General features: G+C 45.3%; 1 protein-coding gene across 2 annotated transcripts; it reads left to right on the top strand.

Moving 5' to 3' along the window:
- The first annotated feature begins 11,064 nt into the window (after nucleotides 1–11,064).
- COX16 (cytochrome c oxidase assembly factor COX16) lies at nucleotides 11,065–106,179 on the top strand. 2 transcript variants are annotated; one of them, XM_075331099.1, is made up of 5 exons: nucleotides 11,065–11,235; nucleotides 27,178–27,255; nucleotides 55,889–55,957; nucleotides 61,578–61,664; nucleotides 105,809–106,179. In XM_075331099.1, the coding sequence occupies exons 1-5, from the start codon at nucleotides 11,170–11,172 to the stop codon at nucleotides 105,920–105,922; spliced, it is 414 nt and encodes a 137-aa protein (XP_075187214.1). In that variant the 5' UTR covers nucleotides 11,065–11,169; the 3' UTR covers nucleotides 105,923–106,179. The 2 variants fall into 2 exon arrangements, with proteins under 2 accessions (XP_075187214.1, XP_075187215.1); XM_075331100.1 differs by lacking the exon at nucleotides 61,578–61,664.
- The last annotated feature ends 23,690 nt before the right edge of the window (nucleotides 106,180–129,869 follow it).

The raw sequence follows: 129,869 nt of genomic DNA, 5'->3' as shown, positions 1-129,869 counted from the left end.
TGCTCAAATCCAGACTTAAGACGGAAAGACCCACAAACAAGCAAGACCTGAAGGCTGCGGCTGTAAAGGCCTGGCAAAGCATTAAGAAGGAGGAAACCCAGCGTTTGGTGATGTCCATGGGTTCCAGACTTAAGGCAGTGATTGCCTCCAAAGGATTCGCAACAAAATATTGAAAATAAAAATATTTTGTTTGGGTTTGGTTTATTTGTCCAATTACTTTTGACCTCCTAAAATGTGGAGTGTTTGTAAAGAAATGTGACAATTCCTACAATTTCTATCAGATATTTTTGTTCAAACCTTCAAATTAAACGTTACAATCTGCACTTGAATTCTGTTGTAGAGGTTTCATTTCAAATCCAATGTGGTGGCATGCAGAGCCCAACTCGCCAAAATTGTGTCACTGTCCAAATATTTCTGGACCTAACTGTATATATTATATATTTTACTTAGTCCTATCTGGAACATTAACTAATATTATTACTCTGATTGCGTTATAATACATTATACCTGTCAGTTTTACACTAACACAAGCCTCTTAGACCATGCTCCTGGCATGGTCTAAGAGGTTTGTCGTAGCTGGCTGACCTAGAGGTCGTGTTGACATAGCAACAATCGGACCCCCATTGAACACGTCGCAAGGGTCCTAATTGCGTGGGAGAGGGAGTGCACTCCCTCTCCCAGCCCTTAAATGCTGAAATCGCTATTGATCGCAGCAATAAAAGGAGTAAACAGACAGGGGCGGCGCAGGGATGGTCCCTGGCTGTGACGCCGAACTCCCGGCTGTGCCCACATGATCACCAAGACATAAGTTTACATCATAGGTCGTGAACCCCTATTCGACCATGATATAAACTTACACCAAAGTAGGGGTTAAAGAGAATCTGTCATCAGGACACCTTAAGTTTGCTATCCCATCTGAGAACATGATATAATCGTTTCTCTGCTGAAGATCTAGCAGAGCTCAGAATGTTGAGCCCTGTTTATCCCTGAGCGGCACAGTGGCTCAGTGGTCAGCACTGCAGTCTTGTGGTGGCTCAGTGGTTAGCACTGCAGTCTTGTGGTGGCTCAGTGGTTAGCACTGCAGTCTTGTGGTGGCTCAGTGGTTAGCACTGCAGTCTTGCAGCGCTGGGGTCCTGGGTTCGAATCCAACCAAGGACACCATCTGCAAGGAGTTTGTATGTTCTCCCCGTGTTTGCATGGGTTTCCTCCGGTTCTCCGGTTTCCTCCCACACTCCAAAGACATACAGATCGGGACCTAAGATTGTGAGCCCCATTGGGGACAGTGTTCCTGATGTATGTAAAGCGCTGCGGAATATGGTAGCGCTATATAAAAATTATTATAATTATTATTATAAAAATAAAGATTTATTTTATTTTTTATTTATCCCTGCCCACACCACTGATTAGATTTCTGTGTGTATATCTATGGACCAGGAGGCATGAGACACCTAGTCCTCTAGTGTTCTCCTGTTGATAAAACACTGATTTTATTGAAACTATAGCAAATACCCCAGTAAGTAATAGATCCCGGTTTGCTAAACTCTGTATTGGTGGACATCGGGCTTTGCAGATGGCCAGGACCCAGTGGTAGTCCGTGCATTACTGCTCATACACAGACCATTAATGGTGTATAAACCTAGCTTACGAGGTGCACACAGCGCTGTTATCCTCAGTAGGTTGCTTTGTCTTGTCTTCCTTTGTCAGGGTGAAATAGATTTGGGTCTGGATTTTCACAATGATTTTCTAGTCGCCATGGTGATCTGATTTTGGCTAGTCCTGATGTATGCATTATATGGACATGTATAACCTCTATGTATACATGGTGTTATTGAAAACATCCCTAATTTATAGTCTTTTAATAGAAATCTTGGTCCCGCATGCGTGTGAAGAAAAAAAATACTTTAATCTTTGTGTATTTCTACAGCCTATATACAGTATATATTGTTTATGCAAATAATAAAAAGCATTCTATGGTCACCTGCTATTACGCAGGGTGGGTGCACTAACTTGATGTCAGAAAGGTTCGATAAGTACATTTACAAAGTAAGGGTAAATTGTGACTCCCTGAAGAGAAGGAGTTAATGGCATTCACTTATTAGGTCATAATTCCATAATCTGTTCACTTCACCTACAAGAAATGTTTCCATGAAACCCGAAGCAATGAGACGCTGGGTCCCCCTGCTGGCTAAACTGGTGAAGCTTTTCATCAAGACTGAATAACGGGAAAAAAACAACAAAACAGCACATAAAAATATACAGTAAAAGGAAAAATTATTTTGTTGAAGGGAACCTGTCACCTTGAAGAAAATGAACTGATTTCCCTCCATGATCTGTCGGCTTTCAGTCACAGGGGTGCACACAGAATCAGCGCTCACTATACTGTATACACGCCTTGGCGCATTGATTGACAGCTGGCGCTGCACAGATGCGCTGCCAAGCCAGCTGTTAATCAGAGTGGCGGTTTGTGCTTACAGTATAGTGAGTGCTGACTGTAATCGCTCCGTACAAACATCCATGACTGAAAGCCGGCGGATCATGGAGGACAAAATAAGTACATTTTTCCTGGTAGCTGCACTTTCAGTAATGCGGCCAGGCAGCATTGTAACACTAAATACCTGCTGATTCAAACTCTAAATCGTGCAGGTAAATAGTGTTTTACAAGGTGACAAGTTCCCTGACAGACGAATTATCAACTCACCCGTTCCTTACCTTGCTTACCATGTGTGTGGTTATTATGGCGGATAAGTTTTCATGAAGGAAATGTCGCAAATTTTTTTTGTGCAACCCAAAGGTTTGAAATTTGGGTTGAATTTGGGCAGAGTTTTGTGGTACAAAAGGTATCAAAACTTCCAACAGAAATGTACACCAACCCCTGGGTAGAATGCATTCCTGGTGGTGTCGCATATATAGCGATGTTATGGTTGTCTAAATTATTTGTGCACATTTTTTTATATATTAGCAGAATATGCAACTTTGTAGTCTAACAAGCTGAAAAGGAAAAAAAAAAAAAAAGGTACATGACAAAACATTTTGGATTTTGCACAAAATTCACAATCCACAATGACAGTTTGAACAATTTGCCGCAAAAAGCGTGAAAGAACACCATAAAAGAAAGAGCCTCAGGCGGGCTTTGCACGTTGCGACATCGCAAGCCTATGCTGCGATGTCGCATGCGATAGTCCCCGCCCCCGTCGCAGGTACGATATCTTGTGATAGCTGGCGTAGCAAACATTATCGCTACGCCAGCTTCACATGCACTCACCTGCCCTGCGACCGTCGCTCTGGCCGGCGACCCGCCTCCTTCCTAAGGGGGCGTGTTGTGCGGCGTCATAGCGACGTCACACAGCAGGCGGCCAATAGCGGTGGAGGGGAGGAGATGAGCGGGACGTAAACATCCCGCCCACCTCCTTCCTTCCACATAGCCGCCGGCGGCAGGTAAGAGATGTTCCTCGCTCCTGCGGCGTTATACACAGCGATGTGTGCTGCCGCAGGAGCGAGGAACTACATCGTACCTGTCGCTGCAGCGAAATTATGAAAAAGTCGGAGCCTGCAACGATGATACGATAACGACGCTTTTGCACTCGTTAATCATTTCATCTAGCATTTACACACTACGATCTCGAAAGTGACGCCGGATGTGCGTCACTTTCGATTTGACCCCACCAACATCGCATGTGCGATGTTGCAACGTGCAAAGCCGCCCTTAGGCCAGTGTCACACTTGCAATTGCCTCATGCGCGTCTCGTGGTGCATCACCCGGCACAGACTCACACTCTCCTCACAGCGTCACAGCTGCATAGAGATGTATGCAACCGACCCACTCCTGCCAGGAGAGTGTGAGTCCGTGCCGGGTGATGCACCACGAGACGCGCGCGAGATACACGTGAGGCAATTGCAAGTGTGACACCGGCCTTAAGGGGAATGTGTCACCAGGTGTTTGCTCCCCATCTGAGAGCAGCATAATGTAGAGACAGAGACTCGATTCCAGCGATGTGTCCCTTAGGCCCGTTTCACACGTCAGTGAAAAACAGTGACGTTTTTCACTGGCGTGTAAAACACACACATGTCCCTGCGTGTGCCGTGAATTACGGCACACGTGGGTTGTCTAAGTGCAATCCGGGCTCCGTTCTCCGTGGCCCGTGATTGCACTTAGAAATCAACTCACCTGTGCCCGCTCCCGCTGTCCATGGTGCTGATCGCTCCCGCGGTGCAGCATCCGGCCGGCGCTGACCCCCGCAGCAGCTGCTTCCGGGTCGGCTGTGTCGTGCATCATCAATATGGGCGACAGTAATGAGCCGGCTCAGAAGCAGCAAGCTGCACGGGCTGCAGAGGACATCGCTGGAGCCGGGTGAGTAAAAATGTTTTTTATTTTAAATGCACGTTTTTTTCTGGCACGTGTTTCACGGACCACACCACTGCGTGGTCCGTGGGACATCAGTGATGCCAGAAAAAAATGGACATGTCTCCGTGCCGCAATCACGCACACGCGGGTACGCTGCACGGAGACACGTGCAGTGAAAAATCACTGACGTGTGAGCAGACCCATTCATTATAATGGGTCTGCGTATGTCAGTGATTCTGGTACGTTTAAAAAAAAGCACAAAGGTCCCAGAATCACTGACATGTGAAACAGGCCTTACTGAGCTGTTTGTTGTCATTTTGATAAAATCAGTGTTTTCTCTGCTGCAGATCTAGCAGTTATACAGAGCTCAGGAATATGTTGGACTACCTGCAACACACCAAGTTGTTGTGTAATGATAATCTACTGCTAATTAATCAGATTTTATCAAAACTACCCTAAGCAGCCCAGTTAAGTGACACATCACTGGTATCAGGATCTCTGTACTTACGTTATGCTGCTCTCAGATTAAGTGGCAAAAACCTGGTGACAGATTTCCTTTAAAAAGAATGCAAATGTTGAATCAGGCCAGAGGGGTATGTGCACACAAGGTTTTTTTTTTTGAGACAGTTACGAGTTTTTGTGCAAAAAAACGTTGTTTTTTTAACCCTTGTTTAACGTTTCATCAATAATTTTAAGATTTTCCTAGGCATTTTCTGCGAACATTTTTAAGTGTTTTTTTTTTTTTGTTCAATTTGGAATGGTTGTTTTTTGTTAATTAATCATCCCCTTACTGACATCTACCGTACATGTATGGTGCAAGTTGGAAACACTGGCGTACACAGACAAAAAAAAAGGCCCCCTGTGCAAAATCAGTATATGGGTCCGTCCTGGTTAGTCGAACAGTTCATTAAAATGCACAATTCCATTTGCATTGGTGGTGCAATACCCTTGCCTCTCGGGTTCCAGTGCAGTTGCACAGGCTGCATCAATGATATGTCCGCCTCTGGGTAATGGGTGTATGGAGCTTGACACACAGTTAGGACCTGCCTTTAACAGCTGCGGGTTAAGTAGAGCTTTGCCAGAGACCATTAAACTCTTAAATATCACTTGCAATGTCTGATAGCGGCATTAACAGTGCGCTGGGATAGAGGCGCATCATTCTATGTGTCCATAGGTGCCCCTGGGTGCCGACGAGTTGCATTGACAGCCAGGGATCTGTTGAAGACCTCCATGCCTATGGCTGAGTTTTTAAAAAAAAAACAAACAAACAAACAAAAAAACTATCATTTTTACTATGTGCAACAAAAATGTGGTATATAGCTGTACAGTATATAGTACAAGCGATCTGACAACCTCAAGTTTCAGTTCCCAAGGAACTAATAAATACAGTAAAAAAGAAAGTTTTCAAAAATATGAAAAAACAAAATATAAACGTTTGAATCGCCCCTCTTTTATTCCCCAGTAATACCAAAGAAAAATAAAAGAAACGTGTGGCCTCAACATGCCAATAAAAGTCTGATCCATAAAAAAAAAAAAAAAAAAAAAAATCGCCTGATCGGTCAACACTGTAAAAATAAAAAAATAAAAATGCCATTATTGAGGGTTTTTTTTGTTTTTTTTTTTGCTGCAACCATACCATTAAAAAATGTAAGTAGCAAACAAAATATCACATCTATCCTAAAATAGTAGAAATGAAAACATTGCCCTCATACAGCTTCATCGATTGGAAACGCTGTAGGTCTCAGAAAATGGTAATAGATATACAGTACAGACCAAAAGTTTGGACACACCTCATTCAAAGAGTTTTCTTTATTTTCAGGACTCTGAAAATTGTAGATTCACTTTGAAGGCATCAAAACTATGAATTAACACATGTGGAATGAAATACTTAACAAAAAAGTGTGAAACAACTGAAAATATGTCTTATATTCTAGATTCTTCAGAGTAGCCACCTTTTGCTTTGATTACTGCTTTGCACACTTTTGGCATTCTCTTGATGAGCTTCAAGAGGTAGTCACTGGAAATGGTTTTCCAACAGTCTTGAAGGAGTTCCCAGAGATGCTTAGCACTTGTTGGCCCTTTTGCCTTCACTCTGCGGTCCAGATCACCCCAAACCATCTCGATTGGGTTCAGGTCTGGTGACTGTGGAGGCCAGGTTATCTGGCGTAGCACCCCATCACTCTCCTCCTTAGTCAAATAGCCCTTACACAGCCTGGAGGTGTGTTTGGGGTCATTGTCCTGTTGAAAAATAAATGATAGTCCAACTAAACACAAACCGGATGGAATAGCATGCCGCTGCAAGATGCTGTGGTAGCCATGCTGGTTCTGTATGCCTTCAATTTTGAATAAATCCCCAACAGTGTCACCAGAAAAGCACCCCCACACCATCACACCTCCTCCTCCATGTTTCACGGTGGGAACCAGGCATATAGATTCCATCCATTCACCTTTTCTGCGTCGCCCAAAGACACGGTGGTTGGATCCAAAGATCTCAAATTTGGACTTATTGGACCAAAGCACAGATTTCCACTGGTCTAATGTCCATTCCTTGTGTCTTTAGCCCAAACAAGTCTCTTCTGCTTGTTGCCTGTCCTTAGCAGTGGATTCCTACCAGCTATTTTACCATGAAGGCCTGCTGCACAAAGTCTCTTCTTAACAGTTGTTCTAGAGATGTGTCTGCTGTTAGAACTCTGTGTGGCATTGACCTGGTCTCTAATCTGAGCTGTTGTTAACCTGTAATTTCTGAGGCTGGTGACTCAGATAAACTTATCCTCTGCAGCAGAGGTGACTCTTTGTCTTCCTTTCCTGGGGCGGTCCACATGTGAACCAGTTTCTTTGTAGCATTTGATGGTTTTTGCCATTGCACTTGTGGACACTTTCAAAGTTTTCCTAATTTTTCGGACTGACTGACCTTCATTTTTTAAAGTAATGATGGCCACTCATTTTTCTTTACTTAGAATTTGTATTATGGCAAGAAAAAAGCAGCTAACAGTCTATTCAGTAGGACTATCAGCTGTGTATCCACCAGACTTCTGAACAACACAACTGATGGTCCCAACCCCATATATAAGGCAAGAAATCCCACTTATTAAACCTGACAGGGCACACCTGTGAAGTGAGAACCATTTCCGGTGACTACCTCTTGAAGCTCATCAAGAGAATGCCAAGAGTGTGCAAAGCTGTAATCAAAGCAAAGGTGGCTACTTTGAAGAACCTAGAATATAAGACATATTTTCAGTTGTTTCACACTTTTTTAAGTATTTCATTCCACATGTGTTAATTCATAGTTTTGATGCCTTCAATGTGAATCTACAATTTTCAGTCATGAAAATATAGATAACTCCTTGAATGCGGTGTGTCCAAACTTTTGGTCTGTACTGTATATATTTTATTTTTTTTTTGCAAATTTTCGTTGTGCTTTGTTTTGATCACAAAATTAAAAGAACTGAACAAGTTTGGTATGTATCTCTGTAATCGAACTGATAAGGAGAATCCTACTTCTAGGTCATGTTTACCATACAATGTATGCCGTAAAAACAATTTCCAAAAACAATTGCATTTTTATTTCACCGCACTAGGACTTTTCCCCCATTTTCCAGTACAACTCATCCCGCAAAAACCAAGCCCTCATACAGTTAGGTCCAGAAATATTTGGACAGTGACACAATTTTTGCGAGTTGGGCTCTGCATGCCACCACATTGGATTTGAAATGAAACCTCTACAACAGAATTCAAGTGCAGATTGTAACGTTTAATTTGAAGGTTTGAACAAAAATATCTGATAGAAATTGTAGGAATTGTACACATTTCTTTACAAACACTCCACATTTTAGGAGGTCAAAAGTAATTGGACAAATAAACTAAACCCAAACAAAATATTTTTATATTCAATATTTTGTTGCGAATCCTTTGGAGGCAATCACTGCCTTAAGTCTGGAACCCATGGACATCACCAAACGCTGGGTTTCCTCCTTCTTAATGCTTTGCCAGGCCTTTACAGCCGCAGCCTTCAGGTCTTGCTTGTTTGTGGGTCTTTCCGTCTTAAGTCTGGATTTGAGCAAGTGAAATGCATGCTCAATTGGGTTAAGATCTGGTGATTGACTTGGCCATTGCAGAATGTTCCACTTTTTTGCACTGATGAACTCCTGGGTAGCTTTGGCTGTATGCTTGGGGTCATTGTCCATCTGTACTATGAAGCGCCGTCCGATCAACTTTGCGGCATTTGGCTGAATCTGGGCTGAAAGTATATCCCGGTACACTTCAGAATTCATCCGGCTACTCTTGTCTGCTGTTATGTCATCAATAAACACAAGTGACCCAGTGCCATTGAAAGCCATGCATGCCCATGCCATCACGTTGCCTCCACCATGTTTTACAGAGGATGTGGTGTGCCTTGGATCATGTGCCGTTCCCTTTCTTCTCCAAACTTTTTTCTTCACATCATTCTGGTACAGGTTGATCTTTGTCTCATCTGTCCATAGAATACTTTTCCAGAACTGAGCTGGCTTCATGAGGTGTTTTTCAGCAAATTTAACTCTGGCCTGTCTATTTTTGGAATTGATGAATGGTTTGCATCTAGATGTGAACCCTTTGTATTTACTTTCATGGAGTCTTCTCTTTACTGTTGACTTAGAGACAGATACACCTACTTCACTGAGTGTTCTGGACTTCAGTTGATGTTGTGAACGGGTTCCTCTTCACCAAAGAAAGTATGCGGCGATCATCCACCACTGTTGTCATCCGTGGACGCCCAGGCCTTTTTGAGTTCCCAAGCTCACCAGTCAATTCCTTTTTTCTCTGAATGTACCCGACTGTTGATTTTGCTACTCCAAGCATGTCTGCTATCTCTCTGATGGATTTTTTTCTTTTTTTTCAGCCTCAGGATGTTCTGCTTCACCTTAATTGAGAGTTCCTTAGACCGCATGTTGTCTGGTCACAGCAACAGCTTCCAATTGCAAAACCACACACCTGTAATCAACCCCAGACCTTTTAACTACTTCATTGATTACAGGTTGAGGGAGACGCCTTCAGAGTTAATTGCAGCCCTTAGAGTCCCTTGTCCAATTACTTTTGGTCCCTTGAAAAAGAGGAGGCCATGCATTACAGAGCTATGATTCCTAAACCCTTTCTCCGATTTGGATGTGAAAACTCTCATATTGCAGCTGGGAGTGTGCACTTTCAGCCCATATTATATATATAATTGTATTTCTGAACATGTTTTTGTAAACAGCTAAAATAACAAAACTTGTGTCACTGTCCAAATATTTCTGGCCCTGACTGTATATGTCTATGTGGACTGAGGAATAAAAAGTTATAGCTAATGAAAGAGGAGGAGGAAGAAACTAAAAGGAAAAAAAATAGTAATTGGCCAGGTCGGGTTAAAGGGCTTGTCCATACAAGGACAACCTTTTCTCATTCCTAATGTTTGGTTCCATTAAATTAAAAAAGACATACTCACCTATCCATATATACTCAATATATGGATCTGCGGTTAGAGGTGAAGCAAGATGGTGGCTCCGACTGGACTAAGATTTATGGCAGTGTGTTTGGAAAGGCATACCATATTGAAATACACACACCTGTTTATTAGGAGTGCGCTTCTTAAAAATTAGGGGTCTCTGACTCCACCTGGCCCCCTCATCACGGCTGACGTGAACAAAGATGATCGTGATGAACTAGGGCCTTAATATGAGTGATGAAAAATATAAGTAAGGCTGTTTTTACACATCTCCGTGTTTCACGGTCTGACTACTGACCACAAGGTACACATTGGCCGCACGTTTCCTGACCTGAACTTGACAGCTTCATGTTGAGTTCACGAAACCCGAATCTGTGAATTCAGCCACCTGTGAGGAAAAAATTGTAATGGCGTCCATCGGCCAGTCAGTTGTGTCAGGAGGAGGGAAGCTGCAGGAAAATGTTCTCAAGCATAGTGAGGGAGTAATCTCAGATGTTCGGGTTTGGCAGCCATTTTGAATTCTCTGGTGGTTTCTATAGATGTAACGTAAAATTAACGTATTTCATCTGTAAAATGGAAAACCATGGCAATGCCACCGGCAGGTATCATCTGCGCCGCAGCCGCCAGCACACGATGGCCAACAGCCATGTAATTTGGCTTGGAAATGTGGGCTGTTACCTTCCATGTTATGCAGCCACAGGTCGTCACATGCAGATGGCTGCCATGATGGTGAAAGCCAGGACAAGTCATCCATTTACGCTTCCTCACTGGAACTGGCAGCTTTTCCCAGACACGTGAGTGTAAAATCTGTGAATTATGGCGACCGTGCCACACTGTGTCACCGGTTGTGAATATGGCGGCCATATTGGATGCCCACCTGCTTTCCAGACATGACTATGAGTAGAGTCTATGACACCCTGACAGACCTGACACCTCCAGGGTTTATATTTGACGCCATTATGATCAGTTTGGAATATAATTCCTGTCACAAAGCAAGTATACATTGCCTTTAGCTGTGTCCTGCATTTACCACAGCAGATATCACCACAGCAGCCTTCCCCAGTGTGTACCTCGCTTTATCACTTCTCCACATCAACTGCTCCATGCCATTACACATTATATAAGCCGTGTAGCTCAGAGAGATGCCTGCACAAGGTAGGAACTATTGTGACTGTTCCTCGTTTCCCAGGGAAACATTTAAAGCAAGGACCCAAAAGCAAACACAACCTAGTTCTATGCGCGGCTGATCACATGATCGTGACGTCATCACAGAGCGGCTGCTGTGAAGGTCCCGGAAGACACATGAAAGGTGTACTATGTGCAGCACTGAAATACTTCCCCCAAGGTGATAGGAGAGAAGAATTGCAAAATGCTGGAAAAGTTATGGCTGTCGTGTAAAAATAACCCAACCCTGCGGTATGGAGTGCCCATGCTGGTGAGCCCGCCGTGCTGCACTGCACGTTACGTTTGGTTACCGATGTGTCAGTTTTCTCACCCTGCACAGTCACCATTCTACACTGGGGCTATGTGTCTGCTCATTTAAAGGGGGTTGTGCAAATGAAGCTTCATTACTTTCTTACTGTGTTTCATTTTATCGCCATTTTCAAGATCTGTGTTTGCTGTCAGTGAATGGAAACACTTGATAACATTCAGGGGGGTGTAAGAATATAGACCTGAGAGGTGTGGAGGGTCTAGGTAATAATCTGGATTTAAAGGAATTGTCCAGCTAGAAAAATAGATCTGCATGTGTTTAAAATTGAGAAGTGTACAAGTTACTAATATACTATCAGAAAATGTGCCCTGCTGGGAGAGGGGTCCTCACAGCCTCCTGACTTGTGCCCACCACAGAGAAGGTTGTCCCTGTGTTGGCACGTTATCAGAGCTGTTTGTGAAGGGGGCAGGCTGGTACGGTCCATGCATAGAGAAAGGGGCTCACTGGACCAGTCCATACATACACACAGAAGGGGGCAGGCTGATACGGTCCATGCATAGAGAAAGGGGCTGACTGGAACAGTCCGTACATACACACAGAAGGGGGCAGGCTGATACGGTCCATGCATAGAGAAAGGGGCTGACTGGAACAGTCCGTACATAGAGAGAGGGGCTGGCTGATACAGCCCATACATAGACCCAGAAGGGGGCTGGCTGGTACAGTCCATGCACAGACAGAGACAGGGGGCTGGCTGGTACAGTCCATGCACAGACAGAGACAGGGGGCTAACTGGAACAGTCCATGCATAGACAGAGAAGGGGGGTGGCTGATACAATCCATACATAGACACAGAAGGGGGCTGGCTGGTACAGTAGATGCACAGACAGAGAGAGTGGGCTGGCAGATATGGTCCATGCATAGACAGAGAGAGTGTTGGCTGATATGGTCCATGAACAGAGAAGGGGGTCTAGCTGGTACAGTCCATGCACATACAGAAAAGGGGGCTATCTATTACGGTCCATGCATAGACAGAGAAGGGGGCTGACTAATAAGGTCCATGCATAGACAGACATAGAAGGGGGCTGGCTAGTACGAGCCATATGTAGACATAGAAGGGGGCTACCTAGCACGGTCCATGCATACACAGGGGGCTAGCTAATACAGTCCATGTATAGACCGAGAAGGGGGCTTGCTAATACGGTCCATACAGAGACAGAGAGGAGGGCTGGCTGATAGGATTAATGCATAGAGAAGAAGGCTGGCTGATATTATCCGTGCATAGACAGAGAAAAAGGCTGACAGGTACGGTCCATGGGAGCTGACTGTGATACAGCCCATGATGCGTAGACAGAGAAGGGGGCTGGCTGATACGGCCCATGATGCGTAGACAGAGAAGGGGGCTGTCTGATACGGCCCATGATGCGTAGACAGAGAAGGGGGCTGGCTGATACGGCCCATGATGCGTAGACAGAGAAGGGGGCTGGCTGATACGGCCCATGATGCGTAGACAGAGAAGGGGGCTGGCTGATAAACTTCAAGCATAGACACAGAAGGGGACTGACTTATCTATTGAAATGAGCTTGTCCGCCATCCTCCTTCATATACAGCTCTGAGCTCATGCTGACAATGGAATGGAGTTACCACCTAATCATATTATCATGTAACGTGTATAACTTTCTCTTTCTAACTAGTTTATGTATGTTTTGTAGCTGGACAACCCCTTTAAAGTCTGTACCCCTGACTGATACATTGCAGCAAATTGTCAAATTTGTTTGACTTCTGATAGTAGATAGCAATGAGTGGATCCGTGGAAGTTTGGGTTCTGCTGGTCCAGAAGTTCGATTCTTTTTTTTTTTTTTTGTCTTTTTGTGGTACACACTACATCTGATCACACTGTTGTTATCCTCCAGTGAAAGCCATTCAAACACTGCAAGCGGCCGTGCGCAGGGGGAACCTGAGCGCAGGGGGAACCTGAGCGCAGGGGGAACCTGAGCGCAGGGGGAACCTGAGCGCAGGGGGAACCTGAGCGCAGGGGGAACCTGAGCGCAGGGGGAACCTGAGCGCAGGGGGAACCTGAGCGCAGAGTGCACCTGAGCGCAGAGTGCACCTGAGCGCAGAGTGCACCTGAGCGCAGAGTGCACCTGAGCGCAGAGTGCACCTGAGCGCAGCGTGCACCTGAGCGCAGCGTGCACCTGAGCGCAGCGTGCACCTGAGCGCAGCGTGCACCTGAGCGCAGCGATGCTCGAGCATACGTTAATCACCCAAACTCCAAACCCAATCTTTGTTTTCTTGGAGAAGTCTGAGTTAGGAGAAGTCTGAGTTAGTACCGAACTTCAGGTTCACTCATCTCTAATAGTAGGTTACAGAGGATGGAGTAGACGGTATAAGATTAGATCCTCTTCTCAGCTGAGACCAGTACAGTGGACTAAAATGGTCCTCTGGTCACATGACATTGATGACCTCCGGATATTTAATTAATTGGATCTTTGTAGATCTGACATCCAGCGCCTTCACTGAGCAGCTGCACTACACTACTTCTTTCAATGCGTAGCAGCCATTGCAGATCTGCTTTTGCTCTCTTGAATAGATGTTGGTGTGCTGTGCCCGATAGTGGCCATTGAGCTATAGACACAGTTGCTCTTCGGTACTTGCATCACATGGCCACTAATAGTAATAGCCACTAATCAGTAGGGGTGCCAGGTGGCAGAGCCCCACCAACCCTTTATTTGGCTTATCATTATTCTACTATACTAGAATTCAGCCATTAAATGTATATAAGCATGTTCTTTCTGAACTTGTGTTGTACATCTACACACAGTGTTTCCCCGAAAATAAAGCCTAGCATGATTTTACAGAATTTTTGCAGAATACTTGAAATATAAGCCCTACTCCCCAAAATAAGACCTAGTTACAGTCAAAGCCAGTGTTAGGCTATGTGCACACTTTGTGTCGAGCTAGGTGCAGTTCTAAACGCACCCTCTGGCAGTAATTGATTTTGCCAAAGTTGCTTTTTACCATAAAATAGCGTTAAAAACGCATGCGTATTTACCGCGTTTTAGGTGCATTTTTAGCGCTTTTTACATGCTTTTCAATAGCGTTTTGACAGATGCGTTTTGAATATAAAGACACTGCTAAATAAAGATTAAACAGTCAAACATAATGAAAAAAAAGAACAACATATATAATTTATTAAAAAAAAAGAAAATAGTTATATTTCATATAATTCTAGCGGTTTTATACTATTTAGTGGTCATTAATTTAATTGTCGGACTATGTGTGTGTTTGTAAAGGGACATATCAAATCTTTATTTTGATGTCCAAAACGCATGTTTTCTGCACCTAAAAAAGCAGGTAAAAAGCAGGAATTTTGATGTTTGTTACTTTTTGTAACTTCTCATTGACTTCAATGTTATCAAAACGCAGCCCAAATGACAAAAACAATTGACATGCTGCTTCTTTAAATGCTGAGTTTTTGCCCAAAATTATGCAAATTAAACGCAGCGTTTTAAACTGCATGGTGGGTACAAGAAATCCCCATTTCCCATAGACTTTGCTGGGAAATCACAACGCATGCATTTTGGCATGAAAAAGGTGCAGTTGAAAACGCTGCTGAAAAGCATGAAAAAACGCATCGTGGACACGTAGCCTTAGGGAACGTCATGCTGCGCAATTTCTCAGGGCCCCCACTCTCTTAGGGATCTCAGTAGTATTCCGAGGTTAACATTTTTCAAGGACCTTGATGACTTCACAGTCATGTGCACAAAGGTCTCTTAATTACAGGAGTTAAGGCTCGTTTCACACATCCGGCATTTCGCCAGATCCGGCATACTCCAGTACAGTGTAATACAGTACAATGGCATTGCGGGAAGCTCCGGTCACATGACAGCATGTGACTGGAGGTTGCCGCGATGCCATTGTACTGTATTACACTGTACTGGAGTATGCCGGATCCGGCAATCCGGCGAAATGCCGGATGTGTGAAACGTCAAACTTAGATAATGGTATAATGCCTCAAGCATATGGAAAAATATTGGAATATACAATGAAAAATGCTACTTGCTAATTTGAACATGTGAATAATGAATTGCATACCTGCCATGAACATTAGGAAAAAGGAGATATTTAGCAATCGCATTGATCAATGTAACTGAGCCCCAAAACCTCGTCAAGGTATATCTCTATATTGGGGTCCCTAGCTCTGTGACCCTAACTGTGTGTCATCTCATTGCAATTAAAAACTGCTATGGGTGGAGAGGGGTAACCAAGGACTGTCTTATATAGGAGATGGAAAAAACATGGCCGAAAGGGGCGGAGCTGTGTTCACATTCAGAAAAAAAACTACATATAACTGAATAGGATAACTGAAGTGAGCACTAATATATATATATATTATGAGTGCAAGCCAAAAAATACATACTATACAAGGATAAGGCTGCACATCAAACTTAAATAATGGTATAATGCCTCAAGCATATGGAAAAATATTGGAATATACAATGAAAAATGCTACTTGCTAATTTGAATTTGAAGTAACCTGTGGTGTCCCCGCTTGCTCAAGCTCGGGACATTTGTCCTTGCAGATCGAGTGTATCCCTGGATGTACTTACATTTTAAGGGATTTGAAGTGGAGATCCAGGGCCTCCAGCAAGGAAACATTACTATAGAGGGTTTACTCTCTGGGATTTGAAATGGAATCTAGGGATTCTCTTTAAGGAAAACCTCAGTATATAGGTAACTTGGACAGCTGAATATTTAACCTAGAGGGCTGACTGAGATCCTCTGCCCTAAACGGCACACAGTGCACCATCCATAAGCCTTGCATCAGATTATAGGTGTCTTCTACCCTGAATAGTAATATCTCTTCTCTGCTGAGACAAGAAAAGTGGACCACATAAGGAGGACACTACTAGTCCTTTTTGGAGATTGTACTAAGACAGATCAAGCAAGCACTTTCTGCTGCAACCAGTGTATCAATCTTGGATGTTGTTCCAAGTGTTGTTGGATATTGACCCCTGATGAACCCCCGACCATTCAGTTAGGAGGGGGGGAAACGCGTCGGGAGAAGCTGTGGGTACCGGCCTTGGTGGACCCAGGAGCTCTTTCCTAACTGCTGTTTATACAGTATCTAGACTGAAATATAGAATCCAGTCTTGTTCAGGAACCAACATAATTTTTTGTATTTTTATACGTTGTCCTGGTCTTACACAATGCACCTGGTTTGGTGGTAGGTTTCAGGCCAGTGAAGAACAGGGATAGCAAGGGACAGCCACCCGGAGCGGGGGGTGTTCAAAACCTTATAATACCCTCCGCAGTCAGGCAGGGGAAATTGAGGATCACCTAGCCCCTCTAAGATCATCTAGAGTCTATCTAACTATCATCCTATTCCTGCACGCCTTTCCTGCTCTTCATTAGACCTCTCACTAATACACTGTCATGTGTTTTATATGTTATTTGACATTGGTGTCTTACATTGTTTTTATTGATTAATATTAAAGGATTTTTTTTAGAGGTTTGTTTAGGTGGTTTCTTTTAAAGTCAATATTGGCTAAGAAAATGAACTTTAACCCCCAAAACACATTTCAACATCATTGCATTCCTGCCTTAAAAGGAGCAGCTAACATTGTTTTAGTGATTGTTCCAGTAACACAGGTGTGGGTGTTGATGAGGACAGGGCTGGCAAAGTCAGTCATGATTAAGTAAGAATGACACCACTGGACACTTTAAAAGGAGGCTGGTGCTTGGTATCATTGTTTCTGTTCAGTTAACCATGGTTATCTCTAAAGAAACACGTGCAGCCATCATTGCTCTGCACAAAAATGGCCTAACAGGGAAGAGTATCGCAGCTACAAAGATTGCACCTCAGTCAACAATCTATCGCATCATCAACAACTTCAAGGAGAGAGCTTCCATTGTTGCCAAAAAGGCTCCAGGGCGCCCAAGAAGGACCAGCAAACGCCAGGACCGTATCTTTAAACTGTTTCAGCTGCGGGATCGGACTACCAGCAGTGCCGAGCTAGCTCAGCAATGGCAGCAGGCTGGTGTGAGTGCTTCTGCATGCACTGTGAGGCGGAGACTGCTTGAGCAAGGCCTGGTTTCAAGGAGGGCAGCAAAGAAGCCACTTCTCTCCAGAAAAAACATCAGGGACCGACTGATATTCTGCAAAAGGTACAGGGAGTGGACTGCTGAGGACTGGGGTAAAGTAATTTTCTCAGATGAATCCCCTTTTCGATTGTTTGGGACATCTGGAAAACAGCTTATTAGGAGAAGAAGAGGTGAGCGCTACCACCAGTCTTGTCTCATGCCAACTGTTAAGCATCCTGAAACCATTCATGTGTGGGGTTGCTTCTCAGCCAAGGGAATCGCACCACTCACAGTCTGGCCTAAAAACACAGCCATGAATAAAGAATGGCACCAGAATGTCCTCCAAGAGCAACTTTTCCCAACTGTCCAAGAGCAGTTTGGCGCCCAACAATGCCTTTTCCAGCATGATGGAGCACCTTGCCATAAAGCAAAGGTGATCACTAAATGGCTCATGGAACAAAACAGAGAGATTTTGGGTCCATGGCCTGGAAACTCCCCAGATCTTAATCCCATTGAGAACTTGTGGGCAATCATCAAGAGACGGGTGGACAAACAAAAACCAACAAATTCTGGCAAAATGCAAGCATTGCTTATGCAAGAATGGACAGCTATCAGTCAGGATTTGCTCCAGAAGTTGATTGAGAGCATGCCCGGGAGAATTGCAGAGGTCCTGAAGAAGAAGGGTCAACACTGCAAATATTGACTTGCTGCATTAACTCATTCTAGCTGTCAATAGAACCTTTTGGTCTCATAATATGATTGCAATTATATTTCTGTATGTGATGTAAACATCAGACAAACACAATTAAAAACCAGAGGGCAACAGATCATGTGAAAATATCATTTTGGTGTCATTCTCAAAACTTTTGGCCATGACTGTACACTGAGCCTTCTGAGTTCATTACCTAATTTTAAAGCCAAGAAGAAGACTGGCCAGGGAAGGATCTGATCCAGATGGCCAGTCCCCTTCATGTATTTCCCTAGTCATGTGCCAGAGAGGAATCTGTGTGGAAACAACAACCGAGGTGGATCTTCTGGGATTGTGAGAGGATCAGAAATCGAGCCAACGTGGCAATGTTCAGCCCTTACAGTACATTAGTAAATGTTATTCATTTACATTGTCACAACAACCATGGACCTTGTGCTCTCAGACAACCCCTTTAAGACTGGAGTACTGATCTAAAGCACAACGCCAAAGTTTTTGTTTATTTTTATTTATTTTTTGCGCTGCTGGAGTGGTGCTATAAATCTAAGTCGCCTGCCCTTTGTCTTGGGCTGAATTCACACGGTGGTATGTCATCTGATTCAAGTGCATCGGATGCAATATGCTAATGACTTTCGGCTCCCGATGTGCTGCCAGAGTGGTCCGAGTGTCATGTGACTGTAACACGATCTTGCGATCGGATCACAGCTGCGGAGGAGAGGGAGGGATTAATCTCCCCATCTCCATTGTCAGCTGATGAGATTATCGCATTGCAGTCACATGTCATCCGAGTGCAGACTGATGTTTCACTTGCACCCATAGACTTGTATGGGTGCGAGTGACATGGCTATCGCAGACTATCGCAGCATGCTGCGACTTTTCGCTCATCCAGAATCTGGATGAGAAAAAAATTGACCATCTGCTCTCCCTCATTGAATAACATTGGTCCGAATCATACGCTCATGTGAGTTTACCCTTATACTCACCTTCCAGCAGTTTCATCTTCTATTCTATCGCTGCCGCTCTGGTCAGTCTCTGGTGATTTGTGACCTGACGGCAGCTCCAGTGTTGCATGGCGTGCACCAGAGGTCAGAACTCAAAGTCTATGGGAGCCTTGTTCTGGCCTCATAGACTTTTATTGAGAGTTTGTGAGGTAACTTCTGGACAACCAAATGTTATGGTCACAAGATGGCGCCAAAGGACTGGAGCAACACCGAAAAAAAAAAAAAGGTGAAAACACTGGAAAGTGAGTATAGTGCTAGGGGCAAGGGGACTTGCATTTAAAGCGCCACTCCAGCACTGGGAAAAAAAAACTGCATCCAGCAATAAGGTGATGACTGATCCTCAGGACCCTGGCGGCCGTCCTCAGGACCCTGGCGGCCGTCCTCAGGACCCTGGCGGCCGTCCTCAGGACCCTGGCGGCCGTCCTCAGGACCCTGGCGGCCGTCCTCAGGACCCTGGCGGCCGTCCTCAGGACCCTGGCGGCCGTCCTCAGGACCCTGGCGGCCGTCCTCAGGACCCTGGCGGCCGTCCTCAGGACCCTGCCGGCCGTCCTCAGGACCCTGCCGGCCGTCCTCAGGACCCTGCCGGCCGTCCTCAGGACCCTGCCGGCCGTCCTCAGGACCCTGCCGGCCGTCCTCAGGACCCTGCCGGCCGTCCTCGGTGGGAGCTCCTAAGTCACGAGGGCACCACCTTCATTTCTACATGAACCTTGGTCTGTAGGACCCGTCGACCTGATAGATCACTACTCAGGAACGTGTCTGAAAATATAAGATGTTTTTTGCTCTGACCCAGGTCCCCAGAGTCCTTTCATGACCCCACGCTTTTCATACTGGAAACAGATGCCTAATTAATGCTGTTGCTCGTTCTTCCATGGTTTCGCAGGGCACGGTTACATGATTAAACAGGTGGTTTGGGGATATATCTGACAGATGTATCCTCCCACTCTTTCCTTCAGGGTGCAGCTGATGTTCGTAGGAAAGGATCTTGCGTCATTTGAAGATTTATGAAGAAAGTTTTATTTCTTGTTTTATCCGAGGGAGAAAAGAATACAAATTGTTTGCAGGTTGATGAGCTCTTATTAAAAGGGGTTATGGTTTCTTGTTAAAATGGTAAAATTGCAAAGTGCTTGTAAAAACAAGCAAATTAACAATGTACCTCTAATTAAAGATCCTCTCTGGCGTCAAAAACAGAAGGATTTTTAATTCTCTTGTGTACGGCTGATCGCCTGGTTACCAGCCACCGCTGTAGATTGATCAGAAGTGGCCAGTTTCCTAGAGACACGTCACGAACGCTTGTAAGCACTTTGCCTTAGAGCTCGCAATCGCTGCTCTTGAGCTGATCAGATCCCGTGTCTGACCGGCTTGTTTGTAGAGTTGTCTCCTGATATTGCAGAGGAACAGTTGCCTCTGTTTCCTGCATCAGAGACTACACAGTTCGGACTAGTGGCGTGACCATCCCCCTGGGGCGTGACCATCATCACCCTGGGGCACGCCATCCCGTGGGGCACGCCATCCCCTGGGGCACTCCATCCCCTGGGGCACACCATCCCCGGGAAGCAGGAACACTAAAGGCAGGGAGGGTATGCTTCTGAAGTAAGAAGATCAGAAAACCCCTTGAGACCCTTAAAGGGAACCTGTCACCAGATTTGGTGCCTATAAGCTGCAGCCACCACCAGTGGTCTCTTATATGCAGCATTCTAACATACTCTATATAAGAGCTCAGTCTGCTATGTAGAATGTAAAAATCACTTTATAATACTCACCTAAGGGGCAGACTGGTCGGATGGGTGTCTCCGTTCTCCGGTACCAGTGCCTCCTCTTTCGGCCATCTTTGTCCTCCTTCTTTTGAAGCCTGGGTGCATGACGCGTCCGACATCATCCACACAAGTCGACATTGGGGTCCTGCTCAGACTCACTTTGATCTGCCCTGTTGCTTGAAGTGCGCCTGCGCGGGACCACAATGTTGGCTCGTGTGCATGACGTAGGATGCGTCATGCATCCAGGCTTCAGAAGAAAGAGGGCAAAGATGGCCAAAAGAGGAGGCGCCGGTATCGAAGAACAGAGACACCCATCCGACCAGTTTGCACCGCACCGCCCCTTAGGTGAGTATTATAAAGTAATTTTTACGTTCTACATAGCGGCCTGGGCTCTTATATACAGCATTCTAACATGCTGTATATAAGAGCCCACTGGTGGTAGCCGCAGCTTATAGTTGCCAAATCTGGTGACAGGTTCTCTTTAAGGACATATGACATAATGTGTACATCATATAACGGCTCCCTTACTTTAATGTGGATCAGAAGCCGAGCCAGCATCTTTCCTGGCAGATGATGGCTGTGATAATTAACCATCATCTGCCTCTAATTGCCGCAGATGGAGCAGAGCTCTGTCCATGATTGTTAACAGCTTAAATGCCGATGTCAGAGTGCCGTTCTAACCAGTCATCGGCGCTCCTGAGAGGCGATCACGAGCCGCCTTGCCGTGACAGCCAAGAGTCTGGTGAAGACCCCTGTGCTTGTCATTATAGTACTCCTGTGAAAGCCAGCCCATGGCCGGTGTTCTTAGGAGACCATGATTTTTCCTACGTACAGCAATACTATGGCACTGCTGTATATACGGTAGCACAAGTGATCAGAAGATCACAGGTTCAAGTCACCTAAGGGGACCATTAAATAGTGTGAGAAGTTTAAAAAAAAAGCTTTAAAAATCTAAAGGTTCAAATCACCCCCCCCCCTTCCACCCATTAAAAATGAATAAGAAAAAATACAAATTCGTAAAAGTCCGATTTTTCATATGAAAATATATGATATAAATTAATCCAATCGGTATACAAAATCTAAAACCTGGCTATCAAAACATCGGTTCTACCCCAAAAATCATATCAATAGAAACATCGGCTCAGGCCTAAAAAAAAAAACAAGCCCTCACACACACCCATATTTTGAATATTGAACACGTTATGGCTCCCTGGAAAATGGTGTCATTCATAAGTACAACTCGTCCCGCAAAAAAAACGAGCAATGTCGACTGAGAAATAAAAATGTTATGGCTCTTTTTGTAATTCGAGGAGGAAAAAAAAAACATGAAAGAAGGAAAAAAAACAAAAATCGCCTGGTCTTTAACAATTAAAATTGACTGCTGGAACACCATTGTAAATGTGAACAGGGTGCTAGCCAAAAAATACACAATCTATATGAAGTGAAAGCTTTACTGCCCCATAACCACTTCACGGTAATCTCTTATTTATGGGGTCCCTAACCAAATGTTACCTCTATATGCGGTTAAAACCTGCTTGTGTGCATGGGTACCTACCAAATGTTACCTCTATGTGCGGTTAAAACCTGCTTGTGTGCATGGGTACCTACCAAATGTTACCTCTATGTGCGTTTTTTCATTTTCATTCCTTATCTATATATATATAATTGCCTTATTCTGTCTGTCTGTCTGTCTGTCTGGCTCCAAAATTGTGTCCTTACGGTGACACAAAGCTGATTGGCTGCTGGGCTCGCCATGGCCCCGCCCCCGCACGGATTGGCCGCTCACCTCGGCTCCGCCCCCCCACGGATTGGTCGCTCGCCTCGGCCTGGCCCCGCCCTCCGCATGGATTGGCCACTTGCCCCGGCCCTCCGCACGCATCGCCAGACATAACCTTGCGCTGCTGGGATCGTGACGGAGCCGGTGAACGCTGGTAACCATTATACACATCGGGTAACTAAGGTCCCTTAATTACCCGATGTGTATCATAGTTACCAGCGTACACCGGCTCCCGGTACACATGTGCAGGGAGCCGGCATTATACTCCTCTCCCCCCAGGACTACGCCTCCTATTATAGTCCTCCTATTATTATACTCCTCTCTGAGTATAATAGGAGAACTATTATAGCATGGGGGATGGAGCACGATGGGGTGCGCAGCATGGGGGATGTAGCACGATGGGGAGTGCGCAGCATGGGGGATGGAGCACGATGGGGAGTGCGCAACATGGGGGATGGAGCACGATAGGGAGTGCGCAACATGGGGGATGGAGCACGATGGGGGGTGCGCAGCATGGGGGATGGAGCACGATGGGGAGTGCGCAGGATGGGGGATGGATCACGATAGGGAGTGCGCAGCATGGGGGATGTAGCATGATGGGGGGTGCGCAGCATGGGGGATGGAGCACGATGGGGAGTGCGCAGCATGGAGGATGGAGCACGATGGGGAGTGCGCAGCATGGGGGATGGAGCACGATAGGGAGTGCACAGCATGGGGGATGGAGCACGATAGGGAGTGCGCAGCATGGGGGATGGATCACGATGGGGGGTGCGCAGCATGGGGGATGGATCACGATGGGGGGTGGGCAGCATGTGGGATGGAGCACGATGGGGGGTGGGCAGCATGGGGGATGGAGCACGATGGGGGGTGCGCAGCATGGGGGATGGGGCACGATGGGGGGTGCGCAGCATGGGGGATGGAGCACGATGGGGGGTGCGCAGCATGGGGGATGGGGCACGATGGGGGGTGCGCAGCATGGGGGATGGGGCACGATGGGAGGTGCACACCTCCCCCCCTACACACACACACAACACACCACACACACACTGGGAACCACAAACACCGCCATACACAGACACCCACACACACAGACAACGCTGCACACACACAACACCCAACACACAAACACCGCGGCATACATAAATATACGCACATACCGCACAACACACACATTGCACAAAACATACCTCCCCCCAAAACACACCACACCCACACAAACCGCGCAACACACACACACACAACGCGACAGACACACAGCGCTCCACAAACAACGCAACACACATACAACACCGCTCTCACCCCCCGCCACACCCAGACAACACCCAGAACATGTACAGCCCCTACACAAACACTTGGTAACTACACACGACAACATATATATATATATATATATATATATATATATATATATATATAATATATATATATATATATATATATATATATAGATATATATATATAGATATATATAACCATACATGAACTACACAATACGTAAATTCTAGAATACCCGATGCGTAGAATCGGGCCACCTTCTAGTGTATTATAAAGCAGTTATGCTTGTTCATATTTCTCTGAATTTGGTGTGCAGCTTTCACTTCATATAGATTGTGTATTTTTTGGCTAGCACCCTGTTCACATTTACATGGTGTTCCAGCAGTCATTTTGATTGTTATGCAGTTTTTTCTGTCTGAGGACCCAGTCCCCGCCCTTTAGCCATGATTATTCAATTTCCTATATAGCCAGGTCCCTGGCTTCTGCTTGTTGATATGTCTCTGAATTTGGTGTGCAGCTTTCACTTCATTTAAGGGGTTTAAGGGAAAATGTTATTGTTGATTTTCTAACCAGAAATGATTGACTTTTACTAATACTCAAAACATAAGAAAATATCACAACCACATTGCAGGAGCCCTTACAATGTCAGAGTTATTGAGATCATGCAATGTTTACAGTTTTGCAGTTTTAGTATTTGGTGCTACGCTACGGAGGTCTAACCTAAAACTTCCTGACCCCCCCCCCCCCCCCCCACACCATTGCACATGTAGTCCCATTGTGATGAGGTCACAGCACTCCTCTCCCTATTAGGCTAGGTTCACATTTCCGTTGTTTTGCACCAGTCGCATGTGTTGTACAACAGATGACAAGAATTGGAATTGATTGTCATCATTAAACGGATTCTGTTGTAAAACGTGAGGGAGAGAACGATCAGCTGATCGTGCACAATAGCTGGCCGCCGGGTGATCAGCTGATCGTGCACAATAGCTGGCCGCCGGGTGATCAGCTGATCGTGCACAATAGCTGGCCGCCGGGTGATCAGCTGATCACTCTCATTATCTGGCCGCCGGGTGATCAGCTGATCGTGCACAATAGCTGGCCGCCGGGTGATCAGCTGATCACTCTCATTATCTGGCCGCCGAGTGATCAGCTGATTGCTTTCATTAGCCGGCTGCCGGGTGATCAGCTGATCACTCTCATTATCTGGCCGCCGGGTGATCAGCTGATCGTGCACAATAGCTGGCCGCCGGGTGATCAGCTGATCACTCTCATTATCTGGCCGCCGGGTGATCAGCTGATTGCTTTCATTAGCCGGCTGCCGGGTGATCAGCTGATCGCTCTCATTAGCCGGCCGCCGGGTGATCAGCTGATCGCTCTCATTAGCCGGCCGCCGGGTGATCAGCTGATCACTCTCATTATCTGGCCGCCGGGTGATCAGCTGATTGCTTTCATTAGCCGGCTGCCGGGTGATTAGCTGATCGCTCTCATTAGCCGGCCGCCGGGTGGTCAGCTGATCGCTCTCATTAGCAGTCCGCCGGGTGATCAGCTGATCGCTCTCATTAGCCGGCCGCCGGGTGATCAGCTGATCGCTCTCATTAGCCGGCCGCCGGGTGATCAGCTGATCGCTCTCATTAGCCGGCCGCCGGGTGATCAGCTGATCGCTCTCATTAGCCGGCCGCCGGGTGATCAGCTGATCGCTCTCATTAGCCGGCCGCCGGGTGATCAGCTGATCGCTCTCATTAGCAGTCTGCCGGGTGATCAGCTGATCGCTCACAGCAGCCTTGTGATCAGCTGATTGCTTTCATTAGCCGGCCGCCGGGTGATCAGCTAATCGCTCACAGCAGCCTTGTGATCAGCTGATCGCTCTCATTAGCCGGCCGCCGGGTGATCAGCTAATTGCTCACAGCAGCCGGCCGCTGGGTGATCAGCTGATCGCTCACAGCAGCCGGCCGCCGGGTGATCAGTTGATCGCTCTCATTAGCCGGCCGCCGGGTGATCAGCTGATCGCTCTCATTAGCCGGCCGCCGGGTGATCAGCTGATCGCTCTCATTAGCCGGCCGCCGGGTGATCAGCTGATCGCTCTCATTAGCAGTCCGCCGGGTGATCAGCTGATCGCTCTCATTAGCAGTCCGCCGGGTGATCAGCTGATCGCTTTCATTAGCCGGCCGCCGGGTGAACAGCTGATCGCTCTCATTAGCCGGCCGCCGGGTGATCAGCTGATCGTGCACAATAGCCAGCCGCCGGGTGATCAGCTGATCGCTCTCATTAGCAGTCCGCCGGGTGGTCAGCTGATCGCTCTCATTAGCAGTCCGCCGGGTGATCAGCTGATCGCTCTCATTTGCCGGCCGCCGGGTGAACAGCTGATCGCTCTCATTAGCCGGCCGCCGGGTGATCAGCTGATCGTGCACAATAGCCAGCCGCCGGGTGATCAGCTGATCGCTCTCATTAGCAGTCCGCCGGGTGGTCAGCTGATCGCTCTCATTAGCAGTCCGCCGGGTGATCAGCTGATCGCTCTCATTTGCCGGCCGCCGGGTGAACAGCTGATCGCTCTCATTAGCCGGCCGCCGGGTGATCAGCTGATCGTGCACAATAGCCAGCCGCCGGGTGATCAGCTGATCGCTCTCATTAGCAGTCCGCCGGGTGGTCAGCTGATCGCTCTCATTAGCAGTCCGCCGGGTGATCAGCTGATCGCTCTCATTTGCCGGCCGCCGGGTGATCAGCTGATCGCTCTCATTAGCCGGCCGCCGGGTGATCAGCTGATCGTGCACAATAGCCGGCCGCCGGGTGATCAGCTGATCGCTCTCATTAGCCGGGTGATCAGCTGATCGCTCTCATTAGCCGGGTGATCAGCTGATCGCTCTTATTAGCCGGCCGCCGGGTGATCAGCTGATTGCTCTTATTAGCCGGCCGCCAGGTGATCAGCTGATCGCTCTTATTAGCCGGCCGCCGGGTGAACAGCTGAACGTTCGGCCGCTGAGAGAGAGCATGCGCAGTGAAATCAAAAGGATTCTGCTGCTCAAAAAAACGCTACATGCTGCGTTCCTGGTGCTCGACGGTCAGTTGTTCTACGACTGATCAGTCGGGCGGTGGATGCAACGCAAGAGCCTCAGTCACAATCCGATGCTTATACAAGTCTATGGAAAACGACGGAATCCGCCAAACGGATTGCGTTGTTTATCAGAGCGGTGGATTGTGACTGATCATAAACAACGGAAATGTGAACCTAGCCTTACTCATCAGGTTTTTTCTTTTCTGTTTTTAGTAAACCATTTGTTTTCAGTCCTCACTATGTTTCTAATATGCTGTAGTATATACCGTATGCACGTACTGATTTACCGTCTTTTCTTGCAGCTGCTGGTCATTGGAGGGTCTTTTGGACTCCGAGAATTTACTCAAATTCGTTATGATGTTCAGAAGCTAAAAAATACAGTAAGTGATGAACAAATGAAGAAGCCTGAATGATGGTCACTATGACGGGCACTACCCTCAAACGGCTGGCACAGACCACGCAGGGGTTTTCACCACTACTTTCCCAGCCTGGTTATGTGAATATTTAATAAGCATTCGCTGCTCGCCTAAAACAGTGTTTTCTGGTTATGTTTTTTTTTTTTTAACAAACAAACAAACTATGCTCTACTCACCCTTCTCAGGTCCGGCGCTGAGTCTCTAGTTCTGGTGTGTGTTAGAAACTGTAGCACTACCGTCAGATAGGCAGCGCTACGGTCAATCATTGAGCTCAGCAGCTCTGCTCGAGTTGACGGCACAAGCTGCTGAACTCACTGATTGGCTGCAGTGCTTTCTGTAATGTCAGTGCTGAAGAAAAGAAACCAAGAGGAGGAACAGAAATTCAGCATTGAACCTGGGGAGGGTGAGAAAACATGATTTTGTTTAAATTTATTTATTTATTTTTATTTTAACCAGAAAAACAGAAGACCCCCTTTAAGTTATGCACGTAAGGTGGATGAATCTGCAGATTTCCGCTCAATTGCCGACTACCTTATGTGTATGGAAGTGAACTGGCTGATCCCCATCAGCAGTTGTCGAGTGGGGGTCGGGAGGTTCTGGACGAATAGTGCTGTATGGCCACCAGATGGGAGTTGCTTTGGATTGATGGGTTATCAAGCTACCAAAGACCTTAACTCCTTCACGACACTTGACGTACCTATAAGCCATGGTTCAGGAAGGGGTTCCCGACCGATGAAGTAGATAAATGTGATCCAAAATATTTTGTAAAATGTTCCCAATGAACGTTTCAACTTAATCCACAAAAATCAAGTCCCCACTCAGGTCCGTCATCTATTAACGGAAATATAGGGGGTTTCCACATTATTGGTAGCACACATGCTCTGAAAAAGTGGTATCGCTCCCCCAAAAAGAAATCCAGCAAAATGTGCGCTTCCAAATTCAAATGCCCTCTCCCATCTGAGCACCACAATGTGCCTAAACCACATTTAACGTACAAGATGTTTGGCATTTCTGTTGTGAGGAGAGCCTTCTGATTACATGTACAGTGGAAAGCTTGGAAGCGCAGTTTCCGAAGTCCCTAAGTGCCAGAACAACAGAAACCCCCTCAAGTGACCCCATTTTGAAACTTACACCCCTCTGGGAATTTGTCTACAGGTATAGTGATGATTTTGACTCCATGGGTGTTCTCCAGAATCAAGCAGCAATTTATGTTGCTGAGTGAAAATTACAAATGTGCTATTGTGCTGCCCTTACATTCTAGTGCCCAGTACATTATAGTGCCCATACACTGCCCAGCTCGTGCTTATGGAGACACTCGCCTCATAAATTAAAGGGAGCCAAACATCAGGATTTTTGGATATAAGGTAATGCCAGTGCTATACTGGCACTATAAGGCAAATTATCTACATACCTGTAGTGGGCAGCTCGGATGTTTAGGCTTTGAAATCCAAATTTGTGAAGTTTAAAAATTCATCATCTTTTTGACTGACAGTTGCACTTCTGCTAATATCCAGGCGGGTTATGCACATGGATTCCTCCCTCTCTCTGGCTGTATGCAAATTTTTCTATTTAGTAACACGGCGTCTGAGTTGGCGCCTGCGCATAGCGCTTATCTCCGGCGCCATGTTTCTGTCTTGTGCCTGAAAGGGCGGCGCATGCGCCCTCGCTTCTTCAGATCTCATTGTGACTGCGGGAGCGCGCGCAGTTACAACAGGACTGGAGAACAGCTGATCTTACTGATCGCTGGCAGGCTGGGGCTGCAGCTAATTGGTAAGATCGATAAGATCAGCTTTTCTCCAGGCCTGTTGTGACCACGCGCGCTCTCGCAGTCACAATGAGATCTGAAGAAGCGCATGCGCTGCCATCTCAGGCACAAGACTGGGTAATGCAGGCTTCAGAAACATGGCGCCGGAGATAAGTGCTATGCGCAGGCACCAACTCTGACGCCGTGTTACTGAATAGAAAAATTTACATAGAGCCAGAGGGAGGGAGGAACAGGCGGGGGGGGAGAGGGGGAAATCATGTGCATAACCCACCCGGATATTAGCAGAGGTGCAACTGTCAGTCAAAAGATGATGAATTTTCAAACTTCACCAACTTGGATTTCAAAGCCCAAACATCTGAGCTGCCCACTAATGGCATGTACACAATGTGCCTGATAGTGCCAGTACTGCACTGGCTGCACCTTATTATATACCAAAATCCTGATGTTTGGTTCCCTTTAATTTATGAGGCGAGTGTCTCCATAAGCACGAGCTGGACAGTGTATGGGCACTATAATGTACTGGGCACTAGAATGTAAGGGCAGCACATTTGCAATTTTCACTCAGCAACATAAATTGCTGCTTCTTTCTGGAAAACACCCATGGAGTCAAAATCATCACTATACCTGTAGACAAATTCCCAGAGGGGTGTAAGTTTCAAAATGGGGTCACTTGAGGGGGTTTCTGTTGTTCTGGCCCTTAGGGACTTCGGAAACTCCGCTTCGAAGCTTCCACTGTACATGTAATCAGAACTACTTCTGGCAGGGTATCCGTGTGCTCAGGAGAAATTGCACAACAAATAGCCATCCATTTCTCCTGTTACCCTTGCAAAAATTAAAAATATTGGGGCTAAAGCAACATTTTTATGGGAAAAATTAAAATGTTCATTTTTGACCTTCCACAGTGGCTTAATTCCTGGGAAGCACCTTGGATGTAGTTTTGAGCAGTATGAGGGGCGCAGGTTTTAGAATGGTGTCTCTTTTGGGTATTTTCTGGTATATATATATAATATACTAGAAGGTGGCCCGATTCTACGCATCGGGTATTCTAGAATTTATTGTGTAGTTAATGTATGATTTTTGTGTATATATATATATATATATATATATATATATATATATATATATATATATATATATATATATATATATATATATATATATATATATATATATATATATATATATATATATATATATATATATAATAATATAATATAATATATAATGTTGTTGTGTGTAGTTACCAAGTGTTTGTGTAGGGCGCTGTAAATGTTCTGGGTGTTGTCTGGGTGGGGGGGGGGGGGGGGAGAGCGGTGTTGTTTGTGTGTTGCGGTGTGTTGCATTGTTTGTGGAGTGCTGTGTGTCTGCAGTGTTGTCTGTGTGTGGTGCTGTGTGTGTTGTGCGGTTTGTGTGTGTTTTGGGGGGAGGTATGTTTTGTGCAGTGTGTGTGTTGCGCGGTATGTGCGTATATTTGTGTGTGCGGTGTGTGTGTGTGTGTGTGTCTGTGTAGGGTGGTGTTTGTGGTTCCCAGTGTGTGTGTGTGGTGTGTTATGCGGTGCGCGTGTGGCGGTGTGTGTGTGTGTGGTGTGTTGTGCGGTGCGCGTGTGGCGGTGTGTATGTGTGTGTGCTTTGGGGAGAGGTGTGCACCCCCATCGTGCTCCATCCCCCATGCTGCGCACCCCCCATCGTGCTCCATCCCCCATGCTGCGCACCCCCCATCGTGCTCCATCCCCCATGCTGCGCACCCCCCATCGTGCTCCATCACCCATGCTGCGCACCCCCCATCGTGCTCCACAGTCCCACATCAGACCGTATACACGCACACATCTGATCGCATACACTCACACCCCACTTCTCCCTGTGCCCACCGGTGGGCGGTCCCAGCAGCTGTGCTGCATGCCGTGCTCCTCTGCCTTCTGCCGACACTCACACATCCGATCACATACACGCGCGCACTACACACACACACACACACACACACACACACACACACACACACACACACACACACACACACACACACACACACACACACAGCACCCACAGGGGTCTGCATTTCCTCCAATGTTGTTTCAAGGTCAGTCTTCTCCTGAAAGTTGTTGGAAGTGATAAAATGAAAGATCTTTTAGAAGAAAAAAAAATGAATGCCTGTGAAATTAGCAGTTATCCAGATGTTCCTCACGTTGCTGATCATGGCTGTAGCAGCCTGCAGTACCGCGATACAACCAGGCGGTGGAGCTGTTTTACCTCTGTTCTTATTTCCCATTGTATTTCCTGGTTCCCATTAACAGGCGCGGGGAATAAGTATTCAGCAGGTGTCCTGACAATGGCTTTCTTATGCCACATGCTTCTTTTCTTTAATACTCGTTTTAACCTTACTGTATAAAAAGGAAAATAATTCTTTCCCCGTCGCAGGCGTCGGGCACAAATATGTGTTCTGCCAATCTGTCTACATTGTAATGGGTATTGAAAGAAAACTGATGACAAAACCTGTTCTTTATGTATAAGGTTTACACAGCCGCGAAGGCTTTAACTGGCTGCAGTTGGGGAATCTAGGTCAAGGAGATGGAGATGAAATACTCGGCTGTGTAATATTGTGCGCGCCGTCTCCTTTTGGCTGGGCGCTGGCGTTCCTGTCGGGTGCTAGGTGTACGCTGAGTCATCCGAGATGCAAAGGAACAGCTGTAACATTGCAATGCATCACAGGCTCCCTGCACCGCGCCGGCCGGGGGCACGTCTGCTACGTCTCCTGCAAGGCACACATTGCAGCTCTTATTCTTCTAGAAGACTCTGAGAAGGATGTTCTGCCATCTCCGTGATCCAAACTTTATATTGACACTTAATGGGCGCTGTGGAGCTATGGCCGCCTTGCAGCGCGCAGGTCAGCATCATATGGCGGTCTTGCAGCGTGCAGGTCAGCATCATATGGCTGCCTTGCAGCGTGCAGGTCAGCATCATATGGCCGCCTTGCAGCGTGCAGGTCAGCATCAGATGGCCGCCTTGCAGCATGCAGGTCAGCATCATATGGCCACTTTGCAGCGTGCAGGTCAGCATCATATGGCCACTTTGCAGCGTGCAAGTCAGCATCATATGGCCGCCTTGCAGCGTGCAGGTCAGCATCATATGGCCACTTTGCAGCGTGCAGGTCTGCATCATATGGCCGCCTTGCAGCGTGCAGGTCAGCATCATATGGCCGCCTTGCAGCGTGCAGGTCAGCATCATATGGCCGCCTTGCAGCGTGCAGGTCAGCATCATATGGCCGCTTTGCAGCGTGCAGGTCAGCAGCATATGGCCACTTTGCAGCGTGCAGGTCAGCATCATATGGCCACTTTGCAGCGTGCAGGTCAGCATCATATGGCCACTTTGCAGCGTGCAGGTCAGCATCATATGGCCACTTTGCAGCGTGCAGGTCTGCATCATATGGCCGCCTTGCAGCGTGCAGGTCAGCATCATATGGCCGCCTTGCAGCGTGCAGGTCAGCAGCATATGGCCACTTTGCAGCGTGCAGGTCAGCATCATATGGCCACTTTGCAGCGTGCAGGTCAGCATCATATGGCCACTTTGCAGCGTGCAGGTCAGCATCATATGGCCACTTTGCAGCGTGCAGGTCAGCATCATATGGCCACTTTGCAGCGTGCAGGTCAGCAGCATATGGCCACTTTGCACCGTGCAGGTCAGCATCATATGGCCACTTTGCAGCGTGCAGGTCAGCATCATATGGCCACTTTGCAGCGTGCAGGTCAGCATCATATGGCCACTTTGCAGCGTGCAGGTCAGCATCATATGGCCACTTTGCAGCGTGCAGGTCAGCATCATATGGCCACTTTGCAGCGTGCAGGTCAGCATCATATGGCCACTTTGCAGCGTGCAGGTCAGCATCATATGGCCACTTTGCAGCGTGCAGGTCAGCATCATATGGCCACTTTGCAGCGTGCAGGTCTGCATTATCTACTGAGCAGTGCCATCTTCCACCTAGGTTTATGGGACTTTAAGACAATGCAAACTTTTATAATAAAGAGACTCTATCAGGTTTTTTCCTCCTAATCTGAGTGCAGCATAATGTAGGGATAGAGACCCTGTTCCCTGCGATGTGTCACTTACTGGGCTGCATGCTGCAGTTTGGATAAAATCCCAGTTTTAAATCTGTTCCCAGGTACTCCTCCATATTTTCTAAGTTTTGTTTAACCTCAAACCCCCACCACTTATTGGAAGCTGCGTATAGAAAGCTGCCAATCAGTGGTGTTGGCGGGGTTATACAGAGCTCAGCATTCAGAAAACTGTGATTTTTATGAAAACTGCAGCAACAAGTAAAAAAAGTGACAGATCGCTGGAATCAGGTTCCCTGCCCCTACATCATGCCGCTGTCAGATGGAGTAGCAGAAACAGCAGGGCTTGAATATGCAGTCTACAACCAACACGTTCACATTACATTCACATTAATCACTCACCACACGGATGGTAACCAGATTCTACATTTTTTTGCTTACTTCATGCAGCTATTCCTTATGGGTACATCCACACAGGATTTAACAACTGCGGGAAAGGTTCAGCTGCAACTTGTGCATCAAATCAGGGAGATTTGTTTTTGTGGAAATCCTGCACTTTTGCTTGACCTTTCACTCTGTGGATTGCAAAGGATGGAAACCGCATAGAACGGCTGCAACTTTCCTAAAACGCATGCACAAAGCTGCTGGTGAAATATGCCGCAACCCTGAAATTTCCTGCTGTAGATTTGCCTCGTGTGCGCATACCCCGTAAGAGAATCTTCTGTCCCCCCACAGACTTTTATTATGGCATATTGAGGCTCTCCTTTATATGGCAAAGAGATCCAGTAACCCTCTGCACTACAATTCTGCCTTAAATTACATGAATGGCATTTAATTTAATTTCATTTTATGTTTGGTCTTGATTAGTGATGAGCGGGCACTACCATGCTCAGGTGCTCAGTACTCGTACCTAGTGATGAGCGGGCACTACCATGCTCAGGTGCTCAGTACTTGTAACTAGTGATGAGCGGGCACTACCATGCTCAGGTGCTCAGTACTCGTACCTAGTGATGAGCGGGCACTACCATGCTCAGGTGCTCAGTACTCGTACCTAGTGATGAGCGGGCACTACCATGCTCGGGTGCTCGGTACTTGTAACTAGTGATGAGCGGGCACTACCATGCTCAGGTGCTCTGTACTCGTAACTAGTGATGAGCGGGCACTACCATGCTCAGGTGCTCAGTACTTGTAACTAGTGATGAGCGGGCACTACCATGCTCAGGTGCTCAGTACTGGTAACTAGTGATGAGCGGGCACTACCATGCTCAGGTGCTCAGTACTCGTAACTAGTGATGAGCGGGCACTACCATGCTCAGGTGCTCAGTACTTGTAACTAGTGATGAGTGGGCACTACCATGCTCAGGTGCTCAGTACTTGTAACTAGTGATGAGCGGGCACTACCGTGCTCAGGTGCTCGGTACTTGTAACTAGTGATGAGCGGGCACTACCATACTCGGGTGCTCAGTACTCGTAACTAATGATGAGCGGGCACTACCATGCTCAGGTGCTCAGTACTCGTAACTAATGATGAGCGGGCACTACCATGCTCGGGTGCTCAGTACTCGTAACTAATGATGAGCGGGCACTACCATGCTCAGGTGCTCAGTACTCGTAACTAGTGATGAGCAGGCACTACCATGCTCGGGTGCTCAGTACTCGTAACTAGTGATGAGCGGGCACTACCATGCTCGGTACTTGTAACTAGTGATGAGCGGACACTACCATGCTCGGGTGCTCAGTACTCGTAACTAGTGATGAGTGAGCACTACCATGCTCAGGTACTATGTACTTGTAACTAGTGATGAGCGGGCAATACCATGCTCGGGTGCTCAGTACTCGTAACTAATGATAAGCGAGCACTACCATGCTCAGGTACTATGTACTTGTAACTAGTGATGAGCGGACACTACCATGCTCGGGTGCTCGGTACTCGTAACTAGTGATGAGTGAGCACTACCATGCTCGGGTGCTCTGTACTCGTAACTAGTGATGAGTGAGCACTACCATGCTCGGGTGCTCTGTACTCGTAACTAGTGATGAGCGGGCACTACCATGCTCGGGTGCTCGGTACTCGTAACTAGTGATGAGCGGGCACTACCATGCTCGGGTGCTCGGTACTCGTAACTAGTGATGAGCGAGCACTACCATGCTCGGGTGCTCAGTACTCGTAACTAGTGATGAGCGGGCACTACCATGCTCGGGTGGTCAGTACTCGTAACTAGTGATGAGCGAGCACTACCATGCTCGGGTGCTCAGTACTCGTAACTAGTGATGAGCGGGCACTACCATGCTCGGGTGCTCAGTACTCGTAACTAGTGATGAGCGGGCACTACCATGCTCGAGTGCTCTATACTGGTAACTAGTGATGAGCGGGCACTACCATGCTCGGGTGCTCTGTACTCGTAACTAGTAATGAGCGGACACTACCATGCTCGGGTGCTCTGTACTGGTAACTAGTGATGAGTGAGCACTACCATGCTCGGGTGCTCGGTACTTGTAACTAGTGATGAGCGGGCACTACCATGCTCGGGTGCTGGTAACGAACAGTTGGAAGCTGGGATGGGTGCAATTGAATTTCTAGAGTATAATGGAAGTTTATAGGGGCCTCAGCATTTTTCCAGAAGATTTCCCTCAGAAATGTTTGATTCCCTATTGACTTCCATTATACTCGCTATTCGAGTTGCGTACATCCGAGAATCCAACTGCTTGTTACGAGTACCGGGCATGGTAGTGCCCGCTCATCACTAATCCCGACCATACAGATGAAAAGTCATCCATGTAATTAAAAGACAGCACAGTTGTGTCACATAGAGGGTCTCGGTTCTTCAGCACTCAGCCCCCGCTCTGAAACGTTACGTGGTCTCCTCTTCATGGCTGAGTCGCTGTAGTCCCTAAACAACCACACTTTTCAATAATGCCTCTCGTGGCTAATCAAGGGAAGACCTTTCATGCAGTAACTAGTTACATCATATAGTGTATATTAAAGGGGTTGTCTGTGAGGAGTGTTCTCTTTAAATCATCCACCCTCATCTGACCCTCCGTCTTCTGCCATATGTGGAGTCTGGAAGGAATTTCCCCCCTAATATGGGGATATTTCCATCTGCCCCGTGGGCTTTTTTCCTTCCTGGGGACCAATATGTTAGGTTATAGGTTGAGCTCTATGGACTCGAGTCTACCTTCAACTTTAAAATCGCTGAATCTATTTACGTTGCTATTGCCAGTGTTAACTCCGCGGCTATGTTTAGTTTTTGGCTCTGAGGCGCCTTCTCATTTATCCGTGAGCTTTTTTTTTTATGATATAATTTGTTTTCACTTGATATCATCATACAGATTCTGCTGTTTCCGGCTGCTTTGGTGATTCAGACGCTGCTGATAGAGAACATACTCACTTGTGTTTCAATTATCACATCTTTTATTTGAAATTATTGTATTTTTTTTTTTTCATTTTTGGTCTCAAGTGTTTGTTTGACTTGATTAAATATGGAATGATAATGCAATGTCGTGTAACAAAAGAATGTATTGTGTGCAATATAATATAATATCCTGGTGTGTAATATGTAACAGCGTGTCCCTCCCCCACCTGTGCTCATGTTGTAATAGTCTGTCTCTCCTTGACTGTCCTGTATGTACTACTGGTGGGGGATTGTTTTGTTCTTTTTCGGTATGGGACGCATCCAATCCACAACTTGGTAGACAGAATAAAGCCAGGAGTCTAAAGTCCATTCATGTATCAAATGTCATCAAATGTCCAGGCGGAGTTGGACTCTTCTGCCCACCTTCTGCCCACCTAAGGGGCTGATCCCAGGAGAGAAGAACAATGAGACCCATGTTAGGTCAGTTAGTTGGATCTCGGCTGGAGAAGGACTAGGATCTATAGCTGAGGCTGGATCCTAGAGCCTGTGTATGGATTGTTACAAATTGGAGATCAGTGGCCACGTGGGATTGTGTTTTGTTGTTCACTCTGTTGGACTCAAGGAACTCATACAAGGACCATTGCTATATTTTCTCTGGCGTTGGAATACCGGGAGACGCCCCTGGATCTTTTGTTTTGTTGTGGACTCCTTGCAGACTTTAAGGATTTATATTTATGTTTGGTGCTTTATCTTTGTGGTTTCAATAAAGCCCTTTGGATTGTTCCTTGACCTGGCGTCCCTCACTGCTCTGTCGCATACCCCGTCACATAATAATCTATGGATAACCTTTTCTGGAAGGACTTTTTTTTTTTATTTATTTATTTATATTTTTTTTTTTGTCGAAAACCTATATCGGAACTAAGCAAAATATCTTCTTGAAAACTATGATATACAGTGCCTTGAAAAAGTATTCATACCCCATGATCATTTCCACGTTTCACCTTGAAAACACATGGTGGTAGCAGCATCCTGCTGTGGGGAGGCTTTTCTTCAGAAGGGGCAAGGAAGCTGGTCAGAGTTGATGGGAAGAAGGGTGGAGCTAAATACAGGGCAATCCTGGAGGAAAACCTCGTAGAGGCTACAAAAGATTTGAGAGTGTGTTATATGTTTACCTTCCAGCAATACAAACGACCCCAAACATCTTGCCAGAACTACAGTGGATGGTTTAGATCAGGGGTCTCAAACTCGGCTTGGTGTATGGGCCGCACAGAGGAAAAAAAATAATTTGGGGGGGCCGCATTCTTTGCAGGACAAAGTGACATTTTTATTGGTACCATATATAATATATATATATATACATACACATACATACATATATATACACATATATATATATATATATATATATATATATATGTGTATGTATGTATGTGTATGTATATATGTATATGTATGTATGTATGTATGTATGTATATATATATATATATATATATATATATATATATATATATATAATGTATGTATGTGTGTATATATATATATATATATATATATATATATATATATATATATATAAAAATATAAATTTATAAATTTATTGTTTTTACACACCTTGGGATCACTGATTTTCAACATTTTCACTTGTTGATTATAGCAAAGGTGCACATTTTTTTTATTGTTGTAACGTGCCCATCCTTGTCCCCTTGTAGTATTGTGCCCCATCCCACAGTAATGTGCTCATCCTTGTCCCCATCCTAAAGTAATGTTCCCCATCCTTGTCCCCATTTTGCAGTAATGTGTTCATCCTTGTCCCCATGTTAAAATAATGTGTTCATCCTTGTCCCCCATCTTATAGTAATGTTCCCCATCTTATAGTAATGTCCCCCATCTTATAGTAATGTTCCCCATCCTTGTCCCCTTATAACAATGTCCCCCTCCTATAGTACTGTCCCCATTCTATAGTAATGTGCCCATCCTTTAGTAATGTGCCAATCTTGTCCCCACCCTATAGTAATGTCCCCAGCATTATCCCTATTTATTATTATTATTTATTATTATTATTTATTATTATAGCGCCATTTATTCCATGGCGCTTTACAAGTGAAAGAGGGTATACGTACAACAATCATTAACAGTACAAGACAGACTGGTATAGGAGGAGAGAGGACCCTGCCCGCGAGGGCTCACAGTCTACAGGGAATGGGTGATGGTACAATAGGTGAGGACAGAGCTGGTTGCGCAGTGGTCTACTGGGCTGAGGGCTATTGTAGGTTGTAGGCTTGTTGGAAGAGGTGGGTCTTGAGGTTCCTCTTGAAGCTTTCCACGGTAGTGGAGAGTCTGATGTGCTGAGGTAGAGCGTTCCAGAGTATGGGGGATGCACGGGAGAAACCTATTCTATAGTAATGTTTCCCATCCTTGTCCCCTTGTAGTAATGTCCATATCCTACAGTAATGTGCCCACCTTGTCCCCATCCTGTAGTAATGTCCCCATCCTATAGTCATGTGCCCATCCTATTGTACTGTGCCCATCCTAGTCCCTATCCTATAGTAATGTGCCCATCCTAGTCCCTATCCTATAGTAATGTGCCCATCCTAGTCCCTATCCTATAGTAATGTGCCCATCCTAGTCCCTATCCTATAGTAATGTGCCCATCCTAGTCCCTATCCTAATGTCCCCATACTATAGTAATAATGTCCCCATCCAATAGTATTGTGCCCATCCTTGTAATGTCCCAATCCTATAGTAATGTCCCCAGCCTTATCCCCATCTCATAGTAATGTGCGCACTTTGTCTGCATCCTGCAGTAATGGGTCAGCAGCTCCACTCACCTTCCACACATGCTGGAGTGAAGCTGAGGGGAGTGGTCTGCGGCCCCAGATCCACAGTGATTGGAGAGATTGGTCACAAGGTCGGTCTCTCCAATCAGAGCTGGGGGCGGGTGAAACACGTCACCCAGCTCCAGCCAATGATCAGGGCTACAGCTGCACTGATCTTCCCTGGGTTTCAATGTTTCAGTGATTTTCAATGGCTGAAACATTAGTTGCTGTGATTGGCTGACTAACGCCGCTCAGCCAATCACAGCCTCCGTAGGTCCGGGGAGGAGACACCACCCCTCCTGAGGTCCCCTCCTCCCCGAATCTAAGGTATTTGCAGCCATCGCAGCCACTGGGGCTACGATTTCAACATGACATACTGGGTACGTCATGGGTCCTTAAGTACCAGGGAGCCATAACGTACCCAGTACGTTATAGGTCGCTAAGGGGTTAACGTCCAACACACACACACACACACACACTTACACACACACCATTCTTCTCACCTGTCCCGCGCCCCCTCCGCTGCCTCATCTCTGCTTCGTGCGTCCCCCAGGCCCGTGCCCCTGGTCACTATCACGGCAGCTGCAGTGTCACTGTCAGTGATTTATGTCAGATGTTAGTTATGAGTACAGAGCATGGTAGTGCCCGCTCATCACTAGTTACAAGTACTGAGCACCCGAGCATGGTAGTGCCCGCTCATCACTAGTTACAAGTACTGAGCACCCGAGCATGGTAGTGCTCGCTCATCACTAGTTACGAGTACTGACCACCCGAGCATGGTAGTGCCCGCTCATCACTAGTTACGAGTATTGCGCACCCGAGCATGGTAGTGCCCGCTCATCACTAGTTACAAGTACTGAGCACCCGAGCATGGTAGTGCTCGCTCATCACTAGTTACGAGTACTGAGCACCCGAGCATGGTAGAGCCCGCTCATCACTAGTTACGAGTATTGCGCACCCGAGCATGGTAGTGCCTGCTCATTACTAGTTACTAGTATTGCGCACCTGAGCATGGTAGTGCCCGCTCATCACTAGTTACGAGTAATGCGCACCTGAGCATGGTAGTACCCGCTCATCACTAATTACGGGTACTGAGCACCCGAGCATGGTAGAGCCCGCTCATCACTAGTTACGAGTATTGCGCACCCGAGCATGGTAGTGCCCGCTCATCACTAATTACTAGTATTGCGCACCTGAGCATGGTAGTACCCGCTCATCACTAGTTACGAGTATTGCGCCCCCGAGCATGGTAGTGCCCGCTTATCACTAGTTACTAGTATTGCGCACCTGAGCATGGTAGTGCCCGCTCATCACTAGTTACTAGTATTGCGCACCTGAGCATGGTAGTACCCGCTCATCACTAGTTACGAGTATTGCGCCCCCGAGCATGGTAGTGCCCGCTCATCACTAGTGCTGTCAAATTCATTGCTACATTTAGTTACAAAGAAAAAGCTGCCATCCCTGAATCTCAACTCTGCAGATATTAGTGGAGGAAAGTAACTGTACGATGGTTTTCTTAGCCTGATGATTTGTTAATATGATTAGGACAATGGATTGCTGATTACTTCCAAAGATAAAAATGGAAGCTTATAGAGGAGGCTGATCATTTACAGGTAACTGAGACTAGCCTGACGTTTCTGATTGTCCACCATCATTTTTTCAGTAACTAATGGATAGAGAAACTCCTGTAATATAGTGAATAGCGCAGGCCTCCAGGAGAGTCTCCTCGCTGTAATGTTTTTGTAGCTGTATACACCATCCTTGGTTATTTTCAGACCCCTTAATTTGCAGTTTGTAGCCTTCTTGTGGTTTCAGCCCGTACCCAGCCTGCCGTGGGTGCTTTCCTCCCTCTCCACACTCTCGTCTGCTTTGTAGAACCGCCTAAAGAAAATAGTCTGCGTTTCATTAGTATTGGCCCCTTGTGCTATCCGTATGGTCTCCGTTTTTATTATTGGCCCCTTGTGCTTTCCGTATGGTCTCCGTTTTTATTATTGCCCCTTGTGCTTTCCGTATGGTCTCTGTTTTTATTATTGGCCCCTTGTGCTTTCCGTATGGTCTCCGTTTTTATTATTGGCCCCTTGTGCTATCCGTATGGTCTCCGTTTTTATTATTGGCCCCTTGTGCTATCCGTATGGTCTCCGTTTTTATTATTGGCCCCTTGTGCTATCCGTATGGTCTCCGTTTTTATTATTGGCCCCTTGTGCTATCCGTATGGCCTCACTTTTTATTCATCAAAAGTTATTTAAAATTTCAAAGACAAGATTTAGTATCCGATGTTAAAAAATTGCTATGTAATTATAAGTATTGGATGCTGTACAGGTCATCCATATGGGATCTGATATTTTTTATTATTATTATTATTATTATTTTTTTTTTTTTTTACGATTTGAAAAGGTGAATCTAATCTGAAATATGAAGGAGACTAATGCATGCCGTGATTTTTTTTTTTTTTCCCAAAAAAAAAAATTTTAAACTGGCAGTAGGTCTGGGAGTTGAGCCTCACTCCATCCTCAACCCGAAAAGGTCCCACAAGTTGATCTTTGATGATCCCAGCCCATACCAGTGCCCACCTCCACCTTGCTGGCGTCTGAGTCGGAGTGGAGCTCTCTGCCCTTTACTGATCCAGCCTCTGGCCCATCCATCTGCCCATCAAGACTCACTCGCATATCATCAGTCTATAAAACCTTTGAAAAATCAGTCTTAAGATATTTCTTGGCCCAGTCTTGTCGTTTTCTCTTATGTTTTTTGTTCAGAGGTGGTGGTTTTTCAGCCTTCCTTACCTTGGCCTGTCCCTGAGTATGGCACACCTTGTGCTTTTTGATGCTTCAGTAACGCTGCAGCTCTGAAATATGGCCAAACTGGTGGCAAATGGCATTTTGGCAGCTTCACGCTTGATTTTCCTCACTTCATGGGCAGCTATTTTGCGCCTTTTTTGACCAACACGCTTCTTGCGACCCTGTTGGCTATTTACCATGAAACGCTTGATTGTTCGTTGATCACACTTCAAAAGTTTGGCAATTTCATGCCTGCTGCATCCCTCTGCAAGACATCTCACAATATGGACTTTTCAGAGCCCGTCAAATCTCTCTTCTGACCCATTTTGCCAAAGGAAAGGAAGTTGCCTAATAATTAAGCACACCTTATATAGGATGTTGATGTCATTACACCGCACCCCTCCTCATTACAGAGATGCACATCACCTGATTGTAATGTCCAGTGCAAAGGAGGATCCACGGGACTGTGCACCGGACTCCCCCCAGGGAGACTACCAGGAGCGAACCCCCTATACAGGGACTGTTTAGCGACCTCCCCAGAGGGCCTAGATGCACAGCAGCCGGGACACAACAGGAATACAGGTTGGCGTCCTTAAGATGTCCGTGCCGGATAGGGAGGCTGGTCCAAAGGTAGCTGTAGGCTGAAGGAAATCATAACGGATGAGCGGAACCAGGTACAGGTGCTGACTGGTGGTAACAACGAGGGTGCAGACTGATGATACCGGGTGGAGTCCAGAACCGGCGATGGGTACAGGCCGACGGAAGGTGATGGGATCCACAGCAGGTCGTCACCGGGGAATCTCCTGGGAGACCGGTAGACTGGACACACACAGGCTGGCATTCGGAATCTGTGGGCAGAGACAGGGTTAACCTGGGTACGTGACACAGAGGGACCTGAACACCTAGCATAAAAGACAAGGCTACTAGTACATGTTGAACAGGCCCCGCCCGCATGGAAAAGGAATATATACCCTGTACCTGTTATCAGCCATATCCTGTTTCAGAGACGCTGGCCCTTTAAGAGAAGGTGAGAGGCCGCGCCCTAGTGCGCATGTGCAAGGCCCGGGAGCCGGAGATCAGTGCAGGAGGAGGAGACGCAGGAGAGCTGGAGGCAGAGTCCCGGGCTGCAGCGTGACGACAGGGAGCAGGGAGCACGGAGGAGGCTGAGGAGGGGGAGCGAGAGCAGCAGCCGCGATCAGAGTGCACGGGGACCGGGTTGGTGAGTGTGGAGTGGTGCTGATATAAGCGGCGCCGTGGCCCCGGGAGCGTGACACTGATTTACCGTACTTAATTGGTAGTTGGCTCTCAAGCCTATACAGCTTGGAGTAGGACAACATGTATAAAAAGTACCATGTGATCAAAATACTCATTTGCCTAATAATTCTGCACACAGTGTACTACTTATCCACATATGACTCGGGTAGGTGTTCAGCAAATATACAGCAACTATACCACAGGTGAGTACAAGCCACCTGCTTGCATCCAGAGCTTGAATGAACTGAATAATATCACCAGCACCAGAACATGGGAGTATTTAAGCACAAGGGGAATACTGATCAGCAGCTGGATGGAAGGATGTTTCCCCTGGGTTTTAAAGGGGAAGAGATGAAAATGCAGCAGGAAAGCTACCTAATACAATGAATACTGACAGGAACAATAGAAAGTCAGGAGCATTCTGCGCAGCTGTGACCACCTTATAGCCAGAAACTACATGGCTGACTGGCACCTGTGACACACCCGTGACAGGAAGGTGCACTTATATGTTTGTCCTCGCCATGATGCACCATGCGCCTGTGCTTGGTTTGAACAGTGTGTGCTGATTGTCCCTTTAAATGTGTTTTCTGAGCAAAATTTCAGAAAGATCGTTAAGTTAGTTGTGTTTTTCACTGTTAAAAATCACAGAAAAAAAAAATTAAAAATGTTAACAATGTACCAAACTTGTTGTGGACCTTTTTTTTTTTTCTTCAATTATTACTAGCTGTACTACCCGGTTTCGCCCGGGTTAATAACTGCTGTTAACAAAATAGAATGTATTAACAAAAATGTATTCTGCACACAAAAACCACAAAACAAATAGATATAAATGTAATTATAATGTCTGTCTCCCCCTCTGTATATATCTCTCTGTCTCTCTCTCTCTCTATCTCTTTGTCTGTCTTTCCCTGTCTGCCTCTGACTGTCTCAGTCTCTTTCGACGTCTGTCTCAATCTCTTTCCCTGTCTGTCTATCTCCCTGTCTGTCTATCTCTGTCACTTTCCCTCTCTTTCCCTCTTTCCCTGTCTGTCTATTTCCCTCTTTCCCTGTCTGTCTGTTTCCCTGTGTCCGTCTGTCTCTTTACCTGTCTTGTCTGTCTCTTTACCTGTCTTGTCTGTCTCTTTACCTGTCTTGTCTGTCTCTTTACCTGTCTTGTCTGTCTCTTTACCTGTCTTGTCTGTCTCTTTACCTGTCTTGTCTGTCTCTTTACCTGTCTTGTCTGTCTCTTACCCTGTCTGTCTCTTACCCTGTCTGTCTCTTACCCTGTCTGTCTCTTACCCTGTCTGTCTCTTACCCTGTCTGTCTCTTACCCTGTCTGTCTCTTACCCTGTTTGTCTCTTACCCTGTCTGTCTCTTACCCTGTCTGTCTCTTACCCTGTCTGTCTCTTACCCTGTCTGTCTCTTACCCTGTCTGTCTCTTACCCTGTCTGTCTCTTACCCTGTCTGTCTCTTACCCTGTCTGTCTCTTACCCTGTCTGTCTCTTACCCTGTCTGTCTCTTACCCTGTCTGTCTCTTACCCTGTCTGTCTCTTACCCTGTCTGTCTCTTACCCTGTCTGTCTCTTACCCTGTCTGTCTCTTACCCTGTCTGTCTCTTACCCTGTCTGTCTCTTACCCTGTCTGTCTCTTACCCTGTCTGTCTCTTACCCTGTCTGTCTCTTACCCTGTCTGTCTCTTACCCTGTCTGTCTCTTACCCTGTCTGTCTCTTACCCTGTCTGTCTCTTACCCTGTCTGTCTCTTACCCTGTCTGTCTCTTACCCTGTCTGTCTCTTACCCTGTCTGTCTCTTACCCTGTCTGTCTCTTACCCTGTCTGTCTCTTACCCTGTCTGTCTCTTACCCTGTCTGTCTCTTACCCTGTCTGTCTCTTACCCTGTCTGTCTCTTACCCTGTCTGTCTCTTACCCTGTCTGTCTCTTACCCTGTCTGTCTCTTACCCTGTCTGTCTCTTACCCTGTCTGTCTCTTACCCTGTCTGTCTCTTACCCTGTCTGTCTCTTACCCTGTCTGTCTCTTACCCTGTCTGTCTCTTACCCTGTCTGTCTCTTACCCTGTCTGTCTCTTACCCTGTCTGTCTCTTACCCTGTCTGTCTCTTACCCTGTCTGTCTCTTACCCTGTCTGTCTCTTACCCTGTCTGTCTCTTACCCTGTCTGTCTCTTACCCTGTCTGTCTCTTACCCTGTCTGTCTCTTACCCTGTCTGTCTCTTACCCTGTCTGTCTCTTACCCTGTCTGTCTCTTACCCTGTCTGTCTCTTACCCTGTCTGTCTCTTACCCTGTCTGTCTCTTACCCTGTCTGTCTCTTACCCTGTCTGTCTCTTACCCTGTCTGTCTCTTACCCTGTCTGTCTCTTACCCTGTCTGTCTCTTACCCTGTCTGTCTCTTACCCTGTCTGTCTCTTACCCTGTCTGTCTCTTACCCTGTCTGTCTCTTACCCTGTCTGTCTCTTACCCTGTCTGTCTCTTACCCTGTCTGTCTCTTACCCTGTCTGTCTCTTACCCTGTCTGTCTCTTACCCTGTCTGTCTCTTACCCTGTCTGTCTCTTACCCTGTCTGTCTCTTACCCTGTCTGTCTCTTACCCTGTCTGTCTCTTACCCTGTCTGTCTCTTACCCTGTCTGTCTCTTACCCTGTCTGTCTCTTACCCTGTCTGTCTCTTACCCTGTCTGTCTCTTACCCTGTCTGTCTCTTACCCTGTCTGTCTCTTACCCTGTCTGTCTCTTACCCTGTCTGTCTCTTACCCTGTCTGTCTCTTACCCTGTCTGTCTCTTACCCTGTCTGTCTCTTACCCTGTCTGTCTCTTACCCTGTCTGTCTCTTACCCTGTCTGTCTCTTACCCTGTCTGTCTCTTACCCTGTCTGTCTCTTACCCTGTCTGTCTCTTACCCTGTCTGTCTCTTACCCTGTCTGTCTCTTACCCTGTCTGTCTCTTACCCTGTCTGTCTCTTACCCTGTCTGTCTCTTACCCTGTCTGTCTCTTACCCTGTCTGTCTCTTACCCTGTCTGTCTCTTACCCTGTCTGTCTCTTTACCTGTCTCTCTCTTTCCCTGTCTGTCTCTTTCTCTGTCAGTCTGTCTCTTTTTTTTGTCTGTCTGTCTTTGTGTCTGTCTCTTACCCTGTCTATGTCTGTTTCTTACCCTGTCTGTGTGTGTCTCTTTCCCTGGCTGCATTGTGACACACCAACATTCCATATAAGGGCGTGGCTGCACATTCTTCTGAAGTTCTGGCTGCACTGTGGCTCCCAGCTCTATTCGCTTTAATGGAGGCAGGTTTTTTTGGTGAATAACTGTAAAGTGCGGGGTTAAAATTTCCCCTCAAAACAGCCTATGACGCTCTCGGGGTCCAGACGTGTGAGTGTGCAAAAGTTTGTGGCTGTAGCTGCGACGGTGCAGATGCCAATCCCATACACACACATACATACATACACACACACACACACACACACACACAGCTTTATACATTAGATTATTTTACTTTTCCCAGCCTTTATGTTCGGGGCTTGTATACCTCGCTATATCTAGTAGCTGTGCATTAATAGAAAGTCAAAGCTCTTGATGAAGCCGGATGCTTAATCCGGAAACTCCATTTGATTTAATGAAATCATCTAGCGCTTTGTTTCTATATGGGATTGTAAGAGCCGTAATTGGATCACAGTCGGCGTTCTGTGCTGCCAAACAGTGATTTAGTTCACATCTGAAACAACAAAATTGAACAGAAAGAGAGTTTAATAGGATGGGGGGAGGGGAGATCCGCGATGTATAAAACGCTTGTGGGGTGCTATGTGCTTTTATGGCTTTTTCGTGTCCTAATCTTCCTCGGAGCAGCTCTTTCGACATCAGTCAGTTCAGCTAATGAACATTAAACGGAGACCATCTGGCAATCAAAATATGTTCAATTTTGCTAATTTGTGCAAATATTTAATTTCCTGAATTGCAGCAGCCGCACATTACGGAGACTATTGGTCTTTATTCAAGACTTTAAGTTATTCTTTCACTAAAGCAATATTCTCCTAATGTGATCGAAAACTATGTAACCTTTATTTAAAGCGTAAGTTTGGGCATTAGATGTACATTCAGCCTTTGCCTGCAGTTTGGCTCTCCTCTCTTAGGTCAGGACCGCTGGGCTATATTGGCACATATCACTTAAGTGACATTAACTGGAGCCGATTTTGAACGTCTTTCCTCCAATGTGTATCGGCCTCTTAGAGATAAACACCAAATATCGTCCAGGTAAAGCCAGATTTCATCCAGTTTTCATGTTGTTACTTGTACAGTGCCGTGCAAAAGTATTTGCCCCCCCTTGAATTTTTCAACCTTTTCCCACATTTCAGGCTTCAAACATAAAGATAAAAATGTTAATGTTATGGTGAAGAATCAACAACAAGTGGGACACCATTTATTGCTTATTTTAAACTTTATAAAAATAAATAACAGATAATTGGGGCGTGCAATATTATTCATCCCCTTTACTTTCAGTGCAGCAAACTCATTCCAGAAGTTCATTGAGGATCTCTGAATGATCCAATGTTGTCCTAAATGACTGATGATGATAAATATAAGCCCCTGTGTGTAATCAGGTCTCCATATAAATGCCCCTGCTCTGTGATAGTCTCAGTGTTCTGTATAAAGCACAGATAGCATCATGAAGACCAAGGAACACAACAGGCAGGTCTGTGATATTGTTGTGGAGAAGTTTAAAGCTGGATTTCGTTACAAAACGATTTCCAAAACCTTAAACATCCCAAGAAGCACTGTGCAAGCGATCATATTGAAATGGAAGAAGTATCCTACCACTGCAAATCTACCAAGACCCAACCGTCCATCCAAACTTTTATCTCAAACAAGGAGAAGACTGATCAGAGATGCAGCCAAGAGGCCCATGATCACTCTGGATGAACTGCAGAGATCTACAGCGGAGGTGGGAGAGTCTGTCCATAGGAGAATAATCAGTAGTACACTGCACAAATCTGGCCTTTATGGAAGAGTGGCAAGAAGAAGCCATTTCTCAAAGATATCCATAAGAAGTGTTGTTTAAAGTTTGCCACAAGCCACCTGGGAGACACCAAACACGTGGAAGAAGGTGCTCTGGTCAGATGAAACCAAAATCAAACTATTTGGGCATAATGCCAAGCGATATATTTGGCGTAAAAACAACACAGCTCATCACCCTGAACACACCATCCCCACTGTCAAACATGGTGGTGGCAGCATCATGGTTTGTGCCTGCTTTGCTTCAGCAGGGACAGGGAAGATGGTTAAAATTGATGGGAAGATGGATGGAGCCAAATACAGGACCATTCTTGAAGAAAACCTGTTGGAGTTTACAAAAGACCTGAGACTGGGATGAAGATTTGTCTTCCAACAAGACAATGACCCCAAACATAAAGTAAAATCTACAATGGAATGGTTCACAAATAAACGTATCCAGGTGTTAGAATGGCCAAGTCACAGTCCAGACCTGAACCCAATCGAGAATCTGTGGAAAGAGCTGAAAGCTGCTGTTCACAAACGCTCTCCATCCAACCTCACTCAGCTCCAGCTGTTTACAAAGGAAGAATGGGCCAGAATTTCAGTCTCTCGATGTGCAAAACTGATAGACACATACCCCAAGCGACTGCAGCTGTAATCGCAGCAGAAGGTGGCGCTACAAAGTATTAACTTAAAGGGGACGAATAATATTGCACGCCCAAATTTTCAGTTATTTATTTTTTAAAAAATATTAAAATAAGCAATAAATATCGTTCAACTTCACAATTGTGTCCCACTTGTTGTTGATTCTTCACCAGAACATTACATTTTTTTTGTTTGAAGCCTGAAATGTGGGAAAAGGTTGAAAAATTCAAGGGGCTGAATACTTTTCGCAAGGCACTGTACTAAAGGAGTTGTCCGAGAGCAGATGCATATCAAAAGGGTAATGGACGCCAAGGTGGCATATAAAGTCTAACCGTGATTATTGGTCCTTTTGACTACCTTTTAAAGAAACAGATTGTGACATGCACTTGGCCTCGGGCTTTAGACACAATGTTGAAGATTATTTTCTGGCAGTGACATCATTACTGCAGGGTCTAGTGACAAATGTCTCCTAGAATAGACTATGCAGGGAAAATGTATCCTAAATGCTCAAACTGAGCCCTCCAGAAAGGGAACTGGTTCATGAACGGACTTCCCGTAATGCAAAAATTGGAAGAGAACTGGGCTGAATGGGAATTTTATTATGCTTATGAATATATCGCCATTAACTCCACAGCGCTTTACAGACATTATCATCACTGTCCCCATTGGGGCTCACAATCTACATTCCCTACCAGTATTTCTTTGGAGTGTAAAGAGAACCGGAGAAGGTAACCCACCCAAACACGGGGAGAACATTCAAACTCCTTGCAGATGTTGTCCTTGATGGGATTTGGATCCAGGACCCCAGCGCTGCACAGCAACAGTGCTAACCACTGAGCCACTTCGCTGCCCACTGTACAGTGCTAACTACTAAGCCACCGTTCTGCCCACTGTACAGTGCTAACCACTGTGCTGCCCACTGTACAGTGCTAACTGCTAAGCCACTGTGCTGCCCAATGTACAGTGCTAACCACTGAGCAACTGTGTTGCACACTGTACAGTGCTAACCACTGAGCCACCATGCTGCTCACTGTACAGTGCTAACCACTGAGCCCATGTGCTGCCCACTGTACAGTGCTAACCACTGACCCACCGTGCTGCCCACTGTACAGTGCTAACTACTAAGCCACTGTACTGCCCACTGTACAGTGCTATTAAGCCACTGTGCTGCCTAATGTACAGTGCTAACCACTGAGCAACTGTGTTGCACACTGTACAGTGCTAATTAATTGTTATATAAATTAACCACTGAGCCACCGTGCTGCCCACTGTACAGTGCTAACCACTGAGCAACTGTGCTTCCCAATGTACAATGCTAACCACTGAGCAACCGTGCTGCCCACTGTACAGTGCTAACTATTAAGCCACTGTACTGCCCATTGTACAGTGCTAACCACTGAGCAACTGTGCTGCCCAATGTACAGTGCTAACCACTGAGCAACTATGTTGTACACTGTACAGTGCTAACCACTGAGCATCTGTGTTGCACACTGTACAGTGCCAATTAATTGTTATATAAATTATGAACATTTATAAAATACAAATTGAGGGGGAATAAGACCCTGTCTTTTCTTTGCTGTGTACATATGGATATATTTGTTGCTTGGAGATCTTCATTTGCAGGCCAGTGTGAGTGTATAATAAGCGTGGCAGGCGAGGCGCTTCCTATCCCCGGATTTCGCTGTCTCTCGGCCCTTCCCCTGATTCTCCCCTGTTGTTTGGCGCTCCTGCCTGCCAGATAGCCTTGTCATTTAGTAATGTGCACAGAGCGGTGACATGGCTCCTTTTCAGCACCTTCAGAAAAATGATGTACATCTAAACAAGTGCGTGCAGATTAGACGATCTGTGCCCATCAGATAATGATGGGAAATTGTCAGGCATTTTCTTGTTCTCGCTTGACCTCTGCATCTTTTACTGAATTAAACTGCCAGGCGGTAATGTAATCCATCGCCGCGCACAAGGACTGATGACTCTCGCATGTCCCTGCTAGAGGTGGCCAATAATCCGTTTTTTTTCCTATTACTTATCCATAAAATATACATGGCAAGGGACCTAATCTGATCATTAAAGGGGTTTCACATTAGAGTTCTCCCCTTTTTTTGTTTTTAGTTTTTTGGAAGGATCTCTTGAGATTAGGCACAACACCGGGCGCGCCAAAATGAAACACTCCACATTCATTCAATTACGTATTTTCCCTCACCCTATGACGGCACCCTTATATCGTGGTGCCGTCATGGGTTCGGAAAAAGCACATTACCGGTAAGTAATTACGTATTTTCTCTCACCCTATGATGGCACCCTTATATCGTGGTGCCGTCATGGGTTCTGAAAAAGCACATTACCGGTAAGTAATTACGTATTTTCCCTCACCCTATGACAGCACCCTTATATCGTGGTGCCGTCATGAGTTCGGAAAAAGCAGATTACCGGTAAGTAATTACGTATTTTCCCTCACCCTATGACGGCACCCTTATATCGTGGTGCCGTCATGGGTTCGGAAAAAGCAGATTACCGGTAAGTAATTACGTATTTTCCCTCACCCTATGACGGCACCCTTATATCGTGGTGTCGTCATGGGTTCGGAAAAAGCACATTACCGGTAAGTAATTACGTATTTTCCCTCACCCTATGACAGCACCCTTATATCGTGGTGCCGTCATGAGTTCGGAAAAAGCAGATTACCGGTAAGTAATTACGTATTTTCCCTCACCCTATGACGGCACCCTTATATCGTGGTGCCGTCATGGGTTCGGAAAAAGCAGATTACCGGTAAGTAATTACGTATTTTCCCTCACCCTATGACGGCACCCTTATATTGTGGTCCCGTCATGGGTTCGGAAAAAAACACATTACCGGTAAGTAATTACGTATTTTTTTTATCGTAGAGTAAAAACAAAAAAACTGCCAATGTCGGCACTGGCTCTCCTGGGGCTCACATGACGATAACCAACAAATCAGACATGTGGCGGAAGTGAGAGTGAAGCAGCAACTCCCACAATTCTCACTTCCTCCAGATGTCAAGTGTCTCCAAAAGAGGTGACTGTGAAGCAGGCACTGATTGTCCACATAGCTTGCATGTCATGTGAGCCCCAGGAGAGCCATTGCTGACGCCGCTGGAACGGTGCTGACACCTGGAAGGGAGGAGAGGTCTTATTATTTTACTTGGAGGGAAACCTACTGATGAGAAAGCAGTTGTCAGAGTACTGGTCAACCCCTTTAAGTGTATTAACCATGGAAATTGACTTGCCTGGAATTGAGACGATCGGGTCAACAGCTGTCAATCCTGCAGTGGACAATGATGCTCCAGTATTTGGGCAAGAGAAGTATCACAGATTTGCTTTAATGAATTGCCATTTAGCACATGTTCACACAGACTGTATCTAAAACCTCCTGGATTTCGTATGTCAACCTCGGTTAAAAACCACATTGGATATTTCCATGTTCCCCAACTAATCCTGGTGCACAACATATGCACATTTTGCAAATCTAGTTATCTAGGCATGTTCTGATCCCTCCCTCCTTCTTTTCTAGGTGATGTAACAGGAGGCGGGATGCAGTGATGTCATCACCTGACGTCCTCTGTGTGGAGCCGGCCTTCAAAAGGCCTGCGCCCTGCTGGAGGAAGTTGACGGAGTAGGGAGCCGGTGGCTCTGTGCGCCACCACAAATGTTAACAGTATTGCGATCGATGGATCCCACCTGGCATTTGACAGAATTGCCCTAGGGCCAGTCCGGCATGGGTTGTGGACATCCTAATAAAGTCACCAGGCGTCCTATTTTCTTACATGTGATGGGATCGTCAAATTACTTTGTGCTAAACGATGTTTTCTGAACACAATGTATACAGTTGAGCGGGCCGCTGTCAGTGATGATTTACCCCTGCCCCCTCTTCCAAAATTAGTCTATATGGTTATTTGAGCGTTTTCATTTTTTACCGTATTTTTCGGTTTATAAGACACACCGGATTATAAGACTCACCCTAAATTTAGAGGAAAAAAAGTTAAAGTGGGGGGGAGGTCCGTCTTACAATCCAGTGGTGTCTTACCAGGAGCAGGCAGCAGTGGTCTTGGAGCGGGGGGTCACAGGAAGACAGGAGGCAGGGGGGTGATGGTGGAATAGGGCGATTCTGCGGGCGATGTGCTGCGGCTGCAGTGCTGGGGCTGCATGCCTAGGGCTCTGTGCTGTGCTGACGCTGCGGGTGCCATCCTAAAAATGTTTACTGTGAGGACTTCAACATAATGGCGCCCGGAGTCAGCATGTGCACAGATGAAGGTCTTGGCTCAAGATCTCATCTGCACACACTCCGCTTCCAGCCCATTGATTACCCAGCAGCAGACGCAAGGAAAATGGCACCCGTAGGTGGCGCATGCGCAGATCAGGTCTTGAGCTGAGAGCTCCATCTGTGCACGCACCGACTCTGAGCGCCATTATTTTGAAGTCCGCACTGTCGACATTTTCAGGATGGCGCCCTCAACCTCAGCCCAGCACAGCGCGCTCGGCCTGCAGCCCCAGCACAGCGCTGTTCCAGCACAGTGCCCGCAGCCCCAGCACAGCAAAGCGTCCTCAATCTGCAGCCCCAGCACAGCGCTGTTCCAGCACAGTGCCCGCAGCCCCAGCACAACAAAGCGCCCTCGACCTGCAGCCCCAACACAGTGCCCTCAGCCTGCAGCCCCAGCACAGCGCTGTTCCAGCACATTGCCCGCAGCTCCAGCACAGTGCCCGCTGCCCCAGCACAGCAAAGCGTCCTCTGCCCGCAGCTCCAGCATAGCGCCTGCGGCATTGCTCCTGCGACCCCTCTCTACCATCTTTGGTAAGCAACCTTCAGATTGTAAGACGCACCCCTCATTTTCCTTCCAAATTTTTGGGTGGAAAAGTGTATCTTATAATCTGAAAAATACAGTATTTTTAGCCCTAATTTCCACCAGTTATGCCATGATGGGCTTGTTCTAGCCAGTCAACATTCCCCAAAACCAAAATAACCAAGAAACTATAAAATAGAGTCAAAGAACATGATAGACAAAAATCAATGACGTGTCCAAGTCCTATTGTACGAGGCTCGGCGGTATATTCCTAGATGATCACATTTATACGATTATCGCTTTAAAGCCCAAATCTGTCGTGTATAAACCTTTCGTCTGTCGGGTTGTGTTTCCTTCTTTTTGGCTGCAGCATAATGATTCCTCACACTCCGCTGGATAATTCTTACACAGATCTATTTTGCAAAAACTCAGCATATCGGAATGGCTGGAGCGCACGGATGATTATCTCAGAAATTAGGAAAAATATTGCATGAAAAAGAGCCGCAGTCTTCCTCCGCTCATTTATTATAAAAGCCGGCAATTAACATGTATAACTCATTTGGTGATACATTCAGGTAACTAATGATTCTTGTGCTATTATTGCTCGGCTAATGCAAGGTGTAAAAACGGACTGATCTAATGCCGTTTTTAGGCGAGCACTTGGCGGTTATCCATAAATATGTATCTTGCGGAATCTTCGGCGTACATTAATTACATCGCTGTTCTATATACACATATTGTATAACGGCAGCGCGTGTGGATTGTGAATGTCTCCAAGGACTTATGAGGGCCGCCGCTCTTTTAGAATAAATATTCATTTAAGTTATTCTTTCAATTTAAGGAATGTTAATATAGGTTTTGCAATAATATGTTTATTTGGCCTTGATAGCTATATACAAGATCCCCCCCCCCCCTAAAAATGTTAACAGAGGTTTACACTTTTAAATTTGCAATGGACAAAAGGGTGGGGTTTAGGAAAAGAGGTGTGGCTTAGTTTGTATAATTTTCCATTGTAGACGAGGTTGGTCCTTTTTTGCAGGCGTCTATCTTCTAGCTGAAGTTTGGTCAGTCACTGTCGTGGGTATTTCACGCATGACAGACAACCTTGTGGTTGCTGCGATTGGCTGCACAAACGGCTCCTTGATATTCCATTCTTTCTTCCTTGGTGTGAATGGAGTTCTATGTATTTACTCTGTTAAGGTTAACTCTTTCCCTTTTGGACCCTGCGGATATCTTGGCAGTTCAGGTGCAGGTCCTATATAACTCTGTGTTTCCCCCTTGGTTTGTTGCCGGTGATAGTTACTTCTAAGCTGTTCAGATTACAAGCAGTCGGCGTGAAATCTCCTGTGGAAACTTCTTGCGTGTTGCTGTCTGTCTCCCAAACTCATCTTGGAGATAAGTGTCCATATTGTATTCCATTGTTTGTCTCACGTGTCTGTTTTTTGGGCTTGGAGGGGTTGACTACTGCTCATGCCGCCCGGTCACTGCCTAGGGGTTATTTCAGGGCCATCTAGGGCTTAAGTATCTTGATCAGCGCTTAGATTCGGTACATATCTAGGGACATCAGAGAAGCCAAGGGTCAGCGGTAGGCTTTCTCCAGAGGTCTCCATCTTCCCCTTCCCTAGTGTCAGGGTTTCCCTCTTGCTCCTTCCTTTCGCCGTTTGATGGTCCACCATACCAAGTGTGACAGTCTCGAGACAGCTGTAGACTGAACCTTTTTGGCCAGCACCGCTCTCTCTTCAGATCATACATGTTCAGCCAAGTGATCAAGTGTTTTCAGCCAGGAAGAAAGTGAAGTTTCTTTGGTAACAAAAGGATCAGACATTGAGATTCCAACTGTGCCCAATCCTTCTATACCAAGAGTCAGGAGGCCCCGTATGTAGGAGATGATCAATTCTTTGCCAAAATCCATGACTTCTCTAATAAATGAATTACGTACCTTGACTTGAGATCTTGGGCTGAGCAAAATAGATGTATCCTAATATATTTTGGAGAACATCATTGACTGTTGGGATTCTCTGCGGGAACTTAAGGGATCCACTTTGGTATCAGAGCCTATACCCACTGTAGGAAACATTGGTATATCGGCGTTTGATATATACATATTTTATTATTAACCTTCTAATTATTACTGTGGTTCCAATGTATGTGGGCTTTCTTCACTTACATCTTTGTGTAATTTGCAGGTGGACCCCTCTGTAGCCGGCGTCATCAAAAATAAAGACAGAAATGTTACCCTGGAATCGGAGTACGAGGTACGCTGCTCTAGTAATTTACCTTTTATTTAGTTCTTTTCTCTCTGGGGAATCCTCGACCGTTCCACCCCTCAGACCACAGAGTTGGGCGATTTTACACAAAACCAAAATTAGCACTTTCTATCTATAGAAATTGCAGACGCTGTAAGTTTATTTTTTCTTTCCCGCATCATCTGGGCTATAATCTAGGATAAAAAAAAAAATAGATGAAATGTCCTCGCCCAGTGTATTAACCATTGATGGCGTGATGTTTCTTTTACTGCTTATATTTATATAAATCTATTACTGTTCATATTATTTTTATTATTTTATTTATAAACAGAAATGTATTTCCATCTCCCCAGGATTTAATATTCTAATTTCCCAATATCACTTACACTGGAGTCAGTTGCATATGCAGCCATTTACTTCTTAGATTGTTTGTTTGATTTTAAGTGTGGTATCTACTTGTGATGAGCGGGCACTACCATGCTCGGGTGCTCAGTACTCGTAACTAGTGATGAGTGGGCACTACCATGCTCAGGTGCTCAGTACTGGTAACTAGTGATGAGCGGGCACTACCATGCTCGGGTGCTCAGTACTGGTAACTAGTGATGAGCGGGCACTACCATGCTCGGGTGCTCAGTACTCGTAACTAGTGATGAGCGGGCACTACCATGCTCGGGTGCTCAGTACTCGTACCTAGTGATGAGCGGGCACTACCATGCTCGGGTGCTCAGTACTTGTAACTAGTGATGAGCAGGCACTACCATGCTCGGGTGCTCAGTACTGGTAACTAGTGATGAGCGGGCACTACCATGCTCGAGTGCTCAGTACTTGTAACTAGTGATGAGCGGGCACTACCATGCTCGGGTGCTCAGTACTTGTAACTAGTGATGAGCGGGCACTACCATGCTCAGGTGCTCAGTACTGGTAATTATTGATGAGCGAGCACTACCATGCTCGGGTGCTCAGTACTGGTAATTAGTGATGAGCGGGCACTACCATGCTCGGGTGCTCAGTACTGGTAATTAGTGATGAGCGGGCACTACCATGCTCGGGTGCTCAGTACTGGTAATTAGTGATGAGCGGGCAGTACCATGCTCGAGTGCTCAGTACTGGTAATTAGTGATGAGCGGGCACTACCATGCTCGAGTGCTCAGTACTGGTAATTAGTGATGAGCGGGCACTACCATGCTCGGGTGCTCAGTACTCGTAACTAGTGATGAGCGGGCACTACCATGCTCGGGTGCTCTGTACTCGTAACTAGTGATGAGCGAGCACTACCATGCTCGGGTGCTCTGTACTCGTAACTAGTGATGAGGGGGCACTACCATGCTTGGGTGCTCAGTACTCGTAACTAGTGATGAGCGGGCACTACCATGCTTGGGTGCTCAGTACTCGTAACTAGTGATGAGCGGGCACTACCATGCTCGAGTGCTCAGTACTGGTAATTAGTGATGAGCGGGCACTACCATGCTCTGGTGCTCAGTACTGGTAACCAGTAGTTGGAGTGTCGGACGGGCTCGACTTCAGTACCGAGTATAATGGAAGCCAATGTGAAACTTTAAGCACTTTTCTGGAATATGTTCCCTTATACTCAAATACACGAGTCGAGCGTCCGACCTGCTCCTGATCTTCTGGAAGCATGTTTGCGTTTCCCATGGACTTCCATTATACTCCTGTACACGAGTCAAGCCCGTCTAAGGCCGGTTTCACATATCTGGCTTTTTGCCGGTTTGCCGGATTCGGCGCACGCCAGTACAGTGTATACAGTACAGTGGCAGCGCCGCAACCTCCGGGTCACATGCTCTGGTCACATAACAGCATGTGACCGGCGCTTGTCGTGCTGCGATCGTACTGTATACACTGTACTGGCGTGCGCCGAATCCGGCAAACCGGCAAAAAGCCGGATGTGTGAAACTAGATTTAGGGTCTGACCTACTCGCGTCCGTCCGAGCATCCAACTGCTCGTTTTCAGTACTGCGCATGGTAGTGCCCGCTCCTGACTAGTATCTACGTGAGTCCCTGCCACGCAGCCTATCACAAGGGGATCTGAATACCTATCTGATGGGTTACTGTAGGGAAAGGTCCGGTGAGCAGTGACACCTTTATGCCGGACAGACAAATGCTGCGTGATGTGGAGCGCTGTTCACATCTCTGTTGCTCTTTTCTGTTTCTGTCCTGCTTTTTTGTTTCTGTTGTAAATAAAGGACAGGGGCCATTGATTGGTGCGGCGTTCTTTTCTTTTCCATTTGGAGTCCCAATTTATTTATTTTTTTCGAATGGAAGGAAAAGTTCTACTTTCATGACTTTTTCCATTCTAAAAATAAACAAAGAATGGAAACCAGATGAATCCCAAATAAATCAGCGCTGCCCCGGTTCTGCATTTCTAGCAGGAATGGACGGGATAGTCACTCCGCTGGTATAGTCTCATCCAAGCAGACAAGCAAAGGGTGAACGCAGCCTTACAGGGGTCAGTCTGGAGCTCAGTACTGTCACCCAATATGTCCAGCTCGGAGATGAAACATATGGAATTGTATCAGTCGCCGCTCAGCTTTTTATGCCGCTTTCCTGTCCCTCATCCCATACACTATAGATTAAGCTTTACATTATCACTACCCTGCAGTGCAGTCTTATACACTTTACTTACACATGTGGCAATTAAAGCAGAACATTGGCCAATGTACATGTGCATCCTGAGCAATTCTTAACACTGACAAATCATTTTTTTTTTTTGTTTTAATTCTATTACCATTTATCAATGTATAAATTACTTTTATAACACTTTTAACTCACAAGGTATTAAAATCAGAGTGTTAGTGGCTTTGTGAATATGACAATACTCAGAAAATATATCATATATCACTTTCAGAGTACAAAATATATCTATAGAGATATATAGATGGAGATTATATATATATATATATATATATATATATATACATACATACATACATACATACATACACACACACACACACACACACACACACACACACACACACACACACACACACAGTATAAATATATATATATAATCTCTATCTATCTCTATGTATAGGTGTGTGTATGTATATATGTACGTATATATATGTGTGTGTATGTGTGTGTATATATTTATATATATAATGTGTGTGTGTGTGTGTGTATGTGTGTGTATATATATATATATATATATATATATATATATATATATATATATATATATATATATATATATATATATATATATATATATATATATATATATAAAATATACACTATAAAATGTATAGAGAGATAGATATATACAGTATATATAGATAGAGATAGATATATACAGTGTGTGTATATATACCGTATATATATTATACTGTATATATCTCTCTCTATATATACTGTATATACCTATCTCTCTCTCTATCTATCTATCTCTCTATATATATATATATATATATATATATAATATATTCACACACACATCGCTCTCTCTATATTATTTATATATATATATATATATATATATATATCTCAAATAACATAATGCTTTATGTTTATGCCAAGAATTGGTCATCTTACCATATACCTTTCAACTTATGTTGATTAGTAGAGCAGTAAAGGGGGACAGGTACTAGAAATAAGATAAGGAAAAGGTGGCAGAAACTATACCTTCACCAACTAGTGGCGTCTTCTTTTAAGTGGAATATGGCAGCAGATTTTTGCTATGTAATCTGAGGGCAGCATGATGTAGGGGCTGAGGCCTTGATTCCCAGCATGTCTTGCCTATTAAGCTTTGTGTTGTGATTTTAAGACAGCGTGTTCTATCAGTAGGAAATGATCACTGCCAGGACTAGGTGCTTGTGTGACACCTAGTCCAACCATGCCCTAAGCAGTGATTAGCAACTTACTGTCAGTGTACACTGCACATAGAAAGCTGCTAATTAGGGGTGGGGGGGGGTTAGCTTTATGAGCCCTGCTACATCTAAAAATTCAGATTTTATCATACCTCTGCACTTAGTGATCTAAGTGATACATTATTGGAATCAGGGTCTCCATTCCTACATTATGATTCTCACAGATGAGGTGTCAAAAACCTGCTGTCCGATTCCCTTTAAGGCTTTTAGGCTTCAGTCACACTTGCATGTAACTCATGCAAGTATCAGATCGCACTGCCCGGATCGGCTGGCTTCTCTTCTGCCAGAAACGGCATGTATTTCTATGTATGTATTTCTATGATGTTGACCCGCTCCTGTCAGGAGAACCACGGCCGGTCCGGGGAATGCGATCCAATACTCGCACGAGTCACATGCGAGTGAGACCCTTGCCTTAAGGCCCCGTCACACACAGAGATAAGTCTTTGGCAGATCTGCGGTTGCAGTGAAATCATGGACATATTGTTCCATTTGTACACAGCCACAAACCTGGCACTGATTGTCCACAATTTCACTGCAACCACAGATCTGCCGCAGATTTATCTCTGTGTGTGACAGGGCCTTTACGGTGGAAATTGGGTTATTTTTCGCAAATTGCTAAATGTGGAAGAGAGAGAAACCTATCCTCTTAATAATATGGGTAGAGTTGATGGGAATCGATTCGCAGGACCCAGTCCATCAGTTGAGTCGGTAATCTGTGGCCACTGAACTGGAGCCTTGAGAATTCCCTTTTATCTGCTGCTCTTTTTTGATTAGCCGACCTTGCGCATTGTCACATGTTCACCATGCCAGGATAGTTAATCAAAAGAGGAGCTGAGGAGGGGGTCTCAGGGCTCCTACATGGCTGGAGGACTCGGCCCTGCGTATGACTGGGAATAAGGTTTGTCTAGTGTTCACCGATGCATACATTTTCACAGTTACTAATACAGTGGAGTGAAAGCATTTTTTTTTCTTCCTAGTCTCTTGTCACTATCAGATGATCTATCCCTTTCCCCGATATAGTTATTTGTGAACGGGCCACCCTGCAGGCTGCATTTAATGAAGTGAGGTTGCAGAGAATAACCTGCTCTGCGTAATAGGTTTCTGACCCCAGGCAGTCATCATCCTCCACCAGGACAGTCGTGAGTGGGGAAGATGATTCACCCGGGCATTTGCATAATGCTAATGACAGTTCTCTAACTTCACTGGAGCCAAATGTGTAATGTACACTACGAGATCAGAGACCCAGGGACGCCGAAATACACAGCAATTTGGATGCGCTGTTAATGCATTTCCGAGGATTACCTTTGGCCCGCAGGAAGCTTTTACTTTTTGCACGACACATGTTGCACCCAGCTACTATGTGCACAGAATAAAACCGTAATACTAGAGAGGACAGATCCCTGTGTATAATGGCACACAAAGGGTTTACAAAAGGTGAAGAAACCATCCCACAATAGAAAATAGAATAAAACGTCACAGCCAACGCGTTTCGACCACACCTTAACCCATGATTAAGACTAAGCCGAAATGCGTTGATTTCTTTTTATCCTGTCTTGATGGCTTGCAGCACACTTTATTATTATTAATATATATATATATATATATATATATATATATATATATATATATATATATATATATATATATATATATATATATATATATATAATATTTATTAATTAATGACATAAATGTGAAGTTTTATTATAACTGTTTTCTATCATGGGATGATCTTCTATTTTCAGATTGATCTTCTTTCTTATATGATTGCAGCACCCCGCCAAGGATTTTCCGTACTGATGAAGAAGAGCAGGATACACCCGGTGGACAAGGTGTCCTGGTTCATATTTTCCTTTTTTCTTCATTATGTAAAGGGTTTAAGGGACAGAGATGAATATTGGATTCATAGGTATTCAGTTCGACAACTTTCCACGTGCCTCAATGGCTTACTTGAAGGTCCCCAGCCCAGGACCCCCATCCATGAATCAGAGAGCCACTAACCAACAGCTCATGTGATTGGTCTGCAAAAAAAATCTATTTGCCGGATGTCGTAGGCTTTCCCTTTGGGGTAGACCAGTGGAACCAATGTATCACCTATGTAGGGGACAACTGACTGATCGGTTGGGGTCTGCACCAAACGCTCTTACCCCGTGTGTATACTTGACTCCATTCATTCCCTATAGGGCTGCTAAGCTTTTTCTTACAGTCCTATAGAGAATGAATAGAATGGAGGTTGGATATTCCACCTAATGCTCCATTTTGTAACTGGAATAACCGTTCCGGTTGAGGGTAAAAATTCTCTGTTCTGCCGTTTGGTGGTTGAACCTCCGCCGATCAGTAAGTGATTGCCTATTCAGCAGATAGGTTGCGTTCACTGGACAGCCCCCTTTTAACCAAAATATGTAATCAGAAAAAACACTCCACTGTTTTGTTTTGGTTTCAGATCTTTTTCATCCTTTTTTGGCATCGCTCCGGTCCCATGGTGCCATCTTGTGTCTGTAAGTTGTGACTGGCCGTAAGTCAGAAGTTATGTCACAAGCGTTTAAACAAGTCCATGAGAGCCAGAACGAGGCTCATATAGACTTGCATTGAGTTGTGATCTCCGGCACGCTCCATGAAACACTGGAGCTTCTGACAGGTCACAAATTGGCGGAGACCGACCGGAGCAGTAGAGATAGAAGGTGAAGCTGCTGGAAAGTGAGTAAGAGACAGGGAACACGGGACTTACATCTATAACATCAGTCAAGTGCTGATATATATTATATATGTTGTGAATGTCAGTTATGCTTTTGCTGCTGTGAGGCTCCCTCTTGTGGCCAGGAATTGTTTGGACAGAGACCAGGTGTGTTGAGCAAAGGGCGTTTCCATTGCTAACTCTCTGCCTATTTAAACCCTGGTCTGCTGGCAGGCTATGCCGGATGTCAGTTGTTCTTTGTACACCAGCCTGCTTCATCCTGCTCCAGACCACATCTGAGGGCTTTTTGTACTATCAGGTTTTTGGATTTTGGTAGGGTTTTTCTCTGGCCACCATCAGTCCCTTTCCTATCCTGTCCTATTTAGTCAGTAGGGCCTCACCTTTGCTAATCCTTTCATCTATCTGTGTATTGTGTTTCCTGTATCACCGCAGTCTTTGAATGTGGGGGGCTTGCTATTCTTTGCCAATCCATTTTCTGAGGCAGAGTTATTCATCCTTCCTTCCTTTAGGATAGCTAGGTCTCCGGCTGGGTTCGCCGTGCACAGGATGTTAGTTCACCCCTCAGCTACTTCTAGTGTTGATGGTTAGTAAGGGGATGGCGCGGCCAGCTTAATTGTCAATGCTCTTGTCACCTTTTACCAATGATTTATGGTGGTCTTCCATGGTTCCGGATAATTATATATATATCCCTGTAGACTGTGAGCCCTCGCGGGCAGGGTCCTCTCTCCTCTTATACCAGTCTGATTTGCGCTGTTAATGATTGTTGAACGTATATCCTCTTTCACTTGTAAAGCGCCATGGAATAAATGGCGCAATAATAATAATAATAATAATAATAATAAAAATATATATATTATATATTATGATCCGGAACCATGGAAGACCACTAATATATATATATATATATATATATATAATTAGTGGTTTAAGTCAATTTTTGGGGGAGTAAAGGACACAAACGCCTTTGCAGTTCGGTTTCAGTAGACAGTTTGCACCGCTTGCCTTCTATAAACATCTCATGCTGGCCACACAGGAAAATTGGTGGCTGTTCTGCCACGGGTTAGATGTAGCATTGTTTAGGTAAAGTGCCGTTATGGACACTTGCCTTTGCCAAGCTCTGTGGCCTTTAGTCATTGGTGGAGACCCCTGCCATAAAGACTGATATCCTGCAGTAGGAGACCCCACTGGAGCACATTCTGGAGAGCGTATATTTGAATATCGGCCGCCCGGATAGAGAACCCATCCTCTGAAGTGCTGATCTGGGAGCTAGGAGGAGATCCAGCTTTAGCCTTAGGCTGGGTCTAGATGACCATTTTTTAAATGCCGGCTGACGTGTGGCACACCGGGAGGCTGCTGCGTGGTAGCTGCCGCTGTAGGTTTACACTCCGCCATATAATCTGTGCCTTGTTGTGCGATCATTTCCGCAAAGTGGTGACTAGGCAGTGTACAATGCCGCTTAAAGGGACATATCATCTCACATATGCCCTGCACATGAGGTAAGCAACATGGCTAATCAGGAGAACTATACTACATCTCCAATTGGAGGTATTTGCTATTATTATTATTATTATTATTATTAATAATAATATTACTACTACACCTTTCTTGGGGCTTTTGAAAATCCCTACTCCTAAACAGTAGTTTGTTGGCTTTTTTTTTTTTTTAATAAATGATGCTTTACTTGCCCTCTCTGGGTCCAGCTCTGAGTCTTCGCCGCCGCTCCTGGTATCTTTTTATTGCCTGACGTCATGTCAGCGGCACAGCAGCCAGTTACTGAGGTCAGTGGCTCTTCCAGAGATAAGGACGCACACAGCTCAGATTGACTGATTGGCTGCAGTCCTCTCTGCGTGACGTCAGCGCTGCAGACCATAACAGACACCAGGAGCACTGGACCTGGGGAGGGTGAGTAATGCATGTTTTTTTTGTTTTTGAGTTTTTTAGCAAATTGCAGTTTGGGGACATGGATTTTCCAAACTCCTTCAGTGGATTTCTTGTGATGCTACATGAGATCTCCTCTGCACTAATCCTGACGCCCGTGTCTTTGCTGTGCATCCATCTATTTTAACAGAAGACAGAATGTAGTCCGGCAGATGAGATGATCTGTCCGCAGAGCCCAAGTCCCCAAACCAGACGGCATTTGTCACCATTCCCCTAGATTCTTTGCACTGGGGTGATCCATCAGATGATGGTTAGGCTACTAGGTTACATTTGCGCCTCTGTTCTTGTGTTTCGCTCATCTTTCCTCCCTTCTGCTATAACCCCCCCCTCCCCCAATAATGAAAACCAAAAGCCGGCCTTGTCACGATGACTGTCTCACCGCATCACTTGTAGCTGTGTTCTGCCAGAACTCTTGCTAGGAGCTCGTATTAGATCTTATTCATGTGGAGCCGCTTCCCCGAGCCCTCGGCCTGCCGTCCAAGCCTGCCACATAGAGTTTTACACACCTCGGCAGCTGAGCGGCAGCGTGCGGGTCTCAGCTGGGCCTCGCCAGGAAATGTCCCTCCTGTTTTCAGCATCGATATCATACTCAGGTTAATTATCTGAGGCAACTGTGTGTCCGCTCAGCGTCTGCCCAAAGTCATACAAAGGAAGGGAAAAATATCAAATCCAACTATGAACGCAAACTCACAGTGATCAGAGGGCCAAGACTCCGAGTATATACTGTACGGTCTACAGAAATGGCACTTTTACACTTTAACTAGTGATGAGCCGGCACTACCATGCTCAGTACTCGTAACTAGTGATGAGCGGGCACTACCATGCTCAGTACTCGTAACTAGAGATGAGCGGGCACTACCATGCTCAGTACTCGTAACTAGAGATGAGCGGGCACTACCATGCTCAGTACTCGTAACTAGTGATGAGCGGGCACTACCATGCTCAGTACTCGTAACTAGAGATGAGCGGGCACTACCATGCTCAGTACTCGTAACTAGTGATGAGCGGGCACTACCATGTTCAGTACTCGTAACTAGAGATGAGCGGGCACTACCATGCTCAGTACTCGTAACTAGAGATGAGCGGGCACTACCATGCTCAGTACTCGTAACTAGTGATGAGCGGGCACTACCATGCTCAGTACTCGTAACTAGTGATGAGCGGGCACTACCATGCTCAGTACTCGTAACTAGAGATGAGCGGGCACTACCATGCTCAGTACTCGTAACTAGTGATGAGCGGGCACTACCATGTTCAGTACTCGTAACTAGAGATGAGCGGGCACTACCATGCTCAGTACTCGTAACTAGAGATGAGCGGGCACTACCATGCTCAGTACTCGTAACTAGTGATGAGCGGGCACTACCATGCTCAGTACTCGTAACTAGTGATGAGCGGGCACTACCATGCTCAGTACTCGTAACTAGAGATGAGCGGGCACTACCATGCTCAGTACTCGTAACTAGTGATGAGCGGGCACTACCATGCTCAGTACTCGTAACTAGTGATGAGCGGGCACTACCATGCTCAGTACTCGTAACTAGAGATGAGCGGGCACTACCATGCTCAGTACTCGTAAGTAGTGATGAGCGGGCACTACCATGCTTAGTACTCGTAACTAGTGATGAGTGGGCACTACCATGCTCGGGTGCTCTGTACTCGTAACTAGTGATGAGCGGGCACTACCATGCTCGGGTGCTCTGTACTCGTAACTAGTGATGAGCGGGTACTACCATGCTCAGGTGATCAGTACTCGTAGCTAATGATGAGCGAGTACTACCATGCTCGGGTACTCAGTACTCGTAACTAGTGATGAGCGGGCACTACCATGCTCGGGTGTTCTGTACTCGTAACTAGTGATCGGGCACTACCATGCTCGGGTGATTAGTACTCGTAACTAGTGATGAGCGGGCACTGCCATGCTCAGGTGCTCTGTACTAGTAACTAGTGATGAGCGGGCACTACCATGCTCGGTACTCGTAACTAGTGATGAGCGGGCACTGCCATGCTCAGGTGCTCTGTACTAGTAACTAGTGATGAGCGGGCACTACCATGCTCAGTACTCGTAACTAGTGATGAGCGGGCACTACCATGCTCAGTACTCGTAACTAGTGATGAGCGGGCACTACCATGCTCAGTACTCGTAACTAGTGATGAGCGGGCACTACCATGCTCAGTACTCGTAACTAGTGATGAGCGGGCACTACCATGCTCAGTACTAGTAACTAGAGATGAGCGGGCACTACCATGCTCAGTACTCGTAACTAGTGATGAGCGGGCACTACCATGCTCGGGTGCTCAGTACTCGTAACTAGTGATGAATGGGCACTACCATGCTCGGGTGCTCAGTACTCATAACTAGTGATGAGCGGGCACTGCCATGCTCGGGTGCTCAGTACTGGTAACTAGTGATGAGCGGGCACTACCATGCTCTGGTGCTCTATACTAGTAACTAGTGATGAGCGGGCACTACCATGCTCGGGTGCTCAGTACTTGTAACTAGTGATGAGCGGGCACTACCATGCTCGGGTGCTCTGTACGTGTAACTAGTGATGAGCGGGCACTACCATGCTCGGGTGCTCTGTACTCGTAACTAGTGATGAGTGGGCACTACCATGCTCGGGTGCTCAGTACTCGTAACTAGTGATGAGCGGACACTACCATGCTCGGGTGCTCTGTAGTCGTAACTAGTGATGAGTGGACACTACCATGCTCGGTACTCCTAACGAGCAGTTTGATGCTTGGATGGGTGTGACTTGAGTACCCAAGTATAATGGAAATCAATGGGGGACTCAAGCATTTTTTACTGCCAATCTTCCTGAAAAATGTTCAAGTCCCCCATTGACTTCCATTGTACTTGGGTACTCAAGTCACACCCATCCAAGTATTGAACTGCTCATTAGGAGTACCGAGCATGGTAGTGTCCACTCATCACTAGTTACGACTACAGAGCACCCGAGCATGGTAGTGCCCGCTCATCATTAGTTCCAAGTACGAAGCATCCGAGCAAGGTAGAACCCACTCATCACTAGTTATTTCGCACCAATCACCAGGATTTTGTTATATAACCTAAAGCCAGTGCTATTCTGATACTATAAGGCTGATTCTATACAACCTTTAGTTGTCAGCTAGGATGGTTAGGTTTTGAAACACAAGCAAGTAAAGTTTGTCAAATCAGCAGCTTTCTGAATGACAGCAGCTGATAGCTGGGGTGGGTATTCATAGTTATCCCCTCCTCCTGTTGTTTATGCGAATTCTGTTATAAAATCAATTTACTTTGTCACTAAAAGGACCTGTGCTGATGTCATACCCATGTGACCAGAAGGGGCCAACATAGCTGATACCAGGAAGCAACATTTTTCTGTTAGCTGAGGCCCTGGAGATAAGCAAGTCTTTCAAGGGCTCTCTCATAGAGAACACAGGAGCACTTGGCTGAGCTGAGAGTTTTTTTGTCTTTTTTTTAATTGAGTTTTTATAAAGTGTTCAAAATGACATTACAAAATATAAAACTTGAGATATTAGTATACCTTTTATAATAGCATCACTTAACAATTTAACCATCAGGAAGGAATGGACTCGACACTGAAGAGGCCACATCTTAAAATTACATTTTAGAAAAGAACAGTGACAAGACCTTGCCACATATGATAAGGGGAGTGAATAAGTAATATGTCTAGCTCAGCACTGATTGTACTAAGTACTTGTCGTATTTAGGACTATGAACAGTGTCTGTGCACATAAATGTCCAAAAGGTCCTAGATTGCATCAAAATGGTCAACTGTGTTCTTTAATGCTTCTGTAAAGTGTTCCTTGCTTCGCACACCTTGTACATGTAATTCTCTATTTGGGGGGTGGTATCATCTTCCATTTAGACATTTAGAAGCAGTGGTTATGTCACGCATGTGACTAGCAGCGATTACCTAGTACCTGATAAAGCCCCAAGAAGATGTTTAAACACACAAAGGGAAAACCGCAATGGAGGTCCCTGCCTGACTCCTGAGCTCCTTATGCAAGTTCTTGCAACCTCTCGCCAAGCCAGATACCTTAGATCCTTAGCTAGCCCTCCACTCACCCTGGCTAGTGAGCAGTCAGACTAGTTCATTAGGCTCGCCAGTACAATACAGAAACACAAGGGAAGGAATACAAACAGGGGAAATAGACATACAAAGGAAAAGACATTTCAGGCGGCTTCAGTGCAGCAAACCCCACTGCTGCACACAACACGACAGACTTCTACCAGAGCAGGCTCCTTCCATAGTGGACCACATAGAAATGAGGAATTCAGTTTCTATCACAGGCATCATCTGATCAGATCGCATGACTTAAATAGAGAAGGGGAGTGATCCCAAAGAGCCACACCTGAGATTGGCAGCTACAGCCCGCAGCAAGGCAGGAAAGGGTGCTTAACGCCACAAGCAAGGAGATGTTATTAAATAACAGTAGTGATCCTGCCAGCAGCAATGACAGGTCATGAGCAATAAGAACTACAGCCATTTACAACTTTATATCACATAGTGGCATGTTTAATAAGAAAAAAAATCAGGATCCAGAGGTATTTGGAGGCCCGCAACCATAAATATAAAAATCTTAACATTTTCCCAGAAACCTTGGATACCTGCACACAACCAAAAACAATGAGGCAAATCGCCTTCATTAGTTCCACACTTCCAGCAAAAATTGGTAATATACGCATTTAGTTTGTGTAGTAGGGAGGGGTATGATACCAGGACATAAGTAGGTTAAATTGATTTCCTCTGTAGCTGCTCTTTATCTCTTGCCAAGTATTAGGTGAATGATGCAAGAGTTTGGGAGTCCGGAGAGATAGCTGGTGACCAAACAGCTACCTAATAAGTACTGGAGCCTTGAGAGGAACCTGTCATGTAAAAAAAAAAACACTTAACTTGTAGATATGGAGTTAATCTGCAGGTTAATAGCGTTGTGACACAATGCAGCCGCTGCACTGAGAGCCCCGCTGTCGGGAGGAAATTAACCTTATTCCTTCTATCAGCCTCGGGCTTTCAGTCCTAGGGGTGGCCGATGCAGATTCAGTCCTTTTGTCTGCGCACTCCTGCCAGTTATTTCATGTGTTTTTCATTTTCCTTTTGCAGGTTCTATTCTAGCCCATATGAAAGGTCAGTTTGGAAAAGAGAAGCCTAGTAATTAGTGTAGGACCCAGATGAGAGTAAAGGGGGCTTTACACGCAGCGATGTCGCTCGTGAAAGCACCCGCCCACGTCGTTTGTGCATCACAGGCAAATCGCTGCCCGTGGCGCACAATATCGCTAGGCCCCGTCACACATACTTGCCTGCCTAGCGACGTCGATCTGGCCGGCGAACAGCCTCTTTCCTAAGGCTATGGCTTCTGGGTATGACGTCACCAGGAGGCTTTCCTGGAACCCGGAAGCCATATCGAGTGCCGGCTATCGGAGGGATACGCTCGCTCAGCTGAGTCAAGACACAGCGGTGATTATCACACTGAGTCCCCACCCCTTGCCTCTATTTATACACCGCCGGCACACTGCTGGCCACGGTCTCCCAATGAAGCACATGCGAAACACGTGTCGGGACCGGGTCCATATGTGAGGCTGACAGACTCCCTATACATACCACAGGTAGGTCCTTCAGGTGCCAATTTACCCACCACTGTATGACTTTTTTTTTTTTTTCTTTCCTCTGAGATTATTCTGGTGGTGTTACATACTGGTGTACTCAGGCCCTGATCTGGACCTTATTCTGTTGGTTACCGTTTAATGTATGACATTCCATCACTCCACTAGCCCAGGGGGTATACTATTGATATCTTTTGGTTACTTATATGCCCCCCCCCCGGGATATAGTAATACTACTTTCTTACCAGTTTTAGTTAAGGGCTAGTCTGTCTCCCTCCCTGGGACCTTTTTCTCTCTCCGTCTCATCTAATTGGATTTTAACTATGCATGTCTAACTACTAACTGTCATCACATGTGATTTTTGATATTTGCACTTTTTGTAATAATAAAAACTGTATACTTTTTCACAACTGTGGTGCAGTAGTTTTACTTAAAAAAAAAAAAAACATGATAAATACCCCTTCTTGTTCACAAGTTTTTGTATCTTTCCTAAGGGGGCGGTTCGTGCGGCGTCACAGCGACGTCACACGGCAGCCGTCCAATAGAAGCAGAGGGGCGGAGAGCAGCCGCAAGAAAGTGACGCCCACCTCGTTGCCAGGGGACGCTGGTACGGTGTTATTCGTCGTTTCTGCGGTGTCACACCTAGCGATGTGTGCTGCCTCAGGAACGACCAACAACCTGCGTCCAGCACCATCAACGATATTTGGGATTGGGAACGACGTGTGAACGATCAACGATTAGGTGAGTATTTTGTGATCGTTAGCGGTCGTTCGTACGTGTCACACGCAACGACGTCGCTAACGAGGCCGGATGTGCGTCACGAATTCCGTGACCCCAACGACCTCTCGTTAGCGATGTTGTTGCATGTAACGGGGCCTTTACACCTTGACGTGGTATTTGGGCACAAATATATTTGGCCAATTTTGTTTGCTAAATTACTCATATTTTTCCCAAAAGAATATTCATGTTTTCTTAGCAGTAATGCATATTCATATTTCAATATTCACCATCTACAGTCTTATTTTTTTCTCCTTCCCTTTACTTGAGTGCAACTGCTATTTCTGAATATTGTATGTCATGTTCGGTATGCACCAGTTCACACTGAGATTAGTAAGTGCCGTCAATTTTTCTAGTTTTTCTCATTTCTAGAGCCGGCATTCGTCATTTCTATTTTTCTGACTTTTTTCTTTGCGTTTTTTTTTTTTTTTTTTTTTTTTTAATATTCTGAACAGCACTACGCAATCTCTGATTAATTATATGATCTCCGAGAAATGAAATAAGTCTGCAGAACAAATCAGATCTCATCCGGGCTTTGTCCCTGCCATATGTTTTGCGATGATCTAGGTTTCCATAAATAGTATTTTCTTTGTGCTTTCGAAGAAGTTCTTGTGCGTTGCATTAAAGGGGGGTAATGAATTAGGAAGCAAAAAAGCATTTTCAAATTTCCATTTAACGGCGACCCCATGGCGATTTAGTAAATAAAAGCACCAATTACCATGAATTAGTAGCCTTTCATTTTCAGCATGTTGCGATGATAATATTGTGAGTATATTTTTTGCCTTATTCATGTTGCAATATAGGATAACAAGGACTGGCGCCCTTAGCTTTTTAGCAAATATGCATTGGGTGACTGTCCAAAGCCTCCAAATGATTCAACCTATATGATAAAAATGGTGTATGATCACTATATTAAAAAAATAAGAGACTTGCTCGTTCTCTTCCTGCACAGCACTGCAATGTCGGATGGATAAGCAGACCTTGGGTAGTTATGCCATCACCAGCCTATAAACAGAGGAGGCTATTCCACCGTCAATACATAATCAATAATCCCCATTACGCCATAATTCACAATAAGAAACCCCATAAAAACAAGTGATACATAAAATAAAACCCTATTGTGAACCTGATTAGCCTGGAATCCAAACACTCTTAACGTGCAAGTGCATATGAAGTCTAAATATACGGTAATTCATTAATAATAGACTGATCAGAAACAGTCTAAAAGTAATAAATATAGTAAAAAAAATCCTTAAACACAAATCAATTGAAGTGGGTAAGAACCATTTATTCAAAATCTGATGGTAAACCACACCATTAGTGATGAGCGGGCACTACCATGCTCGGGTACTCGGGACTGGTAACTAGTGATGAGCGGGCACTACCATGCTCAGGTGCTCAGTACTCGTAACTAGTGATGAGCGGGCACTACCATGCTCGGGTGCTCAGTACTGGTAACTAGTGATGAGCGAGCACTACCATGCTCGGGTGCTCAGTACTCGTAACTAAAGATGAGCGGGCACTACCATGCTCAGGTGCTCAGTACTTGTAACTAGTGATGAGCGGGCACTACCATGCTCGGGTGCTCAGTACTTGTAACTAGTGATGAGCGGGCACTACCATGCTCTGGTGCTCGGTACTGGTAACTAGTGATGAGCGGGCACTACCATGCTCAGGTGCTCAGTACAGGAACCAAGCAGTTGGATTCCCGGACGGGCACGACTCGAGTATTGGAAGCCAATGGAAACTCAAGCATTTTTCTGGAAGACTGTGACTGCTCGACATGTCTGTTGCATGGGTAGAATGGACAGCAATGGATCCTCTAAAAGTGACAAATCTGTTTTCTATTTGAAAAGGTTTATTTGCATGTTCTAGGAACCAACCAATTTCACAGCACCATAGAACCGTGAACATAAGTGGTGCAGGAGCATGAACATAACCCTCATGCTGGAAGTCTTGAATTTCATGGTGCATAATGATGTGAAAAGTACAGAGATGCAAAATGTTTTGCTTTTAGTGTAATCCTGAGATAGTGAATTGTCTTGTTCACTGTCCATTTACTAGTCTTACTGTTTTGCTCGTGTTCTGTCTATTTGTATTAAAGTTTGTGACAAAAAGGTCATATAGAGATGGATGTAAAATAGATCCCCTTGTCTACTAACTATATCTAAAAAAAAATAAAAAAATTAATATATATATATAATTATAATGTGTATGTGTATATATATATATATATATATATATATATATATATATATATATATATATATATATATATATATATATATATATATATATATATATATATATATATATATATATATATATATACCTATATATATATATATATATATATATATATATATATATATATATATATTTATATGTGTGTATGTATATGTACTATGCGTCGGCGTCTGAATGAAAAGGCACTGTATGGTAGGATACCCAGGAAAACCCCACTTCTTACCCCGAGACATAAAAAAAAGAGGCTGGAGTTTGCCAAAACTTACCTGAGAAAGCCTAAAACGTTTTGGAAGAATGTTCTCTGGTCAGATGAGACAAAAGTAGAGCTTTTTGGGAAAAACCATCAACATAGAGTTTACAGTAAAAAAAAAAAAAAAAAAAAAAGGCATTCAAAAGGAAAAAACACTGTCCCTACAGTCAAACATGGCGGAGATTCCCTGATGTTTTGGGGTTGCTTTGCTGCCTCTGGCACTGGACTGCTTGACCGTGTGCATGGCATTATGAAGTCTGAAGACTACCAACAAATTTTGCAGCATAATGTAGGGCCCAGTGTGAGAAAGCTGGCTCTCCCTCAGGCCTGAAACACACATCCGTGAAAACCACGTCCGTGTAAAATGGGCCCTTTTTCGGGTCCGTTTTCCGTTTTTTAGGTCCATTTTTATGGTATGTGTGGCCTGCGTGTGTATCCCGTATGCTAGCCGTATGTGCGTGTGGAATGTCCGTGTGTGCGTGAGTGAAATAACTGACGTGTGTGTGTGTTGTCCGTGTGAAATGTACGTGTGTGATGCAAAATGTCGTTACTACATGTCGGAAGACAGAGTAGCGGGATGAGAATGAATGAATGAAAACACTAACAAATTCCCTCATTACCAATTTATTAACCCCGACAAAGCCCTCCATGTCCAGCGTAATCCACGGACCTCCAGTGTCGCTTCCAGCTCTGCTGCATGCAGGTGACAGGAGCAGCAGAAGACACCGCCGCTCCTGTCACCTCCACGCAGCTAATGAGATGAGTAGCACGATCAGCTGCTGTCACTGAGGTTACCCGCGGCCACCGCTGGATCTGGACTGAATTTGTTAGTGTTTTTTATTTCTAATAAATGATTTTTTCAGGTGTGTGTGTTTATTTACTGTAACTTACAGATCAATCATGGAAGGAATCTCGGGGAGACGCCTGACATGATTAATCTAGGACTTATTGGCAGCTATGGGCTGCCAATAACTCCTTATTACCCCGATTTGCCAACGCACCAGGGCAAATCGGGAAGAGCCGGGTACAGTCCCAGAACTGTCGCATATAATGTATGCGGCAATTCTGGGCGGCTGCTGACTGATATTGTTAGGCTGGGGGCTCCCCATAACGTGGAGCTCCCCATCCTGAGAATACCAGCCTTCAGTCGTATGGCTTTATCTGGCTGGTATTAAAATGGGGGGGGGACCGCACGCCGTTTTTTTTAATTATTTATTTATTTATTTCACTGCACAGTATAGACACGCCCACCGGCTGCTGTGATTTGGTGCAGTGAGACAGCTGTCACTCAGCGTGGTGGGCGTGTGTGACTGCAACCAATCACAGGCGCTGGTGAGCGGGTAAAGCAGGGAATACGAGATTGATTAATGGGCGGCCGGCTTTTTCAAAATAGTAAAAGCCGCCGAAGTTTTTATAACAGCCGTGCAGCGCCGCGCCGGAGATTGGGGAACGGTAAGTATGCGAGAGGGGGGGGGGGGGAACTGACCGACAGACAGCTAGAGGGACAGATAAGACAGAGATACCGACCGACAGACATAGAGACCGACCGACGGACTGAGGGAGAGAACGAAACAGAAAAAGAAAAAAGACCGACATCACATGAAAAAAGCACAAAACGTACAGGGAGCAAACAGAGATGCGTCCGTGTCACTCGGACGTGCGCACAGACCCATTGACTTTCATTGGGTCCGTGCTGCGTGTTGCGTGCAGAAAACGGACATGCTGCCGTGCAAAACGCACACAGGTACGGATCACGGACACGGACAAACTGACATGCATCAAAAACGCACGTGGAGCTTTTATCATACAATAACATTGGTGCACGTTTGGCCGTGTCTCCAGTATACACGGAAACGGACCAAACACGCACGTGTTTCACGGATGTGTGTTTCAGGCCTCAGAGGTCATGGGTCTTCCAGCAGGACAATGATCCAAAACACACTTCAAAAAGCACTAGAAAATGGTTTGAGAGAAAGCACTGGAGACTACTAAAGTGGCCAGCAATGAGTCCAGACCTGAACCCCATAGAACACCTGTGGAGAGATCTCAAAATGGCAGTTTGGAGAAGGCCCCTTCAAATCTCAGGGACCTGGAGCAGTTTGCCAAAGAAGAATGGTCTAAAATTCCAGCAGAGCATTGTAAGAAACTCATTGATGGTTACCGGAAGCGGTTGTGTGCAGTTATTTTGGCTAAAGGTACAACCAAGTATTAGGCTAAGGGTGCCAATACTTTTGCCTGGCCCATTTGTGGAGTTTTGTGTGAAATGATCAATGATTTGATTTTTGTTTCATTCTCTTTTGTGTTTTTTCATTGCAAGCAAAATAAATGAAGATAATAATACCAAAGAGTTTGTGATTGCAATCATTTTCAGGAAGACATTGAGATTATCTGACAGAATTGCAGGGGTGCCAATACTTTTGGCCAGCACTGTACCTATACATTGCTGGGTAAAAATCAGTGGGGTGGCTATTACTCTTTCCAAATGGATTGTTTATTACTTCTCCAAGGGTGTGTAATAAGAAATGTACATAAATATATTGTAAAAAAAACAAAATCGTAATGTTCATCAGCAGAACTGACAAGTAAGATTTGTCAAAATTGTAAAAGGGGTTAAGTAGCTGCATATGATCTTTTATTAATGGCCATTCCAAGACCCCTTGCAACACAGTAGACTGTATCATTTATTGTAAGTACTCCATATGTTATTTTACGAGTATGTTCTCAGCACATTTCATAGCCTTTAGACTTATGTTAAAGAGAGGTTCTGACTGATATCTAACAACCGTAGCGTAACTAGCGTCCGACGGGCTCCAGTGCAACATTCGTTTGGGCCAGGGCTACCCCCCTTCCTGTTAGGAAGATGCATAGACCCTTGTCACATTCTAAATCCTGTAAAGACAGTTGTGCTGACCCCCCCCATTATGTAGTAATGTTCACCATCCTGTACTAGTGTCCACCATTCTGGACCCCTTCCTGGTATAGCTGTCCTCCATCCTGGACACCTTCTAGGTATAGCTGTCATTCATCCTGGACCCCTTCCTGGCATAGCTGTCCTTCATCCTGGACCCCTTCCTGGCATAGCTGTCCTTCGTCCTGGACCCCTTCCTGGCATAGCTGTCATCCATCGTGAGCCCCTTCCTGGCATAGCTGTCCTGCATCCTGGACCCCTTCCTGCTATAGCTGTCCTCCATCCTGGACCCCTTCCTGGTCTAGCTGTTCTCCATCCTAGATCCCTTCCTGCTACAGATGTCCTCCATCCTGGACCCCTTCCTGGTATAGCTGTCCTTCATCCTTAACCCCTTCCTGGAATAGCTGTCCTCCATCCTGGACCCCTTCCTGGTATAGCTGTCCTTCATCCTGGACCCCTTCATGGTATAGCTGTCCTTCATCCTGGGTCCTTTCCTGGTATAGATGTTCCCCTTGGTATAGCTGTCCCCCATCCTGGACCCCTTCCTGGTATAGCAGTTCTTCATCCTGGAACCCTTCCTAGTATAGATGTCCCCCATCCTGGGCCCCTTCTTGCTATAGCTGTCCTTCATCCTGGGCCCCTTCTTGCTATAGCTGTCCTCCATCCTGGACCCCTTCCTGGTCTAGCTGTTCTCCATCCTAGATCCCTTCCTGCTACAGATGTCCTCCCTCCTGGACCCCTTCCTGGTATAGCTGTCCTTCATCCTGGACTCCTTCCTGGTATAGCTGTCCTTCATCCTGGAACCCTTCCTGGTATAGATGTCCCCTATCCTGGGCCCCTTTCTGGTACAGATGTTCGCCTTCCTGATATAGCTGTCCTCAATCCTGGACCCCTTCTTGGTATAGCTGTCCCCCATCCTGGACCACTTCCTGGTTTAGATGTCCCTCGTTCTATCGCTGTTCTCTAATGCTGTTCTCGGCTTCCCCCGCTCCCACAATGCTTGGCATACACTTCTGTAGCTATCTCAGAGGCCGGCAGCTAACATTGACGTTCCTGTAATAAGCGAGGCATTACTGCTATACACCGCCTGTGAGTAGCAGACCGATATAAGCTACTGGCCTTTGATTGGCTGGCATTGTGTATTGCTGTTCAGGGACCAGCTAAGATAGTCACTGGTATTGCCGGGCCCTGCCATTGTCGCACCCTCTATGTCCACAATGGTCACTCCCCTGCCTAATGGTATGTTCACACTTGGTTTTTGCGGTGAACAATGCTGCATTTTTCTGTCGCAGTAAAGTTAGAGAGTTCTAAAATCTTGTGCACATGTTGCTTTTTGTTTTGTTTTTTTTGCAGAGTTGAAGCATTTTTATATCTGCAGCGTGAAAATTTCTTCAGCGTTTTTCACCCATTTTAGTGAATGGTGGAAAAAAATCCTCTGCAAAACTGCAAATTTTTTTTTATGCAGCATTTTTCTGCCAAGAGACATGTTTTTGATGCAAAAATGTGTGCAACAAATATTTAAAGGAGTTGTCCATTATTCAGACACCCCCTTCTCAATCACATTGTTTCTGCCTGGTGGAATAATATCCCTTATACTCTCCTCCTGTGCTGGCGCCATTCCAGTGGAGTCAGCACTGGCGCTCCCCGGGTTTCCGCGTGTCATTGTAATGCCGCTCCTTCCCTGCAGTCAGTCAGCGGCAACTTTATTCTCCCCTCCTTCAAACACATCAATCGTCCAGAAGAAGTGAGACAGCAGCTGTAGTTGTCTTCTTCGGATGTTATTAACATCTGGAAGAACTGAGAAGGTCATGCTATCCCCAGGAGAGCCAGTGCCGACACCGCAGGAATGGTGCCAGCATCGGTGGGTAGTATAGCTATTATTTTACAAGGGGGAAGCATCGTGATTACAGGAGAAGGGTTTGTCTGAGTATTGGACAACCCCTTTATGCTGTGCACAAACCCTCATTCTCGATCTGTGAGCCATAGACTTCCAGGAAGTAGACGAACTCTAGGACAAGGCTCGTTAAAGGGCCACTTTTGACTTTTAGGATTGCTACCTTCCACAGGTGGCACTAGAGTTCGTCTCCTTCCTCACTGAAGAAACAATTTCCATATCTCCAAGAAGAGCATTGCGGCTTAAAGTCTCCTCAACACTGGCATGCTGGAATGGTGTGTCAGTCTCCGCAAGGAGAATAGTTTTCCCTTTAAGCGGGCTTTACACGCAGCGATTATCGCTAGCGAGCGTACCCGCCCCCGTCGGTTGTGGGTCACGGGCAAATCGCTGCCCATAGCGCACAACATCGATAGGACCCGTCACACGTACTTACCTGCCTAGCGATGTCGCTGTGGCCGGCGAACCGTCTCCTTTCTAAGCGGCCGCCCAATAGAAGCGGAGGGGCGGAGATGAGCGGGACGAACATCCCGCCCACCTCCTTCCTCATTGCATGCGGCTGCAGGTATGATGTTGTTCCTCGTTCCTGCGGTGTCGCACATAGCGATGTGTGCTGCCGCAGGAATGACGAACAACATCATACCTGCAACAGCAACGATAATCTGGATAGGAACGATCTGGTGAGTGTTTTTGATCGTTACCGGTCGTTCCTGTGGTGTCGCACGCAAGGACGTCGCTAACAAGGCCGGATGTGCGTCACGAATTTTGTGACCCCCCCAATGACATCTCGTTAGCGATGTTGTTGCATGTAAAGCCCGCTTTAGACTCCATCTTAGCCTCTCATACAGCCAGATCAGATCTCATACTTTGCACTGACGAGGGACTATCATCCCAAAACATTGTGTCTGCAAATTGAGGTTCTGATCTGGAATAAATCCTAAGTCGTATGACAAGGCTCATTAAAGGGCCATTTTTTGACTTTTAGGATTGCTACTTCCAATAGGTGGCAGAAGAGTTCGTCGTCTTCCTCCCAGAAAAGACAATTTGCACATTGGGAAATACGTGAAATATTATGTGGACATCTTATTTTGTGTGTATCGCTGCATCCAGGGCTGGGGGCAGCAATTTCAAATTGTATGCTATCACTCCATTATCTAGATTGTTGGAGGTACAAAACGTTTTTTTTTGTTTTTGTTTTTTCATCTGAGGGTTTTCTGGTCTGGAAATACCTTGGCCGCACTTTGATGCTTTTCTTGCAGTCTCTAATTTTCCACATCTTGTTCTTATATGACGCAGTTTCATCTTAGTCACATCTGCTCGCTGTCTGTGTTTCTTCCAACCTTGTAATTGCACGTGTTGGCTTTACCATGTGCCAGCTCACTATGTATTTATATGTTGTATATTTTTACATATATTATGTGCAGTTGGCTGAGCATAATATATACCATATATACGGTAATTGCTGTTTTGTAGGATGACAGTGTAGACAATATGGGCCCCATTTATCATTGCATTCCCGCCAGTTTTTTGGTGTGATTGCCTCTCAAGTACTGATTTTTATTTTTTTTTTTTTATTTGCGACAAATTCATCAAAGTATTTGCGCCTTTTTGCTTTTGCACTGTTTTTCATGTTTTTTGCAGTAGTTTTATGATTTTTTTTTTTTTTTTTTTTTTTTTTTACATCAATGTGGCTTTTCCAGATGTTTTTAGACAGATTCATGAAACAAAAAAAAGCTGCAAAATTTAGCGCAACTCTTAGGGGTACTTTGCACGCTGCGACATTGCAGGTGCGATGTCGGTGGGGTCAAATCGAAAGTGACGCACATCCGGCGTCGCAGTATGTGAATCCTTTTACATACGATTAACGAGCGCAAAAGTGTCATAATCGTATGATCGGTGTAGGGTGCGACATTTTCATAATTTTGCAGCAGCGACGGTACGATGTTGTTCCTCGTTCCTGCGGCAGCACACATCGCTGTGTGAGAAGCCGTAGGAGCAAGGAACATCTCCTTACCTGCGTCCACCGGCTATGCAGAAGGAAGGAGGTGGGCGGGATGTTTACGTCCCGCTCATCTCCGCCCCTCCGCTTCTATTGGCCGCCTGCCGTGTGACGTCGCTGTGACACCGCACGGCCCGCCCCCTTAGGAAGGAGGCAGGTCACCAGCCAGAGCGACGTTGCAGGGCAGATAAGTGCGTGTGAAGCTGCCGTAGCGATAATATTCGCTACGGCAGCAATCACAAGATATTGCAGCTGCGACGGGAGCGGGGACTATCACTGCAGCGTCGGTAACACATTGTTACCGATGTCGCAGCGTGCAAAGTACCCCTTACTCTATTCCACCCCTGGAGTGATTTTATGGACTCCAGTTATTTTGCTAACTATTTGCAATATTTTCAGAAATGTGGAACTTTTCCTGTTAAAAAAAAAAAAGTAGCAAAATTAGTAAGAGACATAAAAAAAAGACAATTTTGAGCTTTGTACAAAATCCATGAAATTGTGTGCCATTTTGATGAATTTGGCAAAAACCACAAGCCAAAAAAGAAAAGTTGCTTTTAAATAAATCCACAAATTCTGAATCTGTCCCTGTGGGGTTTTTTTTGTCTTTTTTTTTTTGTTTTTTTTTTTTTATGGTCCGTGCTACATTTAAATAGCAGCTATCCCTTCCAACCAACCTACTCGGATGAACATGCACGTGATCTTGGTAGGAAGAGAGGGGTAAGTTACTGCAAGTAAAACTGGCCCTTTTGCCAGGAAGGCCCATACATATTATATGGTAGGTAGGTCCGGCTGGTATACAACTAGTAGTTATGGCCACAGTTGGGCTCGGAATACCTGACCTGAGCTAACTGTATGCATCTATGAGGCAGTTATCTCTGGTCTGGAGACCTAGCGGGTGAGTCGGAAATTCTGATCCGTCCACGTGTCACGCTAGGTACATGGAAGCACCAAGCGAAAGGGAAGGAAAACCCTGTGCCTAGGGAAGGGGGAGGTGGTGACCCCTGACCAAGCCTACAGCTGGTCCCTGGGGTCCCTCACCACCCTAGATAGCTTCTGCACCAATGCGCCGAGCCGGACACCTGACCCTGATCTGGGCCCTAAGTTGTGAGCGGATGGGATGAGCTCTTCGTCAACCCCACTAAACACTAAAGGACACACAGGGATAACAAACCAGGGAAAACAACAAACAACTTATCTTTATCATTACGAGCAGCAACAATCCTTCTGATAAGTGCAAGCCGCCTGCTTGCATCCAGAGCTTGAGAGTATTTAAACCAAAGGGGAAATACAGATGATTAGCAGCTGAATGGAAGAGGACCGCCGCAGGGCCCTAAAGGGAAAAGGATGAAAACCCAGCAGAGGAGATGCCTAGTACACTGAATACTAACAGCAGGAGTAACAAAGTCAGGGAGCATTTTTTCACAGCCAAATGCTGTGACCTTCTATTGCCAGACACCACAGGACTGTGACACCCATGAAACCAGGTTTTAAAAACATGTGAAACCAACCTTGGTGACATATAAATTGACATGCGCATCCCAATAAATTGAAATAATCATACAGGTGCAGGCTGCACTACACAAACCTACAAATAAATACAACCGCACTCAGCTCTGTGTAATCACTGAATATTTGACTTTTGAGCTGCATTATCGCTATATAGACTATACTTATAAAGTTGATGCATTTGTCGTCTTATTCACTAGTGACATAAATACAGAGCCCATATACATTAGATTGCTTTTCTTATCCTCTCCATCTCCCCACCAGTATAGAGATTGCTGTGTGCGGATGATGAGTTGACCCTTAGGTGACTGCTCTTTCTTTTGGATTGATTCTATTCTTAGCGATTTGCCTTCACTACTATGAAATGTTCAGGTTGTAGTAAGTTGTCTGGTGACTGCAAATATGGCAATTACAATACATTTCTGCACCAACTCATCAACATGACCATGCCAGACCGTGTGTTGCTCGTGGGACTGTGAGCAGCCTGCATCAACCTTGAGATACCCTTAATTCCATAGACTTTCTATGTTGAGGTATGTGGGTATAACATATATATATATATATATATCACAGTTAGGTCCAGAAATATTTGGACAGTGACACAAGTTTTGTTATTTTAGCTGTTACAAAAACATGTTCAGAAATACAATTATATATATAATATGGGCTGAAAGTGCACACTCCCAGCTGTAATATGAGAGTTTTCACATCCAAATCGGAGAAAGGGTTTAGGAATCATAGCTCTGTAATGCATAGCCTCCTCTTTTTCAAGGGACCAGAAGTAATTGGACAAGGGACTCTAAGGGCTGCAATTAACTCTGAAGGCGTCTCCCTCGTTAACCTGTAATCAATGAAGTAGTTAAAAGGTCTGGGGTTGATTACAGGTGTGTGGTTTTGCATTTGGAAGCTGTTGCTGTGACCAGACAACATGCGGTCTAAGGAACTCTCAATTGAGGTGAAGCAGAACATCCTGAGGCTGAAAAAAAAGAAAAAATCCATCAGAGAGATAGCAGACATGCTTGGAGTAGCAAAATCAACAGTCGGGTACATTCTGAGAAAAAAGGAATTGACTGGTGAGCTTGGGAACTCAAAAAGGCCTGGGCGTCCACAGATGACAACAGTGGTGGATGATCGCCGCATACTTTCTTTGGTGAAGAAGAACCCGTTCACAACATCAACTGAAGTCCAGAACACTCTCAGTGAAGTAGGTGTATCTGTCTCTAAGTCAACAGTAAAGAGAAGACTCCATGAAAGTAAATACAAAGGGTTCACATCTAGATGCAAACCATTCATCAATTCCAAAAATAGACAGGCCAGAGTTAAATTTGCTGAAAAACACCTCATGAAGCCAGCTCAGTTCTGGAAAAGTATTCTATGGACAGATGAGACAAAGATCAATCTGTACCAGAATGATGGGAAGAAAAAAGTTTGGAGAAGAAAGGGAACGGCACATGATCCAAGGCACACCACATCCTCTGTAAAACATGGTGGAGGCAACGTGATGGCATGGGCATGCATGGCTTTCAATGGCACTGGGTCACTTGTGTTTATTGATGACATAACAGCAGACAAGAGTAGCCGGATGAATTCTGAAGTGTACTGGGATATACTTTCAGCCCAGATTCAGCCAAATGCTGCAAAGTTGATCGGACGGCGCTTCATAGTACAGATGGACAATGACCCCAAGCATACAGCCAAAGCTACCCAGGAGTTCATGAGTGCAAAAAAGTGGAACATTCTGCAATGGCCAAGTCAATCACCAGATCTTAACCCAATTGAGCATGCATTTCACTTGCTCAAATCCAGACTTAAGACGGAAAGACCCACAAACAAGCAAGACCTGAAGGCTGCGGCTGTAAAGGCCTGGCAAAGCATTAAGAAGGAGGAAACCCAGCGTTTGGTGATGTCCATGGGTTCCAGACTTAAAGCAGTGATTGCCTCCAAAGGATTCGCAACAAAATATTGAAAATAAAAATATTTTGTTTGGGTTTGGTTTATTTGTCCAATTACTTTTGACCTCCTAAAATGTGGAGTGTTTGTAAAGAAATGTGACAATTCCTACAATTTCTATCAGATATTTTTGTTCAAACCTTCAAATTAAACGTTACAATCTGCACTTGAATTCTGTTGTAGAGGTTTCATTTCAAATCCAATGTGGTGGCATGCAGAGCCCAACTCGCGAAAATCGTGCCACTGTCCAAATATTTCTGGACCTAACTGTATGTATGTATGTGTGTGTATATATATATATATATATATATATATATATATATATATAGTTTGGACACACCTTCTCATCTCTAGAACACCTAGTAAGAGGAGACTTTGTGCAGCAGGCCTTCATGGTAAAATAGCTGCTAGGAAGCCACTGCTAAGGACAGGCAACAAGCAGAAGAGACTTGTTTGGGCTAAAGAACACAAGGAATGGACATTAGACCAGTGGAAATCTGTGCTTTGGTCTGATGAGTCCAAATTTGAGATCTTTGGAGCCAACCACCGTGTCTTTGTAGAAAAGGTGAACGGATGGACTCTACATGCCTGGTTCCCACCGTGAAGCATGGAGGAGGTGTGATGGTGTGGGGGGGCTTTGCTGGTGACACTGTTGGGGATTTATTCAAAATTGAAGGCATACAGAACCAGCATGGCTACCACAGCATCTTGCAGCGGCATGCTATTCCATCCGGTTTGTGTTTAGTTGGACCATCATTTATTTTTCAACAGGACAATGACCCCAAACACACCTCCAGGCTGTGTAAGGGCTATTTGACTAAGAAGGAGAGTGATGGTGTGCTACGCCAGATGACCTGGTCTCAACAGGCACCAGACCTGAACCCAATCGAGATGGTTTGTGGTGAGCTGGACCGCAGAGTGAAGGCAAAAGGGCCAACAAGTGCTAAGCATCTCTGGGAACTCCTTCAAGACTGTTGGAAAACCATTTCCAGTGACTACCTCTTGAAGCTCATCAAGAGAATGCCAAGAGTGTGCAAAGTAGTAATGAAAGCAAAAGATGGCTACTTTGAAGAACCTAGAATATAAGACATATTTTCAGTTGTTTCACACTTTTTTTTTAAGTATTTCATTCCACATGTGTTAATTCATAGTTTTGATGCCTTCAATGTGAATCTACAATTTTCAGAGTCATGAAAATAAAGAAAACTCTTTGAATGAGGAGGTGTGTCCAAACTTTTGGTCTGTACTGTAGATATCTCCGGAAGTGTTGGCACTCTTCAAATTGTTCCAGAAAATTAAGTGTTTCTCCCAGATAATTATTGCAATTACACATATTTTGTTATACACATGTTTATTTCTCTGTGTGTATTATAACAACACAAAAAAGAGGAAAAAATGCAAATCTGACATAATTTCACGCAAAAACCCTAAAATGGGCCGGACAAAATTGTTGTCCCCCTAAACATAATATTTGGCAAACATTTTGGATAAATACCTGCAATCAGTCGCTTCCTATAACCGTCCAGAAGCTTCTCACACTTCTCAACTGGAATTTTGGACTCTTCTTTATAAACTGCTCCAGGTCTCATATTTGAAGGCGTCTTCTCTTCTCCCAACAGCAATTTTAATATATCTCCACAGTTATCAATGGGATTTAGATCTGGACTCATTACTGCCACTTCAGAACTCTCCAGCGCTTTTGTTTCCATCCATTTCTGAGGGCTTTTTAAAGTATGTTTGGGGTCATTGTCCTGCTGGAAATCCTATGACCTACGCTGCAAACAATGATTTCTGACACTGGGCACTACATTGCGACCAAAAATCCTTTGGTAATCTTCAGATTTCTTGATGCCTTGCACACTATCAAGGCACCCATGTCAAAGGCAGCAAAACAACTCCAAAACATCGTTGAGCCTCCACCATATTTGACTGTAGGTCCTGTGTTTTTTCCTTTTGTAGGCCTCATTCTTTTTCGATAAACAGTAGAATTATTATTTATTATAGCGCTATTTATTCCATGGTGCTTTACACATGAAAAGGGTATACATAAAAAACAAATACAATAGTCATGAACAATATTAAAACAGACTGGTACAGGAGGAGACAGGACCCTGCCTGCGAGGTCTCACAGTCTAAAAGGAAATGATGTTCTTTATCCTTTATCAAAAAGCTCTATCTTGGTCTCATCTGTCCACAAAACGCTCTTCTAGAAGGATTTTGCCTTACATATATTTTGACAAACTACAGTTTAGCTTTTTATATGTCTGTGTCAGCAGTGGGGTCCTCCTGGGTCTCCTGCCATAGCTTTTTAATTCATTCCAATGTGGACGGATAGCTCGTGCTGACACTGATGCACCCTGAGCCTGCAGGCAGGGCTGTGTAGTCGGTAAGCCAAACCTCAGACTCCTCAATTTCCTGGATTTCGACTCCCTCATACAGTTGAAACCAGAAGCTTCCATCCACTCTCATAAAGACACATCTGCAAGTTTTTCTCACGTGACATGAAATCAGAATAAACCTTTCTTTGTTTTAAGCTAATTACTAACCAAAATTATTTATATCTGCCAAATGCCAGAATTATGAGAGAGAATGTTTTAAGACATTTTTATTACTTTCTGCAAAGTCAAAAGTTTCCCTCCATTTCATTAGTATTTGGCACCATTGCCCTTACACTGTATGACTTGGGTCAGATGTTTTGGATCTCCTTCCACAAGCTTCTCACAATAGTTGATAGGAATGTAGGGCCATTCCTCCTGACAAAACTGGTGTAACTGAGCCATTATGTTCGCCTATAACATAATGCAATGATTTGGAAATCTGATACATATGTTATACACAACAGAACATATAACTCAGGTCAGAAGTTGAACATCGAATATATAAAGCTGTGTGTGTGTGTGTGAGTCTGTGTGTATGTGTGTGTGTGTATGTGTGTGTGTGTGTGTGTGTCCGCTAAAGGAATCCGCACTGTCGCATTTACAATCACGAAATTTTGCACACACTCCATGTGACCCAGGGAACGTCATAGACTATGTTTGGGCAGGAAAATGTAACCCCGTGCTTTACAGTTACTGTCCAAAAATCCTGCTTACATTAAACTGAATGGAGGTGGGAGCTCTAGGAACAAAATAAACTAAGTATAAGAAGCTTATGTGTGAGGTAATAAGATGTCAGTGGGGAGACGTATAAAGAGAGATAGAAAAAGACAGACAGATACAGACAGAGACATACTGGGACAGAGAGAGAGGCAGACGTGGAAAGAGGCAGACGTGGAAAGAGGCAGACGTGGAAAGAGGCAGACGTGGAAAGAGGCAGACGTGGAAAGAGGCAGACGTGGAAAGAGGCAGACGTGGAAAGAGGCAGACGTGGAAAGAGGCAGACGTGGAAAGAGGCAGACGTGGAAAGAGGCAGACGTGGAAAGAGGCAGACGTGGAAAGAGGCAGACGTGGAAAGAGGCAGACGTGGAAAGAGGCAGACGTGGAAAGAGGCAGACGTGTAAAGAGGCAGACGTGTAAAGAGGCAGACGTGTAAAGAGGCAGACGTGTAAAGAGGCAGACGTGTAAAGAGGCAGACGTGTAAAGAGGCAGACGTGGAAAGAGGCAGACGTGGAAAGAGGCAGACGTGGAAAGAGGCAGACGTGGAAAGAGGCAGACGTGGAAAGAGGCAGACGTGGAAAGAGGCAGACGTGGAAAGAGGCAGACGTGGAAAGAGGCAGACGTGGAAAGAGGCAGACGTGGAAAGAGGCAGACGTGGAAAGAGGCAGACGTGGAAAGAGGCAGACGTGGAAAGAGGCAGACGTGGAAAGAGGCAGACGTGGAAAGAGGCAGACGGGCACAGAGACAGACGGGCACAGAGACAGACGGGCACAGAGACAGACGGGCACAGAGACAGACGGGCACAGAGACAGACGGGCACAGAGACAGACGGGCACAGAGACAGACGGGCACAGAGACGGAGACGGGCACAGAGACGGAGACGGACACAGAGACGGAGACGGGCACAGAGACGGAGACGGGCACAGAGACGGAGACGGACACAGAGATGGAGACGGACACAGAGATGGAGACGGACACAGAGATGGAGACGGACACAGAGATGGAGACAGACACAGAGATGGAGACAGACACAGAGATGGAGACAGACACAGAGATGGAGACAGACACAGAGATGGAGACAGACACAGAGATGGAGACAGACACAGAGATGGAGACAGACACAGAGATGGAGACAGACTGATACAAATACAGACAGAGAAATAGAAACAGACAGACAAGGAGAGAGTCAGACAGACAGCGACACAGAGACTGGGAGAGAGTCAGACAGACAGCGACACACATACAGAGACTGGGAGAGAGACAGAGAGACAGTTACTATCCCAGGCAACGCCGGGTACTACAGCTAGTTTCTCAATAAAAGTGTAATATTTTATTATTAGACTAGATAACCCTCAAACTGTATACCTTGCACAGAGAGCTTTTATAAAAGTAGATGATACAGCTGTAATGAGGATTATATCATCGGAGCGGAGTTGGCGTTTTTTGTTGCGTTTATATTTGTATTCAGTGTGACCATATGTGAATATTATACACACACTGTATATACTTATTTTAATATAAACTTTTAGATTTTACATTACCTTCGTTTTTGACCAAACAAAGAAAAGTATTCCTACCTATATGTACTTCTCCCCTTGAATATGAGGACAGCCCGGCTGTAGAGCTTCAGGTCCAAGTTTGTCAGTACATTTGCATTTAATTTCCTGATTAGTCATCAGAGAGGGGATGCGGAGAAGGACATTGCGGCCCAGTAAATAAATTCCTGCGAGCAGCCTCTCTAATCTCCTTGGCAGGTATATCTCTAGTAAAAGCATTCTTAGCCAGCAATTGTAAAGGTGAGTGCAACATTGGGAGGAGGTCTGCAAAAACTTTAGGTCAATAAGTAACTTTAAACCGTACGGACAAAGAAGAGAGCAGTCACTTCTGTGGGTTGAGAACTAAATTCGCCCAAAATTTACTTAAAGCACCATGCTAGCGGTTTTTTTTTTGGGGGGGGGGGTGCTCACCACTGGAGTGGCGCGTTAAATCTAGGTCACCTGCCCCCTGTCTTATACTCCTCCTCAAGCGTTTTCATCCTTTTTTGCCATCGCTCCAGTCCTCTTGCACCATCTTGTGCCTGTAACTTTTGACTGGCTGGAAGTCCAAAGTTACATCACAAGCGCTCAATACAAGTCTATGAGAGCCAGAACGAGGCTCTCATAGACTTGTATTAAGTCAGGACGTCTGCCACACTTCATGATAAAGCTCCACTTCAGCAATGAAATACTAAATGAAAAGATGTTGGAGTGGTGCTTTAGGATGTAAAATAATATAGTGCAACAGAAAATGAGATGAATCTTATAAATGTGCATTGTGCCTGTCACTGAAGAAATGTGAATGGACAATAAAGTAGTAGAAAGCACATACACTGTGTGCAGAATTATTAGGCAAATGAGTATTTTGATCCCATGATGTTTTTTATACATGTCGTCCTACTCCAAGCTGTATAGGCTGAGAGCCAACTACCTATGAAGTAAATTAGGTGATGTGCATCTCTGTAATGAGGGGGGGTGCGGTGTAATGACATCAACACCCTATATAAGATGTGCTTAATTATTAGGCAACTTCATTTCCTTTGGCAAAATGGGTCAGAAGAGAGAATTGACAAGCTCTGAAAAGTCCAAAATTGGTGAGATGTCTTGCAGAGGGAAGCAGCAGTCTTGAAATTGCCAAACTTTTGAAGCGTGATCACCGGACAATCAAGCGTTTCATGGCAAATAGCCAACAGGGTCGCAAGAAGTGTGTTGGGCAAAATAGCTGCCCGTGAGTTGAGGAAAATCAAGCGTGAAGCTGCCGAGATGCCATTTGCCACCAGTTTGGCCATATTTAAGAGCTGCAGCGTTACTGGAGTATCAAAAAGCACAAGGTGTGTCATACTCAGGGACATGGCCAAGGTAAGGAAGTCTGAAAAACCACCACCGCTGAACAAGAAACATAAGATAAAACGTCAAGACTGGGGCAAGAAATATCTTAAGGCTATGTGCACACTATAAAAGTGATTTTTCTCAAAAAAATTTCTTGAGAAACTTCTGGGAGTTGAAGATTACCGCACCTGCGGTAAAAAAACGCACCAAAACCGCGGGAAAAATGCATGCGTTTTTTCCGCGGTTGTGCCACAGGTTGGTCCCTGCTTTTTTTTTTTTTATGCTGAACTGCAATAAATAATATAGATAATCGATAGACAGATAATGGATAGAGGGAAAGATAGATAGATGAGAGACCTATATAATGTCCCACCCCCCCTGCATATTCTAAGCTGGCAGCCTTTAGTGACTTTCATGTGGCACTAAAGGGTGCCTAGCCTTGTATTTAGCCAAAAAATAAATAAATAAAAAAAAAACCACGTGAGGTCCCCCCATCTTTTGTAGCCAGCTAGGGTAAAGCAGACGGCTGCAGCCTGCAGACCTCAGCTGGCAGCTTCACCTTGGCTGATAATCCAAAACAGAGGGCACCCCACGCTGTTATTTTACATTAAATAAATAATTTAAAACAAAAAACATGGGGTCCCCCCCAAATTAAATCACCAGCCAAGGTAAAGCGGACAGCTGGGGTCTGATATTCTCAGACTAGGGAGGTCCACTGTTATTGGACACTCCCCAGCCTAAAAATAGCTGGCTGCAGACGCCCCAGAAGTGGCGCATCCATTAATGTGCCAATCCTGGCGCTTTTCCCCAACTCATCCCATTGCCCTGGTGCGGTGGCAAACGGGGTAATATATGGGGTTGATGCCAGATGTGTAATGTCACCTGGCATCAAGCCCTGGGGTTAGTGATGTCACACGTCTATCAGATACCCGACATCACCAACCCAGTCAGTAATAAATAAAAAATAGACAACAAAAAAAGTTTTATTTGAAAAAACACTCCCCACATTCCCTGTTTCACCAATTTATTGAAAAGAACAATCAATTCCACATCCGGCGTAATCCAATAAGGGGGTCCCATGACGATCCATACCATAGTCACTGTCCCAGTCAATGAAGAGCAGAATGTTCCCCATTGGCTGGGAGAGTAGTGCAGTGACCTGAGCTAACATCAATAGGTCAGCCCAGGTCACTGCAGGGGATGCCGAGCGCTGCCATCAGGAGGTTTGATGAGATCATTACCTGCTGTGATGATCTCCTGCACTGTTGACGTCAGCGCTGTCACTGCCTTCTATGCCCGCCGCATTCTCAGCAGTATCGCGAGAGCCCGTGACGTCACCGCTAGTGACAGTCTCGGGCCGCGGGCATAGACGGCAGTGACAGCGGTGACGTCAGGAGCCAGGAGATCGTCACAGCAGGTAATGATCTCATCTCACCTCCTGACAGCTGCGTTCGTCATCCCCGCGGCTGTACGCACTGCTGTGTGTCAGTGTCTGCCTGCGCTGCAGCGTGACAAGCTGCTGATACTGCGGGTAGACACTGACACTTCTGTGCTGGCAGCCGCAGGGCTGGAGCAGGGCACAGAATGCATGGGTACCTGGAGGTCACACGGAAGTGCTTCTGTGCGGCGTCCAGGGAGTGTGATGTGTGTGTTTACTCTGCTCCGCTTCCTCTTATGTCATAATGACATCACTTCCTGCAAATCCGCAGGCAGCGATGAGCATTACCGCAGGTAAATCGCGGCTATACCGGGGGTATACCGCACATCATTTGCTACCTGCGGTATACACGCGGTATTTCACGATTACATTACAGTGAATGGAGTGAAATACCGGGGGTATACCGCAGGTACCTGCGAAAAAGAAGTGACATGCTCATTTTCTCAAGAAATTTTCTCAAGAAAATCTTCAGAAAGAATTTTCTTGAGAAAAAAATGCAGTGTGCGCACAGCTATTTTTTTTTCCCAAAGGTTTTGCTGGGAAATGTCTGCAGAAAGATTACAAACATTTCTCAAGAAATTTCTGCAGCAAAACCGCGGGTAAAAACGCCTAGTGCGCACAGGGCCTAAAACTGATTTTTCAAAGGTTTTATGGACTGATGAAATGAGAGTGACTCTTGATGGGCCAGATAGATGGGCCAGAGGCTGGATCAGTAAAGGGCAGAGAGCTCCACTCCGACTCAGACGCCAGCAAGGTGCAGGTGGGGCACTGGTATGGGCTGGGATCATCAAAGATCAACTTGTGGGACCTTTTTGGGTTGAGGATGGAGTGAAGCTCAACACCCAGACCTACTGCCAGTTTCTGGAGGACAAGTTCTTCAAGAAGTGGTACAGGAGAAGTCGGTGTCGTTCAAGAAAAACATGATTTTCATGCAGGACAATGCTCCATCACATGCATCCAACTACTCCACAGCATGGCTGGCCAGTAAAGGTCTATAAGATGAAAAAATAATGACATGGCCCCCTTGTTCACCTGATCTGAACCCCATAGAGAACCTGTGGTCCCTCATAAAATGTGAGATCTACAGGGAGGGAAACAGTTCACCTCTTGGAACAGTGTCTGGAGGCTGTAGTGGCTGCTGCACACAATGTTGAGCGTAAACAGATCAAGCAACGGACAGAATCTGTGGATGGTCGGCTGCTGAGTGTCATCAGAAAGAAAGGGGGCTATATTGATCACTAATTTTTTTTGTTTTGTTTTTGCCTGTCAGAAATGTTTATTTCTAAATTTTGTGCAGTTATATTGGTTTACCTGGTGAAAATAAACAAGTGAGATGGGAATATATTTGTTTTTTATTAAGTTGCCTAATAATTCTGCACAGTAATAGTTACCTGCACAAATGGATCTCCTCCTAAGATAGCAGATATAACAAGGAGAAGAGTTTTCCCAGCAATTGGTCCACGCAAAATTTTTCTTAAAATCCAGTATTCTTTATTTAAGACATATTAAAAAGTCCATAACATGGTCAGGAAACCCATAGATGAGAGGACTGTATATAACAGTATGTATATGTGTGTGTGTATATATATATATATATATATATATATATATATATATATATATATCAATTTATTTTATTTTTTTGTTTTGAGTGCACAGTTCTGGAGGCAGATAATGATGAGAAGAGGCTCATAAGTGGAGAAAGAAGCATATTTTTCTGAATAAATACATTATAAGTTTCTTATATTCTTCTATACTATTGATTTCTGCCTCATTTGTTGAAATGACTGCCTATTAAGGACACATGAAAGTTCTTCTTGCAGTCTGACTCATTATGCATACAAGACATTCAGAAGAACATTGCGAGTACATACACAAATATAGCAGTTAGCAGTCTTTATCTCAAGCCTCGTTCGTCTTAGGATCACAGATTCTGTAGTCACGAGGGATTTCTGAGACATTTACCTGTTTCTCCATCTCGCTCTCGTATTCCTTGCACACAGACACGCTCATTGGAGACACCATTTGTCTAAGCCATCATCACTCTTTCTATCTGCTGTGCTAAGACTAATGAAGATGATTTGTTCCTGGGCTGAGGACATGTAAAACAGATTGTAAAGAATGTACAGTTTGTCACCTAAGGCCCAAGACGAAGTAGGACGTTTAGACTTGTTTTTGAAAAGACGGCGGTTTACTTTTTTTAGTCTCTGCATTTTGATTTTGATCTCAAATAATTAGTTGAGTGACAGTAATGGAAAAAAGTGATTTGCGTATGCACCACCAGAATATAGATCGTATAATAATAATTCACTATTAGTATTAGGACGAAGACAGAAAGTGCAAATAACTTAAATAAAAGGTAGCAAGGAGGAAGTGTCCATAATCCTGATAAAACCGTCACATTAGAAGGGTCAACATACAAAGGTGTGGGGGTATTATCTCCTCCATACTTAAAGGGAATCTGTCAGCAGGTTTTTGCTCTATAAGCTATTAAAGCTGTAGGGGTTGAGACAGAAAGTTCATGCAAGCCTGTGTTGTCACAGTCCAGTCTTTAAATTGCTATATTTGTTTTAGCAGCTGGACTCTTATCATTACTGTGGTTAGTTCCCTCATGCCATGTTATCCAGCATACCTCCCCCTCTGATTGATACCCCACTGTCAATGTACAATTTCTATAGAGACCCTGGTGTGGGCGGGGACAGCCCCTGGACTCTGCTACATGTCTAAAGCTAAAAATGCACATTGTATCAGAACGGCTGCAGCCAGTAATCTAAGTGATACATCGTCTGATTCAGAATCTCCTTCCCTACATCATGATTCTCTCTCAAAAACTTGCTGACCGATTCCCTTTAACGCTGCTCCTTCTTACTTAATGCTGCAAACTCTTGGTGGTCTCCTGAGATCAACATCTGGAGAAAGTGAAACGCTAGTGCTGCAGGCAATCAGCGGTTGCTGATTGGCTGCAGTGTTCAGATTTAATTGCATTTTGCCCATGCTGGAACAATACAAAATGCTTCAGCTGATTAGCTGCTTGCGTAATGCATGCGTGCTCAGTACAGAAAAGTGGCCTTCATTTTTTTTTTTTATTATTAGGGGATAGAGCTCTTCCTTGGTCTCATTAAAAAGTTGTTGTCCATTAATGTCTGGGACAGCAGTGCTTGAGATTTAGGTGGTAAGGTTCATTTTCTTATTTTTAGGTACAGCAAGCATTTGGAAAAAAAAAGTAAAACATAGACAACCCTTTTAAAGTGCTCATCCACTGTAGATTGTGGTTAGTCATTATTTGGCCGACAGCTGTTGTTCCCAATATTCTCATACATATGCATGCTTGATTGGCTCAGTCATTATTTGGCCTACAGCTGTTCTTCCCAATATCCTAATACACATGCCCCGCTTGATTGGTTCAGTCATTATTTGGCCGACCGCTGTTCTTCCCAATATTCTCATACATATGCATGCTTGATTGGTTCAGTCATTATTTGGCCGACTGCTCTTCCTCCCAATATCCTCATACACATGCCCGCTTGATTGGTTCAGTCGTTATTTGGCCGACAGCTGTTCTTCCCAATATCCTCATATACATGCCCGCTTGAATGGTTCAGTCATTATTTGGACCAGACAGCTGTTCCTCCCAATATTCTCATACACATGCCCGCTTGATTGGTTCAGTCATTATTTGGCCGACAGTTGTTCCTTCCAATATCCTCATACACATTCCCGCTTGATTGGTTCAGTCATTATTTGTCCGACAGTTGTTCCTCCCAATATCTTCATACACATGCCCGCTTCTTTGGTTCAGTCATTATTTGGCCTACAGCTGTTCTTCACAATATTCTCATACACATGCAAGCTTGATTGGCTCAGTAATTATTTGTCCGACAGTTGTTCCTTCCAATATCCTCATACACATGCCCGCTTCTTTGGTTCAGTGATTTTTTTTGGCCGACAGTTGTTCCTCCCAATATCCTCATACACATGCCCGCTTCTTTGGCTCAGTCATTATTTGGCCGTCAGCTGTTCTTCCCAATATCCTCATACACATGCATGCTTGATTGGTTCAGCCATTATTTAGCCGACAGCTGTTCTTCTCAATATCCTCATACACATGCATGCTCGATCAGCCTAGTATGCATGTGTCTGGAATGGGAAGAGGAGAATAAGCTCCAAGAATCCATAAACAAAAGGATTGGGCTTTAAAATGTAACATGCTGAATATTTCTTTCATTTGACATCTTTAGGGAAGAGTCTGGATGGTTTGTCAGTTCTGCGGAAATGGGTGGGATCAGCAAAATAATGTGTATGGGGGAGGGGACGCATAAGGTGACATGGTAGAATAAATCCAGATATGGGTTTTTAGTAAATGGGATTGTTCTTTCTATATAGTATACTGCACTTTGGATATAATTTGCCTTTTTAAAAGCTTCTTTGTTCCTCTTTATTTTCCCCATTAGATAGGTAAGACACTTGAAAGCATCGGCTGTCTGTTCTGATCTTTGCATTTTGTAATGATCTCAATCCATTTAGGCTTTGTAGATCTGATGCCTTCTGTGATTTCTTTCACTAGTCAAATAATAGGCAGCTGGTGGTCTTTGACTTAGTTTTCAGATATGTTTTGTCTCTGAACACTTTGTAAATGTAATACTTTGCCAATGCAGAAAAAGAACAGGGAATATAATAATGCAAAGTTACAAGAGAGCAAAAAAATGTATATACTGATGGAAAATATATTCTAAAGTGTCAAAGATAACCTGACACAGATCTTATTCTTGGCTCATCTACTGTCATTTTACATAAACTAAAAATGACGAGCGTCTGGATACAAAAGACTGTTTTTATGAATAGATTTATAGCACCTAGACAGAAGATGTGGCTGTGTGTGACTAATGTATATACCATAGGTAGCTATACTATATACTCTACTCACAAAAAGTTGGGGATATTTGGCTTTGGCAGAAAATTTATGGGAAATGTAAAATGTTCACGCTAAAGTGATATCTTATCATGAAAGTCGGGCTTTTCAGTAGAGCTGCACACTGAAAAAGCCAAAAATGTACAAGGGAAAATATGGCACTGCATTACTGCAAAAGAGAGATGTTTAGTTTATGTATTGGCCAATGCATGTAAGCTCGGAAACCAACAGCAAGGTAATCTCTGTGATCCGGGAACCTAACTTAAATGCCACTATCTAGGTTAAAAACATCCGTATCTGGGCAAAATGCCACTATTTGGACTACAAACCTCCATGTATTGGCGGCTAGGCTCCGGCTACAATGGTTCTGAACACAGCCAGGTCTTAAGGGGGTGTTACACGCAGCAATATCGCTGGTGAAAGCACCCGCCCCCGTCGTTTGTGCGTCACGGGCAAATCGCTGCCAGTGGTGCACAAAATCGTTTGGAGCCGTCACGCATACTTACCTGCCTAGCGACGTCGCTGTTGCCAGCGAACTGCCTCCTTTCTAAGGGGGCGGTTCGTGCGGCGTCACTAAGCGGCCGCCCAATAGAAGCAGAGGGGCGGAGAGCAGCGGCCGTAATATCCCGCCCACCACCTTCCTTCCGCATTGCTGGCGGCCGCAGGTAAGCTGCAGTTCGTCGTTCATGAGGTGTCACACGTAGCGATGTGTGCTGCCTCGGGAACGACGAACAACCTCCGTCCTGCACAATCAACGATTTTTTTTTAAAAAGGAACGACGTGTCAACGATGGACGATAAGGTGAGTATTTTCCATTGTTTAAGGTCGTTCCTTGCTGTCACACGCAACGACGTCGCTAACGATGCCGGATGTGCGTCACGGAATCCGTGACCCCGGTGATATATCGTTAGGTACGTCGCTGCGTGTAACGGGGCCTTTAGGGCGGAGTGCTCAGTCAGAAAGAGACTCACTAGAAATATCTAAAAAACTGACCCGCACATCCAACAAATGTGAACAGGTGCTAACTGAAAAAACATAGTAACTATAAAATGCATACAGCTGCACACTGAACTTTCCCTTGTACATTTTTGGCTTTTTCAGTGTTTGTTGGATGTGCGGGTCAGTTTTTTAGATATTTCTAGTGGGCATTTCAGTAGAAGCATGAAATGATCAATTGCTCATCTCAAACTATTTATTGAAACAAAAGCCATCAGTTGTGGTATACCCCTGCAAAATGTCATTGTCTTAGTAACTTGTCATGTGGCTTTGAGGATCAATTACACCTGACAACGACGCCTCCTGCTGGTCACAAGTGGAGTATTGTCTGCTGAGGCAATATCATCCCACTCTTCTTAAAGGACGTGCTTCAGGTCATTGAGGTTCTGGGGTACAGAGTTACGGCCTCTACACTGCAACTCAGCTCATCCCATAGGTTTTCTATGGGATTCCTGTCTGGAGAAAGTGCAGGTCGCTCCATTTAGGTCCCCCAGTCTCCAGCAGCCGTTCCCTAATAATGCAACCTCAATGAGCTGGAGCATTGTTGTCCATGAAGATGAAATTAGGCCGGTGTTGTGCATGCAGAGGCACAATGACAGGATTAGTTATGTTATTCCAGTTGTGCCATTCACAAAGTGTAGGGTAGTTATGCATTGACTAGCCACAGCTGCCCACACTAACACCACCCCCACCAAAGGGTCATCTGGTGACAGTGGATGATGCACAGCACTCTCCTTGACTTCTCCAACATCTTTGGCAACCATTATTTCTGCTTAGCATGAATTGACTTATATGAGTGAACAGCACTGAGGCCCACTGGTCCCTCGTCCAGCGTAGATGACGCCTGTGCTTGGTGGTGTGGTCAGGTACCTTGCAAGTCGTCTAGCACGTAAACCACGCTGATGTGAAAAGGTTTTAAATGTTCTGATGTGACACTGGATGCCTTTCACCTCCTTTATATGTGCCTGGAGTTGTGTGTCATTCATCATCCGATACCAAAGGGCATTGTTCACAATGAAGCAGTCACCAGTGTGGGATGTGGCCAAAGGACGTTCACGTGTCTGCCTTTCTATGACTTTTCCAGTCTCTCTGTATCTCTGAGCAACCTGCTGGTGACACTCTAAGCTCAGTGGCCAGTTCCATCTGAGATCTTCCTGCTTGAAGCCTCGCAATGACAAGGTACTGCTGATCAGTTGTGACGTGTCGTCTTGGTCTCATGATGTAAAAATGTGAACAGCGTGATGAGGACAACTGTTAGAATTATTATTATTTTAACTGAACCCTGAAATTTCTTGGGCGATTCATGGATCAAAACACTTGTTGTGAATTTTGCAATCAAGCTTCTTGTTAGAGAACAGCAAGTTAAGCAAAAAGTCCTGAAACGTTGAACTGGACATGTGCATCCAAAAGTTTAGAGAAGGTCACCTTAGGATCACCTATAAAGGTTAGAGGGCATTTAGGAATCATCCTGAAATTTCACCCGAAAGCCAAATGCACTACTCACAAAAAGTTAGGGTGTGTGTTGCCCAGGGTAGCTGGACTATATACCGTACTATAGATGTACAGGGCCTTGAAGAAGTATTTATACCCAGTGAACGTTTCCACATTACACCCACAAACTGAAATGTACTTTATTGCCATTTTATGTACTGTACCAACAGTAAGTAGCAAGTATGTGTGGAGGGTAAAGAACTGATGCATGGTTTTCTAAATATTTTAAAGATCTAAATCTGAAAATTGTGACGTACATTTGCATCCAGCCCTAAATAAAATCCTCTGTGAATGATTACCTTCAGAAGTCGCCTACTTAGTATATTGAGTGCACTTCTGTGTAATTTATTGTTAGCTAGGCCGGTGTCACACGTGAGTGCCTCGCGGGTATCTCACACGAGTCTCGGGTTGCATCACCCGTCACGGCCACACACTCTCCGGACAGGAGCGTCTCAGCTGCATAGAGATGCATGCAACCGACCCGCTCCTGTGAGGAGAGTGTGAGTCCGTGCCGGGTGATGCAACCCGAGACTTGCGCGAGATACACTCCAGGCAATCGCAAGTTTGATACCGGCCTTAAACTACAACTGTTCTGTGAAGGCCTCAGAGGTTTGAGAACATTTAGGGATCAGAAGGCATCATGAAAGCCAAGGAACACACCAGACCGGTCAGAGATTAGGTTGTAGAGATGGTGTATATATCCCGGGTTGATGAACTATAAACCATAGATGTAGATCTACTATAAACTTTATACAACCCCCCACCGGATTGTAAAGTGCTGCAGAATATGTTGGCGCTATATAAATAAACTTTTTTTTATTATTATTAATAATAAACTTTAGATGAACTTTAGATGTAGCTGTACTATACATATTACTTTTATAGTACATCTATACCTAAAATCAAAGTGGAAAGGTCACTTTTGTTTACTTCACTTCAGCAGTTATCTGTTTACTCACTTGATCGCTGCAGCCAATTACCGGTGTCAGCAGTGATTGGCTGCAGCAGGCACATGATGGCTGAAAGGACGTCAACAGAGACGTCATTAGTGCTGGATTGGTGGGGGGATCAAAAACCTTTTTTATTTGTTTTTAGCATTCCTTGTAGTTAGGAAAAATGTTCTTTCGGCAATTCCAGCTGTTGACCACCATTGCTTAGCTGTTCTTACGCTTCTATTTCTGTGCCTGACATACAGGTGTATATTTTTCCACTTCAGCTATTGTTGATCCATTAATCAATGGGGATCGTTGTTTGTCAGACAATCCACCATCTAGAGTACCCCTTTAATAAATTCCACATTTAAACCCCACAAATAATGTAAACTAGGTTTCTTCTACTCGGGACAAACTGACCTCTGCAGCTGATCAGTAGCCGCTGATTAGCTGCAGTGTTCCTGTGAAATTCTCGCCGGTTGTTGATACCCGCAGACCGGTGACTGACACGGCACTAACTTCATAGACCTGGGACGGGCTAGGAAACTAGTATCAATTTTAATTTTTCTTGCTTTCCATGGCCAGTTCTTACATTTCTTACCCAGTTATTATGGGCACACCTCTTTATGCTATGTTTGTTGTTTTCATTTCTAAAATGTTTTCTTCTCCATTTGATGTCGTCTCCGGCTGGATATAGAATTTTGCTAGTTTCTTGCTACCAGTGTGCATGTATTTCTAGATGCATCTATGAGCATGACAAAAACATGACCGCACCTCGTAGAGCCACAGTGTAAAAAGAAGCCTACGTGCAATCGCATCACCTATAGACTCCTATAGACTCTGTGGTGGAGACACGACTCCCATGTAAATAGTGTGAAGCTGCAGCCCGATGCCTGATCCTGGGGCATTATCCCATAATTCGGTATCAAAGTCTAACTTCATGAAAGAGCTAGTACTGTCCCAAAACGCGTTGTAATTGTACAATATGGGTGCAGTTGCTTGAAGCAGCACCAGCCCTGCAATATAGAATACAGAATTGCAGATAGACTGTATAAAAATAAAAGTAGATGTGAATTCAATATTAACGGTCATGGGATGTTCAGCTCTGCCCACACCTGTTGACACTGTGTCTGACATGCAACCTGAGGCTGGTGGAGTGTTCAGCCAGAGTCGGGCGTTGGCTGGTTCTGGTTCACTGGTGTCCGGCTCTGCAGGAGTTAATCCCTGCAGACTGGTGAGCAGGACCTAAATGCTCATGTTGCTGATTATATGGTGATTTGTGCTCCATTTCTGAGTGGTGTGAGAGTTTCCCTGTTGTGCGTTACGTCCCCCTTTTTTTGTTACTCCTCTGTACACATATTGTCGTTTCTGTATGTTTTTAGTGCTGTGTGTACAAGTTTTTGTTCATCACCGTCTGTATTATTTGCAGGGGTTTTGGTTACTGGGTTCCCGACCCGCTCCCTGGGCGAGAGGGAGGTATTATCAGATCTTGGACAGGAGACAAGGCCACGTTGAGGGCTTGGACAGGAGACAAGGCCAAGTTGAGGGCTTGGACAGGAGACAATGCCACGTTGAAGGCTTGACCCTGACTACCATCAAGTCTATCGTCAAGATAAGGGACAGCATAGGGTCTCCAGCCTTAAGGCCCCATTACACGCACCAAGATATCGCTGGGGTCACGGAATTTGTGACGCACATCCGGCATCATTGTGTGACACCTACGAGCGTCCGCTAACGATCCGAAAAACGGCAAAAATCGTTGATTGTTGACACGTCGTTCCTTTCCCAAATATCGTTGCTGGTGCTGGACGCAGGTTGTTCGTCTTTCCTGAGGCAGCACACATCGCTACGTGTGACATCCCGGGAACGACGAACAACATTGTTCCTGCGTCCTCTGGCAATGAGGTGGGAGTGACGTTAATGCAGCTGCTCGCCGCCCCTCCGCTTCTATTGGTGGCCCACTGTGTGACGTCGCTGTGACGCCGCACGAACCTCCCCCTTAAAAAAAGAGTTTGTTCGCCGGCCACAGCGACGTCATTTGGAAGGTAAGTGTTACACATACTAGTGATATTGTTCGCCACGGGCAGCGATTTGCCCGTGACGCACGCACGACGGGAGCGGGTGCTATCGCTAGTGTCATCGCAGCATGTAAAGCGGCCTTTAGGGTCAGCCTAGGAGCTTCTGTACCACCCGTACTTCTCTGTAACATTAACACAAGAAAACATGGTGGGTACATCCAGCTGTCCACAGAGATCCATGAAGCCCGCCTGACACTTAACGGCAACTGCTCCAAAGAAGATTTCCAGTAATTTTAGTTTCTCCCTTGCCATCTATTATTTAGTAACTAAAATCATCACAAAGGCTGGTGCGGCATCAGTGAGTGGAGAGACCCATGAGTCTGGGAGTACCCCCACTGCCAGGTTGTGCCCTCTGACCCCCGGCTTTGAGCTCCATCTTAATTGTTTTATTTTATAAAACTGAGGATGTGGAAGTGACGGAGAGGAGCCCTGTAATAATAGGCATCTCAAGTGGATGAATTGCAGTCACTTATTTGCCACGGGAACGCAACTGACATCTCGGTGTTGATGTTCAAGGTTTATATCCCGCCGCCGACACTCGCACTGTCATCCTTTAATGTTGTTTCCTACTTTATCTGCTCAAAGTGGCAGACTGTCTCCTACGTATAGGACTACAGATCCAGATGAAGGATTTCCAGTCCCCTGGGTCACAGAGGACAATTTTTCATGACTTCTCCATATTGTTAAATGTACTTTTTATGTGCCCTCGCGCATTCACGCAGTGATTATTTTATAATGTAGGTTAAAATGTGTCTGCAGGTGTTTTTGTCTATATAACCTATACACTGCTGGGCTGTGCCTCGGGGTGCACTATTAACACTGCCGCTTTACAGGCACAGATTCTCGCCTTTATGCTTCCTAAGGCAGTGATTTAAATGGCACCCGGGGAACCGGAGAGCACAAGATGTCATAAGTTCTAGCCTTGTTTAGTTTAATTTGCTCTGACCAATCGCTGGCCATATTATTAAGGAAAAATATAACTTCTTCTCAAACTAATGCCCATAATGCCAACTTCACCATGTGATTGGACCCGTGGAAGCGTGTTTAACGCGAAACGGCCGTCGCCCGTGAGGGATCCTGCACCCGGTTCCTTCACTGACTTTTTAATATGCACTGCTTAATTTAATAAAAAAAGAAAGGGTTTTTTTTACCAGAGATTCGGTGTGCCGCTGGACTTTTTTCTATATAGTTCCACAACTTCACCATGTCCCCCACTGAGCCAGCCATATAGGCCATGTCCCCCACTGAGCCAGCCATATAGGCCATGTCCCCCACTGAGCCAGCCATATAGGCCATGTCCCCCACTGAGCCAGCTATATAGAAGCTTCTGCAGTATCATATCACCGTAGTACCAGCCCCATAATAACACTCACGAATGTTCTTCCCTTCTTCACGATCACCAGCCAACAATGTTCTTTTTCTGGTGTCCCTTTGTCATCCTAGGACAACTATTGCTAGGACATGAATAATGCAGGAGCTGGAGAGACAAAATTGGCGCAAATCGGGTCTTACCCGGGTGGGAGATGAGATAAGAGGTTGCTTACCTGGGTTGGTTGTGACAGTCACCACAACTGTGCTTTTATCCTGAAAAAGGAGCTATTGCTCAGAAACGCGTAGAAATCATACGTTCCAAAGACGTTTCCAGTCTTATACGTCATACTTCTTAACCACCTCCTCCTCCTCCCTTTGAACATATTGCTAGGATATGGCACACCTTGGTATAAAGATGTATAACATATCTGCCAAAGTGCTACACCTCTGCAATCAGGGAGTGCGCCTCCTAAAATAAGGTGGTTTCCTCCACCCAAAAGGACAATACATTGCATATTACATATAGCCTAGATGACTGAGTAGAGACCGCAACAGGAGCTGTTTCCATTGCTAGCACTCAATGTAATGTGGGTGTTCATCCTTACAATATGGATTCCTTTCCTTATTGATGTGTTGCAAGTATATAAAATTTGCTTTAGTTTTATCTTTCAGCTAAAGGAGATGTAATAAGACATTAATAACATTAATTGGTGTCTATAACCTAACTGCCTCCATTGTTTCTCCCTATTTTACTTTCCTGTCATTACTCATATACTGGAAACAGCAATTGAGGAGTTAAAATTGGCACTGCCGATGCATGTAAAGAGGACAAATCAGGTAAGTCTTTTACAAGTAGTTTTTTAGGTCTACTCGTTTCGAAGTGTAAACTTCTTCATCAGGACAACCATTGTGAAAACTGTGTCCTGATGAAGAAATTTATGCTTTGAAACACATGGACGTAATAAAACTACTTTGAGGACAAATCAGGTAAATATATTAGAAGTCGTTTATTAGTTCTACGCGTTTCAAAGTGTAAACTTCAAAAAGACAAACTACCATAAAAATTCGTTTTTATAGTAGTTTCCATCCTGATGAAAGAAATGTACGCTTCGAAATGCATAGACCTAATAAAACTACTTGGGTGAGGACAAGTCAGCTAAGTATATTACAAGTAGTTTATTAGGTCTACGTGTTTCGAAGTGTAAACTTCATCAAGGCAAACTAGTAAGAAAACTAAATTTTATACAAGGTTCTGTCCTAATAGAAGTTTATTATTATTATTATTATTATTGTTTATTTATAGAGCACCATTGATTCCATGGTGCTGTACATGAGGGGGTTACATACAGAATACATGTACACGTTACAATAGACAGACTAGCACAGGGGGAAGAGGGCCCTGCCCTTGCGGGCTTACATCCTAAAGGATTTTGGGGAGGAGACAGTAGGTGGGGTGTAGGTGGGGCGGCAGCTCCGCACGGTGGTGGGGCGGCAGCTCCGCACGGTGGTGGGGCGGCAGCTCCGCACGGTGGTGGGGCGGCAGCTCCGCACGGTGGTGGGGCGGCAGCTCCGCACGGTGGTGGGGCGGCAGCACCGCACGGTGGTGGGGCGGCAGCTCCGCACGGTGGTGGGGCGGCAGCTCCGCACGGTGGTGGGGCGGCAGCTCCGCACGGTGGTGGGGCGGCAGCTCCGCACGGTGGTGGGGCGGCAGCTCCGCACGGTGGTGGGGCGGCAGCTCCGCACGGTGGTGGGGCGGCAGTTCCGCACGGTGGTGGGGCGGCAGCTCCGCACGGGGGTGGGGCGGCAGCTCCGCACGGTGGTGGGGCGGCAGCTCCGCACGGGGGTGAAGCAGTGAGGTCATTGAAGGTTATAGGCATTTCTGAACAGATGAGTCTTTAGGTTCCGTTTGAAGCTTGCGAGTGTAGTAGATAGTCTGACGTGTTGAGGCAGTGAGTTCCAGGAGACTGGGGATGCTCGGGAGAAGTCTTGGAGTCGGTTGCATGAGGAGCGAATGAGAGAGGAGGATAGAAGGAGATCTTGGGAGGACCGGAGGTTACGTTTTGGAGTGTAGCGAGAGATTAGTTCAGAGATATATGGAGGAGACAGATTATGCACAGCTTTGTAGGTCAGTGTTAGTAATTTGAATTGGATACGGTGGAAGATTGGGAGCCAGTGGAGGGACTTGCAGAGAGGAGAAGCGGGGTGGTATTGAGGAGAGAGTTTACATTTCGAAATGCATAGAGCTAATAAACTACTTGTAATATACTTGGCTAACTTGTCCTCATCCAAGTACTTTTAAGTATATTACAAATAGTTTTAGGTCTACATACTGTATTTCGAAGTGTAAACTTACATTAGGACAGAACCTTCTATAAAAATTTAGTTTTCATACTAGTTTGTCCTGATGAAGACTTTTACACTTCGAAACGCGTAGACCTAATAAACTACTCGTAAAATACTTAGCTGACTTGTATAATCCAAGTAGTTTTATTAGGTCTACGCGTTTCGAAGCATACATTTCTTCATCAGGATGGGAACTACTATACAAACTAAGTATTATAGTAGTTTCTGTCCAGTTGAAGTTTTAGCTCTACGCGTTTCAAAGTGTACACGACTTTTAATACATTTGTCTGATTTGTCCTCATCCAAGTAGTTTTATTAGGTCCATGTGTTTCGAAGCGTAAATTTCTTCATCAGGACAATTATTTTATATAGTAGTTTCTGTCCTGATGAAGACGTTTTACACTTCAAAACGCGTATACTTAATAAATTACTTGTAGTATACTATCCTGGCTTGTCCTCATCCATCGGCAGCGCGGATTTTAACCCCTTAACTCCTGTCTCCTGATTTCTACTATCCAAGGGGCTGCAGCAACTATGATATTAAGCGATTCTCTGTTTCTGGGTACACACCCGCTGCCAGGGGCTCGCCTCCTTTTTCAACTACTGGTATTATACAGTTGCGCTCGTCTCTTCTTAGGCTAATTCCTGTATTATGCATATGCTTGGTATGGTAGTAATGTTCTGAATCCTATTCATGTTTTCTGTTGTTTGTGCCACATTATCCCCCTTTACATCTTATGTCTTCTGCAGAGATTGAAGGAGAAGTCATTTGACGAATGGAAAAACATCCGAGGGCCTCGTCCATGGGAAGACTCTAAATCATATCAAGACCACCAGAGGATGAGCATCACCAAAGACACCTAAAATGTAATGGATTCCAAAAAGGAGCGGGGGGGGACTTCATAGACATAGGACAGAAACTGTGAATGTTTTCCATATCATGCACACGGAAACATGGGGATGACAGAAAACATGTCCTGTACAAATAACAAATCCCGCTTCAACACTCCCGTGAAATATATTCCGCCAGGTGGCCCTTGATGAAGCGCGGAGCCTGACTGTGATTTTGTGATTGTTTTCGTTGACCTGCCAATGACTAATATTAAACTATGTTTATGCAATGCTGCTCTCCAAGTACCTTTTTCAGATTTCTGCTCATGATTGCGGCAAACAGAATATTAAATCTTCCACATAGGACCAGCCATATAAATTGATTTCTGTACAGAAATGTAGGAGCTGCAGAACGGGAGCCGGTCAGGAGACAGATGAAAGCTGCGTCCTATGTGAAATAAAGCATAACCTATGTAACGCATGATTGTTCCGGGGAAGCACAGACACAGATTTTAGTTTTGAATGACACAATTCACTTTACCATATAATGTTCTTAAAAAAAAAAAAAAAAAAACAGGGAAAAAAATGGAACAGTTCACCTTTGTATATTGGGTTTTGCATTAAAGGCCGCTTTACACGCTACGATTTATCTGACGGGGTCACGGTTTTCGTGACGCACTTCCATCATCGTTAGCGACGTCGTTGCGTGTGACAGCTACGTGCGACTCCGAACGATTGCAAATAGGGTGAAGATCGTTGGTCGTTGACACGTCGTTCAGTTTCAAAATATTGTTCATCGTTTGGAACGCAGCAGACATATTGGTACGTTTGACACCCTGCAAACGACGAATTCTCTGATACCCCAACTTTTATTGTATCTTCTGTCAAAGGAGCTATGTAAGCATTTGTTTTTACTCAAGCAATTCAGCCTTGAAGTCTGCAGAATTATGTCTGGTGGTAGCGATTAATCCTTTCGGGATTAACCCTTTTAGGGCTTGTGCACACAATGCGTTTTTGCTGCAGAGAAAACACCGCATGTTACAGTACAAGCAAAGGGAAATCTCTGATATCACATTCTGCTTATTTTTTTTCTTGCAGGTTCAAACCATCAAATTTTATTTTATTTTTTTTTTTTTATTAACCTGTAGCATGACCACTCTTTCAGCGTTTCTGCAGAATTTTTCAAAATACACTCAGAAAAAGCATTTAAAAAAAAAAATTATGCAGAGTTTTTCCTGCCAACAGTTGAGTACTTATAGTATAACATGGTGGCCAACATGTATCACAAAAGTGATGTAAACCAGGATGTCCGCTCTGGTACTTGTATTGCCACGAATCTTGTCAGGGCGTTCCCCGGATAGCTGGAGACGGGCAGGTCTGGCTATCCACATACCTCCACCCATTAGTGTGTCTCATCTGTTAAGGAGACTTGATTGTTTGACACATGATCAGTGTGAGGAGGCTGTGATGTCTCCAGGAAGGAATCCTCAGAGAGTGAATTAGATGGTCCTGACTGGGACAGTGTAGAGAGCAGTGGTTCCCAAAATCCAGTCCTCACTACCCCCAACAGGTCATGTTTTCAGGATTTCCTTAATATAGCACAGGTGATGCCTTGATAATGATTCAATCACCTGTTCACTAGTAAGGGGTGCTTCACACATAGCGACAGCGACAACGGCGTCGCTGTTACGTCACCATTTTCTGTGACGTAACAGCGACCTGGTAAGTCGCTGTTATGATCGCTGCTTAGCTGTCAAACACAGCGACGCAGCAGCGATCATAACATCGCTACATGTGCAGAGAGCAGGGAGCCGCGCACACCGCTTAGTGCTGGCTCCCTGCTCTCCTAGCTACAGTACACATTGGGTTAATTAACCTGATGTGTACTGCAGCTACATGTGCAGAGAGCCGGCGCTGCCAGCGTGAGAGCGGCGGAGGCTGGTAACTAAGGTAAATATCGGGTAACCACCTTGGTTACCCGATGTTTACCCTGGTTACGGCTTACCGCAGCTGCCAGATGCCGGCTCCTGCTCCCTGCTCGCTTCATTTCGTCGCTCTCTCGCTGTCACACACAGCGATGTGTGTGTCACAGCGGGAGAGCGCCTTTGAAGAAAACGAACCAGGGCTGTGTGTAACGAGCAGTGATCTCGCAGCAGGGGCCAGATCGCTGCTAAGTGTCACACACAGCGAGATCGCTAATGAGGTCACTGTTGCGTCACCAAATCCGTGACGTAGCAGCGATTTCGGTAGCGATTTCGCTATGTGTGAAGCACCCCTTAGGACATCCTGAAAACATGACTTGTTGGGGGCCATGAGGACTGGAGTTTGGGAAACGCTGGTATAGAGGTTATGACACCTTTTAGGAGGAACCCCTGAAGGGTTCCTCAGAGAAGCATCACAGTAGTAATAACCAAATGTGTACTTACTGAGGGTAACTACATTTAATAGTGATTTAGAGTGGTCGTCCAGTCATATGACATTGATGACCACTCATTAGGGTACATCAGATCATGGGGGTCCTCCAGTCCCACCCATCAGCTGTTACCAGCCCAGTGGCGGTTGGGTGTAAACGAATAGAGCTGCACTGCACGGCGCCATTCCTGGTGTATTGGCTGCTGATGAGTAGTGAAAATTCCTCACAATAAAGGGGGCTTTACACGCTGCGACATCGCTAGCGATGTCGTTAGCGTTCGCACCTGCCCCCGTCGTTTGTGCGTCACGTGCAAATCGCTGCCCGTGGCGCACAATATCGCAGGTACGCGTCACCCATACTTACCTTCCTCGCAATGTCTCTGTGGGCGGCGAACAGCCTCTTTTCTAAGGGGGGCGGTTCGTGCGGCATCACAGCGACGTCACACGGCAGGCGTCCAATAGACGCGGAGGGGCGGACAGCAGCCGCATGAAAGTCACACCCACCTCGTTGCTGGAGGACGCAGGTACGATGTTGTTAGTCGTTCCCGGGGTGTCACATGTAGTGATGTGTGCTGCCTCAGGAACGACGAACAACCTGCGTCCAGCAACCGCAACGATATTTGGGAACTGGACGACATGTCAACGATCAATGATTTGGTGAGTATTTTGTATCGTTAGCGGTCGCTCGTGCGTGTCACACGCAACGACGTTGCTACCTAGGCCGGATGTGCGTCATGAATTCCGTGACCCCAGCGACATCTCGTTAGCGATGTCGTCACGTGTAACGGGGCCTTTAGAGCTGGTGTGCCGTACTTTGGTAGTGGTTGCTCTTATCATAAAGTGAAGCTAGCCCATAATACTCCCAGTCATATTCAGTAGAATGAAGTAAGTGGTCTATATGCATCTACTACCTTGTCACCATGGACCGCATCGGTAAGCAGAGCAGGAGCTTGTGTATTTCCCTCCGCTCACCTTTACTGATTAGAAGCCTCTGTGCATGTGCTGATATTAGATTGTATTAAATCTTGTAGACGCGGTGCTATTGCTTTTTGTCCACAAGGGATTTATCTGCCAGCAGTGAATGGATTTAAAACCCCATTGACTTGCGTTATCCAAAGTCAAACGACATATGGACAGCATTTAGTACAGAAGTTTCCTAGCTGGCAGTGTATCTTTAATATATTCCTGGCATACTATTGTCCTGTGTTCAGAAAGCAAGAAGGATTAAATCTGGAGAAAATGAACATTTGTTCAGCAGGACAGAATGAGATTCTGTGCTTTCCCGAGCATCAGCGCAACAGCTGTCCATGAATAAAGTATTTGCTACAGATATTGTTTGTTTGTAGACAATATTTGTGGCCTTTTGTCCTTTTTAAATTGTAACTTAGAGGCTAGAGTCACGCAACCATAGCTTCTCTCATCCGAGAGAATTGGGTCGATTATGCTAATAACGCTCCGATCAAACTCTGATCCGAACGTATAGAGATGGGCGGACCCGTGGAAGTTCGGTCCAGCAGGTTCAGTCGCACTGTAGATAAAGTTTGGTTTAGGACCCGGACTAAAGGGTGCTTTACACGCTGCGACATCGCTAACAATATATCGTCGGGGTCACGTCGTTAGTGACGCACATCCGGCGCCGTTAGTGACATTGCAGCGTGTGACACCAAGGAGTGACTATCAACGAGCACAAAAACGGGAAATATCGTTGCTCGTTGACACGTCGCTCCTTTTCGAAATATCGTTGCTGCTGCAGGTACAATGTTCGTGACACCGCAGGAACGATGAACATCTCCTTACCTGCGTCCACCGGCAATGAGGAAGGAAGGAGGTGGGCGGCATGATCCAGCCGCTCATCTCCGCCCCTCCTCAGCTATTGGACGGCTGCCGTGCGACGTCACTGTGATGCCGCACGAACCGCCCCCTTAGAAAGGAGGCGGTTCGCCGGCCAGAGCGACGTCGCAGGGAAGGCAAGTCCGTGTGACGGGTGTAAGCGATGTTGTGCCGTGAGCAGCGATTTGCCCGTGACTCACAACCGACGGGGACGGGTACACTCGCTAGCGATATCGGTACCAATATTGCAGCGTGTAAAGTACCCTTTAATCTGAATCCCAATGGAAGGAACTGATTGAGCAGTTCAGGTCTCTGTCCCATCAAACACCGCAAGCGGCTCGCACTGGGCTGAGCCATACTCATGCAAGTGGTATTAATACGTAAAACACCCAAACTCCGAATCCAAATTCTATTTTTGCAAAGTCTGTGTTTGGTACGAACATGGAAAAGCAAACCTCTGGTTCACTCATCTTTATTAGTATACTGTGATCTGATTCTCTCGAATAAGCAAATTCTATCTTCTCCATTGTGTGAATCCGCGGACATCTGATGTCATCCGAGTACAATCCGATGATTTCCGTTCACCTGTAGAATCCAGTGAGTGAGTTTTGTCATATTTCCGCAGCAAATCGCACCATGCTGCAATTTTTTTTCACCAGATCGAGATTTTTTTCACCAGATTTTTTTTTACCAGATCGGTCAGTGAAAAATGAGGCATCAGCACCCTACCACTGAATAACATTGGTCCAAGTTCTATCCGATAAAATATCAGATATCACTCATCTGATGTATATGGTGTTGAGAGTGAGACCTATTTACAAGAGATGAGCGAATCCAAGGATAGATTTTCGAACCCAACACCGACATAAAAAACAGAGTTCGGGTTGGGATGCTTTACGCGCGAACTCCACTTGCGCAAGCAACGCTGTGCTCAGGTACGCTTAGTGCTCAGCCCAGTGTGAGCCGCTTGCAGTGTTTGATCGTCTCGCACTTGGTGGTCACATCATCACAATTACATGCAGTGTGCAAACCCCCCCCCCCGATTTATTTTTTTTTGGCAAAAAGCCTGCCCACCCTCCCTTGGAAGTGAACTGCCAATCAGTGTTTTCGAACCGGGCTCAGTTAAAGTTTTAACCAGTGGAGGATCGGTTCGAAAGCTGCTAGTTATTGTAACCAGATATATTTACATGTTTTGCAAGTTCTATACTCAGCACATTGCGTATGTTCATTTTACACTTGAGCCTAAAATAATGTGAGCAAAATATTCTAAAGCGGGCTTTACACGCTGCGACATCGCTAATGCAGAGTCGTTGGGGTCACGGAATTTGTGACGCACATCCGGCCGCATTAGCGATGCCGTTGCGTGTGACACCGATAAGCGATTTTGCATCGTTGCAAAAACGTGCAAAATCGCTAATCGGCAACACGGGGGTCCATTCTCAAAAATCGTTACTGCAGCAGTAACGAAGTTATTCCTCGTTCCTGCGGCAGCACACATCACTGCGTGTGACGCCGCAGGAACGAGGAAGCTCCCCTTACCTGCCTCCCGGCCGCTATGCGGAAGGAAGGAGGTGGGCGGGATGTTACGTCCTGCTCATCTCCGCCCCTCCGCTGCTATTGGGCGGCGGTTCAGTGACGCTTCAGTGACGTCGCTGTGACGCCGCACGGACCGCCCCCTTAGAAAGGAGGCGGTTCGCCCGTCACAGCGACGTCGCCGGACAGGTAAGTATGTGTGACGGCTGTTGTGCGACACGGGCAGCGATTTGCCCGTGTCGCGCAACAGATGGGGGCGGGTACCCACACTAGCGATATCGGGACCGATATCGCAGTGTGTAAAGTAGCCTTTACAGTTGAAGATGTCGCCAATCGCAGAAGATGAACGAGCATGATCACCAGAATAACAGAATCTCATCTCAATGTCTAACACTACGAATTATTATTGAATCACTCCTTATGTTTGCGTGACCTTTCTAAGATGATTGCAGATGGAGCAATCTGCCATTCATGTTCAGTAAGACAGTTACTGGCTCTGTAGTTTGCAGGAAAGACATGGCTAAATCGTATTGGAAGAGCAGAGGCAGGGGGAGCTTGTTGTATCCACAACACGGGTGCTACAATGAAGCCATATTATGACTAGTTTCATTAAAAGGAGCTGTATCTGTCGTTTACATTTTAAAGGGGTGTTACACACAGCGATATCGCTGGTGAAAGCACCCGCCCCCGTCGTTTGTGTGTCACAGGCAAATCGCTGCCCGTGGCGCACAATATCGTTAGGAGCCGTCACACTACTTACCTGCCTAGCGACGTCGCTGTGTCCGGCAAACCGCCTCCTTTCTAAGGGGGCAGTTTGTTCGGCGTCACAGGGGCATGACTAAGCGGCAGCCCAATAGAAACGGAGGGGCGGAGATGAGCGGCCGTAACATCCCTCCCACCTCCTTCCTTCCTCATTGCTGGCGGCCGCAGGTAAACTGTACTTCGTCGCTACCGAGGTGTTACACGTAGCGATGTGTGCTGCCTCGGGAACGACTAACAACCTGTGAGATCAACAATCAACGATTTTTTGAAAAGGAACGACGTGTCAACTAGGAGAGTCATTAGCCAGAGAACTAGGGTGGGAAGGCATGTTGATGATGCATGAACAAAATGTTTGTATCATAAATTTGAGGATAAAATTGTTTCTAGAACCCAAAACTAGAAAGAGTCTTTAAAGGTGCCATCAGGACCACCGCCAAGCCGTTACTGCCACACAATGTTTGGCGCTTAACTCGCCGAGTGTTATGGCTGCATCAGATGTTGTTTAGACTATAATATGACACTACACACTGTGCTTTCTCTGGTACTTCTGAGATGCACAGGCAGGCTCGGGCATTGACCAGCTGTGTGCTCATTAGTAATCAGGCTAGCAGGAGTTAATTCTACTAGCCTGCTGGTCATCTTTTGTATCACATGTTGAGGGAGACCTATCACAGTTACTCCCCACCTTTTTAATGTGGAAGAACCTGTCTTCCCATGCAGACTATATAGCTTTTTGCTAATCTGATCTGTGTGCTCTTGTGTTCTAGTTCCTGGTGATTTTCTGTGTGCTACTTGGTGTGGAAATCCTCTCGTCATCTGGTTATTTCCTCCCTGGTCTTTATTTATCTATACATCCCAGAACTTTGTTGGCCTTTTTAGCTGCACCATCGCACTGTTGGCTCATGTTGAATCTGGCATCTACTTTTATGCCTGAGTCCTTTTCCCCAGTGTGATCACCTAGTACTATTCCTCCCATGGTATATATGCTTTTTACATTTCTTTTATGCAGATGTAGGATTTTGCATTTGTCTCTCTTAAAGGGAACCAAACATCGGGATTTTGTTATATAAGGTGCAGCACTGGCACTATCAGGCACAGGCTGTACATACCATTAGTGGGCAGCTCGGATGTTTAGGCTATGAAATCCAAGTTTATGAAGTTTGAAAATTCATCCACTTTTTGACTGACATGTGCACTTCTCCAGGTAATATCAGGGCGGGTTATGCACATGATTGCCGCTGTTCCTCCCTCTCTCTGGCTGTATGCAAATTTCTCTATTCAGTAACACGGCGTTAAAGTTGGCACCTGTGCACAGCGCTTATCTCCGGCGCCATGTTTTTGAAGCCTGCGTTACCCAGTCTTGTGCCTGAGAGGGCGGCGCATGCGTCCTCGCTTCTTCAGATCTCGTTGTGACCGCGGGCGTGCGCGCGGTCACAACAGGACTGGAGAATAGTCAATCTTACCCCGATCGTCTGCTGCAGCTAATCAGGGTAGGATCAGCTGTTCTCCAGTCCTGTTGTCCCCACGCGCCCTGCCGCGGTCACAACGAGATCTGAAGAAGCGAGGGCGCATGCGCCGCCCTCTCAGACACAGAACTGGGTAGGTAATGCAGGCTTGAAAAACATGGCGCCGGAGATAAGCGCTATGCGCAGGCGCCAACTCTGACACCGTGTTACTGAATAGAGAAATTTGCATACAGCCAGAGAGAGGGAGGAACAGGCGGCGGGGGAGGAACAGGCGGGGTGGGGGGGATAATCATGTGCATAACCCGCCCGGATATTATCTGGAGAAGTGCAAATGTCAGTCAAAAAGTGATCTGCTGCCCACTAATGGTATGTACAGCCTGTGCGTGATAGTACTAGTACTCCACTGGCTGCACCTTATATACCAAAATCCTGATGTTTGGTTCCCTTTAAACACCATTTTGTTTTCCCATGTTTAAGTGTGTCTAGATCCTTCTGAATCCGCTCTCTTTCCTCTCTAGTGTTCGCCTCTTCTCCTATCTTAGTATCATCTGCAAACCTTATGCGTTCCCCAATAATTCCATTGTCCAGATCATTTCTAAAGATATTAAACAGCCCTGGCCTTGCGGCACCCATTTATTTTATTTTTTTTTAAAAAAAAACAGAACTTGTGGTCCACATCTATAAGTTAATGTGCAAGCAACTTCTGTTTTCCCAAAATTGACGCTACTGTTGAACAACCGTAACATATTCACAGAAAGTGAAGTGTCACAAGTCCCGTAGACAAACTAATTGTCCGTGAGTAACATGGAAATTTGTTATTCAATGGAACTTCTGTTCTCAGTTCACTAAGTCTACACAAGTTGACAACCCTACACATATATCCCATAATGAACCATCACTTGCCGCTTTGGATGGATGACGGGTTGTGGTTGCTATGGCTCACTACACCATTACAGACCGGATAGCTCTGTGATTATGGCTGTTAGCGGCACAAGTTTAATATTACTATGTCATCTAACAAAGACTCAGCATGCTCCTGCCACCGCAAGGAATGATGCTTGCTCTCCGTACCATTATTCCAGCGGTAGCATGTAATTATTGATTCGGCTTGCAGGAAATTATTTCATCCTCACCTGGCCTTTCCAGGATTATTTTCAATGCCTGTTGATCTCAAAGTTCACATTCTGTAAATGAGCAGAATCACGCATTTCAGATCCAAGCTTGTTCATAAGGAAACTGTCATTTATTTTACCTTCTAAATTATAGTCATTTGACCTGCTACAAAGCTCCTTAAAACATAATTGTGCTGTAACTGCAGTACTAGTGCGGATTAGAGCCTTTCCAATGCATGCTTACGTCTAAGTTGACCCTATGTTACTGTAAAGTTTGTATCCTGTTTACTCAATGCGGAAAATAAATTACATGTTTTTTTTAAGAATCTCGTAAAAAGAGGAGATTTAAGTGGGCTTTACACACAGCGACGTCGCTGGTGAAAGAACCCGGGGAGGGAGCGGACCACCCAACACATCAGACGACGGCCGTTTCGCACTTTCTCTCAGTGCTTATGCACTGAGAGTGCGAAACGGCCGTTGTCTGACGTGTCGGGTGGTCCGCTCCCTCCACGCCAGCCCTATGAATGTAACCTCCACATTTAAATAAAGAATTCCCTGCACAGCAAGAACTGGTGAGTGCCGTTTCCTCTAGAAGTTCATGTGGATATAGCTTTTCTAAAATGAGCACCCCAGAGCAGCACAGATATCTGCCTGTTTGCTATGGACATTCATTACACGGCATGAGCACAAGTGTGTGGAGCAGTGCCCCAGATTCTCCTCTAACCTTTTGAAATTCTGATCAGACTGTATGAAGTCCACTGCCACATCACAGGGAACCTCTGAGCGGGTCCCTAACTTATATGACTCCTCAAACGATGCGGTGCTGCGTGCCAATCACCGCCGCAGCGACAGTGTACCGGTGGGGCAGGTGACCTTGTGTCTCACAACACCCATGCTGCAAGGCAGACCGCCCCACCAACACAAAACCACCACAACAATGGCCGCCACACAGCACAAGCACCATGTGAAAGGAGCTGTACACTTGTCTTCCACCTTCAGTTGTGCAGGATGTTTGCACACCTCTTTGTCAGGGAAGATGGTGACTCCTGACCGAACCTACTGCTGGTCTCTAGGGTATAGGTTCCACACCTATGTGCCGAACAGGATACCTGACCCTAGGTATCCATACTGCTGGACCCTAAATAGGGAATGGGTGGGATGAGCTCTTCGTCAACCCCACTAAACGACTATAGATGACACAAGGAGGGACACATGGGGCTTTTCATAGGGGAGATAAGAACGTCAATAATTTGGGAAAGCATGTGGTTCAGAGTCCTAATCAATAACTTGATTACCTATCTGTATTGTAGACTACTCTGTTGGGAAGTGAAAACTGTTTTTCGAGCTGTACATGTCAAGAGAGGGTCAGAGACATAAAGGATAAGTATGTTATAGGACGTGGACTACTCTCCACTTTACCCTAGTCAGGTTGTGTTGCTGGATGTCACTTCAGCTAAATTATTAATACTAAATGGTATGACAGTCGGGAGAACTGAGACTACGACTGACCTTGGAGCAATCACACTTACAGGATTGTTCTGTGTCCCCTTGTGCGTCACTCATGAAGAAAGGCTGCAAGATTGAATGTGGCAGATGCTTTTAAGTACATTAAGGGTCACTTTTAGAAATAAAAACAATGCCCTTTAAAAACGTTGACCTTTCGATTGCTATTTTAAAGTGAAAAATAGATGTCGTTGAAAGGAAGAAGACTTTATTATGTAAGAGTAGTTCATAAATGCAGGACTTTCTTATTGTTGAGATGGTGAATCTAAAAGGTGCCTTGGCTTTAGGAAAGACTTGATTATTACTTTGTCAAAACCAATGCTTTGGTCAGTCCTCCAAACTATAGAAGATATTTTTTTTGAATTCACTAAATGTGATTGCCAATTTGTTACTGTCCCGTGTGACAGACAGTCATGTGGTTCCTGGCCATAGAAGGTCCCAGTGTTTGGTGGAACAGAATGCTCCCTGACTTTCTCTTGTTCCTACTGTCAGTATTCATTGCTGTAGGTAGCTTTCCTGCTGGATTAATCTCTCCCCCTTTTGGACCCAGCAGGAGCTAGTCTTCGTTCGAGCTGCTGATCATCAGTATTCTCTTGGTGCTTAAATGCTCCCTTCTTTCCTTGGACTGGTGTTGGTGATATTTTCAGTTCATTCAAGCCTTGGTTGCAAGCATGTGGCTTGTACTCCTCTGTGGTATCATTGCTGAATACTTTACTGAATTTCTATCTGTGTAATTTGTAGATAAGTAGTTCATGCTTTTTCCCCCTGTCTGTCCTCCTTGTGTCGTCTATAGTGTTTAGTGAGGTTGACGAAGAGCTCATCCCGTCCATTCCCTATTTAGGGCCCATTACTAGGGATACCTAGGGTCAGGTATCCGGCTCAGTGCATAGGTGCAGAACCTATCTAGGGTGGTGAGGGACCCCAGGGACCAGCAGTAGGTTTGGTCAGGAGTCACCATCTTCCCTTTCCCTAGACACAGGGTTCCCTTCCCTTCCGTTTGGTACTTCCCCGTAGCTAGCGTGACAGTTATAACTTTTATTGTCAATAAAAAAAAAATAGTTTTCTTACAAGAATAGTTGATAAAAAAAAAAGTTTAAATTTAATTGGACCTGGGATCCTGTACTTTGTAATCTTATTATCAAGGGAGTGCCATAGAAGCTTCAATATGGCGGGAGTTGGGTCACCACAGCACTCTCACTGAATGTAACGTGTCCTTTTCTGTACACCCTTGTATATACAGAACACACTGCAGTCGCGCTTGTCCCCGATGCCGCAGACTACCGGTCTGCTTTGCCTATAAGTGCATTGGGACCCTCACGCCTGCTCTCTGACTGTAGCACCTATTTTCTTCTTGAAGGCAGCAAAATTGGTGCAATCAACCCTATTACAAAATGAATTCAAATTACATTTCTAGTTAAAAAATGAAGATGAATATAACAGTTTGGATACTTTACAAATCACTACTGGATTGTGATGTTCCATTTTTTAACCTTTTCACGACCTATGACGTTCTAATACGCTATAGGTCGTGTCCCTTGTCACTTGCATAGACCACATCGTATCCTACATGTCGGCTGATCTGATCAGCCATCGTGTGCCTATAACAGCTGCAGGTGGATCAGAGATCCACCCATGCCTGTTAATCAGTTAAATCTGTCAATCTTTAACATGAGCTGGCAGGGATCGCCTCATTCCCTGCTCCTATCGGTGGCCCTGTGACGTGATCGCAAGGTAGCAACGGGGTTAACATGACAGTCACCGGTCCGCTGATGACCCCTGTGTATGTTATGACAAACTTCCTGTGAACACCGGCTGCAAGTGGCATTCATAGGAGACTGTGATTTTTGCTGTACAGAGCGGTGCTGATGTCCTGCTCTGTACAGCTCTAGTGATCAGATCATTGCTGCTTCAAGTCCCCTAAGGGACGAGTAAACACAATAAAAAGAAAGCCAAAAAAAGGTTTTAAGAATATGAAAAAAGTTCAAATCAACCCTTTTTACCCATTGAAAATAAAATAAAAAACATATTTGGTATCGCTGCATTCAGAAATGTCAGATCTATCAAAATATAAAATAAATTAATCCAATCTGTAAAAAGCATAATGAAAAATAAAAAAAAAAATGCCAGAATTGCGGGTCTTTTTGGGCCGCCCCAAAACTACAATGAAATGCAATAAGAGGTGATCAAAACATCACATCTACTCAAAAATTATCATTTTATAGCGAACATGGTAAAACAAAACAATTGTGGAATTGCTATTTTTTTTTTGGCAATTTCACAGCACTTGGATTTTTTTTTCCTGTTTTTCGGTAATATGGTAAAATGAATGGTTTCATTCTAACTTACACCTCATCCTGCGCAAAAAAAAAAAAAAAACCATACAATCCCTCATATGATGATATTGACTGAAAAATAAAAAAGTTATGACTCTTGGAAAAAGGGGAGAGAAAAAAATGAAAAAAAGGAAAACTGGTGAAGGGGATAATGCAGAAGGCATCCTTTAGACTTGTCTAAAAAACTTAGTATTTAATCTTGCCGACCTGTTATGCCATTGGAAAAATGTTCTTAAATAATGGAAAATTGGTCTTGGGAGTCTATGGATGTACATTACCGTGGAAATGTTTTATACAGGTGTGGAAAAAAAAAATGCTGCAAAGTAAGAATGCCTTAAAAAATAGAAATGCTAATAGTTTATTTTTATCAATTAAAATGTGAAATGAACAAAAGATAAATCTAAATTTCATCAATATTTGATGTGACCACATTTTGCATTCAAAACGACATCAAAGCATCAATTCCTCTAGATAAGGCCGGGACCACACAGGGGTCTACTGTGATCCTCACATGACACGCTGCTCACGCTGGCAGCACAGCAGCAGCCGAGTGTCACTGCGACTGAGATCCGATCATGCAATCGGATCACCGCTGCGGGGGGTGGGCCGGTGCTGCGGAGGGGAGGGCCGGCGCTGCAGAGGAGAAGGAGGGATTTATCTCCCTCTCTCCTCCGTTGCCGGCTATTGCCATTCGCGCCCTGCACTCGCGGTACACCGGTGTACTGCGAGTGCAGTATGATTTTTCTCTCGCCCCATAGACTTGAATGGGTGTGAGAGAAACAAGGATCGCATTGCACCCGCAGCATGCTGCGATTGTTTTCTTGGTCCGATTAGGGTTGAGAAAATAATCGTTCATGGGTGCTGACACACAGGCTAATATTAGTCCGAGTCGAATGAGAGGTTTTATCGCACTACACTCGCTCCGATTTTCATGCCGTGTGGCTTAGGTCTTCACCTTTCACTTGCACCTAGTTTTTTAACTCAACAGGGAGGTTGTTCCAAACAACTTGGTGAAACAACCCCAGATCTTCTGTGTATGAGGGTTGTGCAAATCCTTCTGTGTCTCCATGTAATCCCACACACACACACTGGGTGATGTGAGATCTGGGCTCTGCGGGGGCCGGATCATCACTTCCAGGACTCCTTAGTCTTCTTTACGCTGCTGATTGGCTGTATGTGTGAGGCTGTTTTCCTGACGCAGAATATATTTGGGGCCAATCAGGTGCCTCCCTGATGGTATTATATGATGGATAAGTATTGTCTTTTTCGACGCCGCGTGATGGTGCTGCGGCAAGGTTGACGTGGACCACGGGAACCCTGGGCATGTCCTTACATGGGGTAGAGGACCGGGACTGTGGCAGCTGACCCCCTGCCCGATGGGCAGACAGGACAGAGTCTGAAGTGCGGACAGGGACCGCCAAGGTGGCTCAAGGATGGAAGCACAGGCAGGACAGACAGGCAGAGTCTCTAGCACCAACAGGGCAGGACTGGCAGGCAAAGTCACTAACAAGGCAAATTTCAGTGCTGCACTGCTGCCTAATGAAAATACTGTAGATTATTAATAAAATTTCTTTTATTTCATAGGTCTACGCGTTTCAGGAATCAAGGCCTCTTCTTCAAAACAAGAAAGAAAAAATCAACAATATCAATATTCTTGTTGATTTTTCTTTCTTGTCCTGAAGAAGGGGACTTGATCCCTGAAACACGTAGACCTATGAAATAAGAAGTTTTATTAATAATCAGCAGTATTTTCATTCAGTAGCAGCATGGCATTAACCCAGTTTCTCCTCTCCCACACTGAAGGTTAACCCACATGGGGCTGCGGCAGCTGCCATTACCTTAAAGCGGGCTTTACACACTATGACATCGCTAATGCTATGTCGTTGGGGTCACGGAATTTGTGACGCACATCCGGCTGCATTAGCGATGTTGTTGTGTGTGTGACACCTATGAGCGATTTTGCATCGTCGCAAAAACGTGCAAAATCGCTCATCGGTGACATGGGGGTCCATTCTCAAATATCGTTACTGCAGCAGTAACGAAGTTGTTCCTCGTTCCTGCGGCAGCACACATCGCTATGTGTGACGCCGCAGGAACGAGGAAGCTCTCCTTACCTGCCTCCCGGCCGCTATGCGGAAGGAAGGAGGTGGGCGGGATGTTACTTCCCGCTCATCTCCGCCCCTCCGCTTCTATTGGCCGGCGGCTCAGTGACGTCGCTGTGACGCCGCACGGACCGCCCCCTTAGAAAGTTCGCCGGTCACAGCGACGTCGCTAGGCAGGTAAGTCCGTGTGACGGGTCTGGGCGATGTTGTGCGACACGGGCAGCGATTTGCCCGTTTCGCACAACCGATGGGGGCGGGAATGCACGCTAGCGATATCGGTACCGATATCGCAGCATGTAAAGCGGCCTTAAGCTTCATAGGGGTTGAGACTATCACAACCCTAATAGGTGAGTGTAATATCGTGTACACTGCACTGTAATATCTGATAAGACCCTATTTGTGCTCTTTTGTCCTCAGCTTTATACTAACAAGGCAGATGGCACGGCCAGGGCAGGATGGGCAGGCAGAGTCTCTAGTACCAACAGGGCAGGCAGAGTCCAGGTATAGGCAGGACGGGATGGGAACCAGGTGACAACTGGCAGGACGGGCTGATAGCCAGGTACAGGTAGGACAGGACTGGAACCAGGTGCCAACAGGCAGGATGGGTTGGTAGCCAGGTATGGGCAGGACAGGCTGGACCTAGGTGCCAACAGGCAAGACAGGCTGGTAGCCAGGTATAGGCAGGACAGGACCAGACTGGGACAGGTGATTTGACAACTGACTAGCCAGAATCAACTGACTAACAGGATCTATGGCGTGAACAGGCAACTCCCCTAGTGGGAGATTGCCTTAAATACCAAGTGTCTCTCAGCGATAGGAGTGCTGCCTGAGGTCCTGTTAAGCGCGCTCAGACTCTGGGAGGTGGGCGGCAGAAGAACCCATGTTGAGGAGCGAACACTGACTCTAGGCACCATGGGAGCTGGCCGCAGCGGTGAGTCAGAGCGCGTCCCTGCAGGAGTGGAGAGGCAGGGACGCAGCATTACAAGTATCTGCCTGTATTTCTCAGTATTGAGCATCAAAATAGGGCAAGCAACCCTAATACAAAATGTATTCAAGTTACATTTCTATATTAAAAAAAATGAAGAATGGAGTTCTTAGAGTAATGAAGTCTTCTCACCCTCCCCCTTTATTTTTTACAAGGTGGCACCCGACTCTTGTCTCTGTTTGTATCAGTTTTCCAACCTCTTCTGTCCGTGTGGCTTTGTTAAATTACTGTAATAAATCAATACAAATGTTAATTTAAAAAAAAAAAGAAGAAAAATATAAAATTGGATTTTGATCCTTTTTTGTTAAATTAAGTTCTGTATATTCTATTGAAGTCTTTTTTAATGTTGTTCTGCAGAACTTCTGGTACAAAAGGTTTCGCCAGCTTGGTATTTTATTTCTTTATTATATCGCACTGATCTCAAATCTCTTAATTTGTGTTTAACAAGTTCTGATTCCAGGATTATCCTCATATTTGTTTAATACCTAAACATCTGCACAAAGAAAAATACCATCTGGTTTCCTTCTTACCTAAGACAGATTCATCCAGCAGGAGATTTTACAGAAAACTGCAACAGTGCAAAAGATTTTATACTATGTCTAAACTGTGCTGTAACCATTACACTGGCCTAGTGTCTTAAAGGGATCCTGTCAGGTCCCCTATGGCCGCCATTGCACCAATGCAGCACCATTGATACCTGTATGTCCAAATTCCCTCCCTAACCAGCCCTGTATAACCCTATTCACTAATACGAATAGGGCATGGACTAGTCGCAGGAGCATTCAATAAGATTTGTCAAAACCATTGTGATACGCCATCCTTAGTTTAGATGCAATGACAGAAAGTGTAAAGGCTGCTTTACACGCGTCGATTTGGCCAGCGATCGCATGTGCGATTGCACCCGCCCCCATCGTTTGTGCGATACGGGCAATTTCTTGACCGTGTCGCACAAACTCGTAAACCCCCGTCACACGTACTTACCTTCCAAACGACCTCGCTGTGGGCGGCGAACATCCACTTCCTGAAGGGGGAGGGACGCTCGGCATCACAGCGACATCACACAGCGGCCGGCCAATAGAAGCGGAGGGTCGGAGATGAGCGGGATGTAAACATCCCGCCCACCTCCTTCCTTCCGCATTGGCAGCGGCCGCAGGTAAGCTGCAGTTCATCGTTCCCGGGGTGTCACACGTAGCGATGTGTGCTGCCTCGGGAACAATGAACAACTGGACGTTCGATTTTTAGAAAATGAGTGACGTGTCAGCGATGAACAAGAAGGTGAGTATTTCTTTATTTATATATAACTAACGACTTTAGTCTTTGAACTCATTTACTCTTAAGGAAAATTTTATATGTATATAAAAGAAGGAATCCACAACACGATTTTTGCTAGTTCTTATAAGATCACCAACTACAAGGATTAAGTGATAAATACAATAGTTAAGCAACAAGGAAAGCAGTTGCCGCCTTTTCAGTTTTACTGTAGATAACATTGGTAAAGCAGTTGTACGGAGGAAGCCTGAAGCGGGCTTCACACGCTGCGACATCGGTAACAAGAAGTCGTTGGGGTCACGGAATTCGTGACGCAGATCTGGCCTCGTTAGCGACGTCGTAGCGTGTGACACCTACAAGCGACCGTTAACGATCAAAATTACTTACCTGATAATTGACACGTCGTTGAAATCCCAAATATCGTTGCTGTTGCAGGATGCAGGTTGTTCGTCATTCCTGCGGCAGCACACATCGCTACGTGTGACACCGCAGGAATGAGGAACAACACCTTACCTGCGGCCGCCGGCAACGAGGAAGGAAAGAGGTGGGTGGGATGTTTCGGCCGCTCATCTCCGCTCCTCCACTTCTGTTGGGTGGCCGCTTAGTGACGCCGCTGTGACGCCGCACGAACCGCCCCCTTAGAAAGGAGGCGGTTCGCTGGCCACAGCGACGTCGCTAGGTAGGTAAGTCCGTGTGACTGAGTTTAGCGATGTTGTGCGCCACGGACAGCGATTTGCCCGTGACGCACAACCGACGGGGGCGGGTGCTTTCACCAGCGACATCGCTAGCAATGTCGCTGCGTGTAAAGCGCCCTTTAGGTCAAGTTATAACATTTTTCAAAGAGGTAACTTGTAGTTTTGGATGCTTGGAATCAGAGTCGAAAATATCCCGAGCAGAAATCATAGGAAATCCTCAAATGCAAAAGTTTATGAAGTAGAAATGGTACGGTAATGAAATAGTGGAGGTTACAGCCGGGTATTATCTAGATCTTGATAAAAAAAAAAGTGGATCAGGGGTTGAGTGTTAGAGCTCTCATACAGATTTGACCAAAATCGACTGAATCTGCCAATATCGATGGGTTCCACCTACGGTTTAATGCGTTTGAGGCGCCGGCCGACTGATGGTCAGGAGAGCTGTCGACCGTGCATGTCTGATTTCAGACTGCTGATCACATTGCTGTCCTCGAGATAATTCACCAGCTAGAGTGTCACTTGGCGGCTTTCTCGTAGGGAACACAGCCGCACTCGGTTGAGCAAGTGCTCCTGTGTCTGGGGTGTAGGTTGAGAGTGCTGTCGGCCAAAGCAACATTCAGCTGACAGCTATCTAATGTGCATGGACCACCTTAGAGAAATGCCAGTCTGTTCATTGGTAGGCCACATAGGATGGCAATGCAGTAGTCGTGATGGGATAGGAGACGTATGAATGTCATATGCTGAAAGGACAAATGATGTAAGCTTTTCTTTCAGTTCGAAAGAACGTTAGGATTTGGATATTTAAATGTGACAGCTAATTTAGGCTGTTCATAGTTAAATAATGTCTTTTGTAATGGAATATACGTTACCCAATGGAGGATACTGACTAGTGATGAACTGCTCAGTAAGCGTAACGAACATTTTGATGCTCAGTACTTGTTTAGAGTATAACGGAAGTCTATGGGAAATTCGAGCATTTTTCCCGGAAAATCTGGAAAAATGCTTGAGTTTCCCATTGACTTCCAATATACTCTAAATGAGTACCAAGCACTTGAGCATCAAACGCTTACTTAAAAAAATTCCCATCACTTTTTCAAAATGTACTTATGTGCAGGGTTAATTATACAACAAAGAAATGTTTTACCTACCAACACTGGTGCGAATTGGGGACTTAAATAGTAAGTAACATTAATTTCTTTATTTTACACTGGTACTCTGAGAGAATACAATCCATTTTGTTCTTATAGAAATCATCTTGTCTTGAATGATGTCATAGGGCTCAGCTAACACTGATGGGCGGGGAAGTTTCACATTTTTACACACACCCCTGCGGCTCTTATTGGTGCATAGTTATTTCTTTGTTTGGGATACTATATAAACTGATCACATGATGTAAGAAAGCAGAAACGTTCATAGGAAGAAAAGGAAAATCCGGCGCTTCGGAGTATATCAGCCACCACTCAGGATAAATTTCCAACTTGTTTATTGCTGTTCGTTAAAAAGTGAATGATGTACAATATCTCCATGCAAAAATTTGCAGCATGTAGAAACAATGTTGACAGTGCTACGCGTGTCAGCTACATATTGTAGCCTTTGTCAAATGATGCTATCAAGTCTGTATTTACCTTTTGTATTTACCGCAAGTTTTTCGTGCCCCCCCCCCCCCCCCTCATATTCCTGGCAGTATGACTCAGTATACATTCAAAAGGGGTGAGCTGAACTTTGATTGTTCTTTTGTATTTAAAGCAGAAACGTTCAGTACACCACAGAGCGTGTGTGCTGTATTGGTTTCCCAAACGCTTGTAAAAGAAATCTTATTAATTTGGAGTTCCAATGGCATAGAAGGGGTGTATTTCGCTCACAATACCTACACTCAGGCAAATTTAGAAAATTACGAGCAAATCACTTTAATGAGTCCTGTTGTTCACTATTTTGACAAAAGAAAATTGTAAACTTTCCTATGATATTTACCGTATTTTTCGCTTTATAAGACGCACTTTTGTTCCCCCAAATTCTGGGGGAAAGTAGGGGGTGCGTCTTATAATCCGAATATACAAGTCCAGGGGAGGTGGGGGCAACTCTGGAGCCGTGCTGGGGGCTGCTGGGGGGGCTGGTGAACCTGGTAGATGCTTGTGAAGGCTGCAGGAGACAGCAGGAGATCTCCTGCTCCCGCTCATATAATATGCACAGCCGCTGTCCATCACCGTGGTGCTGAAACCGCACAGCGGCGATGGGCTGGGGGAGCAGCGCATATTATATGTGCCTGCGCCCCCCTTTGATCGCACATGGTCACACCCCCCCGTTTTAGATATGGCTCCCATGCTGCTGCTCATCCTAAAATAAGAAAGCTTTACTTACCTCCTCCAGCGTGTCTCCCGGTGTCTCCTCGATCTCACTGCTGATGCTGTGATCAGGCACGCAGAGATCATGTCACTCTGCTGTGCCGATCACATGACCGTCACCGAGAACCAGGAAGGGCAGGAGCTGAGCAGCACGGAGGGCGACACGAGGGATTACAGCGCTGGAGAAGGTAAAGTGTTTATTTTACTATGGACAGCAGCATGGGGGTCATTTCTAACACACTGGGATGTGTGCCAGCAATAGGAGACCTGTGCCACCTGTATGGGATGTGTGCCAACAATAGGAGACCTTTGCCACCTGTATAGTATGTGTGCCAGCAATAGGAGACCTGTTCCAGCTGTATTGGATGTGTGCCAGCAATAGGAGACCTGTTCCACCTGTATGGGATGTGTGCCAGCTATAGGAGACCTGTGCCAGCTGTATTAGATGTGTGCCAGCAATAGGAGACCTGTGCCAGCTGCATTGGATGTGTGCCAGCTATAGGAGACCTGTGCCAGCAATATGGGATGTGCGCCAGCTATAGGAGACCTGTGCCAGCAATATGGGATGTGTGCCAGCTATAGGAGACCTGTGCCAGCAATATGGGATGTGTGCCAGCTATAGGAGACCTGTGCCAGCAATATGGGATGTGTGCCAGCTATAGGAGACCTGTGCCAGCAATATGGGATGTGTGCCAGCTATAGGAGACCTGTGCCAGCTATAGGAGACTTGTGCCAGCACAGGGGGACATGTGCCAGCACAAGGGGGCTATATTCTATATAAGGGGGCCATATCCAGATTAAGGGGGCTAATTATAGGATGGGGGACTATAAGAGACATATACCCTATATGATTTGTTAGACTGACAATGGCATTATAAGACAGACCCCATTAAACTTTAAAAAAAAAATCTCTTTTCCTTCACCAAATTTGGGGGTGCGTCTTATAATCAGGTACGTGTTATAAAGCGAAAAATACGGTAACTTATATGCCCGTTGAATTTTTCATTTTTAAAGATAACCCCTTTTGCGTGAAAAGCCAATAATTCAAAAACACTAAAGCAAGTTGTAGTACAAAAAACACTGCCGCTGCCACACAGAGTCTTTATCAAAATATATTTTGAGGTATTGTCCAATTAAATGTAATATCCCCCTAAAAAAAAAATTCTAAAAACCGTGACTAGCTCCCCATTTTTTTTTTTAATTTCAGCATGACTTTTGGAACTACGAGACCTCATCTGATGCAGAACCTCAAGGGAAGCCTGACTGTCAATCATGATTTTGCCTCTTGAAATCACCCGCTTCCACTGTGAAACACAACAGAGAATGACAGCTCTGTTTCCTTATTTAACAGCCTCAGACTTTGCTGCACTGACCTCTGTGGTGGATGACTGGCTTCCGACGTTGATCCAAATCATTAAAATCAAACCAGCCTGCGGGCCAATTGCTCAGCTGCCACTCAAGCCTGCATGCCCCAGAGCTGAACAAAATCCAGTTCCTTGTGTGTATTTTTAAAACAAAAGGGTGTATTTATTAGGCGACATTCAGCATTGTACGACGTGCTCCATAAAGCCGGTGTCTTTTTCAGCCTCGGTTCTTCTATGTCTCATGTTTTCCTGAGTAGATGTTTACTATGATTATAATGATCTATTAACTCTTTTCCTCGAGGCAGCCTTTTTGCCTTAAAGACTTTGCCCCAAAAGACCTTTGTTTCTATCTTTTGAGTTGGGCTTTTATAAAACACTAGCGAGTTGCATCCCTATAGACTACAATACAGCGTAAAAGAATAAAAAGGAGATAAATTCAGGCTTCTGTTCTCCAATGCCTTTTCCCAGAATTGTGCAAACAGCGGAGACAAATATCAAAATGTTACTGAATGGTCTATTATTTTACCCATTTTCATTATAGTACAGTGGGAAAGAAAAGTATTTAGTCAGCCACCAAGTGTGCAAGTTCTCCCACTTAAAAAGATGAGAGAGGCCTGTAATTGACATCGGAGGTAGACCACAACTATAAGGGACAAAATGAGAAAACAAATCTAGAAAGTCACCTCTAATTTGGCAAGATTTTTATTTTTTTTTCTTCAAATTATGGTGGAAAGTATGTAAATAAGTATTTAAGTCATCTAAAAACTTGCAAAATGTCTGTCTCTCACAGGAATGTAACTTCTTCTTTAAGAGGCTCCTCTGTCCTCCACTCATTACCTGTAGTAATGTAACCTACTAGAACTTATCAGTATAATAGGCACCTGTCCACAACCTCAAACAGTCACACTCGAAACTCCTCTATGGTGAAGACCAAAGAGCTATTGAAGGACACCAGAAACAAAATTGTAGCCCTGCGGCATGCTGGGAAGACTGAATCTGCAATAGACATGCAGCTTGGTGTGATGAAATCAACTGCGGGAAAGATAGTAAGAAAATGGAAGACATACAAGACTACTGATAATGTCCCTCGATCTGGGGCTCCACGCAAGATCTCACCCCATGGGGTCAAAGTGATCACAAGGACGGTGAGCAAAAATCCCAGAATCACACGGGAGGGGGGGGGGGGGGGGGACACACCTAGTGAATGACCTGCATAGAGCTGGGACGACCATAACAAAGGGTACCATCAGTAACAGACTATGCCGTCAGAGACTCTGATCCTGCAGTGCCAGTCGTGTTCCCCTGCTTAAGTCAGTACATGTCCGGGCCCGTCTGAAATTTGCTAGGGAGCATTTGGATTATCCAGAAGAGTATTGGGAGAATGTCATAAGGTCTGATTAAACCAAAGTAGAACTGTTTGGTAGACACACAACTTGTAATGTTTGGAGTTGACAGAATGCTGAGTTGCATTCAAAGAACACCATACCTACTGTGAAGCATGGGTGTGGCTACATTTTGAGTGCAAACCTCCTTCCATCAGCAAGGGCATTGAAGATGAAACATGGCTGGGTCTTTTAGCATGATAATGATTCCAAGCACATCACCAGGGCAATGATGGAGTGGCTTCGTAAGAAGCATATGAAGGCCCTGGAGTAGCCTAGCCAGTCTCCAGACCTCAACCCCATTGAAAACCTTTGGAAGGAGTTGAAAGTCTGTGTTGCCCAGCGACAGGCCCAAAACATCACTGCTCTAGAGGAGATTTGCATGGAGGAATGGGCCAACATACCACCAACAGTGTGTGCCAACCTTGTGAAGACTTACAGAAAACGTTTAACTTCTGTCATTACCAACAAAGGATATACAACAAAATATTAAGATGAACTTTTGTTATTGACCAAACTTATTTTACACCATAATGTGCAAAAAAAAAAATCTTGCCAAATCAAGACAATGTGATTTTCTGGATTTGTTTTCTCATTTTGTCTCTCATAGTTGTGGTCACCTATGATGTCAATTACAGGCCTCTCTCATCTTTTTAAGTAGGAGAACTTGCACAATTGGTGGCTGACTAAATACTTTTTTTCCCCAATGTACAAGACAAATATACCAGGATTAGTGATAGTGATGAGCGACCACTACCATGCTCGGGTGCTACATACTCATTAAGAGCAGTTGGATGCTCGGATGGGCGTGACTTGAGTACCCGAGTATAATAGAAGTCAATGGGGGAATTCAAACATTTTTCAGGAAGATTTCCAGGAAAAAGGCTTCAGTT

This window comes from Anomaloglossus baeobatrachus, chromosome 12 (genome assembly GCF_048569485.1).
Source record: "Anomaloglossus baeobatrachus isolate aAnoBae1 chromosome 12, aAnoBae1.hap1, whole genome shotgun sequence".
NCBI classification, from domain to species: Eukaryota; Metazoa; Chordata; class Amphibia; order Anura; family Aromobatidae; genus Anomaloglossus; species Anomaloglossus baeobatrachus.
The sequence above is the reverse complement of the archived record's forward strand: the minus strand, read 5'-3'. Positions and strand labels throughout refer to the sequence as shown.

Coding starts and splice junctions, on each gene's coding strand:
- COX16 (XM_075331099.1), top strand. CDS start 11,170: ATGCTGGAAAAGTTATGGCTGTCGTGTAAAAATAACCCAACCCTGCGG. Junction 55,958..61,577: donor CCCTGGAATCGGAGTACGAG/GTACGCTGCTCT, acceptor TTCTATTTTCAG/ATTGATCTTCTTTCTTATAT. Junction 61,665..105,808: donor GGATACACCCGGTGGACAAG/GTGTCCTGGTTC, acceptor TGTCTTCTGCAG/AGATTGAAGGAGAAGTCATT.